Here is a 137500-nt window from a genome sequence, read left to right as displayed (position 1 = left end):
TGCCCACTTTCCCACCTCCTCTTCCTCCCTCCTTTCCCATATCCTTTTTTTTCCATTTCTTTTTCATTTCATTTCTGCCCCATCTCTTTTTCCCGCTTATATTATTCCTTTCTGTCGCTCCCTCCCTCTCTTTATTCTCCTCTCTTCCTTCTCCTCCTTCTGCCCCATACCTTACGGGCCGTCAAATAGGTGTGAATTCCAGCTGGCGAATGAATATGTTCATAAACACGCGCCGACACGGAGGCAACAACAGCGCACGCCCGAGAAATACATGAATAACTTAAAATTCGGCATCCGACTCACCCTCTTCCTTTATGACTGTCTTTCGCCCGGCCAGCGCGCATAATAAAACTCATAAAGCTAATTTTTTCTGATGAGATCCTGACATGAGGACTTAGGCGAACATATGAAACGCAGATGATTACCTCACGCCCGTCTACTGCGTCCAGGGCCTCAAACTCAGCCTTCCCTTTGGTGTCTTATTTAGGAGGTGTTACAGTTGCCGCCCACCCTTACAGGAGAGAGAGGAAGAGCAGGGACTTGAGGCGCAGCACTTGGAACAGCGTCGGAGGTGACTGGTATAACGCGGGTCGGGTGTGGAAGACGCATACGATTATCTTCTTGGATTTGTTCCCGGCGATGAAAAAGTTCCCGCCTGTTTGTTCGCCTCACTATTATATGTAAATGAGGCTGTGCAGGGATAGGGGTGAGGGGAGCTGAGAGGAGCAGTGTGGGGGTAGTGAGGAGGGGCTGCTTTGGGGTGCACCGGTGTTGGGGTGTCGGGTGTAGGAGCAGAGGGCGGAATGGAATGAGTCAGGGAGAGGAGGAGGTAGTGGTATGGTTGGAGGAAGGAGAGGAAGAATGAGGAGGGGTCAGCTAGGGTAAGTAAAGGCCAAAACTGTTTAGTGCAGTGAGGTGTGGGTCAGTGAGAGAGAGAGAGAGAGAGAGAGAGAGAGAGAGAGAGAGAGAGAGAGAGAGAGAGAGAGAGAGAGAGAGAGAGAGAGCATGTAAATGGCAAACAAAAGCAATACGAAGGATGAAAGCGTAAGGAAATAGAGAATAATAAAGGATGAAGGAAAGGGTTAAGAGAAGGAAAAATTGGGGTGATGGTGCTCTGGAAGAGAGAGAGAGAGAGAGAGAGAGAGAGAGAGAGAGAGAGAGAGAGAGAGAGAGAGAGAGAGAGAGAGAGAGAGAGAGAGAGAGAGAGAGAGAGATAACAAAGGAGAGGATGAAAGCGGCGTCAGATGAGATGATTAAATAGAAATGAGTCTCTGCATTGACACTTTTTCTTGATGTGCGTCACAATGGAAGTAAACAGTTGGATTTTTTTTTTTGTTTCGTCTTAGCACTTAATGTTCGCATGTAGAGGAAATGAAAGGCAGTGATATGTATTTTTCGACTGGATTAAGTGAAAGTTGTTTCCTGTTTTATGTTGTTAGGCCTGAAAAAGAAACTAAAACAAAATAGCAAAGACGACGCCCAAGGGAAAAAGAGTAAAACGAAGGCAATTAATTTACTCCAGCCGAGAAATGTTATTCATGGTCGGGTTATTTAGCATGTAGTTTTTCTCATCAGTTTTCTGATATACATTTTGCTTGTTCGGGTCATTTGTTAGTGTTTAATTAATTTCATCGGTAATTTATGTATTAGATGCAACACACAAAAATCGATTGGTATACAGTGAGATGACTGAGGAGAGAGAGAGAGAGAGAGAGAGAGAGAGAGAGAGAGAGAGAGAGAGAGAGAGAGAGAGAGAGAGAGAGAGAGAGAGAGTCACGCTGTCCCTTTGTCCCGAGGTAATGGGTTCCTCCTGTTACCACATGCTCAAGGGCCAGTGCGACGGAGATGAGCGCCGTGGCCACGCGCAGCTATAACGTATGCCAACAGCTTTATTTTTAGTATTCGAAGTGCTTGCGGTGTCCCCCGCTATCTCACCCCTGCATGGATGATTTCAGTTGTAATAATAATTATGATGATATTAGTAGGAATAATAATAATAATAATAATAATAATAATAATAATAATAATAATAATATGATAATGATGATAATTATAATAATGATAATAATAATAAAAATAATGATTGTAATAAATATGAAGTAACACTCAATTGATGACTAAAATCATATGAGTGATGTTGCTGGCGATCACGATGATGTATAAAGGAGGAACGAAAATATAACCCAAGGTTGTGCGTCGATGTGTGAAAAAATCTAATTGAGTCTCGCCCATTTAACTAATCAACAGCTTCCTAGGTTTATGGGGTCACCACCACCACCGCCACCACCATTCTCACCAGCACCACTCACACCACCACCACCACCTCCAGTAACCACCACGGCCTCCCTTCATTACCATGCCTTACTTTGCCTCACTGGCCGGCCTGTTCTGGTTACCTCCCCGCGTTGCCTCTTCACAGGTCGTTGAGGTCACGCTGGTCTTTACTCGCGATGAGGCGGACGCTCACGATAGCTATTGATGAAGAGAGGGTATGAGGGAAGGGAGGAGGCAAGGAGAAAGGGAGGGAACGTAAAGGGAGGCAGGTAGGTGGGGAGACATGGAGGGAGCGTGGTGGGGAGGGAGACAGTAGGGAGGGATGGAGGGATTGAGGAAGTGTGAAGGAAGACAGGGTTTGATCATGAAAGGGAGGCAGGGAGGCATGGAGGGAGCTTAGATGGGACGGCGGAGTGTGAGGGAGGAAAGAAGAGAAGAATGAGGGAATGGCATTTAATGTCTCGCCGTCAGTATTTAGGCGTCAAGAATGTCTGTCCATTAATATATGTTTGTTTATCAAATTTTGCTCTAACAGATTTTATGTATGTATGTATATACGTATGTATATATGTATGTATATATGTGTATCAATTCGTCCATTAACTATGTCACTGTATTCATCTATGTATCCATGCTCCCATCTATATTTGCTAGTTATCCAGAGAGAGAGAGAGAGAGAGAGAGAGAGAGAGAGAGAGAGAGAGAGAGAGAGAGAGAGTAGATATAGATAGATAGATAGATGGATAGATATAGTAGGTAGGTAAGTGTGTGTGTGTGTGTGTGTGAGAGAGAGAGAGAGAGAGAGAGAGAGAGAGAGAGAGAGAGAGAGAGAGAGAGAGAGAGAGAGAGACGAGGACTAGAGAGAGAGGTAGTGAATGAGGGGCGTGGTGGCTGGTCGTAGCAGCGATATTACACAAGTTTTGACTAAGGGTGCCTCCTGGAGACCCCCGTTAAATAAGAAAAATAAACTTCTGGCCTCGTGTACACAGGACCGACGCGCGGGGAACGCTCACCACTTGTTCATAATCCTCAAATCTGCATTCATGGAAGAGCCCACGCCCATTATGAGCGGGACTCCATTCCTCGCCTGGAGGCAGCTTTGATGCTAGGCAGACTTAGGAGTGGTTTGCGGGGGTTGAGACAGAGTGGAGAGCTGCCAAGAAGCACATGCCTTGGATGACAGTGTTATTCTCTCAAACATTGGGTGCCTTAGTGAAGGAATCGTTACAAATAGCTGCTCTGAATGAAGTTTGTTATGTATCGTTAATTTATAATGAAATTACTATATATATATATATATATATATATATATATATATATATATATATATATATATATATACATATATATATATATATATATATATATATATATATGTGTGTGTGTGTGTGTGTGTGTATAATACAGACATCGAACGTGATTAGGACCGATGTTTACGGTTTCATGTGTTAAGAAAACATGATTTGATGAGGCATAAATCATTACTGCTCAGGAATACAAAGAAGTGTTTGGTGAAGGGTTTTGGAAGCGGAAGGAAATGTAGGGCTGTCGATAGCGAAATAGTGAAGAAAGAGATTTGGAAAGGAAAGTGAGGGGAAGAAGTGTGAGTAGAGGAAAAACGGATCTGGATAATGGGAGGAATAAAGGATAAAAGGGGAACGGGAGGAGGGTGGAAGAGGAAGGGAGGGGATGGGGGAGAGAGAGGGGTAAATGAGAGTTATCTTTAGGGGCTGACTTAGAGGGGAGGAGGGAAGGGATCTGATAGGCCTAGCATACCGGGTTTAAAGGAAGAGGAGTTAGAGTGAGACGTGAAATTGAGGTTGTGCTGTAACAGGTAGTGGAAGAATACACAGAAGGCAAGCTACAAAAATAATGTGATGAATAGGAAAGGAACGTGATAATAAAAATAATAATAATAATAATAATAATAATAATAATAATAATAATAGTAATAAATGATAATAAAAATAACAATAATAATGATGATAATAATGATTACGATTTTATTAATCATATGATAATAATTACTATCAGAATAAGAAAAAAAGGCGAGGGAGAAGAAGAAAAGAAACGAAAATATGTAAAAAGAAAAACTCTCCTCATTACATTTCCCGAGAGCGAGGTGGTGAATGATGGAGCGAGGAAGGGCCGGGACGGGCGGACACACCACAACACTGTACCAATACCACCATCACACCACATCTCTTGCCTGCGTTACGAAAGCGCCGCACAGCGTTTCCTTGCCGCGGGACGCCAGGCACCGCCGGCATTGGTACGCATACACTGCCAGGCATTAAAAACAAAGGCATATTTTCTCCACTCACGCGTTTCCCTTATGTGATCACAATTTCCAGTGGAATTAAAACGCCGGCAAATTTGCATAGAAATGGTCATTATGGCTTTATATGATTTTCCTCTCATATTCACTCTCCCGACGCCTTTCTTTCGCTCACTACGGTGGTGACTGACGGAGGTGAAGGCGGGGAGAGAGGGGGCGGGAAAGGGAGGGATAGGAAAGGAAGGACGGCAGTGCGTGACTCTTGAAACCGAGTAACTAGTGCTATGACTGATAATGTTAATGATAATGGGAATGATAATTATAAGGAGGCTCCATTGTCTTTGTACTTACCACCACAAAAATAGGGTGGTGAGGAGGATAGCGAAGAGCAGGAGAAGCAGGAGAAGGGGGGGAGCGCAAGGAGGGCGTGGAGAGGGAGGCACCGAGGTAAGAGATCCTTAAAGAAAACGAGAGCAAGAGGACTTCGAGAGAACGAAAGACAAAGACGAAGGGCGAAAAAATCTGCGTCTAATTTGTGTTTTTATCCAAATATTTCCTTCCTTCCTCCTCTTCCTCCTCCTCTTCCCCTCCGCGGCGCAATCTGGCGTCTGCCTCTTATTTGTGCTGTGTTTTAAATTTAAATGGTAATTAAGCCTGTTTAATAAAGAGTGGTGGCGGGCGTGATAAAACAGACCGAAGAATTACATGTGTATAATTCTTCTCTTCCCCTTTTTACGCCTCCTCCTCCTCCTCTTCCTCCTCCTTCACGTCCTCCTCTTCCTTCTCCTCCTCCTCTTCTTTTTCCTCTTCATTTAATCAACTACTGCAGTCTTTGTCGCCCAACTTAAACTCATCATAACCCTTACGAGAGAGAGAGAGAGAGAGAGAGAGAGAGAGAGAGAGAGAGAGAGAGAGAGAGAGAGAGAATGTTGGACGTGGTGAAGTGATGGGGGAGAAAAGGAAAATTGTTGTGTATTTAAAGACGGATCGAATACATGGACTGTTTAGGAAATATTTGGGTGATGTAGATGTGAGGGGCGATGATGGGGCGTGATGGGAAGCGAAGGGGGAGCGTCTTCCTTGAGGGGGAGAGAGAGACAAAAAAAGCTGAGAGGCAGGGAGGAAGGGAAGGAGGGAGGGCTATACAAAGAGTAAGGAGATAAAAGAGAGAGAGAGAGAGAGAGAGAGAGAGAGAGAGAGAGAGAGAAAATGAGTTCGAATAAAATGGGAAAGAGGGTGCCAGGAAGGGCCGCGAAAGAAGGGGAGGAGAAATAACTAGGTGCGTGGAGGGTGAAAGAGGAGGAATTACTAATCGTGTGCTTCCATTATGTGTTTGTAATTGGACTAACAACGTATTATTATAAAGGGTCATTGTGCTCGCCTATTTATAGCACGATAATTACAGCTTCATTTAGCTTAATGTAATCAAAAGCTTTTATTACCTCAATCTACTGTGTGTGTGTGTGTGTGTGTGTGTGTGTGTGTGTGTGTGTGTGTGTGTGTGTGTGTGTGTGTGAATGGAACTGATTATGTGTAGTATTGTTAATCGCGAGTGTTTAATTCTACCTTTATTTTGTTTCCTCTTTCACATTTCATTAACCTCGTATTTTGCTGTGTGTATTATTCGTTATATTGTGACTTAATTTTTATAAAGCTTGTTCATCTGTGTTTGCTGCTCCCGCTGTTTGGTGTTCTTTGTTACCAATCTCTCTCTCTCTCTCTCTCTCTCTCTCTCTCTCTCTCTCATTGTTTTCCTTCTTTCCTACTCTCTTCCTCTCTCCCTCCCAGCTTCTTCGCTCTTATTTCAACACATCCTCCTCATCCCTCTCCCGCCGTCTCCCTCCTTCCCCTCCCTCCCCTTTCCCTCCTGTCCTCTCTCCGTCCCTTCTTTCCTCCCTCTTTCCCTCTCCCGGAACAACACTGTCAGAGCCTCCAGTCATAAGCCAATAGAATAACAATTGAAATTCAAACAGCCAAAATCAAAATTTAAATGGAGAGAGACAGGCGTTTCGTGCCGGGAAAATAAAAAATAATCGAATTTAGCCATGTGTGTCAATTTTTTCTCTTTTCCTTTCACATCTATTTCCATTTTTAAAATGGAAAAAAAAGGAAGGGGAAGAGCCAGCAGATTGTTGTTGTGCGTTAATTCTAGTTGAACAGAGAAACGCTTAATTATGGAAATGAAGATAATTTAAGAGCACAGTTAAGAAAAAAGTAGGTTTGTAATTTTTCAATTTTTACTGCTATATACAATAAGCGGTAATAATAATGGTGAAAAAAGAAAACAATGACGGGCTTTATAAAAATGACCATAGTAATAGGAATAAAGATATATAATATTGATAATGATATCAATAGTTGCAATTATAGTACTACTACTACTACTACTACTACTACTACTACTACTACTACTACTACTACTACTACTACTACTACTACTACTACTACTACTCCTAGTACTACTGCTGCTACTACAATAATAATAATTACAGTAGAAATATTTTTTATTAATATTGATATTATTATTTTTTTATTGTACTTTTCAATTTCCTTTAAAGTTTAAAACAAAAGGCCATCGTCATATATTTATTTACTCTTCGCGTTGCATCATTGTCAGGATTTACACTTTTCCAGCACAAACTCCTCTGTAGAGGAACGCGTCATCCTAGCTGAACACTCAACTCCTTCTTTTTGATTCTCCTCTTAATATATTAAAAAAAAGATTGTTTGACGATGCTATCTCTTTCTCCCTCATTTTCTTTCTTTTCTTCATCTTCCTTGAATTCCTTTCTTACACATTATTTTTCCCCCTAATTGTAATCTGCCTGTTCTTCCCTTTTCCTTCCTCCTCCTTGAACTTGTTATATCCTCTTTCGTCTTTTCAACTGTCTTTCGATTTCTTTCACTTTCTATTATTCTAGGAAAGACTTATCTCCCTCACCACTCCTCCGACCCCTACCATCCGATTACCAACCTATCTTTCCCTTCTTCGTCCCTTCTTCCATCGCCTTGCCATACCTCCTTTCTTCTTTCCTTTTTTTCCTCACCCAACCCTCGCCCACTCTCCCTCCTTTCCTTCCTCCTTCCCTCCCCTCCTTCCCTCCCTACGTTTCCTCCCCCCCCTGGCCTTAAACCCCCAGCGTCACAAAATATTTACTCTCTAATGTTGACGTAGAAATAACCGAGGGAAAATGGAACGCAGAATAAATACAAGAGTTTCAAATACGAAGAAGCGAGAGAGAGAAGGAGAGAAAGAGGGGGAGAAGAAAAGGAAGACACGCGTTGAAGCTCTGGATTACAATTTTTATTAAAGTGAGCCGCGAAGATGGGCAATATTGCATGATCAGGCTGCCTGCCAACCCCCCGCGATGATAAAGCATTCAATAAATTCAATAAAAAGGTAAGGACGGACCACGCCATCTCCCCTCCCTTCCTCCTAGCCCCCACCTCCTCCTCTTCCTCCTCCTCCTCCTGTGCCCCTCTCTCCCCTCGCCTGGACAATAGAATATCCATCGCCCAGGGGTATCAGGTGGACAAGGCAAGTATTTCATATCAAAAGCCAATTCAAATGCACCTAAACAATATTGAGGGACAGCAGGCAGCGGGTGGTAGGGTGAGGGGGTGAGATCTATCTCTCTCTCTCTCTCTCTCTCTCTCTCTCTCTCTCTCTCTCTCTCTCTCTCTCTCTCTCTCTCTCTCTCTCTCTCTCTCTCTCTCTCTCTCTCTCTCTCTCTCTCTCTCTCTCTCTCTCTCTCTCTCTCTCTCTCTCTCTCTCTCTCTCTCTCTCTCTCTCTCTCTCTCTCTCTCTCTCTCTCTCTCTCTCTTTCTCCGTCCCTCTCTCCCTTTCTTTCTCTGTTCCTTTTTTCAGTGTCTTGCATGTTAAACTTTGTAGTGCGTTTTTGCTTTAATTTAATTAAAGTCTCTTTTTGGGATTTGTTTCCATGGTTTGTGCGAGGGAAATTTGAAAATGAAATTAAATGTTTCTCTTGTCATATCAGGTAAATGTATTTTCTAGTTACATAATATTTGCTGTGGATGTATTTGTTTATCTACATCTTTATCAATGCTGTTCATAAATGATCCGAGTATTTATTTATTCTTTTTTCACTTCTGTATTTTCCGTGTTGTTGTTGCGATATACACAAAATTCGGCAAAGGGTCCCATGGCACGGCCCCAACCCGCCGCCGAGGACCCGACGGAAAGCAATAAATTCGCTCACTACACAGCCAAACTGCCCTCTGGCCCTCCCTTCCTCCTCCACCTCCGCCTCCGCCTCCTCCTCCGCCTCCTCCTCCTCCTCCACCTCCGCCTCCTTCTGCTCCTCCCCTCCTCCTCCTCTTCCCCGGACTGGCGTGATATGGCCGAACTCCGCCTGAGGGCAACACACCAAATTGTTATGGAATGCTTTATCCAGTCGGTGATACTGCGTACACACACACACACACACACACACACACACACACACACACACACGCACACAATAAAGGTTCACGCACAAACAAGGCTCACGCACAAACACTCGCATACGTAGACATGAAAATTTAGCGTGTGTGTGTGCGTTTTAGCAGGTTTGAATTATTTTCTTATTAATGACAGTGATGTTGACCGTGCATTAATTTCGTCATATTCATGTTTTGTTATGTTCGTTACCCGTCCTTGTCATGAATACGACTTGTCTCCATTATCCTGTGTCGTCAGGGTGTGCATGACGTGTATATATTCTGCATAATATCTTAATCGACGTAATATTATTCGCAGCGCAGAGAGACGGCGACGAGTTTATTTTATGCGCAGGAAACAACCGACCTACATAAAGTCAAGTCAGTGTTTTGTTTGGTATCTTTTTTTCGTTGTAAATAATGTGCATTTAATCTTATTGGTGTGACGGGCATCCTGATATGAGTGTCTCGTTTTCTTATTTTCCTTTCTTAGATTAAACGAATTATTTATATGCACATTTTAGAGATTATATACAGAATCATTCTTTTAGTGTTTTTCCTTTCATCTCTTACCTTTCTCCCTCCGTCGTCTCCCCTTTTATTTTACAGTTAATACATGTATAATTTTTGAGATATAAACGGCACCGCTGGGGGGCACCGCTTCCGTGCTGTCCTCGAGGCATTATCGCCGTGTGTGTGTTGTGGTCGCCGCGCAGGGAGTCCCTCGTTCATTTTCCTTATGTGCCCGTACAGGTGACGCGGGAGGGCGCCGAGGGCTGGGCGGTGCTGGGTACCTACTGCGTCGGGCCCCTTTTTAGTGAGGCCGTATCTCAGCACTCCCTCTCCCCGACGTGTATATTTACTCGCGATGCCTTGATTAAATCGTGTTGTAATTAGCATAAACTGACCGTAGGACCGCCTCTAACTCAGATCTCCGCGACGCAAAGCAGAGCCAAGCAGCAGATTCCCCGGTAATTTGAGAGCGTTTGGCGGGTCACGGGCTCCGGCTGCCACGCTCCGCTCCCGCACAAACAACGCATAAATATTTGGTCTGATAATTAAATAATCGATGCGGAGTGCGAAGATCCCCCATGTTTGTGTCAGCCGGAGAAACCACTGCTACGGCTGGATGGTCCCATTAAGCCTGGATTAGTTAAGCCAATTTGCAGGTGGCTCCCGTGATTAATCCTCGTGCACGGTCTGCCCGGGAGGAGGGGTGCAGATGAGAGGGATTAGGGGGGAAGGTAGGGGATTATGGGTGGGGAAGAGAGGGAGGGGCACGGGGCTCTGTTGGCTTGTGAGTTAGGAGTAATGCTGTTTTTGAGCTTCAGGAAGGAGGTGTGTTAAGAGAGCTTTGTGTGTGTGTGTGTGTGTGTGTGTGTGTTTGTATGTTGTGTTTGTGTTTTTTTGTTTGTGTGTGGAGTGCGTGCTGCTTACTCGGACACAGCTTGCCATCACAACACATCCCCCTTCATGCAGACGCCCACAACTAAATACAAAGTAAGAAAGAACAGAAGATTAACAAACTCTTTTCTTGCAGATCAAAGAATTGCGTGTGAACCACAATATTATTTTGCAGTTTTTATTCGACACCTTTCATGTTCCTCCGAATAGAAAAAAAAAAAAACTGTGCATATGAATAACACTTTTATCAACGTTTCCCATAAGGTTTTCGTTGTGCTAGGAGGCGATATTCCACTTCCAAGATATGAAGTTATTAAATATGCCATTTTTTTTCTTTTTCACACCCGACCTAATGAAAGGGAGAATGGTCTTATCATTTGCATAAATCTTTGAAAACAGGCATCAGAGAAATATCGCACGTAATTAAGAGAAAACTGCACTGAATCTTTCATCCTTCTTATTACTCCCCATTTCTCTTACTCGTCTTATCAGCCTTCCATCATACAGAGGAATTAAGTCTTGGTAGTACTCCTGCTCCATGCCAGTACACCGGCCTTGCTTTTCAACATGTTTGAGTATACGCCTTTTTAGTACATGTATTACCGTATATGTATTATATATATATATATATATATATATATATATATATATATATATATATATATATATATATATATATATATATATATATCTATATATAGTGTGTGTGTGTGTGTGTGTGTGTGTGTGTGCGTGTGTGTGTATTCTTTATGATTCTCTTTCATTCTACTCTCCCTCGTCCTCTCATTGATTCGTCATTCGCTTCCTCTCTTCTTTCCTTTGATTCTTCCTCCTCCAATTCCTCCATCTCTCCTTGCCCTGAATTTTTTAAACGAAGTTATGAAAGAAGCAGCAAAATTAAGGCAAAAATAAAGTTTCCAGCCTCCTGCATTCACAGCGGAGAGAAAGAGAGAGAGGGGGGTGGGGCGAAAGGGCGACTGAATTCTTCCTAATCGCTGCCTTTCAAAGAGCCACTCGAAAAAGTCATGATACTATTTAGAACTCCGACAATGGGGAGGGGGCGCCTAAAAAGAAGGATAAAGACTCGACTTTATTCAGAGAGAGTGACTGTGAGCGGGCCAGGTGCGGCGGCGGCAGGAATGGCGGACGACGACGCTATGGCAATGCCTACTTCGGGCTGGAGAGCTTTTTGATGCTTAATGGACGACCTCAGCCCTTTAGTTGGCTGGGATGTTGCGTCGCCTTGATGTGCTGCTGTGGGTGTAATGGGTGTACGGTGGCTTGTCAAACAGTCTTATGGCAACACTGAGTGGCGGCCAGCAGCTGGAGGGGCTGCGGGGGTGGAGTCACTATTGTAAGTGTGTGTGAGCCCCGATACACCGCACTGACATCCATCCAGCCGCTTCGTCCGCCTTCCCTAACCGGCATCGCTTCCCGATCTGGTTTGCAAAGGGCTGCCGCTGCTCCTCGTCGTCCAGAGCTCAGCAGGGCGTAAGGGATACCTGAGGGGGACGTGCTGCATAGGAGGGTCGTCCGGCACACAGGGGCATTCATATGTTTTACCATTGTGTCCACTCTTTCAGGCTCGGAGGGTTTTTATCTGATTCGGCGTGGTGGTCCTCCCTCCCTCGGCCGCCTCCCTCGAGGTATGGAGGGTGGAGACGCCGCGGTTATTGTAGCCATTGCACTTATTGTGGCTCCTGCAGTTATTGGCATATGGGGCCGCTTAGGAGATCTTTTATGGTTATTTATCTGGCCAGGGGGTAGATAGGTCTCTCCATTATTGGCGCCGTAACGTCCGCCCCGCTGACGGACGTGTGGCGCCGCTCTCCTTCGGGCGACACTCCAGGCTGAATTAATATAGAGGGAATGTGTTCACGGGGCGCCAGTGTGGCCATAGAAATTGTCGGGTGTTTTCGTGGCTCGCAAAGCCGCCCTCGAGCACACTTCACTCCTGATGCGAGGGTGAGCTGGGATTCCTTGTTTGTATTGCAAGACAGACCCGCTCGCCTGAAGCTGTTTATATTAAGTAGGCCTACTGTGTAGCACTAGAGGAAAGTCAGGGACTCGTTTTGTTTAATTTTTGAGATTTCTGTCCTATATTTTGAAGTATTATCAAAACGAATCAAGGAAAGCAATAGACAGTACTTAAACGTGTACACCATTAAGGAAACTACCACGAACCAATGGATTAATTTTCAAGCTCTCTAATTTACCCCATCTCATTTTTTAAACGCTCGAGTGTTGATTCGTTCAATTTTACAGTATGTTTTTCTCACCATAATCTTATCAATATCCTAGTGTTGATTCCTTAATAAACAGGTGATGAAAATTTCAACCTATTTATGGGAGCACGAAAAAAACGTGCTCGAGAGAGAGAGAGAGAGAGAGAGAGAGTGGGGGAGGAAGCAGAGGAGCAGATGTACCTTTTTTATGGAGGTAATCATGACTCTCTTCATTCTCCCCCACCAATAATATCACTCCCACCCACACTGCTGTTATACACACTCATTCCTTCCTTCCACGATCACATATTGCTTACACACACACACACACACACACACACACACACACACACACACATCGTAAATTATTTCTTACCTAAATGTTGAAAGTAACAAATCTGGAGGCAAGGGGGTGATAAAGGCACCAGAAGTAGTAGTGATAGTAGTAGTAGTAGTAGTAGTAGTAGTAGTAGTAGTAGTAGTAGTAGTAGTAGTAGTAGTGGTAGTTGTAGTAGTAGTAGTGGTAGTTGTAGTACGGTAATGGTAGTAGTATTAGTTGTAGTTGTTGCTTTTGTTGTTTGTAGTAGTTGTTGTAGTAGTTGAATCAGTAGTCGCAGCAGTATTAATAGTAGTGATAGTGACAGCATTAGCAGCAGTTGTAATAGTGATTTCATGCTGTTTTGATGTAGCGGTAGTAGCTACAGTGGTAATGAAATGTAAATAACAACAGTAGAAGAGGCAGTGAGAGTTCGTGTCAGTAGCAGCAGCAGCAACAGTCATGCAACACCCCCGCTCGTCCAGGAAACACCCCTCGTCCCTCCGTCCCTCCTTTCATGCCGGTTTCCCCTCACACTTTTTCCTTATTTTTTCAACTTAATTTTTTCCCTTGTCCAACGTCGGAATCCCGAGAACAGTTTTCCCTATTTTTCCTCCGATAGCTTCCAGGCAAGTTGAAAAATGATGGAAGTAAGTTTTCATGTTCTTTAATCACTTTTCGTCATTAAAAAATTAATTAATGCCTCCTACTAAGTTCATTAGAAAATGTAGTAATTAGCACACAGAGTATTGCATTTCACATCGCAGCGGACTCAATTTCATAAGTATTCAGACGCCGAGACCACTCCTTTTTTCACTTGACGAGCAGGAGCGCGAGCGAAATGTAGAGCAACGGCCACATAATACATTACCGAGTTACTTCTAAGCGGATAGCCAGTGCTTAGGGGAATACGGGGAGGGCCAGTCGGTCGAAAAGTTGTGATGTTTGCGACTAAGACGTAAGGTAGGAAGTACTTGGAGGAGGCGAGTGAGTGCAGCGGGCGAGGGAAGCGGCACAAAGGTTCTTGAGAGAGAGAGAGAGAGAGAGAGAGAGAGTGTGTGTGTGTGTGTGTGTGTGTGTGTGTGTGTGTGTGTGTGTGTGTGTGTGTGTGTGTGTGTGTGTGTGTGTGTGTGTGTGTGTGTGTGTGTGTGTGTGTGTGTGTATCAGAAAGAGGAAGATAAAAAGCAAGGGGATGGCTAGGGATGTAAGGTGTTTCTCTCTCTCTCTCTCTCTCTCTCTCTCTCTCTCTCTCTCTCTCTCTCTCTCTCTCTCTCTCTCTCTCTCTCTCTCTCTCTCTCTCTCTCTCTCTCTCTCTCTCTCTCTCTCTCTCTCTCTCTCTTCCCCCTTAAAGTATCCCTATCGTGTATTTTAATTGGCGGAATACTTGAAAGATGAAAATATAAGCTCACAATTTTCTCTCCTTCACAAGTTGTCGAGGAGGGGAGGAAGGAGAAGGGGACGAAAGAAGAATGGACGAGGGAAGAGGAGGAGGAGGAAAAGCAGGAGGAGGAGTAGGAGGAGGAGGAGGAGGGGAAGGGAGATTTTTTTGTATACACATTTTTCTCCTAATCGGAACGCCCTCGGTAGTGATTTGTTTGTTGGCTTTTTCAACCCCTTACGCCCGTGCCGCTACCTCGACAACTGTAAGACGACCAGTGCGCGTCAACACTCTCATATCGACGTGTCTTTACTACTGGACAGTCGTGTGGAAGACCTTTGTACTAAAGGGACGTGGGTAGGTGAAGATTGACACTGGTGAAGATATTCATGTTGAATATGACGACATGACAACTGCAATTCTAGTAACATTACGAGCTCCGTGGTGCAACCAGAAAGACGCATAGGTGTGTGTGTGTGTGTGTGTATGTGTGTTTGTGTGTGTGTGTGTGTGAACACCTCCACATTTAGCCCAAGCCAAAGGGTCTCCCAAACGACATGTTCGTTGGTCTTAATGAAAAAGATTAGTTACGTTACTGTGCTTTTTTCTTTCCTCCCTCCGTTCTTTCTCCCTTGCTATTTTTTTTTCTATTTGCTCATATCTTTCCCCTTTTAAAACCATATTCATTCATTTATTTATTCATTCATTCATTCATTTTCTCTCTCTCTCTCTCTCTCTCTCTCTCCATTTCTTCTCTGTTTTGGACCCCATTTAACTTCCTCCGTGCTCTTATCTGGTATTCCTCATAACTGCCTTCCTCACCTCCTCACTGCTTTCTCCTCTTCCTTCACGTGTCTTACCTTTTGACCTTTTCTTGTAGTTGATCCTACCAATCCATTCCTGCCTTCTCATTTACTTCTTCTCTTCCCTTTCTATTTTTTTCTCATTTCTTTCTTAGCAATGGGCTTTTTCTCCGAACTTATATCATTCCTTTCCCTTCTTTCCTCTTTCTCGTCATCTCCTATGCTCCCTCCATAGTTCAATCTCTCCTCCCCCTTCCCTGCCTCCCCTCCAAAGATGGTCCCGGCGGCTCTTCCCACTTGGTCCTCAGCATTGAATCAGCACCGGCCCGTCAGCCCTTATCTCTCCGTCTATCTCTCCGTCTCTCTATCTCCACGGATGAGTGACGCATTGCATGTTTCTCTCTCTCTCTCTCTCTCTCTCTCTCTCTCTCTCTCTCTCTCTCTCTCTCTCTCTCTCTCTCTCTCTCTCTCTCTCTCTCTCTTTCATTTTTCTATTCGCAAGAAGCATTTATCCTTATCTTCATCTTTCTCCTAAAATTGTTACACACACACACACACACACACACACACACACACACACAGACAAACAAACAAACAAACGCACGCACGAAGAGAGAGAGAGAGAGAGAGAGAAGGGGTGGGTGAGATTGAATCCTCCTCGTGATTGACGCATCGCCTGATCCTCTTTTATAGTTTCCAACTCCACCTGTAATTAACAATGATCAGATATTAAGAAGGATCAACGTTTGGAATCCTTAAATAGCGCTCACGGATCACGCAACCCTATGAGCTCCTTCGTTTTCTGAGCCTCCCCCTCCCCCCAGTATTCTCTCTCTCTCTCTCTCTCCTTTTGAGGATTTAATCCCATTTGCTAATAATATCTTCCTTGATATTTGTTTGTTTCTTGGCGTTGCAAAAGACTTCAGTATGACGGTTCTGCACTATTCTCCGTATTTCTTTTTTATTTCTTTGGCTTTGTTAGGTATATTGATTCTGATAATGGTTTCTCATTTACCATTTGTTTTGTCTATTAATTTTTACATTAGATAAAAAGATACGATTAAAGTTGCTTGTCTTGATGATTTATATTTTTGGCAAAAATATATAGATAAGAATATGCCTTCAATCAGAATTGCGCATCATCAGACGAATACTACATGCAAATTTGAAGACATATACATAAATATATTTAAAAGATACTGATAGAGGTATGTCGATATTATATTGTATATATTCAGGCTAACTTCCATTCATCCATCTATCTTTACACACGCGTGCGCGCGCGCACACACACACACACACACACACACACACACACACACACACACACACACACACACACACACACACACACACACACACACACACACACACACACACCACTTCTCACCTGCCACAATAGTCAATCATCCCCTGAGAGGAATGACACTTCGTTAAGCGAGTTTACCTGCCCAGGTGATCCCCCTCCATCTCCCCCTCCCCTCCGACTCATTTCCTCTCCCTCCTCCCCCTCGCCTTCCCTTTCCCATGTTACCACTTACGGGAAAAGGTGTTACTGAGGAGGGATTGGAATGAATATAAAGACGCGGCTCATGCACACCATCTGTTCTTTCATTCTTTGATTTTTTCCTTCCAATTAGTGAATTTAATTTTGTCTCTGTCTGTCTGTCTGTCTGTCTGTCTCTCTCTCTCTCTCTCTCTCTCTCTCTCTCTCTCTCTCTCTCTCTCTCTCTCTCTCTCTCTCTCTTCTCTCCCCCCCCCGTGCCTTTTCCGTCCGTCCGTCATCCCTGTTCGCTCCCATCCTTCAGCCCCGCGGCGGACGTGTAACGGGGCCGGGAATGAGATATGTTAACCTGCTTATCTCTCAGCTTCTCTCTTTCTTATTTTTTATGATTCTTTTCTCCCAACTTTTGTTTCTTATATTCTTTACATTCACTTTCTCTTTCTGTTTCCATTTACCTGTCTATTTTTCTTCTTTCATATTACGATTTTCCGAAAACTTATATTGGAAACTGTAAAACAATGAGAGAGAGAGAGAGAGAGAGAGAGAGAGAGAGAGAGAGAGAGAGAGAGAGAGAGAGAGAGAGAGAGAGAGAGAGAGACAACAGCTGGTCAGTGACGGCGTGAGGCTACTCAGTCTGTAATTGTCATGTTTTATTTTCTTTACCCTCGACCCACCTTGCCTATTCTCTCCCTCTCCCTCCTTCTCTCCCGGACACCCCCTTCCTCTCCCACTCCTTGCCTCCCTCCATTCCCACCTCCCGCCCTGGGTCTCCCCTCTCCCTACTCACCCATTCTCCCACCCACTCACTGCTCGGCGCCTCTCTTACAGTGCGAGACAAAGGAAATTTCTCCGAGGTAGTTTAGACACGAGCAATTTAGGATGAAACAAAGAAATGATCGGGATACGAGGAGGAGGAGGAGGAGGAGGGAGAGCAAGAGGAGGAGGAGGAACGAAACAGAAGAGAGGAAGGAAAATATGATAATGAGGAGGAGAAAAAGAAAAATAAGAAAGAGGAAATACACGACAATGTGTCTTTAGAAGAGAAAGACTGCAATAGTGAGATAAAATATCGCACGCTCCAGAACACTGAGCAGAGAAAAGAAAGGAAAGGAGGAAAAGAGGTCGATTGTTATTATTTTTTTTTCTAGTCGTGGAAGAATGAGTGAAGGATATGACCTAGCTTGATGTGACCTGCTTGTTGAGTTAGGTCAAATTGAGAAGGAGGAGGAGGAGGAGGAGGAGGAGGAGAAACTTGAAGGTGGAAGTAGAGTGACTGTATAAAAAAGAAAAAGACGAAACGGCCAATGGAAACTGCAGGTATAAAATGAATGAACAAGAGGAGGAAAGGAGCAAAAGGAGGAGGAGGAGGAGCAGCAGCAAAGTGTTGTAAGGCTGCCCACTGGAGACCTCCCCTCCCCCTATAATTACAACTGATGTATCATTTGTATTTATGTGTTGGAATGTGTAATTTAGTTCTATAACTTGCGAGGGGGACATGTTGGAGGGGCTTGGTGTCTGCGTCCTCTCCTCCTCCTTCTTGCCCTTTCACTGCTTCTGCGCCTTCTCCCACACCACCACCTCCACCACCACCTCCTCCTCCTCCTCCTCCGTCTTTTTCTCCTCCTCCTCCTCCTCCTCTTCCTCCTCCTTATGGCTTGATTTATCGTGCTCGCGTGTCACGGAGCCGTCCATGGGCTGAGATGGTCTCGTGTCCCCCTTTAGAGTCGAATACCTCGGCGTGTCATATTAATAACAGACTAATGATACAAACCGAGATTATTTCACTGTTTCCTCGGGCCTGATTTTATTTCTTACCTTATGTGCTCTGTTATAATTCAAACATAATTTACTTTTATGTTCATATTCATTTTGACATTATTCACCCCAAAAACTTAAAAATATTGTTCATATTCATGGCTCTGACATTTCATATTATTCATTTGCATTCCTATTTTTTGAATTTTTTTATTTACTCTCACGTGATTTAATGTTTTTGTTATTTTTTGGGAGGTGAGGGTAGCGTAGGAGTCTAGTGAACAGTTTGTTTAATCATATATATGTATACGCACTTTGTTGAGAAAATATATATTTACCGTTTATGTTGGACGTTACATTATCACATTATTGTTTTAGTTATTCCTTTAGGAGTGTGTCCCACAATGAAGTCTAAACTACGTGCCATTATTCTTTACCCTCGTAGTCAGCCGTACAATTGAGGCAAACGACAAACGAAACGGTGCTCTGCCCAGTTCTGCTTGTACATTTATTTGCTTGCATTTTTCCAGTCATTTTGACTTTTTTTTTTGTTCTTTCATTCTCCTGACATTGTAAATATATTGTTAGTGGTAATGACTAAAAACATAAATTTTTTTCGTGCACTGCCCTGTGTTCTACTATGATCATGCAAAAATATATCGCTTGACGGGTTTGTTTGGCAAGGCGTTTGTCAGTTTCATATTGGGGTTAGAATTTGAAAGTGTAGAGCGTATATATAAGAGTAGGTTGGTGTGCGGAGGCCTTTGCCACTTGTGAAGTTCTCACATAACTCACAAAGACTGTTCTTACAAAGAATAATTATTCGTTGAAGAAAGTCAAGCAAAAATGATGCGTGGACTGTTTTCATAGGTAAGCAATCAGTTTATATGTGACTTCCGTCAACCATACAGTGTTGGATATAAGTAAAGTATTGCTGATTAACGCAGCCTCTTTGTGTGTGTGTGTGTGTGTGTGTGTGTGTGTGTGTGTGTGTGTGTGTGTGTGTGTGTGTGTTTCTAAAGTAAGTAAAGTCTTTGATATTGAGGAAAAAAATAATTAAATTTCCATATTGGGTCGTGCGTCGGGCTGAGCCGCTGCGGCCAACAAGGGATCTTTAATTTTTAAGCAAGTCTCCCCTTGAGCCTTATCCCCCCTTCCTTCATTCCTTTCCCTTCTGCCTCTCCTTGTTTCTCTTTCTTAATACCCTCTTCATATACATGACGCAGCCTAGTGGCTCCCTCTTTCTTTTACTTCTTCACACCAAACCTTCGTTTATTTTATTTCCTACACCCTCCCTTTCATTTCTTGTCTTCCAGCTTTGAGCTTAACCCATTTCTTGTTTGCTCCTTCGTCCCCTATGTATTAAAATGCAACAAAATAAGAAACACGGAAGACATCAACATACTTAACAGCAAAGATTTCGGGGCGAGAAGGCAAGCGTACGAACGTATTTCTCCTTAACTTGGGCTCATACGACAAAGTAAAGCATATCATTCGAGAGCTCAGTAGTGCCAAAGTAATAGCTATGATGATGATAATAATAATGATAATAATAATAATAATAATAATAATAATAATAATAATAATAATAATAATTGTAGAATTATTATTTTTTCGTTAGCAGAAGGTGGGAAACAAACGATAGAACTCGGTCCAGGATGCAGGCCTCACAGGGTCTCAGAAATGCTTGTTGCACCACTTTATTTTTTTATTGGCAGATTGGTAATAATCTGTGTAGGAGCAGCTAAACAGTGTTTTGATTTATTATATGTGTAAATAGTGTCAGTATACGAAGCTAAAGTAGCAATCTAGCAAGACTTTAAAATATTTATCCTGTGTGTTCCACCTCTTTGTAAAGAAGATTCATTAGTAATAACAAAGGCAATTGTTTATCTCCGCCAATAACAGAAGTCCCACAACTTAATATTTTTCTTTTAAGATGAAATCTCCGGGTTTTGGACCGGGACAACTAAACTCTTCGGTACCCACTGGAGGCACTCCTTATATGTGGTGGATCACCCCCCAACCACTTTTGGTGCCCACAAGAAGCACTCATAGTCTGCTCTTAAAGCACAGGCAGTTTTGTGTTTCACATGGCCGCCATAAATAATTGATCTGCCATCATTCACTTAGTGTTTATCGGATATATTTCAAAATTTAATGGCCCAGGTTACGTCTTTCCACCGTACCATAAAAAATGGAGCTGATTCGTTTTACTTAATTCTTTTAACAAACAAGCAAACCTAACTGGAAACGTAACTTCCTTGGCGGAGGTGATGATACTATTGACATTAAAAATAACTGAATACACACACACACACACACACACACACACACACACACACACACACACACACACACACACACGCACACACGGAGGTCACCCAATCTCGTCCAGGTCACACACTGAAGGAGGTGACGTCTTTTCTTGCATCCCACGCTCCTCCCCCTCCCTCTCCCTCTTCATCTCCGCCTCTCCCCCCCCTCCTCTCCCGTCTTATCTGATGGCGGCGTGGATTTCTTAGTGACACCCACAACCCATATATCGGCAGTGGTTGGTGATACTGCGAGGAATCCTTGTAATTATCATGATTTAGGTTCGGATACTGTTTGCGCACCGCATGAACTCCGGACTATCTGAGCTGAACGAACAAAAGTAGTCGTACTGAGTATATTTATTCCAATGAAAGGATCTGTGTTTGGATTAGCGTTTGTTTTATGCGTTCTTTGTTGCCGCACCTTTTCCGATGCCTAATCACGCCCCGGATTATTACTACACTGCCCTTGATGTGTTTAGTGCCCGATCTCTCTCTCTCTCTCTCTCTCTCTCTCTCTCTCTCTCTCTCTCTCTCTCTCTCTCTCTCTCTCTCTCTCTCTCTCTCTCTCTCTCTCTCTCTCTCTCTCTCTCCCCTCATTTTTCCTCTTTTATCACCTGCCCGCTTTGTGTATGTGTGTGGGTGTGTGGGTGTTCTTTGGGAAAGGGAACATGACAGGTGTGCAAGGACTGGGGTATTTTGAAACTTTACGATAAAGGTGACTGCAAGACTAAATAAACAAAAAGTCTCAGAAATGATGTAAAAATACTAGGTCACGCGACTTCCTTTCTACAGCTCATTTTTATAATCTAACACACACACACACACACACACACACACACACACACACACACACACACACACAGTTGAAGGCAATAAGATACGCATATCAAAAACACAATCTGAACCTGTTCGAGTTTTACATTCGAACTACTGCATTGCCACATGTGTAAACCCTTTCGCCTCTTATTTATTTACGAGTCAGACATTTATGCAAGATAATCATCGTCTTCGGGTTCCTGTTGATATTGTGGCCAAACAGGCGAGTAACGAAATCTATAATTATGGTTGCGATTTAATGTGTGTGTGTGTGTGTGTGTGTGTGTGTGTGTGTGTGTGTGTGTGTGTGTGTGTCGTCGAAAGGTAATCCATTTGTAAAGGTACTTAGATGTTTTTTTGTTAACATGTCTAATAATTAAGTTGTGGGATAGACGCCTGATGGGGTGCTCGTGTAGGAGCCAGTAGTAGTAGTAAGTGGCGGGCAGGCGCATAAATATTCTTTTGGGAATCTTATAAATATGATATTGTGTGAGGAGTAAAATTATTTGGATATTTTACGATAATTCATCTTTTTCCTTCCTCTGCCACCCCTTTTATTAAGTTTTCACTTTCCATTTATCATATATATTGTCATTCTTAAACCTTTTTTTCTCTCATAGTAGATATCAATAGCCATAACATTCTATATAGTATACTTCACCTACTCATTATTTTCCAACACTTTACTTTTTCTTTTCCTTATTTTCTCCTCCGTTTCATCATGCAGATGTCCTTCTCTTCCACCGTTTCCTTCCTTTCCTCACCTGCAAGACAACTCTTCCCCGCTCTTTTTTCGAGGCTCCGTATTAGCACCTGGGACCAGCAACTCCTCGTCCGGCACTCCATCAGGTGTGATTTATCTTGCAGCAGGTGGGCAGCTCCTCTCCATTAGCCTGATGAAGCTGGGACTCGCTAAACTAATCGCGGCCACAAAAAATATATAGAGAAGGAAACACCCACCGCCGCTACCACCACTACCACCGCCGCATACCATTACCATCATCACCGTTTACCTCTACGCACCACTCACCGCCTCTCACCGCCATACGCAGACGCCTACCATGCGCACCACCGCCTCGTACAGTTACTACTATCTCTACCATCACCACCACCACCACCACTACCACTACCACCACTACCACCACCCTTCCCCGGGCTTACCCATCAAAAAAAAAGGTTGGATCTAATAAAACCCACAACAGCAAAATCATTTTCAATTAGAATACCGTAATTTTTATCGCCATTATTCAAATTCCACAACAAGTAAATATATTAAAAAGCGACTGGGAATATTAATATTAAAACTGCCTAGGGCGCCGCTGTTTGGTATTGACACATTAAATTTGGTGGGAATATTGATGGTGGGCTGACCAGGCGGACATCCATCACGAAAATGGTCCCGGCCACCACAGCTGAGGGAACACTGCGCCGCCCACCCATTTTTTTTCTCTTCCTCCACCTCCTGTTTATTCTCTTCATCCCCTTGTTCTGACCTTATTCCTTTTTAGACCGAACTTGTATTAACATGCTTACTGCTATATCATTCATCCCTTCCTATTGTTCTTTTCTCTACCTCTTCCTTATTTTCTTCCTTATATTTTCCTTTCGTTCTGCATTTCTCCTCATAGGTAAGTCTGGTCCTCTTCCTGTTATATAACTTCGTTTTTTGTTTCTCTTCCTTCTCCTCCACTTCTTTCTCTTCTTCCTCCTTCTCAACCTCCTCAACGTCCTACTCCTTTCCCTACTCAATCTTCTCCTCTTGCCTGCTTATTTATATTTATATCCGTTGCGTCACTAATTGTATTCAACTTTAAACCCTCGTTATGGTGACGTTGGTTGTAGTAAGTATATACTTCCCTTCTAGCATACTCTCTCTCTCTCTCTCTCTCTCTCTCTCTCTCTCTCTCTCTCTCTCTCTCTCTCTCTCTCTCTCTCTCTCTCTCTCTCTCTCTCTCTCTCTCTCTCTCTCTCTCTCTCTCTCTCTCTCTCTCTCTCTCTCTCTCTCTCTCTCTCTCTCTCTCTCTCTCTCTCTCTCTCTCTCTCTCTCTCTCTCTCTCAGTAAAAATGAGAAAGCTTTAAGGTATATAATAAGTATGATCTACTGTATTACATTTTTGTGTGTTAGTGTTTGTGGTGTTAAAGTTGTTATCACTGATGGAGTTTTTCATTTTTGATAAGAATTACTATTGTTATTGTTGATGGTAATGATTAAAGTGTTAGTGTGTGATGACGGTGTTATAGTAAGTATTTGTGTTAATATGTTTTTTTTTTTTTTTTTTTTTACAGCAAAGGAGACAGTTCAAGGGCACAAAAAAAGCAAACATTAATAAAAAAAAAGCCCGCTACTCACTGATCCTAAAAAGAATCCAAAGAGGTGGCCGAAAGATAGGTCAGTTTCGGGAGGAGAGGTGTCCTGATACCCTCCTCTTGAAAAAGTTCAAGTCGTAGGCAGGAGGAAATACAGATGAAGGAAGATTGTTCCAGAGTTTACCAGCGTGAGGGATGAAAGAGTGAAGATGCTGGTTAACTTGCATAAGGGGTTTGGACAGTATAGGGATGAGCATGAGTAGAAAGTCGAGTGCAGGGGCCGCGGGAGGGGGGGCATGCAGTTAGCAAGATCAGAAGAGCAGTCAGCTTGGAAATATCGATAGAAGATAGAAAGAGAGGCAACATTGCGGCGGAATTTAAGAGGTAGAAGACTATCAGTATGAGGAGGAGAGCTGATGAGACGAAGAGCCTTAGCCTCCACTCTGTCCAGAAGAGCTGTGTGAGTGGAGCCCCCCCACACATGAGATGCATACTCCATACGAGGGCGGACAAGGCCCCTTTAAATGGATAGCAACTGTGCGGGGACGAAGAACTGGCGGAGACGGTACAGAACGCCCAGCCTCGAGGAAGCTGATTTAGTAAGAGATGATATATGAAGTTTCCAGTTGAGATTTTGAGTTAAGGATAGACCGAGGATGTTTAGTGTTGAAGAAGGTGATAGCTGAGTGTTGTCAAAGAATAGGGGATAGTTGTTTGGAAGATTGTGTCGAGTGGATAGGTGGAGAAACTGTGTTTTGAGGCGTTGAAGGACACCAGGTTCTTCTTGCCCCAATCGGAAATAATAGTAAGGTCTGAGGCTAAGTTCTGCAGCCTCCAGCCTTGAGTCGTTAAGTTCCTGAAGGGTGGGTCTTCTATTAAAAGAAGTTGAATAATGCAGAGTGGAATCATCAGCGTAGGAATGGATAGGACAGTTCGTTTTGGAAGAAGATCATCAATGAACAACAGAAAAGAGTGGGAGATAGGACAGAACCCTGTGGGACACCACTGTTAATAGATTTAGGGAAGAACAGTGACCGTCTACCACGGCAGAAATAGAACGGTTAGAAAGGAAACTGGAGATAAAGGTACAGAGAGAAGGATAGAAACCGTAGGAGGGTAGTTTAGAAAGCAAGATTTGTGCCAGACCCTATCAAAAGCTTTTGATATGTCCAGCGCAATAGCAAAAGTTTCACCGAAACGGCTAAGAGAGGATGACCAAGAGTCAGTTAAGAAGGCTAGGAGATCACCAGTAGAACGCCCTTGCGGAACCCATACTAGCGATCAGATAGAAGGTCAGAAGTGGAAAGGTGCTTTGAATCTTCCGGTTAAGGATTGATTCAAAAGCTTTAGATAGACAAGAAAGTAAAGCAATAGGACGGTAGTTTGAGGATTGAGCGGTCACCCTTCTTAGGTACAGGCTGTATGAAGGCATACTTCCAGCAAGAAGGAAAGGTAGATGTTGACAGGCAGAGGCGAAAGAGTTTGACCAGGCAGGTGACAGCACGGCGGCACAGTTTTAAGGACAATAGGAGGCACTCCATCAGGTCCATAAGCCTTCTGAGGATTGAGGCCAGAGAGGGCATAGAAAACATCATTTGAAGAATCTTTATAACAGGCATAAAGGAGTCAGAGGGGGATGAGTAGGAGGAATATGCCCAGAATCGTCCAGAGTGGAGTTTTAGAAAAAGTTTGAGAGAAGAGTTCAGCCTTAGAGATAGATGAGACGGCAGTGTTGCCATCAGGACTGAGGTGGAGGGAAAGATGAAGAAGTGAAGTTGGAGGAGATGTTTTGGCTAGATGCCAGAAGTCACAGGAAGAGTTAGAGAAAGCAAGGTTTTGACATTTTCTATTAATGAAAGAATTTTGGTTAGTCGGAGAAAAGATTTGGCACGATATCGGGCAGAAATGTAAAGATCATAATTAGCATTAGTTTGAAGTCTCTGGTACCTTTTGTGAGCTACAAGTCTATCAATGACAGCATGATAACAAGCGTGATTAAACCAAGGCTTTTAGCGTGAGGAGTAGAGAAAGAACGAGGAATGTATGCCTCCATTCCAGAGACAATCACCTCTGTGATGCGCTGAGCACACACAGAGGGTCTCTATCCTGGAAGCAATAATCATTCCACGGGAAATCAGAAAATACATCCTCAGGTCGTCCCACCGAGCTGAAGCAAATGCCAGAAGCATCGCCTCTTCGGTGGGTCCAGAGGGTGTACAGGAGCGATAGGACAGGATGCAGAAATAAGATTGTGATCGGAGGAGCCCAACGGAGAGAACAGTTTGACAGAATAAGCAGAAGGGTTTGAGGTAAGGAAGAGGTCTAGAATGTTGGGCTGATCTCCAAGACGGTCGGGAATACGTGTAGGGTGCTGGACCAACTGCTCTAGGTCGTTGAGGATAGCAAAGTTGTAGGCTTGTTCACCAGGATGGTCAGTGAAAGAGGATGAAAGCCAAAGCTGGTGGTGAACATTGAAATCTCCTAGGATGGAGATTTCAGCGAAGGGAGAGTGGGTCAAGATGTGCTCCACTTTAGAATTCAAATAGTCAAAGAATTTTACATAGTTGGTAGAGTTAGGTGAGAGATAAACAGCACAGATGTATTTAGTAATAGAATGACAGTGAAGTCTTAACCAGATGGTGGAAAATGCAGAAGAGTCAAGGTCGTGGGCACGAGAACAAGTGATGTCGCTGCGCACGTAGGCGCAACATCCAGCTTTGGATTGAAATTTAGAATAGAGATAGTAGGAGGGAACAGAGTAGAGATTGCTGTCAGTAGCCTCAGAAACCTGTGTTTCGGTAAGGAAGAGAAGGTGAGGTTTAGAGGAGGAGAGATGATGTTCCACAGAATGAAAATTAGAGCGAAGACCGTTATACTTGGACTGCTTTCGGTGGGTGGGGGGCACTTGTACGTCATATGGCATAAAGGGAGTCACTTGACCGAAGTCGTTTCCTCATAGCCCCCTTTATTTTATTGTCATTTTCATTTTTTGGGTTCGTTTCAAAGAAATTTCAAAGTAAGCTGAGCTGCGTTTTCTATCAGCTTCCTTTACCACATCGGTCTGAATACTACCTCAAAGTGAAAGGAAGTTACACAATGATATATTGTATTCTTAGATTGAAAGTAGTAGTAGTAGTACTAGTAGTAGTAGTAGTTGTAACAGTAGCAGTAGTAGTAGTAGTAGTAGTTGTAACAGTAGCAGTAGTAGTAGTAGTAGTAGTAGTAGTAGTAGCATCAGTAGTGGTAGGAGTGGTGGTGGTGGTAGTAACTCGAACATCACCAAAGAGAGAAATATAAGCATGACTGACCTTTCTGTCGCGTCCTTGCATGGTAATTCTGGGCTGTTGTACTCTTGTGCCTGTGTGTTTGACTGTCCTTATGCCACGACACTCTGCTGGACGGGAAAACGATCATTAATAAACAGTACCATTGAGGGACAGAGTTAGAAAAGTAGAGGAATGGATTGGATAAGGTGGTCATGACAGTAATTGTAAGGATGGTAATAATGATGATAATAATGAGGATAAAAATAATAATGATAATAATAATAATAATAATAATAATAATAATAATAATAATAATAATAATAATAATAAAATTAGTTACAAAACAGAAAACTAAATAACACACACACACACACACACACACACACACACTGGTGACAAACATACTAACGAAAAAACATGCTGACGAACAAATTTTCCTGTTACTGCCAATGAAAAACAACAGTGACGAAAACAATGTAAAGGACCTGCCTGCCTTTTACAGCGTCTAGGCAAACACTTAATGGCCTGCTGTGTCACTTTACATTATTCTTCTGTGACTTCCAATAAGTTAAAACACACTGACTAAATTTAAAACAATAATAAAATAAACATCAAAAGTCTCCTAAGCCATACAAATACAACAGCTGCATCACCTACCATTTATGAATTTGACAATTAATTATAACATAGCCTACTCACTAAATCTCTCTCTCTCTCTCTCTCTCTCCAAAACAAGCTCGACCGCCACTTCCTTCAGCTTAATATTCACTAAAGTAGTAATGCAAAGTCTTGGTGGCATTTGATTTAATATAGTTTCACCTAGACTGGGCAATAGTCTCTGTAAATCTATGTAAACACTTCAGTTCAAGGTTGGCGCGGTGCTCGTCGGGTCAAAGATGGCGCCCTTCAGCATTATGCAATAGTATTAATAGTTGTAGTGCTAGTAGTAGTAGTAGTAGTAGTAGTAGTAGTAGTAGTAGTAGTAGTAGTAGTTGTTGTTGTTGTTGTAGTGGTGGTAGTAGTAGTAGTAGTAGTTATATAAAAATAAAGATGTAGTAGTAGTAACAGTAGTAGTAGTAGTAGTAGTAGCAGTAGTAGTAGTACTGGTAGAAGTAGTAGTACCGGTAGTAGTAGTAGTAGTAGTAGTTTCATCAGTCCACCAACAAAGCGGGAATTTTGATAGATGTGTCACCCTCGCATTCTTAGTTCGTGAATACGTGAAAATCAACTGTTGTGATAGACATTCAAGCAGATTTCTCAATAATATATTTCATGTTTATTTGTAAAAAAATAAAATAAAAATAAAAACTCAGCTGTTTGCTTCGATAATAATCTACCATACAAGCACACGAAAAGACAAGCTTTTTTTCAAATAGGTATATAGATATAGATAGACAGATAGATAGATAGATAGATAGACCCCGCGTACACCTCCCACCACGACCCGATTTGCCGTATCGTGGTTAATTCGCCGAATGTTCGCCAAATATTCGGGGACATGTCCCCGAATAGTCTTGGCCATTCAGCGAAATGTCCGAATAGTCGGAGACATGTCGGCGACAAATTCGCCATCAAAATTAAAATTTTAACGGTCAAAATTCGGCGACAATTCGCCGGACACCGCGAATTGGACGCCGAATTGTCTGGGAGATGTCGGCGACATTTCGGCAACAATTCGACGTCCATTTTGCATTCGTGCACATTCGGCGAACATGCAACATGAAACTTTCGTGGAGGTCGTGACCAACTGTCAAAAGTCGCGCGGTGGACGCAGACATGTCCCCGAACGGCCAAGAACAGGCAAGAAAGATGCCGAACTTGTCCGCGACACAGGATGACTTGTATATTCGCACACATTCGTGAACCAAAATTTGGCAGTGTATTTGGGGCTTTAGGCCCCGTTTACACTGTGCCGACTCTGGGCCACGACTACCCTAGGTCTATATACACCAAGTCAAGTCATACGCAGGTTTGTGGGAGGAGACACGGCCGAGGCGTGGTTTATGCGTGACACTGCTTGGAGCCAAACTAGAGAATGTAGAAACAGGGATTTAGAGAAAACGAGGGAAGGCGTACTAATTTAAATCAATCACTTCAACATGCCCTCCCTCACACCCCACACCGCCGTTTGTAGTCACTGAAATTACAGTCACGCACAATAAAAAGACATATTTTTTCGTCAGTGGCTTGCCTGAACGCGTTGTGAAAGAAGGCGAGAATGCACATCCAGAGTGCACATACGGCGCCAACTTTAGCCCATTTAAGCCGGAAATCAATGAAAGTTTGAATCTGATAACGAGGCTTTATATATGCATATTATCAACACAATTATGGCGATATGAACTCCATATATGTAAATTCCTCTATTTTATTGAAGAAAATTTGGCGTTGCGCAAATGCAACGAGCGGCGTCCCTTCTGCAGTACATGTTGCGTAAATGCAACTACCGGCATACACATGATACCAATAACAAAACACTGAAGCATCAATGCGAATATACTAGAGAACAAAGTTACTTCCACATAAGAAAAAAATAAGATACATTTCTTGGTACAAAAAAAAAGGTAATATGTAAACTACACTTTCTGTTGAAAAAAAGTAAAATAAAAAAAACATTTCGTTATAAAACAACGGAAACTTAGGATAACCTTAATAAAAACAAAGAAAAAAAATAGGATTCATCTGTTCATAAAAAAATGAACATCCGATCACATCCGGATAAGAATAAAACTAGGATATATTTTCACAGGATTATTCTGACCTACATGGTATGATACTCTACTGAACACTTCTGATGCATGTGTACTTTACATTTCTGACATAGTATGTATACTGTCTGACTGTTACATAATTTGCAGCGACAACGCCTGGAAGGATTCGTTTTCACAACGTGATGTCCAACGTTATCATACCGCATTTGCGCAGACACGCTTGCAGCACTGAGAAATTATCACAATCTTCCTGGATTATCTGGCTTTTTTCCAAGGTTCTGAAGCCATTCAGTAGCAACGGCACGCGTGAATGATAACAAATCGTCTTTCTAACCTCCCTCTCTTGCAAAAATCCAGGCATTTTTTACAGTGGCCGAACTGGTAGCGTACTGGGCCCACATTCACCGCGTGATGGACGACGCGGGTTCGAATCCCCACGCTACCACTCGGATTTTTCAGTCACCGCCGAGTGGCTTAAAACTACCCACATGCTGTCCTGAAGACCATCCATCAACCCGGACTCTAGAGGAAGCCGTCCAAGCGAATCAAGAACGAGTTCCGGGGGGCAGCATGAGCCAATGCAAGATGGCGCCACTATAAACACTTGCCTGCACCAGAACGGGCTGGGCCGACCATCAGGCCCCACCTGGAAGAAGCCTTGGGCCGACCATCAGGCCCCACCAGGAAGATGCCTACCGGCGCAACAGGCAACGACGTTAAAAAAAAAAAAATAATAAATAAAAAAAAAATCATGTAACTGACAATTGGGAAGTACCACTTTTTTCCTTGAATGGAAGGCCGATACTGTGCAATGTTTTGAGCTAGTCTGTCTACTCCACCCATTTTCTGATTATATTGATGAATGACATTTGGCATGGGAGCTTTCATCCGTTTCTTTTGAGAAGCAATATAACGTTCAGCCTTCACCACTGGTGATACACCATATTCTGATGATGCAATAGTAACAATACCATTATCATGCCAGCGTGCTGCAATTATCTTTGATTCAGTATCACAAAAATGTTCCAGAGATCCTCTTTGTAACTTCATAAACTTTGTAGGGTTACTGAATGAGCACTTTTCGATCCGTTTTTTTCTTAGCGTACCAGTAGCATCATGACCCATGCTCTTGATTTTTTTTCTAAAAGTTTGAGTGATGTGAAAATGTTATAAAAATAAAGGGATAACTTCTTTGTTGGATAATATTTTTGCATCACATCTAAACCATCAAGAACAACTTTTCCACCAAGACCATAAAATGTGTCAGATTTATCTGTAGCACCATCTTTGCCTTGGTAAACAGATATATCAAAGGCATAACCATTTGGATCAGTTGCCACCCATGCTTTATAGCCCCACCGCACAGGCTCTCCTCGAATGAACTGCTTACCCGGGTGCCTTCCAAAATATGGTATCATTGACTCATCAATAGATAAGTTACCTGGTCCAAATAATTCCCCATACTTGAGAATATTATCATTCAAGATTTCCAAGAGCGGACGGACTTTGGCATACTTATCATTTTTCGGCAGCTTTGTGTTGTCTGCATCATGGAAAAAATTCATTATTTCATCAAAGCGATCCCGATGCATGGAGCCAGCAATGAGCTCACTGTACACATCTGGTTGCTTCTGCCAGTACAATCTGCGACGTGGAACGCAGCAGTAACCTGACACCAACAAAATTCCTATGAAAGTTTTCATTTCATCACGTTTTAAAGAAAATGAATGGAGTAACTTGGATACATTTTTATAGAGCACTACAATTTTTTTTAGAAACTGCACGAGAGGCAGCTTAAGGGCAAAAGTTAAAAACGACAACACAAAAAACGCTAAACGCTGCTCAGGAAAAAAAAAAAAAAAAGAACGAGTGGCCAGAAGAGACGTCATCCTCGGGTAGCGAGGTGGAGAGGTGTCTTGACACTCTCTTCAATGTGAAATCCTCTTGCATACAAACATGCAGATATACGGAGGCTATGAGAGGCCAGGCGTCCAACACATGGCATCTCTGAGGGTAGGCTATTCAACGAAGTTCCTTTCTATCTATATGTACACCTACCCTTTACCGGAAGTTTTCAGTTGTGTTTCCCCCAACTCTGTAGTGCCTGTTCAGGCGCAGCATTCAAGAAGCAGGTTGGTTTCCCGTTGATATTTAGCAACGTCCGATTAACCCACCGCTCTCAAGGCAACCAACTAACCTAAGTCTATATATACCAAGTCAAGTCACTCTGCTTCAAAACTGCGACCGGTACGCGCAGGAGACGGTTTTGGGGCGGAGCAGCGGGATGACGTCACTTGAAGCTAAAAAAAAAAAAAACGCCAGTTCAGGGATGACTAAAGTTGGGGCCGTATGTGCAGTCTGGATGTGCATTCTCGCCTCCTTTCACAGCGCGTTCAGGCAAGCCACTGACGAAAAAATATGTCTTTTTATTGTGCTATTGCGTGACTGTAATTCCATTGCCTACAAACGGCGGTGTGGGGTGTGAGGGAGGGCATGATGAAGTGATTGATGTAAATTACTCCGCCTTTCTTCATTTTCTCTAACTCCGTTCCTACATTCTCTAGTTTGGCTCCAAGCAGTGTCACGCATAAACCACGCCTCGGCCGTGTCTCCTCCCACAAACCTGCGTATGACTTGACTTGGTGTATATAGACTTAGCAACTAACAACCTCCGCTCGGCGCGATCCAAAGAGAATGGCGGGGACTGGATGATGGCGGTTACTAACGCACTAAGCGTGTTCATTGGTGGGCGGGAGTGATACGTCACTGCTACTCACTGACTCGACGTCACACGCAAGACAGCCAATCACAAGAAGCCTTTCTCTTGAGGTTGTGGGAGTCACGCGGCATTATTTACAAGCCTTCAGACAGCGTCTCTTCGCCACAGGCTACACTCACAAGTCCTGACAGCCCGTTTAACACCAGCAGTATGGCTACTGGACCATCTAAGAAGAAGCTTCGGTCACGGTTCAGCGATACGGAGATCCTAACACTGGTACAGGAGGTGGAGAGTCGGGCTGCTGTGATACGGGGGAAGCTGGGCCCGAATTCACAGACTCAATAACTACGAACTAACATAACTACGCACTATTGATTTAGCTACCGACGTTAGTGTCAGATTCACGAAGCAAACCTTAGATTGTAGTTAGAGGCGCGCTAAGTCAGCGAGGCCGCTGATTGGTTGATGACGTCATTGGCCTTGCAGCGAATCGCAAGCACGTTTACAGAACCGTCAGCCAATCCTAGGGAGCCCCCTCCAGCTGCTGGTTCAAGAAACCCATTCTCTTTTCCCATTTTTCTTCCTTTCAAGGCAAACTGTACTAAATCGTAATCTACGAGTTCAATTATTTCGTTGTTTGCTGCACATTTACGTCAAAGTAGCTCTGCTGTTCGATGTCTTGTTACCTACGAACATGCTTAAGATGAAGAAAAAGAAGATACGGAGGAGATTGAGGCAGGAAGAAAGCAAATAGAAATATGGGACAGATATCGAGGCAGACAGAACGAAGGACGGAAGGAAGGAATAGGGAAAATTAAGACTGTCTTGCCATATCTGCAGCCCAACTCATGGGATAGCTGTCACCCGACAAAGGTCCATGGTCCCTCCACGGATGGGGGCGGTGTCACGGGCAAAATTAAGCCCGGACATTCACATCCCTCTGTTATCTTAGCTCAAGCTCGTGTATGTGGGGTTCTTTTCGACTGATATGACGTCTAGAACTAGCATAATCATCATTCTTTATTATGATGACAAAGACCATGTCAAAATTTGCCTCATTAAATAAGAAAGTACATATAGTTCGGCAGCTTTCCCTCGTCGCCAAACCATCCTCCAGAGCAGCACTCCGACACCCATGATCGCACATTCATTTTTCTCAGAAAATAGGATACCAATCACATATACATCAATATATTTCCACAGGTGAATACTTAGGGCATGTTCACACCAAGTTGCGACACCTGAGATTCATTAATAATGACAGGGGAAGGAAAAATATAGGCCCCTGTCATCGATAAAATTGAGCCTCTGGCAGAATTGAGTCTGGGCGTCTATATGCCTCGGATTTCTTCGCTATTATATATTGTAAGATCGTTCTGTTGACATGTATGGGTAAATGAACGCTTTCTGTATCTACATATTGAAGGAAAACGCAAAATTCTCCCTAGTAAATCAGAAATTACATAAAGTTCGGCAACTTTTCCTCGATCGTCGCCAAGCCATCCTCCACAGCAGGCAGAGGAGGGAGGTCTGGCAATCCCCGGCCGGGTGTTGCCATACCGCCCACACTTATCATATACCTCTCAAAGGGTGCATTCTCAACATTTTATAAAGAAATGGGCCTACTCTACTCGCAAAGTTATATTTCAAGTTGAAAAACGCGATTTATAAGCATTTATACGTAAATCTGATAATATTCTTAGCGTTACCGTCAGCTCCGAGGCAGAAGTTATTTAACGACAAATTTAACGTCACACAGAGCGCGGTAAACGTTTGTAGATCCGCGCGCTAACCCGTGACATCATCGATTAGTTTGTAGTTAGCTCTGTGAATATCGATCTTCTCAAAACTACGCACTAAGGGCCCAAAACTACGAACTAAGCCTTTGTGGATCCGGGCCCTGGACAGCAAAATCACTGCAGACAGGAAGAAAAAAGCCTGGGAGGAAGTAGCTGCATCAGTCAGTGCAGTCGGCCGAGCTTTCAGGACAGCGGAGGAGCTCGTGATTAATAACGGGAGGCGTTACGGAGGAGCAGCCCCCGGGGTACTTTACGGCACGTTAGGTTTGGTTAGATTAGTATAACCAAATGGGGTAAAGTACCCCTTTACCTATATTTCCTGCAAAATTTATCGTAGAGATGTTAGGATGTTTTTTTTTTTCTAGGGGGGATATAAAACTTTTTCATTCATATTTCTTTTCATCGGATATTTTTGAAATAATTCTTCTGATGCAACCAAATATATGATTTATGAAAAGCACATTGATATCTATCAGGAAAAACTAGTTTCATGAAAAAAATCTGACCTCAGCAATAATAATACCATTTTGGTTAATAACCAGACATTACCTAACCTAACCTGCCGTCAAGTACCACGGGGGCTGTCCCACTCTCATCTCCATTATTAATCATTCACTCATATTTTGACACTACCGGGTAGGAATTTTTCTTGACATGTTCCTGCCATTGGCTAATAACTTTATAAACCGTGGAGTACAGTCACTTTGCTGTAATGCCTTTCATCTTGACAGGCAGCCACACCTAAATGCCATGACTGACATTCAACATCATTTTATTCGCCCATTCACAAAAAAATCTATAGCCGTGACGTAGGTACCGTTGTTTACGGGATTTCATATAACTATTTATTTCCACTTTATCAAAGGAAAAAAAGGCCAGAATTCTGAGGTGAAGATGTAATAAGTATGTATGCATCACCAGAATAACACACATATTCTATATGTGATCACACTATCTTACCAGCAGTGTCTCCAATGACATTTTGGAAGGAGCCACTTGCAAATATCCTCAGGGCCAACAAAACCTGGAGTGGGTTAGTATCGCATGGCCACGATGGGTCCTCCTTTGCAGGTGAGGCTGCATCTCCTCGATCATCTGTTGCAAGGCATGCCGAGGGAAGCGGTATTTGAGGATGAGATCGTTGTCATTTAATGCCAGGGGGTCAAGGCGATTCCGAAAACGTCTCTCCCTCCTCATTGCACGTGCAAAGATTATTTCCATCTTGGCGCTACTCTATTGTCAGTCTGCAACAAAATATTGTGGTGACTGCGTGCGCGTCTCCAACGGCACATTTACCTCCTCATCCTCACTGTATTTTTCGATGTTTCATGAAAAAATTCACTTTATGCATCACAAAATCATACTCCCTTGGTGGTAACGCTTGCAAACCGTTAATATCAGGTTATTTTGTGCACATATGTATTTTGGTAGGAGCATAACAACCCCTTAACACCATTTCGGGAGGTGATGTTATTAGCAACCCGTTAGCGCCGCGCTAGCAACCCGCTAACGCCCTCCTCCGCGGCTTTGGATACCAAATTCTGGCCAGACGGTTGCTATCTGGCTGCTTTCGCGTTGTTAAGCTTCTTGGATGCCGGCCCAGTGTGTTCGACGCCTCCACCTCCTGGATCGTGGAGGCCTAGCTGTTTTCCCCCTAGCCCCCCCCAGAAATTACGACCTTGGGGTGGCCTGCAAACACTCCACCCTAGAGAAAGCTGCTGGGTGGAGTACAAAAAGGATGGGAGACAGAGCAGGGCCCTGTGCAAAGACTGAAGAATGCATGTCTACCACAGTAGAGACAGCGTGACCTCAAAGGAAACTGAAGATAAAAGTACAGAGAGAAGAACGGAATCCGTAGGATGGTAATTTAGGAAGCAGATATGTCCCCTATGGTTTTCCTTATAAGACATCTTGTAGGATGACAGTATCAGACATAGTATTATTTCAGGAGTGAGGGCTGTAAATTGCTGTGGGACAGGCCTGGCAGTCATGTGGTGAGTGCCAATACTAACTGTAGTGGATGAGCGCAACAGGCTTCGCAGTCATGTGGTGAGTGCCAATACTAACAGAGTGGTGAATGAATGGAACAGGCCTGGCAGTCATGTGGTGAGTGCCAATACTAACAGAGTGGTGGATGAGTGGAAAAGGCCTGGCAGTCATGTGGTGAGTGCCAATACTAACAGAGTGGTGAATGAATGGAACAGGCCTGGCAAGTCATGTGGTGAGTGCCAATACTAACAGAGTGGTGGATGAGTGGAGCAGGCCTGGCAGTCATGTGGTGAGTGTCAATACTAACAGAGTGGTGGGTGAGTGGAATAGGCCTGGCAGTCATGTGGTGAGTGCCAATACTAACAGAGTGGTGGATGAGTGGAACAGGCCTGGCAGTCATGTGGTGAGTGCCAATACTAACAGAGTGGTGGATGAGTGGAACAGGCCTGGCAGTCATGTGGTGAGTGCCAATACTAACAGAGTGGTGGATGAGTGGAACAGGCCTGGCAGTCATGTGGTGAGTGCCAATACTGACAGAGCGGTGGATGAGTGGAACAGGCCTGGCAGTCATGTGGTGAGTGAAAATACTAACAGTGGTGGATGAGTGGAACAGGCATGGCAGTCATGTGGTGAGTGTCAATACTAACAGAGTGGTGGATGAGTGGAACAGACCTGGCAGTCATGTGGTGAGTGCCAATACTAACAGAGTGGTGGATGAGTGGAAAAGGCATGGCAGTCATGTGGTGAGTGCCAATACTAACAGTGGTGGATGAGTGGAACAGGCCTGGCAGTCATGTGGTGAGTGCCAATACTAACAGTGGTGGATGAGTGGAACAGGCCTGGCAGTCATGTGGTGAGTGCCAATACTAACAGAGTGGTGGATGAATGGAACAGGCCTGGCAGTCATGTGGTGAGTGCCAATACTAACAGAGTGGTGGATGAGTGGAACAGGCATGGCAGTCATGTGGTGAGTGCCAATACTAACAGAGTGGTGAATGAATGGAACAGGCCTGGCAGTCATGTGGTGAGTGCCAATACTAACAGTGGTGGATGAGTGGAACAGGCATGGCAGTCATGTGGTGAGTGCCAATACTAACAGAGTGGTGGATGAGTGGAACAGGCCTGGCAGTCATGTGGTGAGTGCCAATACTAACAGAGTGGTGGATGAGTGGAACAGGCCTGGCAGTCATGTGGTGAGTGCCAATACTAACAGAGTGGTGGATGAGTGGAACAGGCATGGCAGTCATGTGGTGAGTGCCAATACTAACAGAGTGGTGAATGAATGGAACAGGCCTGGCAGTCATGTGGTGAGTGCCAATACTAACAGAGTGGTGGATGAGTGGAACAGGCATGGCAGTCATGTGGTGAGTGCCAATACTAACAGAGTGGTGGATGAGTGGAACAGGCCTGGCAAGTCATGTGGTGAGTGCCAATACTAACAGAGTGGTGAATGAATGGAACAGGCCTGGCAGTCATGTGGTGAGTGCCAATACTAACAGAGTGGTGGATGAGTGGAACAGGCATGGCAGTCATGTGTACAATTATATTGTTTTTTTGTTAGTTTGTTCATTTCCCTCGATCAATTAAATAATAATAATAATAATAATGATAATGATAGTAATAATAATAATAATAATAATAATAATAATAATAATAATAATAATAATAATAATAATAATAATAGTAATAATCAGGGTTGGCAAAAACCAATGGTTTTAAAAAAATGTTTTTTTTGGTTTAAACCAGGTTATTTGGGTTTAAACCAGGTTTTTTGGTTTAAACCAGGTTTTTTGGGTTTAAACCAGGTTTTTGGGGTTTAAACCAGGTTTTTGGGGTTTAAACCAGTTTTTTGGGGGGTTTAAACCAGGTTTTTTTGTTTTGTTTAAACCAGGTTTTTTTGGCTTAAACCAGGTTTTTTGGGGTTTAAACCGGTTTTTTGGGCTTAAACCAGGTTTTTTGGGTTTAAACCAGGTTTTTCGGGTTTAAACCAGTTTTTTGGGGGGTTTAAACCGTTTTTTTTTTTTTTTTGTTTAAACCAGGTTTTTTGGGCTTAAACCAGGTTTTTTGGGTTTAAACCAGGTTTTTTGGGTTTAAACCAGGTTTTGTGGGTTTAAACCAGGTTTTTTGGGTTTAAACCAGGTTTTTTGGGTTTAAACCAGGTTTTTATTTTGGTTTAAACTTTTTTTTTCAGTATGTTTATTCCAGTAATTGTATCCGTATATACATATATGAGATTGAAAAGGAATTATAGATATATTTAGAGACGGATTTAGCAAAATATTCATTTGATCTTCATGCAATCTGTAAAAGAGGCAAAAAGCAGCTTCTCTAACATGCTTTTTAATTGCAATGTTAAAGAGTAGTAAAACATGAATGACCTCTTCTAATTTTCCAGTTGCATGCTACAAAAACAGTTGTGAGAGAGAGAGAGAGAGAGAGAGAGAGAGAGAGAGAGAGAGAGAGAGAGAGAGAGAGAGAGAGAGAGAGAGAGAGAGAGAGAGAGAGAGAACATTTATATATATATATATATATATATATATATATATATATATATATATATATATATATATATATATATATATATATATATATATATATATATATATATATATATATATATATATATGTTTGCCACGTCACTAAACAGCAGATAAATTGTTTAAAAAAAATCCTTTCCAACAATGCATGCAGAAAAATACTGGTAGCTAAATTATGTGTAAATTCAAATGTAGCTCAACACTTATTCATACTTATTGTTTTCTGAAACTTACTGAGCAAAAGCATATAACATACTGTACTGCACTAAGCCACAAATGGTTTAAACCAATAAAAAAAAAACAGTCTTTTAAAGCAACTAATAAAACCATTTTTCTTCATTTGTGTGTATCTTTGTTAGTTTCATCAGTATTGTGGTTTTAACTATATGTAAGATTTTAATTATGTACAGCAGGTTGGCGGTTTAAACCAGGGGTGTCAAACTCAAAACCCTTGGAGGGCCAATTCATACTCTGAAGTGCCGTCATGGGGGACAACAAGGGTAGAAAATACATTGGCAAGATTGAAGTTACCGTGATACCGCGGGCCATTTATGACTATCCCGCGGGCCATGAGTTTGACACCCCTGGTTTAAACCAAAAAAACAGTCAATAAAACCAGTGTTTTTTGTGAATCTTTTTTAGTTTCATCAGGTATTGTGGTTTTAATTATATGTGGTTTTATTATTTTTTTTTATTATGCACAGTCATTTTACTAACACCAGGAAGAAAACGTCAGTTGGTAAACTCAAATCTCTAGTTAAATGCTGTAACTCAGAGTAACTGAAAACATAATTTTGGTACATTATATATATATATATATATATATATATATATATATATATATATATATATAGATATATATATATATATATATATATATATATATATATATATATATATATATATATATATAATTATATATATATATATATATATATATATATATATATATATATATATATATATATATATATATATATATATATATATATATATAATGTACCAAAATTTCTCTTATTTCCAGCCTTATATACGCTTTTCCACACGCTAGGATTGCCACTATGAGATCACTGGCACCTTTGCTTTCCTTTCCTCGCACTCGGCACTTTGGGATACACGTAAATCGCACGAAAACACGAAAAATAACGTTGGCACATCGGGTTAAGATCTTCCCTTCCCCCGCCATCTTTCCTTCCTCCCCACAATTTTCACGCCTTTATCTCCTTTTCTAAGCCTTCCCGCGAAAAAGGAATGGCACCCATGTAATCTCTGGCACTTCTTATACTTGCTGTGGCACCATGGCTCGCTGGCACCGCGTATTTACAGTAAAATGAGCAAAAATGATTCGCGGGATCACACCGTCACGAGCATCGGGACGCCACGCCGGGAACTGCCGAGCCGAGCCGAGCCGAGTCGAAGGTTCTTCTTCTTCTTCTTCTTCTTCTTCTCTCTCTCTCCTCCTTTTTCCTACTGTTACTATAATTCTTACTTCTACTTACTATTTTCTCCTCCTCATTCTTCTTCTTCATGTCCTCCTCTCCTCTCATCCTCCTCCTTTCCTTCTTCTTCTTCATCTTGCTTGTTCTTCATATTTTTTTCTCCTTCTCTTTCTCATTCGTCTTCTTCGCTGTTCATCTTTTTTTCTCCTCCTCCTTTATCTTCTTTTCCTCCTCCTCCTCCTCCTCCTCCTTCTCCTTCTTCTTCTTCTTCATCTCCTTCTTCTTCGCTGTTCTTCATTTTTTTCTCCTTCGCTTTCTCATTAGTCTTCTTCACTGTTCGTCTTTCTTTTCTACTCCTCTTATTTCTTTTTATACTCCTCCTCCTCCTCCTCCTCCTCCTCCTTCTCCTTCTTCTTCTTCTTCTTCTTCATCTTCTTCGCTGTTCTTCATTTTTTCTCCTTCTCATTCTCATTAGTCTTCATCGCTGTTCATCTTTTTTTCTCCTCCTCCTCTTCTTTTCCTCCTCCTCCTCCTCCTTCTCTTCTTCTTCTTCTTCTTCATCTTCTTCTTCTCTGTTCTTCATTTTTTCTCCTTCTCATTTTTCGCTGTTCATCTCGTCTTTCACTGTCTCTCTTTCTTTTCTCTCACCCTCCTTATCTTTCCCCCTCCCCTTCTTCTTCTTCTTCTTCATCTTCTTCTTCGCTGTTCTTCATCTTTTTTCTCCTTCTCCTTCTCATTCGTCTTCTTCGCTGTTCATCTTTTTTTCTCCTCCTCCTTTATCTTCTTTTCCTCCTCCTCCTCCTCCTCCTCCTTCTTTGCCCCAAAATTCTTATATTCATCAAGATCATAAAAGGACGAGGAGGAAAAACGGAAAAAAAGATAAATGCTGTGGTTTCCAAAGCTTTCTTTCACCTCACTACGGCAACAATATTATTACCACTGTTATTATCGTTATTTTTACTGTTATTGATATTGTTATTAAGATTCGTCAAGGGAAAAGACGAGAGAAACATACATGGCCAACGTGAACAGATCGAGTCCCAATGGTAAGAAAGTGATGACATTTCTCTTAAAAATGGTCGAGGTAAACACTTAACACTCTCTCTCTCTCTCTCTCTCTCTCTCTCTCTCTCTCTCTCTCTCTCTCTCTCTCTCTCTCTCTCTCTCTCTCTCTCTCTCTCTCTCTCTCTCTCTCTCTCTCTCTCTTCGTGAAGGAAAACAAGAACAAGGAAAGCAAGAAGGGAGAATAAAATATATAAGTAAATTATACGAGAGAGAGAGAGAGAGAGAGAGAGAGAGAGAGAAATAAATATATAAATAACGAGAGAGGGAAAGGAAGAATTGGAATAAGAGAAGCAACGGACAGCTGTATTGGGGTTAAGAAGGGCACACCTCAAGGTCAGGAGGAGGCGCCTCCCTTCCTTCCTTTCCCATCCCTTCCCTCCCATTCCTCTCCTTTCCTTACCTTTTTCCTTTCCTTTCCCTTCCCAACCTTCCCTTCCCTACCCTCTCTTCCATTCCTTTCCTTTCCTACCCTCTTTTTCCCGATCCTTCCTTCCCATCCTTTCCTTCCCTTCCTTCCTTTCTCATCCTTCCTTCCATTCCGTTTCCTTTCCTTCCTTCCTATATCATTCCATCTGTTCCTTCCTTCCCAACCTTATGCCTTGCCTTCCTAACCCTTCCCTACCTTTCCCTTGACCCTTTCTTCCTTCCCTTTCTTCCTCTCCCATCCTGCCTTTCCTTTTCCTCCCCTTCTCATCCTCCTTCCCTACCTTCCCATCCCTTCCCTACCCCACACGTCCCTTCGCTACCTTTCCCTTCTCAACCTATCCCAACTCATAAATACCTTCCCTTTCCATTGCTTCCCTTCCCTTCCCATCCCTTCCCTTCTCATCCCATTCCTTACTTCCTCTCCCATCCCATTCATTCCCTTCTCTTCCCAATCCTTCCTTTCTCAACCTTTCCCTACCATTCCCTTACTAACCCTTCATTTTCGTTTCATTCTCTTCCCTTCCTCTCTCTCTCTCTCTCTCTCTCTCTCTCTCTCTCTCTCTCTCTCTCTCTCTCTCTCTCTCTCTCTCTCTCTCTCTCTCTCTCGTCCCGACAAACCGTTACGCTCTAGCCAATGTCATGAACAGACACACACTTTTGTCTATTTTTAGCTCTCCCAAACCACCTCTTTCCCTCTCCCCCCTTCTAGTGTAGCCTATTTAATTAGTAGGGGAGAGCGGTGATGATTCGGACAGTGGGATGGTCCGGCCATAGCACTTATTGTAAAGTGTAAAGGACTGAGTGCCGCGAGATTTTGTGTGAATGTGCAAAACTTTGTTGCCTTGGCCCACAAAGGGACAGCCACGCCCTCAGAGCTGTTATTTTCGATGCAAGTCCTATTTTATGTTTTTTTGCATCTCGTATGTAATATTGTCAGGGTGTATCGTAAGCTCTCGCTTCAAAAACGTGCCAATTAGCGAGATGTAAATTATTTCGGTGACGCAGCGATGCCCGGCGAAGGTGTTGCCGTGTATCACCCGTGAAGCCTCGTGCTGGAAAAGGACGTGACCACACATTTGCTTTTTACAGAGTCGTGATGATTCGGACGGTTGATTTTTTCATGATTTTTATTAAATTTATATCAATTTAAACATTATAGGTGTTGCAACGATTATAAAAAGGTTAATTTGGTTGATTTATATTCAGACATTATGCTTGTGAAAAGAGAAGGAAGCCATAATACCAAATTTTTTGAGATATTTCTTGAAGTTCTCCTTTTATTTTTTTCCCTTCTAAATATTGAGAGGATACTTTTGTCCTTAGACAAATGTTTTGTAGAAGATATAATCTTGTTTATTAGCCAATCAAGCTTAAGTTACATTAATATTATGGCGAGTATTGTGAGTGTCCGTACCACCCACCTCCCTGGCCGAGCCATCGCCGCGGGTGGGGATGGTTCGCACGATTTAGAGACTTGTCTCTCGTCGCCTACATCTGAAAACTGGAAATAGCTACGAGCGTCATATTAGCAGCCTAAAGAGCCAGATGATGGAGGAACATTTTGAGATCAACAAAATTACACTACTTCTTAAACTTCTTCTAAAAATATTTTTCTAAAAAGAGAAAGGGAGAGAAAGAAAGGAAGAAAAGGAAACATAATGGAGGAGATAAAAGAAGAGAAAAAGAGAGAAAGGAAGAAGAGAAAAGATACGAAGGGAAGAATTAAAGAGGAGAGAAAGGATAAGAAAGGAAGGAAGCGAAACATAAAGAGAGGAGAGGAAAGAGAAACGGATAAAACAGAGAGAAAAGAGAAAAACGATGCCATAATTAAGGTCTGATTATATTCCCTTTATATTTAAACTAATTTAATATTCCTTGATTCAACCTTAAAAGTCAGAATAAAAGATAATTAAGAGAAAAAATACATATAAAAATGAACCGCTAGAACGAAGAGAGAGATACGAACGGAGGAAAAGAAGAGAAAGGAAGAAAGGAAGGAAGAAGAAAGGCAGAAAGAAAGGAGGAGAAAGAGAAAAGAGAAAGAGAGAAAGGAAGAAAGAAGAGAAAAAAATAGAACCGCTAGAACGAAGAGAGAGATACGAACGGAGGAAAAGAAGAAAAGGGATGAAAAAAGAAAGAGCAAGGAAGATAAGGAGACAAAAGAGGAAGAGAAAAGGCGAAGAGAAAGAAAGAAAAGAGGAAGAGACAAGGGAAAAGAAAAAAAGGAGCCGCTAGAACGCGTCGACTCGGTTTGTTTACGTTTTGCCGCGGGGAGCTGCACGTGTGGGCGGCGTTCAAAAAGATTTACGTTTATTTCACGTTCCTGACCTCGCCCGCCTATAAAAGTAAGTAGGCCTATGGGAGAGACCTTGGGGCATCGGTAAGCTTATAGTAGGGCGGTCTAGTGGAGCAGTAGGCCTATAAATATGGGTGCTAGGTGAGTGTAAGGTAAGATTTTCTACGTTACTCTTCCTTCCTCCTCCTCCTCCTCCTCTTCCTCTCTCTTCCCTCTTCCTGCAGACCTTAAATTTGAGTGTAAGGTCAAGTTTAGGGCTTATGCTATAGCTGCTACTACTACTACTATAGGTGCGCGTCGCCTCAGAGCTCATCTTTGTCACATCCTGCGTTGTAACATCGGAGTTACCACAGTGTGCCTTCCCCAGGTCCTCGTTGCTCCAGGGCGTAGCTCCGTTACCCTGGGGGGCCTATGGGGGTGCGGGGTACAGATACCCATCGCTCCGGGACACCTTGCCTCAGTGCTCATCTCTGTCAAATTAAAGACTCAAGAGGTAAGCTTGTGACAGGTGAAGTTTGGGGTCTAGAGCATAGCTACTCATTCCCTTGGTGCTCATCTCTGTCACATTGGGTTACCACAGTGTGTTCCTTACCCAGGGGTCCTGAGGTACGCCTATGAACCCCAGGAAGGATGAACAGCTCAATATTAAGTTACATGAAGAGAGGAGGAAGGAAGTGAAAAAAAGGTATAATATATAAACAGATGATTGAAACAGCATTCAATTAATAAGATTGACTCTGCAAAATATTTAGGAAAGCGTGCACAGCCACCTCTGGCCAAGTTAATACTTACAACATGGAATATTTTTAGTCCCTGAAAGCAGTGCATTAACAAGGGACTTCCTAGAAATAGAAGGGGGTTGAGAGGGAACAAAGTCCCCCTGTTCGGTAGGTTACGTAAAGTAAGGTTTGGTTAGTTTAAATATACTAGGCAGGCAGTGAGGGGTGGTGGGAATACACAGTGCAGGGCAGGGGTGGCCCACTACGCGGGCCAGTGTTGTGAAAAATGCCTCCTGCAGAAATGAGTGGCTCTGGTGTCCACCATGCATGGGGCAATACACAGCAGGAAAACATTAATATGCCTGGTTTTGTTCTGGTTTGTCCACTTTTTTCCTCAATAAGCTTGGGTGTGATTCTAGAGATTTTGGATAAGTAAGTCACTGGCGTCCAACGCTCACTGGGGGAACACACACACAGTGGCAAAAAACAATAATTTGCCTGGTTTTGTTCTGGTTTGTCCACTTGTGATCTTGGTGAGCGCTGAGTATAAGCAGTAAGCAAATTGAACCTCTGTCAGCTATATAGAGGCAGTGGGAGGTGACGGGTGTACAACAGGCATTGAAAAGTCAATCAAATAGTGATATCTGTAAGTGAATATTATCTCCATAATAAACAGCATCATATTTTGTCCAGAAATAAGCAGTCAGCATCTCAAAATTAGTAGGCGACCCTCTCGTGAATAATCCCACCTGAGGTTTTGTGCCCCGGGAGGCCTGGAATGCCTGTAAATATGAGTTGATGGTGGCAGGAATGCATATTCCTGAAGTCTGTACGGGTGTGTTCCGCCTACTCTTGAACAGGGCAGGATAGATTTTTATTTTTATTTTTTTTTTTTTTTTCATCTCCGCCTGTAACTCCGGTAGGCTTTCTTCAGGGGCCTGGATGGTGGTCGGCCCAAGGCTGTCATGGTGCAGGCAATTTTTATAGTGGCTCCAGTTATGCTTATCTCATGCTGCCCCCTTGAACTCATTCTTGATTCACTGGGCAGTTTCTTCTAGAGTCTGGATTGATGGGTGGTCTTCTGGACAGCATGTGGGTAGTCTGTGGCCACCCGGCAGTTAGGTTATGTAAGGTTAGGTAGGAAGTATTACAGGTAATGTTGAGCGGGAATCACAATGAAAGTATTTTCCAGAATGGCCCGTGGTTAGTTTTCAAGTTACAGCCGAGCGTCTTCACTCAGGAACCACATACCTGCAGAGACTTCAGGAATATGCGGCCCGATGGTGTGTTTAGGCAGGAAGGCAAGGCAGACAGACTGGTTACATTGATAGCACTGTGTCTCCTGATGCAGGCAATGCTATTTTGTTCCTGGTGGCTCCCCTGTCTCTCTGTTGGCACATTTTGTTCTTACTTACACTAAATATAAAGTAATAAAGAAGAAAGAAAAGCAAATGAGGTAAATGTATAGTTTAGTTCTGCCGCCTCAAAATATCACCATGATGTGAGAAGGCACACAAAACTAACTTAATAAAGTAATGGTAAATAAATGACAGTAATAATTGATAAATAAATAATTGCTAATGAGTTAAATCTTAGTTATGTCATAAGTGCCATGCCAATTATTATTATCATTATTATTATTATCATCATCATCATTATCATCATTATTATTATTATTATTATTATTATTATTATTATTATTATTATTATTATTGTTATCATTATTATTATCATTATTATCATCATTATTGAAGGAAAGAATATAAGGTTCTCATCTTTGGTAACTGTTGCTACTACTCCTACTACTACTGTTACTAACTAACCTAAAGTAACCTTGATAGTTTTGTTTTCTCCCTTGAAACAGTGATTGCCCCAAAATAATCATAAAGAAAAAAAGGAAAAAGAAAAGTCAGTCCAGGTATATAAATGTGTAGCATTGTTCAGCCACCTCAGAAAGCCACAACAAAACTAACCTAACCTAACCTGGATAGTTTCGTTCTCTCTCTCCCCTGAAACTCTGAGAAGTTGTGCGTCAGTAAAACAGCCTTGCAAGCTTCCCTGCCTCATGCAACTGCCATGATGGGAAGGTTCACAAAACTAATGTAACCTTACCTGGATACATTTTGTCTCTCTGTCTCTTTAAACTCAGAATCTTGGTGTCAGTAACACAGCTTTCCTGCCTCATGTAACTCATAACACTGCCAAGGTGGGAAGGTTCACAAAACTAACTTGACCCAACCTGGATACTTTTTCTCTCTCTTTCTTTTTAAACTCAGAATCTTGGCATCAGTAACACAGCTTTCCTGCCTCCTGTAACTCATAACACTGCCATGGTGGGAAGGTTCACAAAACTAATGTTACCTAACCTGGATAAGTTTTGTTTTCCTTCTCTCTGGAAAATAAACAATTGAAATACCTAAACAGAAATGAAGAAAGATGTCAGTGTGACCCTTCTGGTGTACCATGAACCTAGAGGAAAGTATTATCATTATAACTCTGTGCCCTGTGTCCCCAGCTGTGTGAAGCTGAGCAGCGTCTCCCTGGCCTGGGCGTGGAGTGAGCTGGTCCCCTCATCACCAGCACCATAGACCAGGGGATGAGGTGCTACTGGGCAGACCAGAGGATGTCCACTGTGCTGGTGAGTGGCCTGACCCTTGCATCTCTCTGGGTCATTGTAGTGCTCCAAACTTGCTGTTTTTCTGTGACCTGACCCCTGCATCTCTCTGGGTCACCGTGGGTCATTTCAATTTCAATTGCATATTTTTTCTTCATTCTCTCTCTCTCTCTCTCTCTCTCTCTCTCTCTCTCTCTCTCTCTCTCTCTCTCTCTCTCTCTCTCTCTCTCTCTCTTTTCCCCTTAAAAATAAGCTTGACCAACAGTTCCTTCACCTCAGTATCACTAAAGTAGAAATGCAAAGTCTTGGTGCCATTTGATTAATATAATTTCACTCAGGGCAGGTTTAAGGGCAGACCGCCCAGTGTGGACCATAAGGTGTGTGTGTGTGTGTGGTTTGAATATCTGTGTAAATCTCTCTCCCTGAGATCAGCAGCAGCAGCAGGCAAGGTCAAGGAGGGTAAGGTCAAGGACTTCTGCCAAAATGTGTGACCCCAGCATGCAGTAAACTGTGATAAGGAACAATGTTTTGCCCTGTGTGTGTGTGTGTGTGTGTGTGTGTGTGTGTGTGCAATATGCCTACATGTTACCTATTGTCAATTTTTTAGGTCACTCCGCACTCCTATCAAGGCCGTGCTGGACAGGCTCAGTGACGACTCAGACACGTCAAATATCTTCCCTCAGAGGCACTGACAGGTACGCCAACACACTTTGTATGTCTTAGGAAGCAGGCTCACCATTCCTTGTATACAGAATATTACTAGTATTATTGTGCTACTACTACTACTACTACTACTACTACTAATATTGCTGGTTTTGTTACAGGAGATATACTATTACAGTTAGCCTTATAACTTCCTGGACCTCTACTTATTTCACTATTAACTGCTTTTTACATTGATTAACTTATTTTCTGCTTTCTGTGTTGTGCCGAGGCCACTCTTATGCTGCTGCTACTCAGTGGGATTCTGTTTACAATTCTAATTCTCTGGTTCTGTGTGTTGTGTGTGTCCTTGTATAGAGTCTCCTGAGGTTATTTGAGTCTCCCTTCACTTGCCCTCAGTAACCTTACACTCTGCCATAACCTCTGATACTCGTCAATGGGATTCTGTTTATAATTCTGCTTCTGTGGTTCTGTGTGTTGTGCATGTCCTTGTATAGAGTTTCCTAAGGTTACTTGAGTCTCCCTTCACTTGCCCTCAGTAACCTTACACTCTGCAATAACCTCTACTACTACTACTACTACTACTACTACTACTACCACCACCTCTCCGCAGGCTTCTACAGTGGTAGGGCTGAAGCGACACATCCTGGTGGGGGGCACCTTTGACAGCCCAGAGCACACCTCCGCCCCCGCCAGCAACCTCATCACCCGACTGCTAGTTCAGGACCCAGCGCAGTGGTCCAACCCAGAAGAGATTGCTGCCACGAGTACCTGGCTAGTGCCCCCCCTGACCTTCAGCGACGACCCCGACCCCATGGAGGTAAGTTTAGGGGAGGGAAGGGGAGGGGAGGAATGGAAAGGAAAGGGAAGGGCAGGAAGCATTTGTGTGTGTGTATTTACCTAGTTTACCTAAAGTTGTGATTTACAGGAACGGAGCTGTGCTGGTGCTGTCCTGCCTTTCCAACTACTTCCATCTAACTTGGCCTTAAATGCGCTTATTGACTTAGCCTGTACCACTTCCCTCTCCAGCCCATTCCAGACCATCACACATATCTGCAGGAAGCTATTCTTCTTGATGTCTCTTCTACAAATTCCTTTTCTCAACAGTCTTCCATTTCCTCTTAAGTTTCTCTCTTCTCTTATCAAGAGGTCATCTCTATCCGATTACACCATTCATCACCCTATACACTGCTATTAAATCTCCTCTTTCTCTTCTACTTTCCAGTGTAGGGAGGTTCAGCCTCAGCAATCTTTCTTCATAAGGCAGGTCGCTCAGACTAGGTGCCATTTTTGTTGCCGCTCTCTGTACCCTCTCCAGTTTTCTAACGTGTTTCTTAAGTGATGGCGACCAAGCCACTGATGCATATTCTAGTCTAGGGTGTATCAAGGTCACAGTTAATTTCCTTGCCATGTCCTCACCAAGGTATGTGAACGCTGCTCTGATGTTCCTCAGCAGGTTGTGTCTCAGCTGATATTTTATTCACGTCTCTCTGGAGACAAGTTCTCTGTGATCATCACTCCAAGGTCTTTTTCTTCTGTCTTCCTGTCTAACTTATCCTTACCCAACTTATAATGTCCCTCTACTCGCATTCCACTCTTTTCAAATTCAATAACACTGCACTTTTTGGTATTAAATTCCATTTCCCACTTCCTGCTCCACCCCCCACACTGTGTCCAGGTCTCTCTGGAGCAGCAAGTAGTCCTCCTCTTTTTCCACTCTTCTCATTATCTTAGCGTCATCGGCAAACAGACTCATATAGCTACCCACTCCTTCTGTCAAATCATTAACATATGCTGCAAACATAATTGGGGCCAACACAGAGCCTTGCAGAACTCCACTCATGACATTTTTCCAACTTGATTTCCTGTCTGTAATAGTTGTTCTCATCATCCTGTTCTTCAGAAAATCCTCCATCCACTTTAGAAGACCACCTCCTAATTTACCCACCGTCTCCAGCTTCCACATCAACCTCCTATGTGGCACCTTGTCAAAGGCTTTTTTCAAGTCCAGGTAGACAGCATCAGGCCATCCATCTCTCCTGCACAACATCTGTCACCCTTGAATAGAAACACCAAGTTTGTCAGGCATGATCTTCCTTTCCTAAATCAGAACTGTCTTTCTGTGATGATTTCATTTTCCTCTCGGTGCTTTGTCCATTTCCTTTTCACAGTTCTTTTGCATATTTTTGACACTACGCTCGTAAGGGAAGCTGGTCGATAATTAAGTGGGTCGTCTCTTCTTCCGCTCTTGTAGATGGGGACTATGTCAGCTTTTTTCCAGTCCAGAGGGACGACACCCTCAGCCAATGATCTCTTTATAACTTTGTGTATTTTGTCCGCCAGTTGATTCCTACACGCCTTCAGCACCCAGTTGGAAACACTGTCAAGACCCTGTGACTTCCTCACATCTAGATTCTCCATTTCACTAGTTATATCCTGCACTGTGATTTCTGTGTCACACAGGCAGGGCCCTCTTGGGCCTAGCCCAGTTGGTACGTCAAACTTGCTTTCTCTTGTGAATACTTCTTGAAAGCTTTTGTTCATTTCTTCCGCCATCTCCAACTCGTCCTCATACACCTCGCCATTAACTTTCAATTTTGTTATTTCCTCACGCTGTTTTAGTTTCCCGTTTATAAATCTGTAAAATAGCTTCGGTTGGTCTGTGCATTTGTCTGTTATATCCCTTTCAAAATTCAGTGTTTCCTCTCTGCATATTCTAATACACTCATTTCTTTCTTGTTTATATAGTTCCCAAACATTCTGCCGCTTCACTCTGCTCCACCTTCTCCAGGCCTCCTCTTTCTCTCTCCTTGCTTCTTTGCATCTCATGTTGAACCCGTCCTTCTTTCCCCTGCAGTTCTCTTTCACTTTTGGCACATACTTCTTAACCCCTTCATTGTAAATCTCTAATAATATATTCCATTTTTCCTCCACTCTGCTTACTTCTTGGAATCTGGACCAGTCTGTGGTCTGTGCTTTCAAAGTATTTCCCCAGTTCAGTGTAGTTAGTTTTGCCAAAATTATGCCTTCCAATTCTGTCTTTCCTTCCTAACTTCTCCTCTTTCTTGTTTTATCTCAAACTGAATAACCACATGATCACTTTTTCCAATTGGTAAGTTATAGTCAATGTTTTCAATCACATTTACTTCATTTGTGAAGACTAAGTCCAGGCTGGATGGCTCATCCTGTCCACTATACCTCGTGAAATCTGATGCCCACCGGGTCACTATATTCTCCATCATCAGCCCATGATGATGTCTTAGGCGGCACATACACAACTACATGTGTGTGTGTGTGTGTGTGTGTGTGTGTGTGTGTGTGTGTGTGTGTGTGTATATTTATATATATATATATATATATATATATATATATATATATATATATATATATATATATATATATATATATATATATATATATATATATATATATATATATCTCTCTCTCTCTCTCTCTCTCTCTCTCTCTCTCTCTCTGGTGTTTTTGCGTGTGATTTGGTGTTTCGAGTGTTCTACGTGGGTTTCAGAGCATTTTAAAGTTGTGTTTCCAGTGTTTTTTGTGTGATTTGGCTGTTTCCGAGTGTTCTACGTGGGTTTCAGAGTGTTTCAAGTGTGTTGTTGTGTTTCCGGTGTTTTTGCGTGTGATTTGGCTGTTTCCGAGTGTTCTACGTGGGTTTCAGAGTGTTTCAAGTGTGTTGTTGTGTTTCCGGTGTTTTTGCGTGTGATTTTGCTGTTTCCGAGTGTTCTACATGGGTTTCAGAGTGTTTCAAGTGTGTTGTTGTTTTTCCGGTGTTTTCACGTGTGATTTGGGTACGTCGGGTGTTCTTGTGTGAGTTTGTCGTGTGTTTCTTGAGTGTTTTTTTGTTTTTCCTTTTGCGTTGTGCTTGCAGACACCTCACCCTTTGAATTCCCCTGAGGAGTCGATCTGCTCCTCCTCACTACACCCTCTCTAAATCCCCTAGAGGATTAACCCTTCCTACCCCCCTTCCCTCACCTCACCTAAGCCCCCCCACCCTCACTCACCTCACCTCCTCTCTGCTCCTCCTCACTACAAATCCCCTAGAGGATTAGCCCTTCCTACCCCTCCCAAAATGTCGAGTCCGTTCTGGTGGGGCGCCGAAAGGGAATATCCCTGATGAGGCGTTGTCAGATGTACTAGCAACAATTATTGTCTTATTGTTAGACTACTTCTAAATGAAACTTCATAATAGTGTATTTATATAAAATTATAATAAGGATGTATAGAGAGCTCTGAATATTGTTCTAGTGAAATGATAACAATGACTTTGTATAAATACCACAAACTGTGGCAGCTCTGTTCTCCAATGTTGCCCTTTTTGAGGCTGGGTCAAGGGTACAGTGACCGCGTTAATCCACAGGTAAACGAGATGTCAATTCTCATGATAACCCGACACACACACACATTTCTACTCATGCTCATCCCTATACTGTCCAAACCCCTTATGGAAGAGTTAACCAGCATCTTCACTCTTTCATCCCTCACGCTGGTAAACTCTGGAACAATCTTCCTTCATCTGTATTTCCTCCTGCCTACGACTTGAACTCTTTCAAGAGGAGGGTATCAGGACACCTCTGATACCCACCCACCCACACACACACACACACACACACACACACACACACACACACACACACACACACACACACACACACACACACACACACACACACACACACACACACACACACACACACACACACACACACACACACACACACACACACACACACACACACACACAAACACACACACACACACACACACACACACACACATACACATTGAGAGAGAGAGAGAGAGAGAGAGATAGTAGATACCTCAACAAGAAAAACATAATAATGCCAGAGATTCCTATTTCACAAAATCGACAGGCACATACACACACACACACACACACACACACACACACACACACACACACTGAGAGAGAGAGAGAGAGAGAGAGAGAGAGAGAGAGAGAGAGAGAGAGAGAGAGAGAGAGAGATGGCGCCTAAGAAGTGCAGTACTTGTAACGGTAGCTTCTCAGCTCACTTTTTTACAGGGCGTTCTGTTGTCTGTCGACTGTGTCTCTCCAGGCAGCATCTTGAGACAGGACTGCAGGAGCAAGAATAGAAGATGGAAGCAGGCCAGAATAAAATAATAGAGCTTTTTCTCCCCAGGCAGCATCTCGAGACAAGACTGCAGGAGCAGGAAGAGAAGATGGAAGCAGGCCAGAATAAAATAATAGAGCTTTCTCTCACCAGGCAGCATCTCGAGACAAGACTGCAGGAGCAGGAAGAGAAGATGGAAGCAGGCCAGAATAAAATAATAGAGCTCTCTCTCACCAGGCAGCATCTCGAGACCAGACTGCAGGAGCAGGAAGAGAAGATGGAAGCAGGCCAGAATAAAATAATAGAGCTTTCTGGCACTGTTGCCTCCTTGCAGGAATTCATCCAGGCTAACGTTGCTGTGGTGCCAAACCCTTCTCCAACCGCCCCCTTGCCCTCAGCGGTACCGTCGACACCAGCGGACAACACCACGCAGCAGGAGGGTGGTAGTGGCACCGCCCATGATGGCTTCACCGTCGTGAATGGAGGAGCCAAACCAGCCAGACAAGCGATTTATCCTGTTCATTGCCTCAACAGGTTTGCCATTCTGGAGGAGGAGGACGAGCAGGAGAGCACCTTCCTGGTGGGTGACTCCATGATTCGCCAGCAGGTCGTTGAGTTCTGCTATCCTGGTGCTATCCTGGTGCTGGGATCGACGACATAACTGCTGCTCTTGAGGAGATCTCCTCCCAGGCTACTAATGATTCACTGTTTGTTATTCACACAGGTACGAACGACGTCACCACGACCCGGTCTGAGGAACTCCTGGAGAAGTACCGTAGGCTCATCCAGCAGTATAAGACTAAATCCCCTAACATTTTGATTTCAGGAGTTCTACCACGGACTTGGGCGGAGAGCGACTTTTTCAGTAAGGCCTTCAGCCTAAACAACCGCTTACAGACTCTTTGTAGGGAGCTTGACGTGGAGCTCTTCAACGCATGGGACAATTTCTACAGACAAAGTGAGCTTTTCCACAGGGACGGAATACACTTTTCTCCCATCGGGGCAGCCAGATTCGGAAGACTCCTCAACGACGCAGTACGTGACACCCAATCAAAAAACGACCCTCAGCCACGTCCCTCCACCCCGCCCGTGTAAATAGACGCCATTCATCGCAACAAACCCGTAACTGTGATCCCGCAAGTACCTCCACCTCTATTACCAAGCCTCTAGATAACTTAGAAATTGTTAGTTTCAATGCGCGTAGCCTAAGAAACAAGTTTGATGAACTAAGATGCTCTGACAGAAAATTTTGACATAATTGCTATAACTGAAACATTTATCGACACCACAAATATTGATTTAAGTTCCGAATACAACATAAATGGCTACAGACTCTTCAACAAAGATCGTGTAAACCGTAGAGGCTGTGGCGTCGCCCTTTTTGTCAAAAGCTATTTGCAACCCACTGACAAAACACCAAGAAACAGTAATGTTGAACATTTGTGCGTGCGAGTAAATATTGCAAAAGTCAATTTAAATATATCTGTCACCTACAGGGCTCCCGGGCAATCACTCGATGACGACCTTGAAATGTACAGCGTCTTAAGGCAGTCACTTAATAACAACGACTCACTGATATTAGGAGACTTTAACCTCCCCCATATCGACTGGGCGACACTGTCAGGTACAGAAGGCGAGTCACATAGAATGATCAAATTTCTAGAAGAAAATTATCTAAGCCAAATGGTTTCTGAGCCAACTCGACAAAATAACATACTCGACCTTGTTATAACGACCCAAGATAACCCAGTCAGTAATGTCACGGTAGGAGAACACCTCGGTTCCTGCGATCATAAATTAGTGCGCATTTTATTTACACGTATATTGTGTTTGCTTCACATTGCCACACTCGGCTCACAACTGAGAGAGCCCGGGTTCGATTCCTGGGTGGAGTGGAAAAATTTTGGCGGCTTTTCCGATACCCTACGCCCCTGTCCACCCAGCAGGTAATGGGTTCCAGGTATTAATTGGGGGTTGTGTCCCGTCTCCTGTGATCTGTTCCCTTATCCTATAATTCCTTCCCCTTCCGTCTCTCCAGCATACGACATATGTTGCGCCAACTAAACAAAACTTTCCAAACTTTTCACATTGCCAGAAACTGAGGTGTAACTTTTAAATGCTGTCTTGCAGTTACCATCATCATCATTGTCAGCATTAGCAGCAGGGTGTGTGTGAGACAGTCTGTAGTGGTGAACACGGAATTGCACAGTCTGGGCAGGCACACAACCTTGACAGAGAACAGTTATTGAGGGACGACTTAGATATTTATTCTTGATGTATAAGTGAAGAGAGTGTACCTGCAACACACCAGTACTCTAGTGCACTGGCTCTTGAACTGGAGGGTGTGCTGCCGCTAATAATTTCCAAGAGGGGCGTCAACTCTGGAAGAAAAGTAGCTAGCAGAAAATTTAAGAACCTCCGCTCTAGTGGTTAAGTAACACACCCTACCACCACCACCACCATCCTCACTACCATTTCATCACTGCAGGCTCTTCAGGGTGGTGGAGACCCTGTTGCACATTCATCTGGTGGTGGAATTCCCTGGCGGCGGCGGCGAGCTGTTCAACACCATCACCACCGAGGGACGCATGACGGAGGCACGGGCAGCGGCAGTCTTCACACAGGTGCTGTCTGCCATAGCCTGCCGTGTGTGTGTGTGTGTGTGTGTGTATGTGTGTGTGTGTGTGTGTGTATTTACCTAGTTGTCAAATACAGGAAAAGAGCCGTACTAGGCTCGTGCTGTCCCGTCTCCATAACACTTATTATCCAGTTTGGCTTTGAATTCATGAATCGTTTTTGCACACAGTCTCCTCGTCAAGTATGTTCCACGTGTGTGTGTGTGTGTGTGTGTGTGTGTGTGTGTGTGTGTAGGGGAAGGGGAGACTCATGCACCCATGGTTTGATCCATGCTAGACTTAAGGGAAGGGAAAGAGAAAGGAAAGGACGAAAGGGTAGGGAAGGAAAAGGAAGAGAGAGGGAAGGATAGATGTGCGTGTGTGTGTGTCTGTGTGTTTGTGTGTGTGTGTATTTAGCTATTTGTAGTCTAGGTGGCCCGAGCTAAGCTCTAGTAGTCCTGTCTCCATAAATACATTCATCCAGCCTTTCCTTCATTTGGTGGACACTGCTCACCTCCACCACCTCTTCCTGCAAGCTGTTCCATGTGTTAACACTTCTATGTGGAAAACTATACCCACTTTTTGAAGTCACTCAAACAGGTTCCTTTATGAAGTTTCTTTCCATGTCCTCTCAGCCCCTGCATTCTTGCAGTAGAGAAAAGATCATCTCTATCCACCTCATCAAACTTATTTACCAACTTATACAGCGTGATCAGATCTCCTCTCTCCCTTCTTTGTTCCAGTGTCGTCAAGTCCATCTCCCTCAGTCTGTCTTCATACGTCATATTCAAGAGTTCTGGGACCATTTTAGTTGTAATTCTATATCATTTATTTGTCTGTAAAATGGAATGAACATAAGAATGTAAGGAGTCTGCAAGAGGCCGGTTGGCCTATACAAGGCAGCTCCTGTTATATTGTGCATCTTGTAGGTTTCTCCAAACAGCTTGTTTATATGCTTCTCTGTGGATAGTGTGTCTTGCATCGTTACTCCCAAATCCTTTTCTTCATGTACCACCTTTAAGTTGTCTCCTCCCATCCTGTATGTTTTCCTCGGTCTTTTTTTACTTTTCCCCATTTCCATAACATGGCATTTGTTTGCATTAAATTCCACCTCCCATAACTGGCTCCATCTGTACACTCTATCCAAGTCTTTTTGCAGCTCCTCACAGTCTTCCTCCGTCCTCACTTTTCTCATTAACTTTGCAGCGTCTGCAAAAAGGCTCATGCAACTTTTTATACCCATGGGCATATCATTTATATATATCATGAACATTATTGGTGCCAGAACTGAGCCTTGAGGAACTCCACTCTCTACTCTCCTCCAATTTGATTTCTCTTCTCTAATCACCGTCCTCATTTCTCTTCCCGTTAAGTAATCCTTCATCCACTCTATAACCTTTCCGCCCATTCCTCCCCACTGCCGTAGTTTCCAGGTTAACCTTTTGTGCATAACCTTGTCAAAAGCTTTTTTTCAAATTGAGATATACACAATCAGCCCACCCTTCTCTTTCTTGCACCCTGTCTGTTGCTCCTGAGTAGAAACACAGTAAGTTGGTGACACATGATTTCCTTTTTCTAAATCCAAACTCCTTCATTTCTCATGTTTTCCTTTCCTAAATGTTCAACCCATTGTTTTTTATTATACTTTCACAAATCTTGCACATTACACTTGTCAAAGAGACTGGCCTGTAATTTAGTGGTTCAGTTTTATCTCCACTTTTATAAATTGGTACAATGTTCGCTCTCTTCCACTCTAAGGGCACTTTTCCTGTATTTATAGAGCATGTTATTATGTCATGAAGTGGCTCCAGTAACTCATTTCTACACTTTTAGCACTTGACCGGAGATGTCATCCAGTCCCGTTGCTTTCCTTGCCTCTAAGGTTTTCATCAGGTGCAACAGTTCCCCTTTCTCAACCTTTACAAGATTTAATTTCCCTTCATTGCAATTTCCGAGCCCCAGTCAAAGTCGGTTTCTTTCGTAAACACTTTATGAATTTTTTATTTAATATTTCTGCAATTTCTTTGTCTGTTTCGTAGAATACATTTTTTTCTTTTAGCCTTTCCACTCCTTCATTTCTTTTCAACTTCCCGTTTACTAATTTATAAAACATTTTTGGTTCTTCTTTACATATAAAAACTATTCTTCTTTCAAATTTAGCTTTCTCCTCTCTCCTTATTTTCACGTAATCATTTCTTGCTTTTTATATTTGTCCCTAGTGTTCTTATTTGGTCTTTTCTTTAAATTCCTCCTTACTTTATTGATATTTCTTCTTTCTGTTCCGCACCTCCATCCAAACCATGTTTTCTCTCCTTTAGTTTTTACTGTGTAGTATGGAACATATATCTCTGTTCCTCTGTTGTAAATATTCATAAAAGTCATATTTCTCTTGAATATCAGTACTCCTCTTCATATCACTCCAGTCTACCCCAGTGAAGAAAGTCTTGAGTCCAACGTAATCTGCCTTAACGTAGTTTTTCCTTTTTTCCTTATAAGCCTCATCTCAATATTCACATCCTTCCAAAGTTTTCTTATCCAATAGTTCATGGTCACTCTTTCCTAAGGGGCACTCGTGACTGACTCCTTCATCCAACTCCACGTTTTTTGTGAAAATTAGGTCAAGTCTTGATGGTTGGTGATCCCCTCTCAGCCTTGTTTCTCCTTGCACCCACTGCATCACCAGGTTATCTGTTGCCAGCCTCAATAGTTTACTTCCCCAGGTATTTCCACCACCCTCTGTTGTCTAATTTTCCCATTTCATTTCTCTGCAATTTAAGTCTCCTGTTAATAATACCTTTTTATTATTTTTTATTTCATCTGTCAGTGCCTGTATTGTGTCTTCCAGCATAGTGTTATATCTTGCCTCATTCCAACCTTTGGTTTTAGGGGAGACATTGGCTGTTATTCTGTGTATTTACCTTGTTGTGGCTATACAGTGCCTGGGCTTACGCTCGTGTGGTCCCGTCTCCGTATCTGTATTTGTCTAACTTATCCTTAAAGCTTTGCACACTCTTTGCCGATACTACATCCTCACTTAGTCTTTTCCGAACCTCTATATTTCTTTGCGGTAAGCTATTTTTCTTTATGTCTCCCAAGCATCTTCCTCTCCTAAATTTTTTACTGTGTCCTCTTGTGTTCCTGGTGTTTATTCCTTCTTTTAGTAGTAACTCCTCATTATCTACTTCTTCCATTTTGCTCAATAATTTATAAATTAGTGTTAGGTCTCCCCTTTCCTCTTTGGTCTAGTGTTGGTAGGTCCATTTCCTCTAGTCTTTCCTTATGTGTCAATCTCTCTAGCCCTGGAACCACATTTGTTGCCATTCTTTGTATTCTTTCTAGTTTTTTTGTGTTTCTTATGGGGAGACCACACTGCCTCCGCATATTCCAATTTTGGCCTAATCATAGTGGTTACTAACTTTTTCTTCATATCCTTATCCATGTAGTGGAATGCTAATGCTATATTTCTCACCATATTATTCGTATCACTGAATATCCGATTTACATGACTTTCAGGCTGTTGATTATCTTGTATTGTCACTCCCAGATCTCTCTCTTCTTGAACTCTCTTTAGCCCGTGTTCTTCGGCTATGGGAAAGCTGAGAGGTGGCCGAGAAACGGCAACATTACACTGCATTTTGAGACTAAGAAAAGAGCATGGAACGTACATCAGAGTACTCCTCTCATAACCATAAAGCCGTTAAAAATATTTACTTCTACTCCATTGTTATGGGCAGTGTTTGTTACAAAACAAGCAGTCGTGACGCGTGGCATCTAGCCGAGAGTCTCTTGTTGTCTACTTTAGAGAATTTAACAAGTGATTACTGTATGGGTAGCTAATTCAGTCTGCCATGACCTTACAACACAACCTGTGACAAATAAGCCCACCTCAAGATCACTCACCCACCACAATGACCATGCATGGTGGGTTGTGCTATGCCGCCACCACCTACAATTAGCTGGAATTAGGGGTTTTGAGTCGAGCCCCAAACGGGGTCCGCCGAAGCTGCTGGGTTAATATTTCTCCATTTCCCATTTTATATGTCCATTTTGGTCTCCCTTCACTCTTTCCCATTTCCATTACATGACATTTCTTCACATTTCATCTCCCATTAAATACTCCATTTCCAAATCTTGTTCAGGTCATCTTAGAGGATTTCACAGTCCTTACTGCTCCTAATATGTCTTAGCAATTTTGCATCATCTGCAAACAGGCTCGTATAACTGTCTGCCAGAGGTGGCGCGGTACTGAAAAATCATCAGTGCGGTTGTGGTGGTGCAGTAACTTGAAATTTGATTCTATTGTAAAAACTTGCTGGAACTTTTTGTTTTGCTCAGTCATGTCTTAAGGATCTTCAATTATCACATTCCCATCGCTCAGTCTTTCCATTGTTTCCCTTGGTGTGATCTTTCCATTTATGAATCTGTAAAACAGTTTGGGTTGTTCCTTGCACCTTCCACAATATCCTTTTCATGTCCCTTCTCTTCTTCCTTCCTTATTTTCATGTATTCATTTCTCGCTACCTTAAAATCTTCTTTATTCCTTTGGTTTTTATTTCTTTTCAATCTTTTCCAAGCTTTGTCTCTTTTCTCTTGCCTCAGCACACCTTGCATTAAACCAGTCCTTTTTTCCTTTTTCTTCAGGTTTGTATTCTGGTACAAATTTCATAACCCCTGGTTTATACGCCTCCATGAAAATACCATACTTTTCTTGCACTTCACTTGTTCTCTTTAACTCATCCCAGTCCAGCTCTCCATAGTACTTCCTGAGGTTTTCCACATCTGCCTTCCTATAGCTTAACCTGTTTCTTTTATAGGATTCATCCCCTTCACCTCCTTCCTCCTCTGTTACCATCTCTAGGATCACGTGGTCACTCTTACCCAGAGGGCATCCATACCTTAATTCACTCATCAAGTGCATTCCCTTTGTTAACACCAGGTCCAGTCTCGCTGGTTCGTCGTCACTTCTGTATCTTGTGTTTTCCTTCACCCATTGCATCATCAAGTCTGCCATCGTCAGTCTTAAAAACCTTTCCCCCCATGCCGTATTACTCCCTCCACTTTCAGAAATCTCCCAATTTACCTCCTTATACTTACAATCACCTCCTAGCAGAAGTCTTTTGTTTGTCTTGAGTAGTCTACTTAAACTTTGAATGGTATCCTCAATCATGGCCTCATATTCATCTCTACTCCATGAGCTAGTTCTTGGTGGTACGTACGTTGCTATAATCGTCATCCTTTCTCTGTTTTTGTTCTCCAGATTAACACTCACTATTTCTGCCTCTCCTTCTCCATATACGACTGATTTTACTAATACCTCCTTCCTCGTCATTACCATCACTCCTCCACCACCTTTGCCCTTTCTGTCTCTCCTCCATACATTGTAGTTATTATCAAACACTATTTGGATGTCTTCACTTAGTTTAGTTTCTGTTAAGCATACTATCTTGGGCTCCTTTTCCTGTGGGTAGTCTTGTAATTCCAGTTTACTAGACAGTGTCCCGTCTACATTTGTATACATCCATTATTAGTTGCAATCTCGTCTAGCTTCTGTTGTCTTTCAGCTTTTCCCTTGTGTACCATTTCCTCACCCGATCTCCCAAAACTCCCCCAAAAAATACCTCTTTTTTCCTCTTCAGATTTTACATTATTCCTTTCTTTTCCCTCTGCTAGAAGTTTGTTTCATTTCTTCCTTTCTTCTTCCTTTCTATTTTTCTTTATATATATATATTTCCTTGCATCCCTCTGTTTCCCTTGACTTAGTTGTCCTGTACAATAATTCCTCTGTTGCCTTCTGTGATCTTAATCTCACTTTAACTGGCCTGGTCTTCCCTTCCATGTAGGGGCCCATCCTATAGATTTCCTCCACCTCCTCCTCAATGTTTTACCGTTCTTCATCATTTAGGTTCTTAAGTAAGTCTTTTACAGATTTCCGTTCCTCCTTTTCCCTTCTTGGCTTGTGTGTTATGTTCCTTTCCTTCATGCCAAACATCAGCACACTCTTGGTCTTGTCTGCCGCCTCTCACACCAGCTCCTCATGTTTCTGCAAGGCCTTAACCGCCTCCTTCTCAACCCTTCCTTGTCTTCTTACAATTGTTGTTCGATCACTTCTTTAAAAGGACTACATTTGCTTTTTCATTTTCCACCTTCCAAGTCCTTATTTCACCCAGCACTTCCTCTTATACTGTGTGTGTGTGTGTGTGTGTGTGTGTATTCTCTCTCTCTCTCTCTCTCTCTCTCTCTCTCTCTCTCTCTCTCTCTCTCTCTCTCTCTCTCTCTCTCTCTCTCTCTCTCTCTCTCTCTCTCTCTCTCAAAATAACTACTCTTTAGTACATAAAAAAAAGTGAGACATTTTTCACTCCTTATATTCTTCTTCTTCTTCTTTTTATTATTATTATTATTATTATTATTATTATTATTATTATTATTATTATTATTATTATTATTATTATTATCATTATTGTTATTATTATATCTGGCGCCCGGAGCGACAACCACGTAAGCGCCAAAACAACAAAAACGAGAAAAATAGCTTTGAAGTTGCGGAACATGCAATTGTGTGTCATTTAAAAGCTAATAATGCCATGTGCATGATTCATTGAGTCAGTAGAGAATAGTAGGTTGTCCGTCTATGGCATACGTTGCCAACGTAAAATATTGAATATTTAATGGCTATAAAGAAGCCTACTACTACTACTACTACTACTACTACTACTACTGCTGCTGCTGCTGCTGCTGCTACTACTACTACTACTATAGACTACTACTACTACTACCCACCCATCTCTTCACCACTTCCCTACCAGTATTAATAAATTTTCGCATCACAGTCATGCTAGGTATACTCAGTATTATGTGACTGTCTTGATAATACCAGGTGAAAGAATAATACAGTCGGCGGCTTGGCGCCAAGGACCGAAGACGTAGCATTATGCGGCGATTATACTATACGATGGAGTGTAGGTATACTCGTAGATGTCTCATGGCTAATACGCTCATAAAACACTGCATTACTAACTACTTCAAACTTACCAATGCATTAATATTTTGTTATGTTTGTTTGGTGACGCCCGAGATGTTTTGTAGCGCCATTGTATCTGATCAAGATAGTCATCACAGAAATGTCGCCGCAAGTACTGCTCTATAAAGTCAGCTCAACAAATCACTTTTATTTCCCTTAAATTCTTTTGCTTCCAAGCAAGGATTATTATCAGTATGTCTTTACTTAATGTGCTGAGTGCGGGTGTACAATACACACGTGTGCAAGTGTGTATAGGCGGCATACCAAGACAAGACACTTCTTATGGTTGAGCATGATCAGCGCTTCACCCAGCCTTGCAGTTCACAGTTTTATTGCTTGTGGGTGGATCTCGAAAATATTCCCGTGCACTGCCACCAACACAACTGACAAGTGAACACTGAGTGAGTCATGATTGATGGCTGGGATTTCAAGGCCGCGGCGTCCTACATCTCGATTGTTGCCAGTTGCAGTTTTTTTTTTCTTTAACCCAACCAATCAACATAGGCTCGACGCCTCACACCACATCATCTTCTTTGGCGCTCAACAGTTACATAAGTAGCTAATCCTGCTTCATATAATTATTCATAAACCTTGCAGTTACTCTGTTACGTGGTCATTAACCAGGATGTCATAATTGAGGAAAAAACAAATACAACTTAGTAACCGAGTTTTATTAGAAAATCTCTTGGTACCTCTTATAGTCACAGGCGGAAAAATAATAATAATTGATGAAACTATAAAGATTTTAATATCAGTAGTAAGACCCGAGAACTGAATACAAAAATAAATTCGAGAAAATAAATAATAGTAATATTAATAATAATAAGTCAGTGTCTCAACATCAGTCAATGATCAGTGAAAAAAAAATACCTATCAACTGAGAGAGAGAGAGAGAGAGAGAGAGAGAGAGAGAGGTACTGCCCAAATAGTAGCCCTTCTCGCTGAGAGAGAGAGAGAGAGAGAAGAGAGAGAGAGAGAGAGAGAGAGAGACTCAAAAGTTCGTTATTCCCCTGTACGTGTGTGTGTGTGTGTGTGTGTAGAAAAAATAATTTACACCAGCATACACTTAAAATGCAGTCACATCGATTATTGCAATATAATTGTAGCATAATAATTATTATGCTACAATATATTGCAATAATTTGTTTCCTCACATTGTGTTGCACTACTTTCTAGTATTATGAAAACAAAACCATACACAAATGTTTATTTTTATTCCTTATGGTAGTCCAGTGTGTAGTTGTCAACATGATCTTCATCGTTATTAGAGGCATCTATTTGATTATCTTCTTGATTCTGGAAGATGTTCTCATAAAACTGTTGTTCAGCAACACTCAGAAGTGGATACAGTGACCTGATATCTGCCACTTTCTCCTGATCAAGTCTGAGAGGACGGTCATATTTGGGAGTCAACTGTATGGTACTGAGGTTGAAGTTGTTGGGACTGTATGGATCTCTTCCTGGCATGAGGCGCATTCTTGTGGCGTTGGTGAAGTTAGTGGCATCATAATCCTGCAGAAGAACATAACCCTCTTTGTACTCCGAGTTGAGAATGATCATCTTTGCGTTCTTGAATGTTGAAGCTGTAGCTCTCCTCCTCGTTACCATCGTCTTCAGCAGGTCTAAATTCAGGAACTTTGACTGGTCCATTTCTTCAACCGTGAAAGTAGAGGCAGCACTTTTCATAACACTGCAGTAATCACGAGGAAGCACCACATTGCCATGTCGTTTCAGGCGTTTTTCAATAAGCCCAAAGGACCTGTCACAACCCATGAATGTATGTCCTGGCACCAAAAAGATGTGTTTGATGTCCTGTATTCGCCCACAATGCAACTCATGGAGATAGTTGAGGACCATGTTTATGTTCTTATTTTGTCCTCCACAGTTATCAGAAAACACAACTAGTTTTTCAAAAGCACATCTAGCATATTCACGAAACACCCAGTCCTTTAAGCAACTAGCAATTTCCACAGAACCACGCTTAGCTACACTTTCATTCCACACATACATGGTTGATTTTTCTGTTTTCAAATTAAATATGCACAAGTTATAAGTCCACATTTTGCGTTTGTAGTAAGAGATTCCAGCTGACAAGCGAGGTGTTGGGAGAGTTTGTTGGAGGTCTACAGCAACTGCACGAACATCATCATCATCATTATTTTCCATATTTTCATAAGGTTCTGTGCTTCGTCTGCTTCTGCCTTGTGTGCCTGTAAATTCATTTGATGTTCTGCTACCTTCTCCAGGTTTTCAGCATCATTCTTAATTGCAGCATTCAAAGTATCACAAGTGGTACAGGTGTCAGAATCAGGAGGTGCAAAGCAAATGTTGAATTCCTTGGTGAAGACATCACTGTAGTAGCTGAAGGTGACAAACGGTTCATTACTGTGTTCCTTTTCCATCCATTCTACGTATGAATCATAGAGTTTCTTGATGGTAAGGGACGAGTCTAGGTAGCGACGGTGTGGAGCCTTGAAGCGACTGTAGTGGCACGACATGGCAGGCAAAAGTTTGATGTGTTCTCTGACTCGATCCGCCTGCATCCCCACAATTTTGTTTTGAGGAACTCGCCTTCCGCGTTTATCTGCAATTAGGGTTCCGGTCAACGTCATTTTCTTGCTTGCACTTTCAACACGGCTAAGACTAAGGCCATGCATACTGGCAAATCCTCTTTTGCAAACACTATGTGAGGCACCGTTAATCATCACACTGTAGAGAAAAGTATGGCTACGCCTGCTGACTTCTGCCAGTGTACGCTTTCGCTTGATGGGCACAGTCTTCACCAGTTTTTGAATATAGGCGTTTTGGAGTTCATAATCTCCTAGTGCCCAAAAAGCTTCAAATATGGCTCGAATTCCTTCACGTCCCACCCTGTCAAAACACCCGTCAGCACAAGGAGGGCCAATAGCACGGGCTGCTACATGTCTGTTTGTTTTCACACTGATGTAAGCCTCACCAACATTTCTCTTGTGTTTTGCAACATTTTTTTTCCACACTGCTGGATTCCTGGTGCGTTTTCTTCCACGGGAAGGTTCAGGCACGTCACCGTCACTATTGTCATCATGGCTGACGCGCTCGCCGCCAGCATCAACTTCAGCTGCCTCGTCAGACGACATCTTTGCACGTCAATAACCTGAGGAAAAATTTGTATGATAAATAAATTTTAAACAAACAACACACACACACACACACACACACACACACACACACACACACACACACACACACACACATGGTTTATAGGCAACAATAATAAGGTTGACATCGCAACGTCGAATAACACAAAGGTTCATTAGTGGTGATGATCAGACACTGCATGTTTTTTTTTTGTTTTTTTTTTTTTTTTTGTCATTGAAAAGGCGTTATAAGGTTAATTGGCATTGTAAGGATGATTTGAGCCCGTGAGGATGACAGATACTATGAACCTGACAAGTAGGCTACTGTCAGGTTTATTGGCACTGTGAGGGTACTGAGGTTGACATGATGTACATTGTACGGCTAACTGACACTATAAGGTAGATAGACATTCAGATACTCAGGTTGAATAACACTGAAGCATGAACTTGTAACAGACAGTGAGACAGACAAACATATACTTACTCAGGTCTGGCCGAGACATCGGTGGGGGAGTGGAGGCTGGAGACGCGTCGATGACTGATGGCGGCTGTTGATTGAATACGCCTAATTGTCAAGGTGCAACCTATTTATTTAGTGGTGAGGACGCAAAAGTAACAATGTGATTTTTATGCCCAAAATGGAATTTTCGATGCGTGATTTTGTGTTTTCTCGGACATATTCAAAGCTAAAATACTCGAAAAACTAGTAATGAGGAAATACCTCCATATGATAGAATTTAGTAAGAAGATGTGTTACTTAGTATTTGCTTGACAATTTCTAATAAATATTGAATATTAGTGTAACATTGTGTAATTTTGTGTAATTTTGTCACGTATCATCATCCCACGCCCACCTTCCCCACTCTCGTCTTCCCCCTAGAGGGGTTATAGTGGGTAGGAATAATGATGGATGATGATGAGTCATAGTGAGAAGATGTGATGCTGGATGATGACAGGATAGTGGTGATAAGTGGTGATGCATGATGTTGGGTAGGAACAGTGTTGGATGGTCATAGGTAATGTTTGGGAAAGTTGCTGAAATAATAATGATAATACTTAATAATAATAATGATAATAAAAATAATTATAATAATAATAATAATAATAATAAAAATAATAGCCTAACAAAAGTAGGCTATGCGCAATAAAGCATAACAATTAATACTGAGTTAAAAAATCGTACTATGAATGATGATTTATGACAAAATAGCCTAATAAAATAAATATATGCACTGATATGCTATTTTATTGTTACAGATTATCGATAAATTTTTGAGTAACAGTTTCTATTCAAGTCAAAAGTGGCGCGAAATGTCTGAGATTTGCGCTCGTAGCTGTGTTCTACATGGAACCAAACTGATTTCATGTCATTATGCATAATTATTATTCATTTACGTATTGGCAGCAGTTGTTTGGTATTCACTTTCATATTTTTCATTCAGTTTTACACAACGCATTTACCCATATATGGATGAAACCATCTCGGGTTCCCTTCTAAATGTATAAATCTTTCGTCTTTAACTAAAAACTTTCGTGACTCGATGAGTCAAAGAATTGTTTAATGGCATTCAGTTGAAGTTACTCCTATCCGCAAGCAGTCTATCATCGTTCTTATATTTTTATTAAGACAGATATCCTTCCTGTAGAGTGGTATTATAACTCCAATGTCCCTTCCTCATGATCTGTGCGAGGGAGAGGCGGTGCTGAAAATGTGGGAGAAAATGTGTATGCGCTACTTTAATTATTGCTTCTTTTCATATATTTTTTCTCGCGTGATTATTTTATATTAGTGCTTATGTGATGCAGAATTTCCTTAGGAAGAAGATGGTGGTCCCCGTTTTTCATAATATTGTGTGATAGTGTCAGGACGTCCAGTGGGAGTGAGGTGTGTGAGTTGTCACATTTCGGCGCGGAGCCATGCCTCACATTCCTTTTTTAAAGAAAACGTAAGCACCGAGGACTCACTCAAGTTGTAGTTTCCGCCTGAGATACCCTTTTTTAAAATTGAAATTAGAGTATTTAATTTATAAGAAACATGTAAATGCTAAACACCGCCAAATAGATCGAGAGTTGCTTTATTTCATTCGATCATTATCTCATTTTTGACCGCGATGTCGCTTACGTGGTTGTCGCTCTGAGCGCCACATTATTATTTTATTAGCCTTGAATTTCTGAGGCAGTTTTTACCTCTCCTCTCCTGTCCCTTCATCTTTTTCTGCTTCTACTTTTTTTCTTCATCTTCTTCCTCCTCTTCATCAATGGTTTTGTTTCCCCTTCTCTTCCTTCCTGTGCTGTGAAATATAAAACAAATAATGGTTTCTAAGGCACTTTTTTCCCTTCCCTCCTCCTGAACAGCCTCCCTCCACCCTAACACAGCCCTGCCTCCCTTTCCTAAATGTGCTATTTCTGTTTCTGTTTTCTAAGGCAGCGTTTACCTATCCTTCATATTCTCAGGCAATTTTTACTTATCTCTGTGAATTTCTAATACAATTTTTCCCTTCCCTCCTCCTGAACAGCTTCCTCCACCTAACTCCTAAACTTGCTATTTCTGTTTCTGTTTTCCAATTTTACTTATCTTAACACAGCCCTGCCTCCCTTTCCTAAACTTTCTACTTTATTTCTGTTTTCTAAGGCAGCATTGACCTTTCCTTGAATTTCTTAGGCAATTTTACTTATCTGTGAATTTCTAATACAATTTTCCTTCCTCTTCCTGAGTAGCTTCCTTCCACCTAACTCAGCCCTGCCTACCTCTCCTAAACTTGCTATTTCTATATATGTTTCTATTTTCTAAGGCAGCGTTTATCAACCCGTGAACTTTAGACAATTTTACTCATCTTGGTCAATTTCTACGGCAATTTTTACTTCTTGAATTTGTGGCAATTTTACTTCTTGAATTTGTAAGGCAATTTTTACTTCTTGAATTTGTAAGGCAATTTTTACCTCTTGAATTTGTAAGGCAATTTTTACTTCTTGAATTTGTAAGGCAATTTCTACTTCTTGAATTTCTACGGCAATTTTTACTTCTTGAATTTGTAAGGCAATTTTTACTTCTTGAATTTGTAAGGCAATTTTTACTTCTTGAATTTGTAAGGCAATTTTTACTTCTTGAATTTGTAAGGCAATTTTTACTTCTTGAATTTGTAAGGCAATTTTTACTTCTTGGATTTGTAGGGTAAATTTTTACCTATTCTTGATTTTCTGAGGCATTTTTTTCCCTATTCCCTTCCTAGATAGCTTGCTTGTTTTAGCTACCTATGAATTTCTACAACAATTTTTACTTATCTTTGAATTTCTACGATAATTTTTACTTATCTTTGAATTTCTACGGCAATTTTTGCTTATCTTTGAATTTCTACGGCAATTTTCACTTATCTTTGAATTTCTACGGCAATTTTTGCTTATCTTTGAATTTCTACGGCAATTTTCACTTATCTTTGAATTTCTACGTCAATTTTCACATCTTTGAATTTCTATGGCAATTTTTGCTTATCTTTGAATTTCTATGGCAATTTTTGCTTATCTTCGAATTTCTACGTCAATTTTCACTTATCTTTGAATTTCTACGTCAATTTTCACATCTTTGAATTTCTATGGCAATTTTCACTTATCTTTGAATTTCTACGGCAATTTTCACTTATTTCTGAAATTCTACGGCAATTTTCACTTATCTCTGAATTTCTACGGCAATTTTCACTTATCTCTGAATTTCTACGGCATTTTTGCTTATCTTTGAATTTCTACGGCAATTTTTACTTATCTTTGAATTTCTACGACAATTTTTACTTATCTTTGAATTTCTACGGCAATTTTTACTTATCTTTGAATTTCTACGGCAATTTTTACTTATCTTTGAATTTCTACGGCAATTTTTACTTATCTTTGAATTTCTTTGGCAATTTTCACTTATCTTTGAATTTCTACGGCAATTTTTACTTATCTTTGAATTTCTACGGCAATTTTTACTTATCTTTGAATTTCTACGGCAATTTTTACTTATCTTTGAATTTCTACGGCAATTTTTACTTATCTTTGAATTTCTACGGCAATTTTTACTTATCTTTGAATTTCTATGGCAATTTTTACTTATCTTTGAATTTCTACGGCAATTTTTACTTATCTTTGAATTTCTACGGCAATTTTTACTTCTTGAATTTCTACGGCAATTTTTACTTATCTTTGAATTTCTACGGCAATTTTTACTTATCTTTGAATTTCTACGGCAATTTTTACTTATCTTTGAATTTCTACGGCAATTTTTACTTCTTTGAATTTCTATGGCAATTCTTACTTATCTTTGAATTTCTACAGCAATTTTTACTTCTTTGAATTTCTATGGCAATTCTTACTTATCTTTGAATTTCTACAGCAATTTTTACTTCTTGAATTTCACGGCAATTTTACTTATCTTTGAATTTCTACTGCAATTTTTACTTATATTTGAATTTCTATGACAATTTTTACTTATATTTGAATTTCTACAGCAATTTTTACTTATCTTTGAATTTCTACGGCAATTCTTACTTATCTTTGAATTTCTACGGCAATTTTTACTTCTTGAATTTCTGTGACAATTTTTACTTATCTTTGAATTTCTACGACAATTTTTACTTCATGAATTTCAACGGCAATTTTTACTTATCTTTGAATTTCTACGGCAATTTTTACTTATCTCTGAATTTCTACGGCAATTTTTACTTATCTCTGAATTTCTATGGCAATATTTACTTCTTGAATTTCTACGGCAATTTTTACTTATCTCTGAATTTCTATGGCAATATTTACTTCTTGAATTTCTACGGCAATTTTTACTTATCTCTGAATTTCTATGGCAATATTTACTTCTTGAATTTCTACGGCAATTTTTACTTCATGAATTTCTAGGGCAATTTCCCCTGTTCCTTTCCTGCTCAGCTTCTTCTCCCCCTAACCGAGCCTTGTGTCCGCAGAGCCTGGACTACGACAACTCTGCCTGGCTGGACGAGGAGCGCACGCAGGGCTACATGTTTGTGGTGAAGAAGGACGCGGCGCGCTGGCTGGTGGTGCTGCTCACGGTTCTTGTTGTGTGTGGGATTGACATTGCCATCAAGTCACTCTCCAAATGCAAATACTCCTGGCTCCAGATGTGTATCCTTGCTGCTGCTGGTGTGTGGGATGGGGGTTAGGGGGAGCTTGGCTAGGCTAGGTTGGGAAGGGGGACAGAAGGGGGAAGGGTTAGACTGGGTTAGGTGTGGGATCTAGGCTAGGTTGGGAAGGGAGATGGGTTAGGCTGGGTTAGGTGTGGGAGCTTGGCTAGGCTAGGTTGGGAAGGGGGACAGAAGGGGGATGGGTTAGGCTGGGTTAGGTGTGGGAGCTTGGCTAGGCTAGGTTGGGAAGGGGGACAGAAGGGGGATGGGTTAGGCTGGGTTAGGTGTGGGAGCTTGGCTAGGCTAGGTTGGGAAGGAAAGGGGAGGATGGGATACACTTGGCTAGGTTAGCTGTGGCAAGTATGTTAGGTTAGGTAAGGGGAGTGAGGGGATGGGAAAGAATAAAGATGCTGGTTACTCTTGCATTAGGGATTTGGACAGCATAGGGATGAGCTAGAGTAGAAAGAAAGTTTGCAGGATGGGTCAGGCCAGGCTGGGTTAGGTTAGGAATGGGATGTAAGAATGAAGATGCTGGTTCACTCTGTATGGAGTACGCATCTCATGTGTGGGGGGGTCCACTCACACAGCTCTCCTTGACAGAGTGGAGTCAAAGGCTCTTCGTCTCATCAGCTCTCCTCCTCATACTGATAGTCTTTTACCTCTCAAATTCCTCAGCCATGTTGCCTCTCTTTCTATCTTCTATCGATATTTTCATGCTGACTGCTCTTCTGAACTTGCTAACTGCATGCCTCCCGCGGCCCCGCTGCACACGACTTTCTCCTCATGCTCATCCCTATATTGTCCAAACCCCTTATGCAAGAGTCAACCAGCATCTTCACTCCTTCATCCCTCACGCTGGTAAACTCTGGAACAATCTTCCTTCATCTGTATTTCCTCCTGCCTACGACTTGAACTCTTTCAAGAGGAGGGTATCAGGACACCTATCCTTCCGAAATTGACCTTTCGTTTTGGACACCCCTTTGACCTCTGTTCAGGAGCAGTGAGTAGGGGGCTTTTTTATTTATTTTTTATTTACGCCCTTGAACTGTCTCCTTAGCTGTAAAAAATAAAAAAAATAAGGGATTTGGACAGCATCGGGATGAGCTTGAGTGGAACGGATTTTGAAGGCTGGGTCAAGCCAGGCTGGGTCAGGTGTGGCATCTTTGGATAGGTTAGGACGGGGAGTGGAGAGTGATGAAAAGAATTATGATGCTAGTAAATGATTAACAAATGAATACTGTCTTAAGTTTCCCACCAACTTTCCTTAGCCGGCCTCAGACAGTGACTGCGGGGTGCAGCAGGAGGCGCTAACTCTCCCCTACCCGCTGTTTGTCGCGCTGAACATTGGCCCGGCGCTTGTGGCTGCCTTCCTCGGCTCTTATGTGGAGGTGAGTGTGTCCGGATATGCCTTGTTGGAGTAGACACAAGTTGAGTTAAGTCTTGTGTTGATCTTTTGAGTTTAATGTGAGGGTTTGTGTGTCTGTATTTCTCTGTTTTACACTAACTCATCCCTGTGCTGCCAAATCCCGTATGCAAGAGTTAACCAGCTTCTTCATTCTTTCCTGCCCTTATTAAACCAACCAATCCCACTGTCCCTCCTCTTCCTAACCTAACTCAGCCCCCACACCTAACCCAGCCTAGCCTGGCCTGACCCATCCTGCAAACTTTTTTCTCTACCTCATCCCTATGCTGTCCAAATCCCTTATGCAAGAGTTGACCAGCTTCTCACTCTCACCCCTTCCTAACCTAACCCAGCCCCCCACACCTAAGCTAGCCTGGCCTGACCCATCCTACAAACTCTTTTTCTACTCTAGCTCATCTCAATGCTGTCCAAATCCTTATGCAAGAGTTAACTGGCTTCTTCATTCTATCACCCCCTTTCTAACCTAACCCAGCCGGGCCTGACCCATCCTACAAACTCTTTTTCTACTTTAGCTCTTCCCTATGCTGTCCAAGTCCCTTATGCAAGAGTAACCAGCTTCTTCATTCCTTCATCCCTTGCAGCAGTACACAGGCTTTGAGTCAATGCTGTGTGATGCTGTTGCTCTCATGTGCCCAGCGATATCAAAAAGTAAGAAAACGTCACTAGCTCTGAAGCCACTATTTTGGGGACCATTCTGCGGCCCTCACTGACACTCCTTCCCTCCTCCCCTCCGCCTCACAGCCCGTGGCTGCTGGCAGTGGCATCCCGCAGGTCAAGTGTTACCTGAATGGCGCCAAGGTGTCCCGCGTGGTGAGGATCAAGACCCTGATGAGCAAGGCCGTGGGGGTGACCTTCTCTGTGCTGGGAGGCCGGGCCATGGGAGAGGTGGGTGACTGAGCCGCAGAGAGAGAGAGAGAGAGAGAGAGTGTGTGTGTGTGTGTGTGTGTGTGTGTGTGTGTGTGTGTGGATGAATGGAAAGTCTCAGTTGAGTGTTCCTGATAGCAGACTAGCTCCATGGGTTGAGGCCAAAGGTCAAGTGATCCTTTCAGGTACCTGCAAATCATACTTAATTTCTTCCTAAACAAGAGCAAAGTGTTAAACCTGGCCCACAGAATTTTGTTAATTATTATTATTATTATTATTATTATTATTATTATTATTATTATTATTATTATTATTATTATTATGAAAAAATAGATTGCAGCACTTATGAGCCTCCATCGGCACACTTGTATTCATATTAGCTAATACAACACCCAAAAGGAACTCCTACAAACACTGATAAACATTTACTAGGTTTATGACAGACAAATATGAGAAGATTTCTGTACTGTTTCTTAACATCCATTAGTTGTGAACAGCATGCAAATAATATTTTCCACCACGGACAAGTGTCCACTTTTCCAGTCAGTCCCTGTCTGTCACGCTGCCAAACACTGAGGACCACATGGAGGCTGAGAAGTCTGTGTCTGGCAGGCTTTCCAGGGTGTCAGGACAATCAGCAGGGTTGTTGTGGGGGTGTTGTGGAGACACATTGTCACTCCTATATTAAAACATTTTGTTAACCAAGTTCACATATTTGGCAAGGCTTTCCTAGGAGTTGTGAGCATTTCCAGGGGTGGTTTTATGAGCCCGGTGGTAGTTTGATCCTTCTTCTGTAGCATGAACCTTAAAAAACACTCATTAGAACCTGATTGACCCCCTCTTTGACCTTCAGAAATAGCTGATGTGAGAAGCCAAAGTGTCTTATAATACCGAGCACAATGAGATGGCTTGGTGCTCACAGGAGGTGGATCTACGGCATCATGCCTTGATACATTGCTTGTGGAGCACTGGGCTAGATTCCCCTGACGTGCCCTGCTGCTGGGATGTTAAGAATTAGACGAGGCTTGACACACCCATTGTTGGCTGTGGTGTAGTACTTGCTGCTCTTTAGGTTCAGGTACAGGACGAATTGAAGGTCTGCTAGAGCACATGCCCCAGACTGTACCTTACCACCTCACCCAGCGGACAAAGGAGTTACTGGTACAAGGCTGAAGCAGGAATACCTGCCTCTGAACACAGTCTTTAGTGGTGTCTTCCATGCCATATTGCCTCCCCCAACTTCTGAGTCAGAGAAGCGCAGGAGCCCTAGGCTTGGAGTTTTTTATCATTTCCTCAGCCTGCGGGTGTCCCACAAAGCCCAAAGCTCTAAGGCTGTGCTCCTTGGTGACCTTCAAAGAACCACTCCCAAAAAGTTAAGTTCTGTCCTGACAGAGGCTCCTTGCAGAACCATGACCATGACATGTTAGTGAAATCTTGTACTTGAGGACTCCTGAATGCCTTTCCAGCTAAGAACTTTAGGTTGTCTTCTGTCAAGCCTCTTCCTGTGGCAGATTGGAATTTGGCATCAAACACGTCCAAAACCTGTGGCCATGGAACCTTCTGAGGCAGTGTGTGCGCCCTTGCTTGGCAAATGCATCATCCCAGCAGACTGTGGGCCAAGCATGAGGCTCCTGGCTGCCATGAACACTGCAGGCAGTGACACACTTGGAACACCACCTCACCAACACTGAACTGTGCCTGGAAGAGTAGGGAAAACTTGTCATCCAGAACTGAGTCCGCGCCCTTCTTCTCAGCTCTCTTTATTTTCATGTCTCGAAACTAAGGGAGCTGCCTTGAGCCCTGGTGATGCTCCATGCTGCCAGTATTGTTGAGAATTTCCTGACATTTCAGCTTTGCTCATTGTTGAGGAGAGCATTGGGGGCCTCACTCATGATGGGCAGCCTCACCTGAGGTGGGTCGTGGTCACTTGCCACCCACCACTAGACGCACACTTGATGAGAATCTGGTGTTTGGCTTCATGACGTGATGTTTGTTCAGTACTGAGAGCAAAGGACTCACTCCTGTTCTTGACACAACTGCCTGAGGTAATCTGATGTTTCTTGGGCGGCGAGGCAGGATGTGTGTGTGTGTGTGTGTGTGTGTGTGTGTGTGTGTGTGTGAGAGAGAGAGAGAGAGAGAGAGAGAGAGAGAGAGAGAGAGAGAGAGAGAGAGAATATCCATATCATAGTTTATACTTTTTAGTTAAATTTTTCAGATTAATCTTATATATATATATATATATATATATATATATATATATATATATAGAGAGAGAGAGAGAGAGAGAGAGATAGAGATAATATAGATAGATATATATAGATATATATATATATATTTTTTTTTGTGAGATTGCTATTAAAGCAGCGTAGTGTCCACAGGTATTAAACTTGCCCCTTCCTGGCCATTTATTTATCAGTGGTATTTGCTGGAAATCACCTCCATTCTTTTTTCCATAGGTCAGGTCGTGGGCAAGGTCTGTGGCCGTGACCACCAAGATGCTGCTGCCCACGGTGCTGGCCATGGCCAAGGGCAGGGTGGCCAGGACTACAGATGATGGGCCACTCCTAGACAAAGAGTAAGAGGGAGCATGAAGGGCTGCAAGGGTTTGTTCAGGATGGAAGGCGAGGGAGAGAGAGTGAAGGGAAGGGAAGGACAGCTTAGGGAAGACTAACACAGGAAGATCAAAGAGAAGGATAACATGTGTGTGTGTGTGTGTGTGTGTGTATGTGTGTGTGTATTTACCTAGTTGTAGTTTTACAGGCCTGGGCTTTACGCTGGCGTGGTCCCGTCTCCGCATCTACATTTATCCAACTTTTCCTTAGCACACTCCTCGCCAATACTACATCCTCACTTAGTCTGTTCCAAAGCTCTATATTTCTTTGCAGGAAGCTATATTTCTTTATGTCTCTCAAGCATCTTCCTTTCCTCAATTTTTTACTGTCCTCTTGTGTTCCTGGCGGTAATTTCCTCTTTTAGTAGTAACTCCTCGTTGTCTACTTCTTACATTTTGTTCAATAATTTGTAGGTTTGTATTAGGTCTCCCCTTTCTCTTCTTTGTTCTAGTGTTGGTAGGTCCATTTCCTTTAGTCTTTCCTCATGTGTCAATCCCTCCAGCTCTGGAACCATTTTTGTCTTTCTAGTTTCTTTATGTGTTTCTTCTTATGGGGAGACCACACTGCCTCTGCAATTCCAACTTTGGTCTGGTCATGGTGATAATTAACCTTCTCATCCTATCCATGTAGTGGAATGCTATTCCTATATTTCTCACCATGTTATACGTATCACCGAATATCCGATTAACATGACTCTCTGGCTGTTTGTTATCTTGCATTGTTACTCCCAGATTTCTCTCTTCGTGTACTTTCTTTAATGTTTCACCATCTTCCATTTTATATGTCCATTTTGGTCTTCCTTCTCTTTTTCCCATTTCCATAACATGACATTTTTTTCACATTGAATTTCATCTCCCATTCCATACTCCACTTCCAAATCTTGTTTAGGTCTTCTTGCAGAATTACAGTCTTTATTGTTTCTTACATGTGTGTGGGTGTGGGTGTGGGTGTGGATGTGGGTGTGTCTGTCTGTCTGTGTGTGTGTGTGTGTGTGTGTGTGTAATTCACCTCTTGGTCTGCTGCGGGTCTCTCTCGAGACAGCCAGCCGTTCCCCTACGGAGGAACACAGAGCTCATAGTACTGATCTTTGGGTAGGACTGAGACCACTCACACACAACACACCGCGACAACGAGGTCACAACTCCTTGCCTGACGTCGCGTACCTACTCACTGCTAGGTGAACAGGGCTACACGTGAAAGAAGATAAACCCAACTTATCTTAACCCGGCTGGGGAATTGAACCCCGGTCCTTCTGGTTGTGAGCCAGACGCTCTACCCCTGAGATACCGGGGCGTGTGTGTGTGGGTGTCTGTCTGTGTGTGTGTGTGTGTGTGTGTGTGTGTGTGTGTGTGTGTGTGTGTATTTACCTAGTTGTGACACAGGAAAAGAGCTACCCTCGCGCTGTCCCGTCTCCATATCCTCTTATCCAACTTTTTCTTAAAATCATGAATGCTTCTTGCACAAACCACCTCCTCCTCCAGTCCATTCCACAGCTCAATGCTTCTGTTTGGGAAGCTAAACTTTTTCACATCTCGCCTACACGTGGTCGCCCTCAACTCTCCATGTTCTCTCGTTTCTCTCTCGCTCCACACACACAGGTCCTCTCTGTCCAGATTCTCCACCCCACTCGCCACCCTGTACACCGCTATCAGGTCTCCTCTCTCTCTCTTCTTCTCTCCAGGGTTGTGAGCCCCATGCTATTGAGTCTCTCCTCGTAAGTCCGATCCCTAAGTTCCGGTACTACCTTAGTTGCCACTCTCTGCACTCTTTCCAGCTTTCTTATGTTCTTCTTTTCATGAGGAGACCAGACCACTGCTGCATACTCCAACCTTGGCCTTATCATTGTAACTATTATTTTCTTCATCATCTCCTCGTCCAAAATACACAAATGCTGTCCTTATGTTATCCTGTTGATGTGTTTGTCCGGTGACATGTTCTCTGAGACAGTCACTCCCAAATCTTTTTCTTCCATTCCTCTGCATATTATCTCACCTCCCATCTTATAATTGTATTCACATCTTCTACCACTCCTACCAAACTCTATTTTTTTTTACATATCCCAAGGTTGTTCTATCTGCCATGTACCACTCCACTCCCATATTTTGTCCAGGTCCCTCTGCAATGCCTCACAGTCCTTCACATCATTGACTCGTCTCAATAGCTTTGCATCATCTGCAAACAAACTCACATAGCTGGTCACTCCCTCCACCATATCATTTATATAAACAGCAAACATTATTGGCGCCAGCACTGAACCTTGTGGGACCCCACTCCTCACTGGGCACCAGTTGGAAACCTTGTCCTTGATTATTGTCCTCATTTCCCTGTTAGTTAGAAATGTGTGTGTGTGTGTGTGTGTGTGTGTGTGTGTGTGTGTGTGTGTAATTCACCATGATCTCATCACACAATAGACTCAGGATTGTCCGTCACTACCTTCCCCGAGAAGGCATGAAGCTCATAAGTGACAGATCTCTGCATAGAGTTTAGAGCCCCCCCTGGGGAGGAAGGGCACAGCCCTGTTGATACGTGATACCCATTCAGTGGTGGGTGTAGAGGAGACTCAGGTTAGGGAGGCTGCCCATGGTGCCCACTCTGGCCAGGACTCGGCCCTGGAGAGAGCCCTGAGCTGGTCAGCCAGTCTGTGGGCAGTGCTGAGCCTTACTCCCCCAGCCTCGTGGCTCAAGAGGCAGGAAATGGAGAATTCTGGACTAGTTTCATATACATTAAAAAGTGGTTATGCTACTAAGTATCTCTGTAGTATCTTGTACAGGGAAGGTGTCCTTAGTTTTCAAGGCATTACAATAAAACTCAACATCAGCTGTTTGCCTTAGTAACAACAAGGAAGAATGGTTTTGCTGCATGTGATGAACCTGTAAATATTCCCACAAGCAGTGTATGGCATGACAAATAGCATTGACCAATTCCCTGCCCGGCTGACAAGACTCATGCTTGGTTTCTCTCCTCACAGGCGGCGGGGAAGAGGATGGTTAAGACACCTTGTGCATGTTAATACTCTCTCATACTTGTGCCAAGGCCTAACACTGTGTGGCCAACACTCTCAGCAGGGGCTTTGTCTTGTGATGTATGTTGTTCATTTTGTATTTTATTCTTTGTAGCTGTGTGAACTGCCTTAAAGTGAGTATTTATGCTCACTTTCATGACAAGAAAATGTTTTATGTTGCTGGCTGCCACAGGCTCTATACAATCATGAGTTGTTCATCAATCCACAGGAATATTTTATTGGCTTTACATTTTTACATTATAGTTTGCTGGAATGTTCTCTTCCTGCCTGGTGCTCAGCCTTCATCATTTCAGAGGCTGACTGATTGAGGGAAGGAAGTGGGTACTGAATTCAGTACTGTTTGCTGTTGACACGGTGCTCATTGCAGAAAATGAAAGTGACCTACAAAACTTGGTCACTGTTTTTGACAGTGTCTGTAACAAGAGCAAGAGAAAGCTGAAAGTAAATGTCAACAAAAGTAAAGTGATGGTTTCTGAAAAGTGAGGTTGTAGATTTTGTATGCCCATATAGAGTGGAATTGAATGTGAAAAGAATGCAAAATAATTTTGAATTTTGAAGAACACAAAGACACAAAGGAAGAACAAACAACAGCAGACCTGCTGGTCCTTACGAGGCTGTTTGTGACAAGCTACACTAACTATCTAATCAAAGGTGGAAGATGAAGGACAGCAAAGGCGAAGGCTCTTCCCCAACCCATTCCCTCCAGCCAAACCTGGCAGGAATGAAAAGAACCATGCAGCATGGAAAACTGCATGGAAATTATGTAGGAAAGAGGAAAGAACTACCATTACTGCTACCACTAACCGGGCGATAAAAGCGGACAAGGACACCAGTATTCGAAATAACTTAACGTTATTACGACAATGAGTAATATCTTAGTTGCTGGTTGGATTCAAAACACTTGTCTAATCTATTATTGAAGGCCATAACTGTTGTACTATCAACGACATCACAGGGTAGAGAGTTCCAACCTTAACAACTCGATTGAAGAAGAAGTGTTTAGCTTCGTGTGACGAGAATCTTTTACCACTTATCTTCAAATTGTGATTTCTTCTTGTTCTATTTTGATCGATCAACTGTAAAGTAATCTTCCGCATTAAATGGTGAAGGTCAATGAGTTTAAGTACCTTGGATCAGTTATGTGCAAGCATGGTGGTACGGAGGGAGAGATAAGAGAAAGGGCATTGCAAGGAAGAAGGGTGGTAGGGTCTTTGGGACGAATCATGAATGGCAGAAGTGTGAGCATGGAGGTAAAGAGGGATTTGAGAGATACAATAATAGTACCAACACTCACATATGAAAAACGTGGGCCTGGAATGAAAGTCAGAGATCTAGAGTGCAGGCAGTGGAAATGACTTATTTGAGGAGTGCTTGTGGTATGAGTAGATTGGATGGAATGAGTAATGAAAGTGTGTACGAGCGTTTTGGAATGTGTCACAGGGGTGAAGGGAAGAAGTGTGGAGTGGTGGAAGAAGTGAAGGACAGACCTTAAAGTGGTTTGGCCACATGGAGCGAATGGAGGAGAGTAAGATGACCAGAAGGGTGTATGTGAGTGAGATAGAGGGAGGGAATGTTGAGGACGACCTCCAGTGAAATGGAGTGATAGGGTGCAAGAGTACGTTAGGAAGAGGGGGGGAATATCTTTGAGAAACTTTGAGCAGGCAAGGAGGGAGTGTCTGGATAGAGAAAGGTGGAAGCTCTTCTGCCGTCGCCATCCCCTGCTGGGAGCTCCATGGAGCAGGCGTCGATGAAATGATGATGATGACTGAGAGGGGTATTTTGATGTGTCTTGAGAGCTTGGATAACAGTGACTGAGGGAGAGATTTCAGAATCAAATAAATATATACCCATTACTTTTTTTTAGTGTGTGTGTGTGTGTGTGTGTGTGTGTGTGTGTGTGTGTTGCAGTTATTGCTGTATATAAGGTAAGTGTTGCAGCAGGCTTATTGTAATGGACTGTTTTTGTTGGTATTTATTTTTTCCCTTGAGCTGCTTCCTCTACTGTAAAAAAAGAAAAATTGTGACAAACAGCAATTAGATACAAAACTCACTTGCTTACCGTACCTTTCTGCCTTTCCTCAGGGACCTGGACACACTGTTCTGCGGCACCAGCAGCAGCAGCCTGCACATCCATGGCCTGCAGGAGGAGGACGAGGGGACGTACAGGTGCCGGGCGGAGAACAGGGAGGACTCGCTCGACGCCGTGGCCCACATACAGGTCCAAGGTGAGACAAAACTATGACATATATATTTTTTTACAGCAATGAAAGCGTTCAAAGGCAAAAAAACAATGAAAACAATAAAGCACTGCTCCTATAAAGAAAAAAATGAGAGGTTAATATTGGGTGTAGAGGTCATAGGCAGGAGGAAATACAGACACATGATGGCTGTTCCAGAGTTTACCAGTGAAAGGGATGAAAGAATGAAGATGCTGGTTAACTCTTGTGCTTTGTGTGAATAAAGTTTGGCATGGTAAAAATCTTAGTGATTGTGAATTATATGTTTGTCATAGGAGATGAAGTCGTGAAATGGATGGTCAAGATATGTGAAGTAGCATGGGGGGGGGGCAGCAGACTGGACGAAAGCCATCACTGTCCCAGTTTACAAGGCGAAGGGCAGGAGAGGGGAATGGGAGCTATAGAGGTATAGGTCTCCTGAGTATACCCGGAAAGGTATATGGGAAAATCATAATAGAGAGGGTGCAAAGACTTACAGAAGAGAAAATCAGTGAAGAACAAGGAGGCTTCAGGAAGGAAGGGATGTGGATCAGATATTTGCCTTCAGGATGGAAGTAGAAAAAATAATAGTAAAAGGAAAGAAACTATACGCTGCCTTCATGAATATGGAAAAAGCTAGAGCTAATACAGTCTCTCTATATGATGATGCATCTGCATGTGTCAAAATTACTGGAGAAACAAGTGAACATTTTGAGATAAAAGTGGGCTTAAGACAAGGGTGCGTCATGTCACCAGGGTTATTCAATATTTATATGGATGGTGTCATTAGAGAAATGAAGGGCAAAGTTGGAGAAGATGGAGTAAGACTGTTCGATGAGGGAAGGAAGTGGGTACTGAATTGATACTGTTTGCTGATGACACGGTGCTCATTGCAGAAAATGAAAGTGACCTACAAAATTTGGTCAGTGTTTTTGATAGTGTCTGTAACAGGAGAAAGCTGAAAGTAAATGTCAACAGAAGTGAAGTGATGGTTTGTGAGCGAAATAGAAGTGAGGTTGTAGATTTTGTATGCCCATATAGAGTGAGAATTTAATGTGAAAAAGAATGCAAAATAATTTTGAATGGTGAAGAAATGGAGGAGGTCAATGAGTTTAAGTATCTTGGATCAGTTATGTGTAAGCATGGTGGTATGGAGGAGAGATAAGAGAAAGGGCATTGCAAGGAAGAAGGGTGGTAGGGTCTTTGGGACGAATCATGAATGGCAGAAGTGTGAGCATGGAGGTAAAGAGGGATTTGAGAAATACAATAATAGTACCAACCCTCACATATGCAAGTGAAACGTGGGCCTGGAATGAAAGTCAGAGGTCTAGAGTGCAGGCAGTGGAAATGAGTTATTTGAGGAGTGCTTGCGGAGTAGAATGGATGGAATGAGTAATGAAAGTGTGTACGAGCATTTTGGAATGTGTCACAGGGGTGAAGGGAAGAAGTGTGGAGTGGTGGAAGAAGTGAAGTGACAGACTTTAAAGTGGTTTGGCCACATGGAGCGAATGGAGGAGAGTATGATGACCAGAAGGGTATATGTGAGTGAGATAGAGGGAGGGAATGCTAGAGGACGACCTCCAGTGAAATGGAGGGATAGGGTGCAAGAGTACGTTGGGGAGAGGGGGGGAAAATCTTTGAGAAACTTTGAGCAGGCAAGGAGGGAGTGTCTGGATAGAGAAAGATGGAAGCTCTTCTGCCATGGCCATCCCCTGCTGGGAGCTCCTAGGAGCAGGCATCCAGGAAATGATGATCATATGTTTGTCTCCGTTACTAGTATTGAAAATGGTATAAGAAAGACTATTCATATCTTTGTGGTTTGAGTATATAAAGTTTGGCATTGTGAAAGGTTAGCATTTGCCAGTTATCGTTAAGTTAGGTTAGGTTAGATGTTTGTCTCAGTACTAAAGTGTTTTCAGTGATATAACAAAGACTGCATATTTTTTTGTGATTTGTGTGGATAAATTTTGCCATTGTAAAAATCTTAAGTGTTTGTCAATCATTAAGTTCCTCTCAGTTACTAGAGTGGTAAAAATGTTGAAAATGGAATAACAAAGACTAGCAATATTTTGCGGTTTGAGTATAAAGTTTGGCATAGTAAAATCTTAGTGTTCTTCAGTCATCATGTTTCTCTCAGTTACTAAAGCTTGAAAATTGTGTGACAGTTGCTCCGAGGTTTCTGAGGCAGCCGGCCAACGCTCTCGCCTATGAGAAGGAGAACGTGGAGCTGGAGTGCAGCGTGTACGGCCAGCCAGAGCCCTCGCTCCACTGGCTCAAGAACGGCGAGCTGCTGGTGGAGACGGAATACCTTCAGGTGAGCCGGACTTCTGTGGCGGTGTGGAAATTTATCGCTGTTACAGGTTTAAAAGGACAGAGATATGTAGATTCATAAGATAGATAGATTGGTGGATACATACATACATACATACATAAGGGGAAAGGAATGTAAGGCCCTAAATCAGTGGTTCTTAACCTGGGGGGTGCACCCCTCTGAGGGGGAGCACAGTAATTTCCAGGGGGGGTGCGAGCCCTAGGGGAAAACTAGGAATTTCTCTAATTATATTTGCTATTCTCTTACCAAGAGCGTGGGCTAATATTGAGAAGTTTATGAACAAATGCAAAAGTATCGCCATTACTTCAGTTTCCTGTAGTCTACTTAGGGCTTGCCAGTTTCTTTAACATCTGTAAGGAAATTTTATTGCTAGATGCAAGGGGGCGTGGAGGGAAGGACTACTTCCTGGAAGGGGCGGGGAAGTAAAAAGGTTAAGAACCACTGCTCTAAATGGATGCATAAGGTATGTAAAGAGATACATTAGAATCCATAAGGTTCCATGCATAAGGTTCTAAAGAGATAAGTAAAGGAAAAGGGATACAAGGTTCTAAGTAGATACATAAGGGATTTCAGTAGATAAGGGATATAAGGCTCTATGCAGGGAGATAAATATAAGGCTGTCAATAGCTACACAAAACACAGCTGTGTTGTGTTAGGTGTGTGTAATGCCAAGCCTCCCTGTAGAGTGTGAGCGGCAACAACCTGTAGATCCTTGGCCTGGTGCGCCAGGAGTACACCGGGATGTACCAGTGTGTGGCGCACAGCTCGCCGGGGACGCCCAGCTGTGTGTCCTTGAGTCAAGTAAGCAGCGGTGCCGTGCGGGGCAGACACTGTTCACACTGTAGCCCTTTGTTTGCATTCATGAGTACTGATGTAGTGTTGTCTGCATTGGACACAGGCAGTGACTAGTCCAGATAATTCCAGGTTGCTAATAAGCCCAGACGCAAACATTTACAAGGTTACTGAATGTATTCCAATGTTTCTGAGGGCAGCTGCAGCCGCTGGTACAGACGCTGCAGTTTTAAAAGTGTACATTACCCAAGTTATTGATGTTGATGCATGTGATTTTCTTAGCATGGCTGTAAGCATAACCCTTTGTTGTGTTTATTATTCCTTGAAGACTGAATAAAATGCATAGATTACACTGTGGGCAAAGCACACGTCTCCAGTAATGTGTTCATATTTGATTGTCCTGAAGTTTGGAGATATCAAAGCCGGTGCTGAGAGTTACTGACTCACTAAAATGTGATTTACCCGAGAATGACTATTTTGTTGTGGTATTTTGATAATAAGTTGTCTGGGCTCACCTCCAGGGAGGAGCAGCATGCCCCCACCCACGCACAAGGCAGGTCACAGACACAGTAAGTGGGGCAGCTCAGGCACACCACTACTACTACTACTCCTTGTTTTCAATACTTAGAATGTCTGCTCATTGTTGACACAGCTTGTTTACATCATTTGCCTTCTCTTGGTGTGGGCCTTGACAGTCACTGTGCCTACTAGTCTTTATGCTGTTCACAATAATTATTCCTGGGATACTCAGTCCTCTACAAGCAGGAAGGATCACTCATGTCAGAACCAAAGGACACAACCTGGGAATATTTATTGCATAAAAAATTCAACACAATACTACTACTGTTAAGATGTATTTAGCAAATACAGAGTTATCCAACTGCCATTCCAGTGATTATAAAGAAATAATAACATTTTAGCGAGTACATATACAACATTTCATCAAAAGTAAGTAATTCACACATCACTTTCCTCCCTTCACTGCAGAGAACGCGTCCAGAACGTGAGTGCAGCTCCTCCAGCGAGGGACGGGATGAATACAAGACCCAGATCAGCGACCTAAGTCCCGGGAGTAACTACATGGTGCGGGTGGCGGCCCACACCTCCGGCGGCCTGGTGGGCGCCTCCATACACGAGGTGCGGTGTTCACCAAGCCGGACCTGGACCTGCCCTCCGCCTCAGAGTCTGAAAGTTGTCTCCACCTCACCCACCAGTCTGGAGGCCACTTGGTCGCCGCCCGTACTGGCCAAAACGCCCATCACGGGATACACCATGTTCTATACGCAGGTGTGGACGGCCTTATAGAACTGTGTGCTAAATGTGGAGTCTCTGTTGCCTAACAAAAGTCTCCCCATATCCTTGTGTGTCATTAGTGACCTTCCTTTGAGTAGAGGGTGACCATAGCCGTGTGTTTGTACAAGTCCCAGTGTGTATCTTAACCATTGTCTCCCTTGTAGTTTTCTCCTCAGGTTGGGTCAGCAGAAGAACACGAAGTAAAGGTCACTGGTACGTCACATGACCTCCAAGGCCTGGACCAGTTCACTGAGCACAGCGTGTGGCTCACCGCCGTCAACAGTAATGGCGGGGGAGACGCCACCCTGGAGGTCACTGCCAGAACCTTCTCAGACGTGCCCTCAAAGGAGCCTCAGAATGTGAGCGTTGAGGCTGCCAGCTCAAGGGTGAGTTGTGGAAGGCTTCCAAGGCAAAGATACATTGTGAAACTCGTTTTTAAATAGCTTTCTGCTCTGTTCGTTTCCTTCACATCATCTCTACAAGTTGCACATTCATTGTTTCAGTATTTTTAACCCTTGCACATTCATTATATTTGACCCGTCTGCTGCGATTGGCACGGATTTGGCCTTCACTGGTAGCCTGAAAACATTTACTCCCATGTCTTTCCCTGGCTCTGTGGTGGATAGTGGAGTGTATCCAATGTGGCATTGGTGCGCAGGATATCCCCTCCCAAGCTGCAGGACTTTACATTTTCTCCACTGAATTGTAGCAGCCGGTTTGTGTTCCATTCCTGTAGCTTGGTGAGGTCTTCTGGTAGGAAATCCACAGTCAGGGGTTGTTGAAGCATTCATGGCCTCACACAATGTTCAAACTTTTAAGATTGTATTTTGATAATTTATCGTATAACTTTTTTCCCTCACACGGCCTTTCCTTCATAGCCTCATCATCTGCTGGGAGCCTCCGCTGGCCGAGCACCAGAATGGGATCATCACCAGCTGCAAGATCCGCTACAAAGAGCGCGGCGAGTCAGGTTCCTCCAAGACCAAAGCCACAGACGGAAACAGACGACTCTTTGCCCTCAAGAAAAGCACCACATACCCATAAAGGTTTAACCTGTCTGCTGCGATTGGCACAGATTTCACATTCACTGGTAGCCTGATAACATACAGTCCCTGGTCTTTCTCTGCCTCTGTGGTGGATAATGGAGTGTTTCCCATGTGGTATTGGTGTGCTGGATATCTCTTCACTGGTAGCCTGATAACATACAGTCCCTGGTCTTTCTCTGCCTCTATGGTGGATAGTGGAGTGTTTCCCATGTGGTATTGGTGTGCTGGATATCCCTCCCATGGTGCAGGACTTACCTTTTCTTCATTGAATTGTAGCCACAGATACTTTTTGTTCTCGCTGTTCATTTCCCATTTCCTTCTGGTTCTCCTCCTCCTCCTGTAACCCTCTTTTTCCTGTCCCTACTGATCATGTTCTCTTTTTTCCTCTTGCTGTTCCTGTGTCCCTGCCCTGCCAAATATTCTCCCGCGTCCTGCTTCTCGGCATTTCCTTGAGCAGGTTAGTGCAGAGAGCGTATACAGCTTAGGGTCGGAGAGGCTTTGACGGAGCTCAACCAACGTAATGTACAGACTGAAGCGACACAGCGCCACAAAGAGAGCCCACGAGACCACAATTACACACTGTACATATATAGCATAAACTTGGGCGAGGCTGTGGATTTTGATGCAGCGGATGTACATTTTGATCCAATGACCCTGATAACCTAAAACCGGTGAATGTATAGGAGAAGCTACACACACGCACACACACACACACACACACACACACGCACAATACAATACCCGTCAACATTACAAAGAGAAAGTATTCTTCCCATGATAAATACTGATTAAAAAGTCTTGTGTGTGTGTGCGTGTGTGTGTGTGTGTGTGTGTGGGTGGGTGTGTGGGTGTGTAATTCACCTCGGCCTGATCACGAGTTGGACTCGGTCCCGCCAGCAGGTACCCTCCCAACGTGAACAAGTGCTCATCATCATCGATCTCTGGGTACTGTTAGGACCTCACACACCACACCCCCATCCCCTTGCTCAAGGGAGGACAGTAACCACCCTTGTCAACAGAAAGAATCCGGCATGATGGGGGCTCAAACCGCTGCCTGTTTGGCCGTAAAGCCTTGCAGCGCAGTGCTCTACCGATTGAGCTGTGTGTGTGTGTGCATGTGTGTGTGTGTGTGTGTGTGTGTAGCCTCGCCTCCTATACATTCACTCTGGTTTAGATTAGCAGCTGCTGCAGTCTGACTCGACTTGCTCTCCTGATCATTACTGCCGCAGGAAATGACATAACTGTCTTCTCCCACACTCTACCTTCTCTTCCTCGCTTTATTCTTCATTATTACCATTACCAGAAGCTTTATTACTCTGTTCCCCGCATAAGGAGGACGAGGGGACAGACACATGCGTTTGGCTTCCTGATGCAATACATATTATCAAGGGAAGCATGATAGCAAGAGAATATTGAGCTACACACAACTTTTACTACCATTATTATTGGCAAGATTGTCACGTGTAAGGAGGACGGGGAGGCAGGGACATGGGTTTGGCTTCCTGACACAACACGCATCATCAGAGGAAGCAAGGCAGCAAGCGAATAATGAGCAGCACACAACTATACGCATACAATTCCAGCACTGCCGCCAGGTAAGATCACGAGACTAACAATGAGGAGCCCAACAACATCGTTACGTCCGCATTGCATCGCTCCACATCTTATCCGCCCCCAGTTACCAGCGCATAGAAGCTCCTGCCCTTCCCCATTACGCGTATATCATTAGCCAAGCGAAAAGAAAGCCACTCCCTCCATCCCTTCAACTCCGGCTACATGTGATTGGGGGATTTTTTGGGAAAAGATGGTGCTGGTTAATGGTATTTCCTTGGCTGGGGATATCCGCCAAGGTAACCTGAAGAGTTTTTAGTGAAGGTACCATAAGGTTGAAGGCGGATTTTCTAATGGTAACAACAATAAGACTGACACTCGTTTACTCCTTTTCCTTCTGCCTCACCAACTACTTCTGTGAGAGTCTATCAATTGCCATATGTGTTTCTACCCCTCAATCTACATTCTATCTCACGTTAGTTCACCGCAGTATCACCAACGCCATCACCACATATATCAACAAACGCCACAACATACCAACATACCACACACCAACACATTCACTAAACACAAACCAGAAACTTCAAACCATCAACACACGTAATGACAGACTTACTCCTCATAAATGGACACTCGGCCTCGATTCATTATACAAATACGCTAATTATTCTAAGAAGCCTAAATTATTGGTAACGTTAAACCTGTGTGTGTGTGTGTGTGTGTGTGTGTGAGTTATATATATATATATATATATATATATATATATATATATATATATATATATATATATATATATATATATATATATATATATATATATATATATATATATTGATATATATATATATTGATATATTTATTTTGGCTTAATAGTTATATACATATTGGTAAATTACAAATGTAGTTTTTATTTTAAGCCAGGGCCATTAAGCCGAGGCTTTCTTAGGACCTGAAGACTCGTAAAGAAAGTACATAACAAGGGACAGGTTTAGGCCCCATAAAGCATAATAACGTACATATATTTCAACAATGTATAAATGTATAGGTCAGTCGAAGTGAAAAATGTATACAATACGAACATGTGAAAAAAAACTTAGATGACATCACTCTAGCAGTAAACAAGTGTACATGTGAAAAAAAAATTTGAAAATAGCTTGATTATTATTGAAATAATGAAATTTACAGCAATCAGTCGGAGTTTGCAAAAATAATGTGAGAAAAAAAAACGCAATGAACCATTCAAAAACACTATAAAATAAATTCAAAAATCAATGTGACCATAAGTTCTCATAGGTACTAAGAAGCCTTTTTATTAATTTGGTTTGAACAATCTTATATTCTCATCAGTTTTTAAGTGTTGTGGTAAGTCATTCCAGATTTTAGCTCCTCTTGATAGGATGCTCTTTTTTTTTTTTTTTACAACAAAGGAGGCAGCTCAAGGGCACACAAAAAAAGAAAACAATAATAAAAAAAAAGCCCGCTACTCGCTGCTCCTAAAAAAGAAACAAAAGAGGTGGCCGAAAGGAAGATCAAATACGGGAGGAGAGGTGTCCTGATACCCTCCTCTTGAAAGAGTTCAAGTCGTAGGCAGGAGGAAATACAGATGAAGGAAGATTGTTCCAGAGTTTACCAGCGTGAGGGATGAAAGAGTGAAGATGCTGGTTAACTCTTGCATAAGGGGTTTGGACAGTATAAGGATGAGCATGAGTAGAAAGTCGAGTGCAGCGGGGCCGCGGGAGGGGGGGAGGCATGCAGTTAGCAAGTTCAGAAGAGCAGTCAGCGTGGAAATATCGATAGAAGATAGAAAGAGAGGCAACATTGCGGCGGAATTTAAGAGGTAGAAGACTATCAGTATGAGGAGGAGAGCTGACGAGACGAAGAGCCTTAGCCTCCACTCTGTCCAGAAGAGCTGTGTGAGTGGAGCCCCCCCACACATGAGATGCATACTCCATACGATGTGATGTCCTGCACAATGGTATTAATAGGTCATGAGGTCTCCGGGTAACATTGCCAGGCATTGCTGTAAAGCCAGAGTCTATGGAGAGAGAGAGAGAGAGAGAGAGAGAGAGAGAGAGAGAGAGAGAGAGAGAGAGAGAGAGAGAGAGAGAGAGAGAGAGAGAGATTGTCGCTATGTAGTACGGTTCTTATGGGCCAAACAAAGTCTTTCGCTCCACCAGACGTGATGCAAGTGTGGACATGGCCTTATCTTACGTAATTTAGGGCACTGATGTCAGAAATCACCCGTCCAAGCATCCTTCTCCTGTCAGTGAGGCGCTATACGACAACATAAGCATGGATAGCCTTGGCTTGAGTTTTAAATTTTCCGCAAAAAAAAAATGTTAAGCATTTAATGACCAAATATACTCCTTAAATAGTTCACAAAGAGTGTTTCAAGTCGCTTAGTTATTTTACATGCAATCTATTGCTTAACATTCATGATTTAAGCCTCATTTATATATTTTTTCTCTATTCTACAAATTTGTTTACCGACAACACGATTTGAAGAAGTAAATAACGAAGAAAACGTATTTTAAGGATAGACTCGTATTAAAAACTCGTGTTGAAGCGCTGCGACTGTTTACATAATACATATCTACCTCAATGACGACGCAAAGGCTGTCAGTGAGTTATAGCAGTATTTGCCAATATATGTGTGGATAGCTTAGACTTGAGTTATTCATTTCATGCTTATTATTTACTGGCAGTTTAAGAGAGCATCATGTAGCTATCTGGCAACTTACACTAGAGCAAGACCTTTAATTTAACACTAATCAATATATATATATATATATATATATATATAGATATATATATATATATCTATATATATATATATATATATATATATATATATATATATATATATATATATATATACAACATAGGAAACAGTTCAAGGGCACCCAAAAAAAGGAAACAATAATAAAAATGCCTCTACTTACCTCTCCTAAATATAATCCAGAGGTGGCTGAAAGAGAGGTCAATATCGGAAGGAGAGGTGTCCAAATACCCTTCTTGAAAGAGTTCAAGTCGTAGGCAGGATGAAATACAGATGCAGGAAGATTGTTCCAGAGTTTACCAGAGTGAGGGATGAAAGAGTGAAGATGCTGGTTATCTCTTGCATAAAGGGTTTGGATAGTATAGGGATGAGCATGAGTAGAAATGCTTGCAGCGGGGCCGCGGGAGGAGGGGAGGCATGCAGTTAGCAAGTTCAGAAGAGCAGTCAGCGTGGAAATATCGATAGAAGAGAGAAAGAGAGGCAGCATGGCGGCGGTAATTAAGAGGTAGAAGACTCTCTGTATGAGGAGGAGAGCTGATGAGACGAAGAGCCATATATTTAGTAGGAGTAGGTAGGAAGACACCTACCGAACGGGCGTGAGCTACTTCCGGTGAGGATATATGAGAAGCGAGGAGGGTGCTGAAGCCCTACAAAGACCCTTCCCATGTCCTCACTAACAGTATCCCTATTCTCTCATCAACACCAGAGAGCAGTTCAGCATGCTCTCTAAAGACAGTTCCTCTCTCTTTCTACACCACACTACATTCACAAAACACAAACACCTTTTCCCAAAATTCAAAATTCAAAATGGCTAACGAAAACACTACCTCGGAGTCCCCACCTGGGGGGGGGGACCATAAATTCCCCCAGGGAGGACTCCCCTTCTGGCTGCCGACTTGAGAGGTGTCCTGATAACTCCTCGAACCTCCTCCTTATCAATTTCTGCAACATGTGCGGCCTCCGTTCTAATTTTCATTCTGTGGAACACCATCTCTCCTCCTCTAAACCTCACCTACTCTTCCTCACCGAGACACAGGTTTCTGAGGCTACTGACAGCAATCTCTACTCTGTTCCCTCCTACTATCTCTATCCTAAATTTCAATCCAAAGCTGGATGTTGCGCCTACGTGCGCAACGACATCACTTGCTCTCGTGCCCACGACCTTGACTCTTCTGAATTTTCCACCATCTGGCTAAGACTTCATTGTCATTCTATTACTAAATACATCTGTGCTGTTTATCTTTCACCTAACTCTACTAACTATGTAAAACTCTTTGACTATTTGAACTCTAAAGTGGAGCACATCTTGACCCACTCTCCCTTCGCTGAAATCTCCATCTTGGGAGATTTCAATGTTCACCACCAGCTTTGGCTTTCATCCTCTTGCACTGACCAGCCTGGTGAACAAGCCTACAACTTTGCTCTCCTCAACGACCTGGAGCAGTTGGTTCAGCACCCTACTCGTATTCCCGACTGTCTTGGAGACAGGCCCAACATTCTAGACCTCTTCCTTACCTCTAATCCTTCTGCTTACTCTGTCAACCTGTTCTCTCCGTTGGGCTCCTCCGATCACAACCTTATTTCTGTATCCTGTCCTATCACTCCTGTACATCCTCTGACCCTCCAAAGAGGCAATGCTTCTGGCATGTTGCTTCAACTCGGTGGGACGACCTGCGGATGTACTTGTCCGATTTCCGAGGTGCTTCCCGGATAGAGACCCTCTGTGTGTGCTCAGCGCATCACAGAGGTGATTGTCTCTGGAATGGAAGCATACATTCCACGTACTTTCTACTCCCCATGCTAAAAACCTTGGTTTAATCACGCTTGTTCTCGTGCTGTCAAAGATAGAGAGGCAGCTCACAAAATGTACCAAGGCCCTCGAACTCCCTCTAACCATGATCATTACATTTCCGCCCGGAATCGTGCCAAATATATTCTTCGACTTATCAAAAACTCCTTTATCCATAGAAAATGTCAACACCTTTGTTTTCTATTTCTTCCAGAGAGTTCTGGCACTTAGCCAAAATATCTCCTCCAATTTCACTTCTTCCTCTTTCCTGCCTCATCTTAACCCAGACAGCAGCACTGCTGTCTCATCTATCTCTAAGGCTGAACTCTTCGCTCAAACTTTCTGTAACAACTCCACTCTGAACGATTCTGGGCATGTTTCTCCTACTCACCCCCTCTGACTCCTTTATGCCTGTTATTTAGATTATTAGGAATGATGTTTTTATGCCCTCTCTGGTCTCAACTCTCAGAAGGCTTATTGACATGATGGAGTGCCTCCTATTGTCCTTAAAACTATGCTTCCGTGCTGACACCCTGCCTGGTCAAACTCTTTCGTCTCTGCCTATCAACAGCTACCTTTCCTTCCTTCTGGAAGTACGGCTTCGTACAGCTTCTGCCTAAGAAGGGTGAACGTTCCAATCGTCCAAACTACCGCCTTATAGCTTTACTTTCCTGTCTTCTAAAGCTTTTGAATCAATCTTAACCGGAAGATTCAAAAGCACCTTTCCACTTCTAACCTTCTATCTCATCGCCAGTATGGGTTCCGCAAGAGGCGTTCTACTGGCGATCTTCTTGCTCTCTTAACTAATTCTTGGTCATCCTCTTTTAGCCGTTTCGGTGAAACTTTCTCAGTTGCACTAGACATATCGAAAGCCTTCGATAGAGTCTGGCATAAGTCTTTGCTTTCTAAACTGCCCTCTTTCGGATTCTATCTTTCTCTCTGTTCCTTTATCTCCAGTTTCCTTTCCGACCGTTCTATCTCTGCTGTTGTAGACGGTCACTGTTCTTCCCCTAATCCGAGTAACAGTGGTGTTCCACAGGGCTCCGTCCTATCACCCACTCTCGTCCGGTTATTCAGCAGTGATCTTCTTTCCCTAACAACCTGGCCTATCCACACATACGCTGATGACTCCACTCTGCATTATTCAACTTCTTGCAACAGAAGACCCTCTCAACAGGAATTACATGACTCCAGGCTAGAGGCTGCAGAACGCTTACTATATATATATATATATATATATATATATATATATATATATATATATATATATATATATATATATATATATATATATATATATATATATATATATATATATATATATATATAAGCAAAATTTCAGATTTACGATGGCAGTGATGTCACTAATATAGGCTGTCTGGTGTAACATCAGATAGTATCCTCTGCTGTAATCAGGATCGATGCCAGACATTGTAGACATCGGGGACTTAAACCCTGTCTGGCAATGGGGAGGGGTCCGGGTGTATGCTCCCCTGGGAAAAAAAATAAAAACATCCCCATAGATTCTTCTTCTTCTTCTGGAGACATAAGGGACTTTGGTATAATGACAAAATGAATTTATGATACGTCCTACACTAGAATCAAGTTACTGTATAATGAATTAAGTAAAAAAAAATATCTTAACACCTTAAAACCTTAAAGAAAGATCTGGGTCTTTTGGTGAAAGATCTGGGGCTGAAGCCCTAAAAGCCACCCTCCCCCGCCGCCTATGGTTGTAGTAAATGAGTGGGCCCAAAGAGTTTTATAACTATAAATGTTGTAGTAGTAGATGTCCTACCTTATCCTCATGTTTACTGAATTATGAAACCCATATGAAGAGCAAGGAAACCATATAAGTCTATCGTTAAACCAGTTTTCCAATCTAACTTTTTATAAACGAATTGTTAAATTGATCGATTCTTGATCGTCATGAAAATTAACCTATTACCAAGTCTTCACAATAAAAAAAAACTATAACATTACATTGCGTGTGGTAACAAAAATTTAATGTAAGAACTAAATAAACGTTAAAAGTTGACATTTTACTGTAGTCTCTAATCAAGCATTACTTCATCCGTTTTCTGTCATCGCTACCCCATTATACGTCACAGCTATACCTCCCATCCCTCCCTCATACTCCCTCCCCCCGATGCTCGTGTCCTGACATTCCTTATAATGACATTGACCAGCTTCATGTCACACTGGCGGTTTTGCCAGCGGCAGCGCCAACTTCAAGGTTGTTTGTGTCCTTGAGGCAGAGGGATTACTTAAGAGTCCACATGTCTGAGAAATTGGGTTCACCCATTTCATGCTTGGAGGAAAACAAGAGAAAAGTTTGAGAAGTTTTATGAGAATAGGGGGTGTTAGTGAGCTCTGCTCTTGGTCCAAGGGCACAATGCATTCAAGCTAGAAATCGAGCAAACAGGGTACTGGGTTTTATTTCAAGGAGCGTAATCAATAGAAGCGCTGAAGTCTTCCTCAAACTATATGTAGCATTAGTTAGACCTCATCTTTATTATGCTGTTCAGTTATGGTCACCTTACTATAGAATGGATATCAAAATGTTAGAATCGATGCAGAGAAGGATGACTATGATGATTCAAGGGCTACGAAACTTGCCATACAAGGAAAGACTGAAACAGTTAAACATGCATTCTCTAGAAGGCGAAGGGTGCGTGATCGAGTTTTATAAATGGATGAAGGGCTTTAATAAGGGGATATTAATAAGGTTATGTGGGTAAGAGAACCAGGGCGGACACGTAGTAATGGGTTTAAACTGGATAGATTCACATTCCACAAGGACATAGACAAAATTGGTTTACTAACATTGGTAGATGAGAGGAGCCGGCTAAGCAGTCATGTGGTGAGTGGCAATACAACTGTCGCATTAAAAAAAATAGATTAGATAAATTCTTGGACAGTGATATCAGGTGGGGTTAGATTCACTGGAGCTTAGGTTCAAAGGAGCTGCCTTGTACAGGCCTATCGGCCTCTTGCAGACTCCGACGTTCTTATGTTTCTAATTGCCGAATGACCAAGGTCATTTGATAAATTGCTGCAAGTTCTAAGGCCTCACATCTCCAAACAAAACACACAGTATTGAGGGCAATATCCGGGGAAAGATTGACAATTACACTAAATGAACTATCAAATCAACATCAAGCATGGTGGTCGACCGCGCGGCAGAACCACCTTGTGTGACCACGTGCATTGAATTGTGTGTTGTGTCCTCAATCGCGGCGGGCAACGGCAGCGCGGCAGGGCGATTCTGCCGCAGCGTGCTGCGGTGTTGGGCGGCTGCCGCGTAATACCGCGCGGCAAAACCGCCCAGTGTGACACCGGCCTTAGTAAGGATCTATTTTCGCATTATCAACATCATCATCGTCATCATCAAACACGAAGGGTCTAATTAACTCCTTCCTTGTTGTGGACGTCTCGGAGCCTCAGATCTCTCCCTAACTCGCCGGAATGTTGTTATCCCCTCAAATTATACTGAATTTCCACCCCACACACACACACACACACACACACACACACACACACACACACACAGGGTAGAGCGTCTGACTCACAACCAGAAGGTCCGTGGTTCAATTCCAAGGTCGGGTGAAGATAAGTTGGGTTTATCTTCCTTCACGTGTAGCCCCTGTTCACTTAGCAGTGAGTAGGTACGCGACGTCAGGCAAGGAGTTGTGACCTCGTTGTCGAGGTGTGCTGTGTGTGAGTGGTCTCAGTCCTACCCAAAGATCGGTACTACTAGCTCTGTGCTCTTCAGTAGGGGAACGGCTGTCTGTCCTGGGAGAGACCCAGCAGACCAAGAGGTGAATTACACACACACACACACACACACACACACACACACACACACACACACACACACACACACACACACACACAAAGGCAGGTTAATTCACAAGATGCAGAACAAGTATCCTGTGAGTGGGGACATCCATAGCTCGACTGGTTACCGACTTTGTACTTATGTTCATGAAAGTTAAGTGAATATAATTATATAAATGGTTTAATTAAAGTATACTAGTCAATACATAGGGTCCATTTACTTTCCTAGCTTCATCATAACCGTCCAAGACTTCGGGGGCCTGTACCTTTACCCCAAATGACAAGTTTCCATATATTTTCTGGTATTGCAACTTTCATACGATTTCACACTTTTCAGAGGTGCCAAAGGAAGGTTCGTCCAGCCACGCCCTGCAGCCAGCCATCCCTCATTCCCTCCTGCTCGTTCTCCTCAAGTAAAGATTATTTGCCCCGAGGAACAACCTCCTGGATCTTCTACTGAATACATATAGTCTAATAAGGGAGCGTTCAGGGTAGCCTACTTTACCTTGCCCCTGGTCGGTAAAGAATTATAACCTTTTAGCATCGTGTTATCACTCTGTTTCAGTAAAATAATAGGAATAAAATGATGCAAATAAAGTAATAAGGAAGTAATGGGAGTAATATAATGGCAATAAAGTGTCAATAAAATACTAGCAGTATTATGATGAGAATAAAATAATGGCAAGATAAAGTGCCAGTAAAATATTGGCAATAAAACAATGACAATAATATGAAGGAACAAGACAATGCCCATAATATAAAGACAAATATTGTGTCAATGAAAATGGCAATAAAAATATTAGCAATAAAACATTTCTGTTCACAGCTCTCAGAAGGCTGATGGACCTGATGGAGTGCCTCCTATTGTCCTTAAAAACTGTGCTTCCGTGCTGACACCCTGCCTGGTCAAACTCTTTCGTCTCTGCCTGTCAACATCTACCTTTCCTTCCTGCTGGGAGTACGCCTTCATTCAGCCTGTGGCTAAGAAGGGTAACCGCTCTAATCCCTCAAACTACCGCCCTATAGCTTTACTTTCCTGTCTATCTAAAGTTTTTGAATCATTCCTTAACCGGAAGATTCAAAAGCCAGTTTCCACTTTTAACCTTCTATCTAATCGCCAGTTTGGGTTCCGCAAGGGGCGTTCTACTGGCGATCTTCTTGCTCTCTTAACTGATTCTTGGTCATCCTCTCTTAGCCGTTTCGGTGAAACTTTCTCAGTTGCACTAGACATATCGAAAGCCTTCGATAGAGTCTGGCACAAGTCTTTGCTTTCTAAACTGCCCTCTATCGGATTCTATCCCTCTCTCTGTTCCTTTATCTCCAGTTTCCTTTCCGGCCGTTCTATCTCAGCTGTGGTAGACGGTCACTGTTCTTCTCTTAAACCTATTAACAGTGGTGTTCCACAGTTGTCTTATCACCCACTCTCTTCCTGTTACTCATCAATGATCTTCTTTCCATAGCAAACTGTCCTATCCATTCATACGCTGATGACTCCACTCTGCATTATTCAACTTCTTTCAACAGAAGACCCTCTCAACAGGAATTACATGACTCAAGGCTGGAGGCTGCACAACGCTTAACCTCAGACCTTAATATCATTTCCGAGTGGGGTAAAAGGAACCTTGTGTCCTTCAATGCCTTAAAAAAACAATTTCTCCACCTATCAACTCGACACAATCTTCAAAACACCTATCTCCTATTCTTCGACAACACTCAGATGTCACCTTCTTCAACACTAAACATCCTCGGTCTATCCTTAACTCAAAATCTTAACTGGAAACTTCACATCTCGTCTCTCACTAAATCAGCTTCCTCGATGTTGGGCGTTCGGTATCGTCTCCGTATGGAGTATGCATCTCACGTGTGGGTGGGCTCCACTCACAGCTCTTCTGGACAGAGTGGAGTCTAAGGCTCTTCGTCTCATCAGCTCTCCTCCTCCTACTGATAGTCTTCAACCTCTTAAATTCCGTCGCCCCCTTCCCGCGGCCCCGCGGCACATGACTTTCTACTCAAGCTCACCCCTATACGTACTGTCCAAATCCTTATGCACGAGTTAACCAGCATCTTCACTCTCTCATCCCTCACGCTTGTAAACTCTGGAACAATCTTCATTTACCTGTATCTCTATTTCAAGAGGAGGGTATCAGGACATAAATTGACCAATCTTTCGGCCATTCCTCTTGACTCTTGTAGGAGCAGTGAGTGGCGGGCTGTTTTCATCATTGTTTCCTTTTTTCCCCCTAGAACAGCTTCCTCTGCTGTTAAAAAATACTCTCCTTCCGAAATTTATCTTTCTTTCGGCCACCCACTGAGCTTTTATAGGAGCAGCGAATAGCGGGCTTTTTACATTATTGTAGCTGTAAATAAATATAAAAAATGGATGACAAGCAGACGCTATTTAAACATTAATTTTGTTTCTATGTACTAAACTCTCCGCCTTTGTTTATCTATTCTCTTCCTAACACTATATATAACCAACAGTCGCTATTTACACGCTAATTTTGTCTCTGTACCTATGAACGTTGCATACAACAGGCACCTTGATATATCACTTACACTTCCCACACACAAACAGTTACAGTCAGTCAGTAACACACTGTCTTCCCAGCCCACCCACTTCTATACGTTACTTAGTAAAATAGCCTCCTGAAATATCACTCACACTCTCAATGTAATGGCCCGAAATGTACTACAATTGTAATGGTATTTTCCCCATGTATATATATATATATATATATATATATATATATATATATATATATATATATATATATATACGTATGTATATATATATATATATATATATATATATATATATATATCGTAAAGCGGCGCTATGTGGGACGCCAGGGGCAATGTAGGGCATTAGGGGGTAATGCGGACCAAATAGTCCTATATATTGGTAAGACAGGTTAGAATGCCTTATAAGTGTTCAATTGGATCCTTAAACATTAATGTCAATTGTGGAAAAGAATATAGTTAATGTGACATGCATTAAAATTTATTTACTTTTTTCCAATTCTGATGTTTTAAGGGAGTTATTTTTTAAGTAAACTGCTAAGGTTAATGCCATCCTTTAGTTTGGTTCTATAATATCCAGCTTTGAACTACATACCAATGTGAGTCCAGTCTATGTACTTGCAGCAGTGTGACACGGTGAGTCCTTAAATAGGAAATTTATTATTTTATTTTTATCAACTGGGGCTATGTGGAGCACCCGCTGGGGCAATGTGGAACACCCTCTGGGGGTGATGTGGAACGGCCATCTACACAATGCAAATGAACCTCCTTCAAATTTTACAGCGATAGGCACCAAACAAACAGATCCCAGTCTGCAGCCGAGCGTTGTGGGTTGCCAGTAGTCACAGAACTACACTGTTGCCATTCCAGTGAACATCTCTCTCTCTCTCATAAGAGAGAGAGAGAGAGAGAGAGAGAGAGAGAGAGAGAGAGAGAGAGAGAGAGAGAGAGAGAGAGAGAGAGAGAGAGAGAGAGAGAGAGAGAGAGAGAGAGAGAGAGAGAGAGAGAGAGAGAGAGTGTTGTTTCACTGGGTTGGCAACAGTCTCTCTCTGCGAAAACTGGCACCCCACCACGCGCGCCGGCAGATTGGGATCTGTTTTGTTTGGTACCTTTCAATGGAAAATTAGAATGAGGTTCATTTGCATTGTGTAGATGGCTGCTCCGCATTACCCCCAGAGGGTGTTCCACATTGCCCCAGCGGGTGTTCCACATAACTAAGGTTAATAAAAAAAAAATAATAACTTTCCTATTTAAGCACTCACCGTTTCACATTGCTGCAAAGGCATATCTCAGGACTACCACTGATCTGGCATCCCACAATGTCATCCCTATACTGCTAGTATATGTGACCTGTGGTACCATTTTTTTTCACTTTAAGTGTTTCCTTACAAAGGAGTTCCTTAATCCCCAGGTAGTAGCAGAGAAGGTAGGGGAGGGACCGTCCGGGGCAAGCGACTGTCTCGGGCAGGACACCCCTACCCCTCTGCTACTAACTGGGGATTAAGTAAATCCGTTGTAAAGAAACACTCAAAGTCAAGAAGGGCACCACAGGTCAAATTTATTAGCAGTATAGGTGATGACATTTTTAATGCAGGTGTCTCTACCACTTTAAGATTGATCAACATTGGGTAGGCGGTGGCTCAAGTGGTACCGTGCTGGGCCCACATTCACCGCGTGATGGACGACAAGAGTTCGAATCCTCACGCTACCACCTCGGAATTTTCAGTCACCGCCGAGCGGTTTAAAACTACCCACATGCTGTCCTGAAGACCACCCACCACCCCGGACTCTAGAGGAAGCAGTCCAAGAATCCAGAACGAGTTCCGGGGGGCAGCATGAGCCAAGAGAAGATGGCGCCACTGTAAACACTTGCCTGCGCCATGACGGGCTGGGATCGAATACCATCCAGGCCCCTCAAGCAAGCCTACTGGCGCAATAGGTACATACATTAAAACAAAACAAAAAACATTGCCCTAATTTAGCATGTCCCACATTGCCCCAATGCCTGTGGTAGAAAATGTTTTTAATTATGTTGAATTATGGAAAAAGCATTTAGAGTATCATTATTTTCAATAGATGTATATGAAAGTACATAGTTTTGTACGTCTTTTCATATGAAACAAAGCATTTCAAATGTTACAAGATTTTCATTTCAGACCCTAGTAACCCCAAAACATGAAAAGTGTCCCACATAGCCCTGCTCTGCAGTAATTATATATATATATATATATATATATATATATATATATATATATATATATATATATATATATATATATATATATATATATATATATATATATATATATATATATCGGCAACTCTTTATAATGGAATTATAATAGCAGTAACTTTATACGCATTGATATATTAAGCCTATGAAGGAAATCTCAGGTCTCAAGCAGGCCTAACCTGCGAATACTTTTGGCACTCCGTGACAACACACCAAAGCATTTATGGGAAGAGATTTTTTTTTACGTCTACGCCTTTAGCGCTGGTAGGCTTGCTTGAAGGGCTTGGATGGTAGTCGGCCCCAGCCCGTCAGGGCGCAGGCAAGTGTTTATGGTGGCGCCAGTCCTCCTCGCCCTAGGCCGAGGGAGCGAGCTCACTCTTGTACGAGGTATCGCCCCATGCAGGTGAGGGCAGAGCCGCCTCAGTGTTCAATATACTTTGACTATAATATTATATATGAGGACTCTTATACGAGGTATCGCCCCATACAGAGGCGTAGAAGCAAGTCTGTCTGATAGTAGTCTGGCTGGCCGTCGGGACCCAAGCCAGCATGTTGTGTGCAGCAGTGTGCGGGAGGAGGAGAGAGGAAAAGGAGAAATGGTATGTGTGTCAGTCTCTGGGGTAACAACGGGTGATTGCAAATAATCTCTTGTTGTAGTCAATGGCGAGTGCTGTTAAAAACGAGTGAGCAGGTAACATGTTACAACATGTTAGTGGTAACACTTGATATGTTTTCTTGGTTTGTCGTTGTTACTTATTTTCTTGTTTATATGTTAGTTTAAACTGATAGTTTATCCAGTGTGTTTGTGCTGGTTTATAAGTAATTAAAGTAAGCTCTAAGTGTTACGAGTGACACAATTTAGTCTCATAAGGCTGGACCCTGTCCCTTGACCCCTAGTTCACCATCAGAATCTCACAACAATTATAGTTACTGCGGTCTCCACCTCCCCTTTAAAACGCACCACTTGTCCTCCACCCAATGTCCCATACACAAAACGACTGAGCCAGTAGGGGGCAGGGAGCGGAGCCCCGCCTAACACAGGGAATCGTACATCTCCATTTGGAAGGTATTTTGCCATGGCTTTAGTGCGGTACGACGCATCGGACAGGTGAGTACTGAGGCATCAGGTATCAAACTGAACGACTTTCTCGCGCCGAATAGCCGATGTTTAGTCAGAAGGGCACGGGTCTCAACAGCTCCACGCAGGGTGCGGGGCCGGAATCACGATACCCACCGGCATCCGCACCACAGAGAATCGAGTATGAGCTGACCATGGCCTGCCATAAAGGCAGCGGCAGAGTACTGCATGTTTGCTTCTAATCATACTCATAATATGGTACGCCCCGTGGCTTAAAGCAGTCAGTCTGCACCGGGTGGCGAAATGCGCGCGATTGAAAGGTCTCCGGGCGCTGAGAAAAGGAAACGAACAACGTCGTCACGGCTAGCACTCGCGGCAATCACCTCCCGGCTTAACGCAGTCCTGCTGCACCTCGGGGGGTCTGTTACTTGGGTTCGGCAATTAGGCGCGACAGCCTCAAGCCGCTAACCCATTGCTGGGGTGCCTAGCCCCGTTTTCATAGGCAGCAGCTAATGTTCCCCTGCCTGACCAATCACAGCAGCGGGGCCTGGACCCAACCCAGAAAGGCCCAGGTATTTGTGACAGCTTAACCGCCCAAGTCTGCACCATCGTGTTAACCACGTAGGCTGTTTCGCAGACCCAGCACTGGCGCAAAAATCATTTTACGGGTCCAGTTTTACAAAACTGGAAGGCCGACACTCTGTGCTGTTTTCGGATGCGCGTCCGTGGCTTTATCGCTTCGTAGCTACCATAAGGTAACCTCGACGGCTACGAGCACCACGGACTTTACCACTCGAGTCAATTCAGAGGATGGGCAAGAGTCTTCCCGGAAGCAGCGAGCCAACAGGGAGATATTCAGAACCCTCCACAACCCGAACGCCCGGGTAGGCACCCCAGGGCGCTACCCTATACGCCCGGCGTGAGCCCGCAAGGCCACAGTGCCGGGCAACTACGCCAGGGCCCTCCCACCCTGGATGTGGGTGGGAAGGAAAACCAGGGAGGCAAAGATCTTCTGGCGCATCCGCTTTCGCGGTAAACCAGTGACTGTTTAGTCACACTGCGTTGCCCTTCCGAGCCAGGGGGGGCGGGTAGCCCCCTGCGCAGTGCGTCCAGCGGGACCACGGGGAGTCCAGTCACCAGAAGTAACCATGTGTTCTAGCCAGCCCGCACCACCCAGACGAGCTGGCCCACGGGACTCTCGACCCCTTTTATTATATAAATATATAATAAAAAATATTTTTTTAATTTTTAATCTGGAATCTTTTATAGATCTGTAAGGTTTGGATATTTATAATGGATCGGAGATGAGCACTGAAGCCACGCGCAGCTAGTCTTTGTTTATTTTTTATCCACCATTAGCTTCAAAGTCAATGGACCGGAGATGAGCACAGCCACGCGCAGCTAGTCTTTGCTGATTGTATTCCACCATTAGCTTCAGAGTCAATGGATCGGAGATGAGCACTGAAGCCACGCGCAGCTAGTACTTGCTTATTGTATACCCACCATATGCTAAAGAGTCAATGGATCGGAGATGAGCACTGATGCTACGCCCAGCTAGTCTTTGTTTATTTATTATCCACCATTAGCTTCAAAGTCAATGGATCGGAGATGAGCACTGAAGCCACGCGCATCTAGTCTTTGCTTATTGTATACCCACGATATGCTAAAGAGTCAATGGATCGGAGATGAGCACTGAGGCCACGCGCAGCTAGTCTTTGCTTATTGTATTCCCACCATATGCTAAAGAGTCAATGGATCGGAGATGAGCACTGAGGCCACGCGCAGCTAGTCTTTGCTTATTGTATTCCCACCATATGCTAAAGAGTCAATGGATCGGAGATAAGCACTGAAGCCACGCGCAGCTAGTCTATGCATATTGTATTCCCATTAAGAGCTTAAGAGTCAATGGAACGGAGATGAGCACTAAGGCCAGGCGTAGCTATATCGTTGGCCTTCCTTTCGATCATAAACTCACTCTGTACACATTTATAAACATTGCTTTATGCCCTGTTATAGTTTTCCCCGCTATGAAAAAAAAAGGAGTAATGGAGGAAACTATATTATGTTCGTCTGTAAATTTTAGTGAAGCATAACTACGAGTATTATCTGTTCTACCTGAATACAAAGTGCTTTCATTTGCTCTATGGGCTTTCTGTTCCCTGTATTTCCATGTTTCCATGTTTGCCATGTGATCTTCAGGACGCCGGCACACCTCACGCTCTGATATTAATTAACAGGTGAAGGGTCCGTCATGCACGCTATATTAAACAGGTAACTACTCTTTATAAAATGTTAGCTGTATTGCATGGTGTTACTCCTCGCTACGCCCCTTAATCCTCACCCTCTCTGATGAGTATTACAACAATAACCCAAATCCTCCCCTTCCTTATAACAACATATTGCTAGAGGAATACATTCAGCTACGCTGTAGTGCGTGGTGTTACTCATCGCCATAACCCTTAATCCTTACCCTTCCTGATGAGTATTACAGCGTTTGCCTCTATTTTCGCCTTCCTTGTAGAGTATTAGTATTAACATCTACGTAAATACGCTTTTTATGTTAGCTATAGGGCATGATGTTATTCCTCGCCACAGCCTTTAATCCTTATACCTTTCCTGATCATATTACAACATTAACCTATATTCTCCCCTTCCTCATAATTTCAGAACATCGGAATTAATATATCTCGTTGCTAGTCACGTACTATTACGTTTGCTGGTAGTGGCGCCTGCAGGGATAAACTCAAGCTCTCCATTTCCAAGATACAGAAAACTGAAAGGAGTAATCCATTAACCTCTATCTTCCCTCCTCATAATTGCAGAACATCAGAATTAATATCCTTCGTTGCTATTCATGTATTATTATGCTTGCTGGTAGTGGCGCCTCGACGGATAAAGTCAACCTCTCCATTTCCAAGATACAGAAAATTGAAAGGATCCATCTACGAAGTTTGCCATTCACGTGTATTATTATGCTATTCATGTGCTATTGTGTTTATTAAGTTTGCTGGTAGTTGCACCTCGATGGATAAACTCAAGCTCCGTTTCCATAATACAGAAAATTGTAAGGATCCATCTGTGAGGTTTGCCATTCACACGTATTATTATGCGTGTTCGTGTACTATTGTGTTTATTAAGTTTGCTGGTAGTGGCACCTCGAGGGATAAACTCAACTTCTCCATTTCCAAGATACAGAAAATTGAAAGGATCCATCTATGAGGTTTGCCATTCACACGTATTATTATGCGTGTTCGTGTACTATTGTGTTTATTAAGTTTGCTGGTAGTGGCGCCTCGAGGGATAAACTCAAGCTCTCCGTTTCCAAGATGCAAAAAATTGAAAGGATCCATCTGTGAGGTTTGCCATCAGCGCGAGGAACCAGGGACCATATTCTCAAACATTTCGGGGATCACACACCCACATTTCATAGGGCTTTCGTTACGGGTTTGGGGCATTTCCAGAGGTAGTTTAATGAACCTGGCAGTAGTTTGGACCTTCTTCTGTATTTTGAACATAAGGAAACACTCATGAGAATCCGATTATCTCCTTTTTGGCCTTTGGAAATAGCTGACGTGAGAGGTGGAATACTGACCCTGGAGCACCGTGTTAAGCTGGCGTCGTTGCGGGCGCAGAGAGCGGTGCTGCGGCGCGACACACGGCGGTTCTCAGTTTTACTTCCAGCACCATTTTAAGGCGATCGTTGAGCGGAATACGCCATCATGAAACTCAGCGTATGCGGGTATAAAAGGAAGGAACGCGAGGGTCTCCGGTAGCGCTGCGAACAGAGTGGTGGAAAAACGGCGGACTCAGGGTGTATGTGTGTGAGTGAGAGAGAGAGAAAGAGGAGGAAGGGAAAGTTGTAAGAATTTGTTAAACGTGTAGACTCGTAGAGGAAGAAAGAAATGGTGTCTTAGAGGGGCCACATCGCCTATAGTGTGTCTAAAAACCACGAACTACAGGGTACCTATGTATGAGTGTTTGAGAGAGAGGAGGAAGGAAAGCCGAAAGATCTGTTTTAGTAGAGGAAGGAAGGAGTGGGGTCATGCATTGGCCACATAACCTATAGCGTGGTGTCTAAGAACCAAGGTGTTTATGTGTGTTTAAGAGAGAGAGGAATGAAGAGGCGTTAGATATGGTATGCATGTAGAGGAAGAAGTGAAGGGCATTGCAGGGGTCACATTACTTACAGTGTGGCGTCTAGAAACCAGGGACTCAAAGATATGTGAGAGAAAGAGAGGTAGACAGACAGACAGACAGACAGATAGGGGAATTAGTTTATAAAGAGGAAAAAAACGGAAAAAGGAGATGGGAGAAATTAGAGTAAAGAAAAAGGGTAAAATGAGAGAGAGAGAGAGAGAGAGAGAGAGAGAGAGAGAGAGAGAGAGAGAGAGAGAGAGAGAGAGAGAGAGAGAGAGAGAGAGAGAGAGAGAGAGAGAGAGAGAGAGAGAGAGAGAGAGAGAGGTGTTAGCTGAAGCATGTATCTTTGTCGTGTGTGTGTGTGTGTGTGTGTGTGTGTGTGTGTGTGTGTGTGTGTGTGTCCACGTACGTTTGAGCACCTGCACCGCACTGATTTTAATTGGCAACACTATCTACTATCTTACGCACACACACACACACACACACACACACACACACACACACACACACACACACACACACATACTCGTTCAGGGTTGAGGAAGGGTTTGCTGTCAAGAGTAAATTGTCTCTTGATTTGAGTCGCCGATGTTTTATGGATGGCGAGGAGCTTCATGAATCGTGCGAGGAAAAAATCTTGTTGGTAATGACACGGCGCTGTGGAACGGACGCATCGACCACTCACTGTCCTTATTATTACAGCAAGAGAGAGAGAGAGAGAGAGAGAGAGAGAGAGAGAGAGAGAGAGAGAGAGAGAGAGAGAGAGAGAGAGAGAGAGAGAGAGAGAGAGAGAGAGAGAGAGAGAGGAGAGAGAGAATGTCTTGGTCTGGGTCTGGGTGTGGTGTGTCAGCCCCGAAATGGTAGATAAATGGACCCTACCGTTTCGTCTTTCACCTTTCCTTTTTTTCTTTTGATTTCGTTCCTTCCTTCCCTCCTTCCCTTCCTCCTCCTCCTTCCCTTCCTCCTTCCCTTCCTCCTTCCCTTCTGCTTGTTCCTTTTCTTCCTCCTCCCTTCCCATCTTCCTTCTTCCTCCTCTTTCTCCTTTCTTCTCTTCATCTTTCCTTTCTCCTTCCTCCTCCTTCCCTTCCTCTATTAAATTTATGTGTTGGTGTCTTTCTCGTTTCTTGTAACTCCTCTTTCACACGCCCTCTCCTCCTTCCATGTTCCTCTCCTCTTTATCGCCTTTTTCTTGCTCCTCTTCGTTTCACTGTTTCTGGTCATCACCTCTCTCTGTTTTCCATCTTACGTCTCTCTCTTCTCCTCCTCCTCCTCCGACTCCTCCTTCTCTTCTTTATTTATTTGTTTCTTTATCTCCTTCCTCTTTCTTACCTTACTCTGATTCTTCCTTCCCTTCCTTTCCTTTCCTTCTCTCTTTTCTTACTACTTCTTCTTCTCTTTCCTTTTCTTCCTCCTTCCTTCTGCTTGTTCTTTCTCTTCCTCCTTCCTTTCTCCTTTCTTCGCTTACTCTTCCTCCTCCTTCCTTCCTCCTTCCTATCTTCTCTGGTTGCTCTTTTCTCTTCCTTATCCTTCATCGCAGTCTGGCGAACCACTACATGTTGTGCAAGAGGAAAGAGACCGGGGTCACCATCAGCAGTGACTTGAAACAAACAAAACACTGCAAGTCCGCCTGTAAGAAAGCCAATACAATGCTTGGGTTCATATCGAGGAACTTCGAATACAAGACGCCGGAGTTATGTTATCCTTGTATAATTCGCTGGTAAGGCCCCACCTGGAATACGCCGTGCAATTCTGGTCTCCTAATTACAGGAAAGACATTGAATTACTTGAGAGAGTACAGCGCCGCGCCACGAAGATGATACCATCACTAAGGACGAAGCCCTATGAAGAGCGACTCGAGCGACTCAACCTCTTCACGTTGGAAAAGAGGCGACTGCGGGAGACATGATACAAGTCTTTAAGTACCTGAACAAGCTCAGCAACGTTGATCACTCCAAACTCTTCACGCTACAAACTAACCTGAGAACAAGAAACAACGGAAAAACAATTCAAGCAAAGCGATGCAATACCGACATCGGCAGGAGTTATTTCTCGAATAGAGTTGTTCGCCACTGGAACAGCCTTCCTGCAGAAGTGGTTAGCGCAGAGACCATCAACTCCTTCAAGAAACGCATTGATCGCCACTTTGTTGCAACGGAGTGAACTGAACGTTCCCAAGAGTAGGTACACATATGCTATAATCCTTCCCTGCAAGCCACTCCTGTGGCAAACGGATTGATTAAATCACTGAACGCAGGCAGCCTAGTAATCAGCCAACAGGCTTTCTGCTGCCTGCTAGTCCATGTTTCCATGTTTATCTCCTCTTCCTTTCCCTCTCCTTCTCTCACATTTCTTCCTCTTACCCTCCTCCTTCTCTTCTTCTTTCCTCTCTTCCTCCTACCACAAGCCCACCATGGATGACTACCCAGGTTCAACGGGCGATTAATTTAAAGAAGAGAAAATACAACTTGCTCAAGGAAAACGGCACTGACGAGGCACGCGAACAGTATCATCAAAGCCTCAGAACTTGCAGAACACTCATTCGCCAGCGTAAACGCGACTATGAAAAGCAAATTGCACGCGAAGCCAAGTCCAACCCGAAAAAGTTCTTCACGTATATAAGAACCAAAAAGAAGACAAATTGCAATATCGGTCCCTTAAAAGATGAAAGTTACGTACTAACACAGGACAGCAGACAAATGTTCGAAATCCTAAACAGAAACTTCTCGTCTGTGTTCACGGTCGAGAATACCCAGTCCGTACCCGAGAGCCCTACCCACCGATGGGAATCACTCCCTAGAAATTGGCACAATCGACGAACGGGATGTGAAAAGTACCTAGACAAACTCGAGACAAACAAGTCCACCGGACCCGACGACTTGTCACCCAGGCTGCTCAAGGAACTCAAGCAGCAAATCCTCAAGCCACTCACCACCATCTACAATCTGTCACTACAACAAAACAAAGTCCCAAAAGACTGGAAACAAGCGAATGTAACTCCGATCTACAAAAAGGGAGACAAAAGTGTAGCCCTAAACTACAGACCAATCAGCCTGACCTCTGTGGCGGGAAAAATCCTCGAGAAGATCATCAGAGACAAACTCGTTAGGTTCCTTGAAGACAACAACATCATTTCCGATGCTCAGCACGGTTTCAGGAACAAGCGCTCTTGCTTAACCAATTTATTGGACTTCTTCCAAGGTATCTATGAAAACTGGGATAATCATATCCCCAGCGATGTTATATATCTAGACTTTCAGAAAGCCTTTGACAAAGTGCCACACGAAAGACTCCTCAAGAAACTTAAGTCGGCGGGATTAGGCGGCAATCTGACAACGTGGATCAAGGACTGGCTCACTGGAAGAAAACAACGAGTTGTACTCAACGGACAGGCCTCCGAGTGGCTCCCGGTCACAAGTGGAGTGCCACAGGGGTCAGTGCTAGGACCCATACTTTTCATCATATATATCAACGACCTAGAACCAGGATTGAAATCCAATCTTTCAAAATTTGCCGACGACACTAAGGTGGGTGGAAGGCCTCACAACGGCAGACTGCGAAATTATCCAGAGAGACCTGGACCAGATCACTCGTTGGTCAGAAAATGGCAGATGTCCTTCAACACTACCAAATGTAAAGTAATGCATATCGGATCCAGAAACAGCAACCACATACCACATGGGTGGCGAACCACTATGTTGTGCAAGAGGAAAGAGACCTCGGGGTCACCATCAGCAGTGACTTGAAACAAACAAAACACTGCAAGTCCGCCTATAAGAAAGCCAATACAATGCTTGGGTTCATATCGAGGAACTTCGAATACAAGACGCCGGGAGTTATGTTATCCTTGTACAATTCGCTGGTAAGGCCCCACCTGAATACGCCGTGCAATTCTGGTCTCCTAATTACAGGAAAGACATTGAATTACTTGAGAGAGTACAGCGCCGCGCCACGAAGACGATACCATCACTGAGGACGAAGCCCTATGAAGAGAGACTCGAGCGACTCAACCTCTTCACGTTGGAAAAGAGACGCCTGCGGGAGACATGATACAAGTCTTTAAGTACCTGAACAAGCTCAGCAACGTTGATCACTCCAAACTGTTCACGCTCCAAACCAACCTGAGAACAAGAAACAACGGAAAAACAATTCAAGCAAAGCGATGTAATACCGACATCAGCAGGAGTTATTTCTCGAATAGAGTTGTTCGCCACTGGAACAGCCTTCCTGCATAAGTGGTTAGCGCAGAGACCATCAACTCCTTCAAGAAACGCATTGATCGCCACTTTGCTGCATCGGGAGTGACCTGAACGTTCCCAAGAGTAGATACACAAGTGCTTTAATCCTTCCCTGCAAGCCACTCCTATGGCAAACGGATTGATTAAATCACTGAGCGCAGGCAGCCTAGTGATGAGCCAACAGGCTTTCTGCTGCCTGCCAGTCCATGTTTCCATGTTTCCATGTTTTACCCTCTTCCATCTTCTTCCATCTGTCCACTTCACTCGTTCGGAAAAGTCTACAGTGTCTTTTCTCGTCTCTCTCTCTCTCTCTCTCTCTCTCTCTCTCTCTCTCTCTCTCTCTCTCTCTCTCTCTCTCTCGCTTGTCTATCTATCTATCTCTTATCTATCTCTATTTATCTATTTATCCTGCATTATTTCTTAGGTATTTGCACGTACTATTTTACCATCATATTAATCATCTGTATTCAATTTTATGTATTTGGTTTTGTGTTGTATTGAGATTGTTATGTATTATGTATTTACTGCTGTGTGTGTTATCTTCATCTATTGGAAATTTATGTACGGTAAGGAAGGTCAGCAACGCACTAAGACCTTAACAAATATACAACACGGTAAGTATCCTATGCAGTGTAGACGAATGAGAAATAGATTCGTCCTCCAAGAAGCTCCACAGCTACATCCATTGTTATAGAAGGCGGCTGCTTGGGGGAAAGGAGGTTGGATTTAGATGTCAGTGTGTAGGGAGGCGTTAGAAGAGCGGCGATATTTTTTTTAGTTAATTTGGGATACGAAGACAAGTTTATTTTCTTTTTTTAGGTTAGGATAATTTGTTATACAGAGTTATCGGATTATTTAGCAGACTTCAGTGGTGTATTTTAGAGAGACCGACTACGGTGGTGGTCATTGTCTCTTTTAATTTTATTTGCTTTGAGAATTGATACATTATGCTTCCTCATTTTGCAACTAACTCGAATCTGAAGATGGTTTTTACTCTGAATTCAAGCCTGTATGAATTATATGGCTGTATGAGTAGCAATGGAAGAAGATGATGATGATGATGATGATGATGATGATGATGATGATGCAAATGATGATGTGAGAGAGAACGAGAGCAAACGAAAGAGCGAGAGAGAACGAATGAGCGAGAGACCAAGAAAACGAGAGAAACCGAACCTGAAAGAAACCGAGACCTAGACAACGAGAGACCAAGGAACCGAAAGACCTAGACACCGAAACCTGGAGACCAAGAAACCGTAACCGACACCAAGAGAACGAGACCAAGAGCCTGAAAGAGACCGAGAGAGAGAGAGAGAGAGAGAGAGAGAGAGAGAGAGAGAGAGAGAGAGAGAGAGAGAGAGAGAGAGAGAGAGAGAGAGAGAGAGAGAGAGAGAGAGAGAGAGAGAGAGAGAGAGAGAGCCCAGGCCAAGCTTCACTCTCCCAGATCATTATGTAGATTATGTTTGGGCAAAGCACCGCCCATACATATTTATCAACAGGCATCGCGGTCCTACCTATACAATTTCCCCATTCTTCACATCTCGGTAGGATAGACAAGCCAGGGAGGGGAGCGAGAGGCGCGTGGCTGTGCGTGCTGGCCCTGAGGCGGGACACGAGGAGAGAGGGAGGGAGGCTTGAAGCGCGTCTTGGTGGGTGCCTTCCGCGTGAGGACCCTCAAAAACCTTTACTTAAGATGTACCCAAGAATAGCCCTGCGTGAGAATCTGAATAGATAGATATATAGCTAAATAGAGATAGATAGAGGGTGATGGATATATATATATATATATATATATATATATATATAGAGAGAGAGAGAGAGAGAGAGAGAGAGAGAGAGAGAGAGAGAGAGAGAGAGAGAGAGAGAGAGAGAGAGAGAGAGAGAGAGAGAGAGAGAGAGAGAGAGAGAGAGAGAGAGAGAGAGAGAGAGAGAGAGTCCTCGAGGAGTAGTTTGTCTCTTTTCTCCTCTTCATTTTTCTTCATCTCTCCTCCTTCTCCTCCTCCTCCTCATTTGAAGATAAGTGGTAAAAGATTTTCGTCGCACGAAGCTAAACACTTCTTCTTCAATCGAGTTGTTAATGTTTGGAACTCTCTACCTTGTGATGTCATTGATAGTACAACAGTTACGGCCTTCAAGAATAGATTAGACAAGTGTTTTGAATCCAACCAGCAACTAAGATATTACTCATTGTCGTAATAACGTTAAGTTCTTTCGAATACTGGTGTCCTTGTCCGCTTTTATCGCCCGGTTAGTGGTAGCAGTAATGGTAGTTCTTTCCTCTTTCGTACATAATTTCCATGCAGTTTTTCCATGCTGCATGGTTCTTTTTCCTTTCCTGCCAGCTTTGGCTGGAGGGATGGGGGGGGGGGGAGGAGCCTTCGCCTCTACTGTCCTTCATCTTCCACCCTTGATTAGATAGTTAGTGTAACTTGTCACAAACAGCCTCGTAAGGACCAGCAGGTCTGCTGTTGTTTGTTCTTTCTTTGTGTTACTTTGTGCTCCTCCGTCTCCTCCTCTTCCTCCTCCTCCTCCTCCACAAACTAACCTGAGATACAAACTAACTTGAGAACAAGAAACAACTACAAACTAACCTGAGAACAAGAAACAACGGAAAAACAATTCAAGCAAAGCGATGCAATACCGACATCGGCAGGAGTTGTTTCTCGAATAGAGTTGTTCGCCACTGGAACAGTCTTCCTGCAGCAGTGGTTAGCGCAGAAACCATCAACTCCTTCAAGAAACGCATTGATCGTCACTTTGCTGCATCGGGAGTGAACTGAATGTACCCACGAGTAGATACACAAGTGCTTTAATCCTTCCCTGCAAGCCACTCCTATGGCAAACGGATTGATTAAATCACTGAACGCAGGCAACCTAGTACTGAGCCAACAGGCTTTCTGCTGCCTGCTAGTCCATGTTTCCTCCTCCTCCTCCTCCTCCTCCTCCTCCTCCTCCTCTCCCGGGCAATCCAAAACTTAATCGTCTGTGAGTGTGAAGCGGGCAGCGGGGAGAGGGTGTGAGAGGGAGGAGGAAGAGGGGGAGGAGGAGGAGGAGGAGGAGGAGAAACTGACCCTGTGTTACAATGGAAGGGAAAGGGTAAAGAAGAAAGGAAGGAGAGAAGAGGAAAAAAGAAGAGAAATAGAACAGAAATGGAGATAAAGAGAAAGAAACGGGGAAAACGCAAAAGAAGAAGAGAAAGAAAAAAGGAAAAAGAAAGTGAGAAACCGAAGAAAAGGAGAGAGCAGGGAAAAAAAAAGAGAGAAATACTATGTGTTTGTGTGTGTGTATGTGTGTGTGCGTGAGGGCCCACCTCCACGTGTGTCAAGAGGAAGCATCTCCACTCATATTTAGGGTGCGTAAAGGCGTTTCACAATAGCACAGGTACGGCCAAAAACCTTGACTTGACAAAATTTACACCTCGGGGAAATATAGAGCGCCGTAAAATGCTAGTAGTGATAGTAGTAGTGGTAGTAGTAGTAGTATTGGTAGGATGAGGAGGAGGAGGAGGAGGGGTAGTAGTGGTGGTAGGAGTAGTAGTAGTAGTGGTAATAGTAGAAGTAGTAGTAGTAGGAGGAGTTATTTATGATGTAAGTTTTTTGTGTTTGTGTGTTTGTATTTCCGTTTGCTCGTCTGTTTGTCTTCTTACCTTTTCCTTCCTTCTTTCTTTCATTCCCTCCTTCCTTCCTTCCTTTCTCTCTTCCTTCTTTTCTTTCTTTCTTCCCTCCTTTCATCCTTTCAATCAGTCAGTCAGTCAGTCAGTCAGTCAGCCAGTCAGTCATTCCTACGTTATTTCCTTCAGATCTGCCTTCCTTCCTTCCTTCCCTCCCTTCCCTCCTTCCTTCCCTTCCCTTCCCCTCCCCTTCCCTCCCTCACAGTTAAATTACAATCCGTGGGTGTAGGCAGTTCGTTTTTAAGCATTTTAACAGACTTTTTGACTGGTTGTAGTCAATGAGTTGCAATTGATGATGCTTTTGGATCTTTTCGCCCTGTTAGGTCAGGCGTTCCCCAAGGCAATGTATTGGGTCAACTACTTTTTATCTTTTTTTACTAGTGATATGTGGAATGGTATTTTATCAAAAATGATTGCTTATGCCGATGATACCAGCCTCTATGTACATACCTATATCTTCGCCCCAACATAGAAAAATTGTTCCCGAGACTCTCCAAGTTGACATTAATAAAATCATGTCCTGGTGCAATCAATGGGGGGTGAAATTAAACCCGTCTAAAACCCAGAGTCTATTATTAGTAGATCTAGGACCTACCAGCCTGTTCATCCTCCTGTTATTATTAATGGTACACGTATTAGAGATTGCACATCCTTAACATTGCTTGGTGTTACTTTTGACTCTAAATTAACTTTGAGAAACACATACGGCAGTTGGTGGCATCAATTTCCCCCAAAACAGGGTTGTTTCGTAAATGCAAGAAGATATATCAGGATGATTCAGTTATTTTACGGAGTTTTTACTCATTCATCCTCCCTTCCTTTGAATATTGCTCCCCTGAATGGCTTTCAGCTGCAAACCCCCATTTTCATCTTTTGGAGAGGACCTTCAATAATATTAGATTCCTACTACCCAATCTTAACATTACATTAGAGCATCGCCGGTTGGTAGGAAGTTTGACATTTCTATATAAAACTGTTAGTACTAATGACCATCCCCTTCACAGTAAACTTCCCCCACCTTTTAACCATGTTCGTGCTACTAGGTTCACATAATCCCTTAATAGTAGAGCTTTACCATATATATATATACGATGCAATACTAATCAGTTTTCAAGATTTGACAGATGATAATCCTGTGTTCGATAACGGTGCCTTATAAGACTTGGTAAATAAACTACTAATTTTACTTTCTGGTTTAGATGATCACTAATTTAGCTGCTTTGAAGTATAATGAGCCTACATAATTAAGGAGTGCCCATGAAAGGCACGACATCCACACACCCCAAACAGTTGCTTACAGTCAGTCCTGAGCACTCGTTGTCTTCCCCAGCCACCCACTTCTTCCCCTGCAGCCCTGCCACCCCTGTCTAGATCAATACCGGTGTGGTGTCATGAGACATCCTAGTGTTATTATTATTATTATTATTATTATTATTATTATTATTATTATTATTATTATTATTATTATTATTATTATTGTTATTATTATTATTATTATTATTATCAGAACTAGGAGGGAGCCCCAAAGAATAGTCAAAATGACTATAACCCCAAACGTGATTGTGTCTCTAAGGAGGGCCCAGCATAGCTATGGAAATGAGATGTGATGTTTTAGAAGAAAGGAGTTAACCCTATTTTTCAATAAATTAGATGAACAGGAATTAACAACCTCTTCTGGAAGAGAGTTCCATAGTTTCTTTAGGGCAGGGATTAATGATCTTGAAAACTGATTAGTATTGCATCATATATATATATGGTAAAGCTCTACTATTAAGGGATTATGTGAACCTAGTAGCACGAACATGGTTAAAAGGTGGGGGAAGTTTACTGTGAAGGGGATGGTCATTAGTACTAACAGTTTTATATAGAAATGTCAAACTTCCTACCAACCGGCGATGCTCTAATGTAATGTTAAGATTGGGTAGTAGGAATCTAATATTATTGAAGGTCCTCTCCAAAAGATGAAAATGGGGGTTTGCAGCTGAAAGCCATTCAGGGGAGCAATATTCAAAGGAAGGGAGGATGAATGAGTAAAAACTCTGTAAAATAACTGAATCATCCTGATATATCTTCTTGCATTTACGAAACAACCCTGTTTTGGGGGAAATTGATGCCACCAACTGCCGTATGTGTTTTTCAAAAGTTAATTTAGAGTCAAAAGTAACACCAAGCAATGTTAAGGATGTGCAATCTCTAATACGTGTACCATTAATAATAACAGGAGGATGAGCAGGCTGGTAGGTCCTAGATCTACTAATAATAGACTCTGGGTTTTAGACGGGTTTAATTTCACCCCCCATTGATTGCACCAGGACATGATTTTATTAATGTCAACTTGGAGAGTCTCGGGAACAATTTTTCTATGTTGGGGCGAAGATATAGGTATGTACATAGAGGCTGGTATCATCGGCATAAGCAATCATTTTTGATAAAATACCATTCCACATATCACTAGTAAAAAAAGATAAAAAGTAGTTGACCCAATACATTGCCTTGGGGAACGCCTGACCTAACAGGGCGAAAAGATCCAAAAGCATCATCAATTGGAACTCATTGACTACAACCAGTCAAAAGTCTGTTAAAATGCTTAAAACGAACTGCCTACACCCACGGATTGTAATTTAACTGTGAGGGAGGGAAGGAGGGAAGGAAGGAAGGAAGGAGGAAGGAGGAAGGAAGGAAGGTAGGCAGATCTGAAGGAAATAACGTAGGAATGACTGGCTGACTGACTGACTGACTGACTGACTGATTGAAAGGATGAAAGGAGGAAGAAAGAAAGAAAAGAAGGAAGAGAGAAAGGAAGGAAGGAAGGAGGAATGAAAGAAAGGAAGGAAAAGGTAAGAAGACAAACAGACGAGCAAACGGAAATACAAACACACAAACACAAAAAACTTACATCATAAATAACTCCTCCTACTACTACTACTTCTACTATTACCACTACTACTACTACTCCTACCACCACTACTACCCCTCCTCCTCCTCCTCCTCATCCTACCAATACTACTACTACTACCACTACTACTATCACTACTAGCATTTTACGGCGCTCCTATATTTCCCCGAGGTGTAAATTTTGTCAAGTCAAGGTTAATGGCCGTACCTGTGCTATTGTGAAACGCCTTTACGCCCCCTAAATAAGAGTGGAGGTGCTTCCTCTTGACACACGTGGAGGTGGGCCCTCCCGCCCCCCCACGTACCCACACACAAACACATCGTGTTTCACTCTTTTTTTTTCCTTCTCTCCTTTCTTCGTTTTCTCACTTTCTTTTTCCTTTTTCTTTCTCTTCTTCTTTTGCGTTTTCCCTGTTTCTTTCTCTTTATCTCCATTTCTGTTCTATTTCTTCTTTTCCTCTTCTCCTTCCTTTCTTCTTTACCCTTTCCTTCCATTGTAACACAGGGTCAGTTTCTCCTCCTCCTCCTCCTCCTCCCCCTCTTCCTCCTCCCTCTCACACCCTCTCCCCGCTGCCCGCTTCACACTCACAGACGATTAAGTTTTGGATTGCCCGGGAGAGGAGGAGGAGGAGGAGGAGGAGGAGGAGGAGGAGGAGGAGGAAACATGGACTAGCAGGCAGCAGAAAGCCTGTTGGCTCAGTACTAGGCTGCCTGCGTTCAGTGATTTAATCAATCCGTTTGCCATAGGAGTGGCTTGCAGGGAAGGATTAAAGCACTTGTGTATCTACTCTTGGGTACATTCAGTTCACTCCCGATGCAGCAAAGTGACGATCAATGCGTTTCTTGAAGGAGTTGATGGTCTCTGCGCTAACCACTGCTGCAGGAAGACTGTTCCAGTGGCGAACAACTCTATTCGAGAAACAACTCCTGCCGATGTCGGTATTGCATCGCTTTGCTTGAATTGTTTTTCCGTTGTTTCTTGTTCTCAGGTTAGTTTGTAGTTGTTTCTTGTTCTCAAGTTAGTTTGTATCTCAGGTTAGTTTGTGGAGGAGGAGGAGGAGGAAGAGGAGGAGGAGGAGCAAAGTAACACAAAGAAAGAACAAACAACAGCAGACCTGCTGGTCCTTACGAGGCTGTTTGTGACAAGTTACACTAACTATCTAATCAAGGGTGGAAGATGAAGGACAGTAGAGGCGAAGGCTCCTCCCCCCCCCCCCCCATCCCTCCAGCCAAAGCTGGCAGGAAAGGAAAAAGAACCATGCAGCATGGAAACACTGCATGGAAATTATGTACGAAAGAGGAAAGAACTACCATTACTGCTACCACTAACCGGGCGATAAAAGTGGACAAGGACACCAGTATTCGAAAGAACTTAACGTTATTACGACAATGAGTAATATCTTAGTTGCTGGTTGGATTCAAAACACTTGTCTAATCTATTCTTGAAGGCCGTAACTGTTGTACTATCAATGACATCACAAGGTAGAGAGTTCCAAACATTAACAACTCGATTGAAGAAGAAGTGTTTAGCTTCGTGCGACGAAAATCTTTTACCACTTATCTTCAAATGAGGAGGAGGAGGAGAAGGAGGAGAGATGAAGAAAATGAAGAGGAGAAAGACAAACTACTCCTCGAGGACTCTCTCTCTCTCTCTCTCTCTCTCTCTCTCTATATATATATATATATATATATATATATATATATATATATATATCCATCACCATCTATCTCTATTTAGCTATATATCTATCTATTCAGATTCTCACGCAGGGCTATTCTTGGGTACATCTTGAAGTAAAGGTTTTTGAGGGTCCTCACGCGGAAGGCACCCACCAAGACGCGCTTCAAGCCTCCCTCCCTCTCTCCTCGTGTCCCGCCTCAGGGCCAGCACGCACAGCCACTCGCCTCAAGCTACCCTCCCTCGCTTTTCTATCCTACCGAGCTGTGAAGAATGGGGGACATGGTCTATGTAGGAGCGCGATGCCTGTTGATAAATATGTATGGGCGGTTAACTTTGCCCAAACATAATCTACATAATGATCTGGGAGAGTGAAGCTTGGCCTGGGCGCTCTCTCTCTCTCTCTCTCTCTCTCTCTCTCTCTCTCTCTCTCTCTCTCTCTCTCGGTCTCTTTCAGGCTCTTGGTCTCGTTCTCTTGGTGTCGGTTACGGTTTCTTGGTCTCCAGGTTTCGGTGTCTAGGTCTTTCGGTTCCTTGGTCTCTCGTTGTCTAGGTCTCGGTTTCTTTCAGGTTCGGTTTCTCTCGTTTTCTTGGTCTCTCGCTCATTCGTTCTCTCTCGCTCTTTCGTTTGCTCTCGTTCTCTCTCACATCATCATTTGCATCATCATCATCATCATCATCATCGTCATCTTCTTCCATTGATACTCATACAGCCATACAATTCATACAGGCTTGAATTCAGAGTAAAAACCATCTTCAGATTCGAGTTAGTTGCAAAATGAGGAAGCATAATGTATCAATTCTCAAAGCAAATAAAATTAAAAGAGACAATGACCACCACTGTAGTCGGTCTCTCTAAAATACACCACTGAAGTCTGCTAAATAATCCGGTAACTCTGTATAACAAATTATCCTAACCTAAAAAAGAAAATAAACTTGTCTTCGTTTCCCATATTAACAAAAAAAAAATACCGCCGCTCTTCTAACGCCTCCCTACACACTGACATCTAAATCCAACCTCCTTTCGCCCAAGCAGCCGCCTTCTATAACAATGGATGTAGTTGTGGAGCTTCTTGGAGAACGAATCTATTTCTCATTCGTCTACACTGCATAGGATACTTACCGTGTTGTATATTTCTTAAGGTCTTAGTGCGTGGCTGACCTTCCTTACCGTACATATATTTCCAATAGATGAAGATAACACACACAACAGTAAATACATAATACATAACAATCTCAGTACAACATAAAACCAAATACATAAAATTTAATACAGATGATTAATATGATGGTAAAATAGTACGTGCAAATAGAGAGAGAAATAATGCAGAGATAAATAGACAAAGAGAGAGAGAGAGAGAGAGAGAGAGAGAGAGAGTGAGAGAGAGAGAGAGAGAGAGAGAGAGAGAGAGAGAGAGAGAGAGAGAGAGAGAGAGAGAGAGAGAGAGAGAGAGAGAGATGCAAACTTACCCAGAACGAGACGAGAAAATATACTGTAGACTTTTCTGAACGAGTGAAGTGGACAGATCGAAGAAGATGGAGAAGGAGGAGGAGGAGGAGGAGGAGGAAACATGGAAATGCAGGCAACAGAAAGCCTATTGGCTCATTAAAAGGTCGCCCGCTTTGGTGATTTAATCTGCTCGACAGCCACTTGGGGCTTGAGAGGCAGATGAAAGCACCTCGATATTGAGGAGCAGATGAAAGCACCTAGATATTCAGGTTACTCCTGACGCAGCGAAACGACGGTCGATTCCATATTTGAAGGAGTTGATGGTGTTCGCATTTACTACTTTTGAGGGAAGATTGTTTCAGTGGCGGATGACTCGGTTTGAAAAGAAACTACTTCCTATGTCTGTGTTACATCGACTCGTTTGAATGGGTAAAGCGTTATTTCTAGTTCTTGAGTTGGTTTACAGTTCAAAGATTTTGGAGTATTCGACGTTATTGAACCTTTTCAGGTACTTGAAGACTTGAATCATATCCCCTCGTAGGCGTCTTTTCTCCAATGTAAAGAGATTGAGTCGCTTGAGTCGTTCCTCATACGGTTGAGCCCTTACGTCCAGTAAAGTAATGTCCTTTCTGTAATTAGGAGACCAGAACTGTACTGCATGCTCGAGGTGCGGTCTTACCATGGAATTATACAAGGATAGCATCACGTCTGGCGTTTTACACGCGAAGTTCCTCGCCTAGAGTGATTCGCGTGTTTCAGGTTACTGCTGATAGTGACTCCAAGATCTTTTTCCTCCTGCATCGCCTGCAGAGGTTTTCCATTCATGATGTGCGTGTGGTTACTATTTCTGTACCCGATGTGCATGGCTTTGCATTTGTCAGCATTAAAGGAAATTTGCCCCTTTTCCGACCACTCCACTAGTGACTGGAAGCCAACCGGAAGGCTGTCCGTTGAGTAGTATTCGTTGTTTTCTGCCGGTGAGCCAATCTCTTATCCAGGCGATCAGATTGGCTCCAATGCCCACCGAGTGCAGTCTCTTAGGGAGTCGCTCGTGCGGTACCTTGCCGAAGGCTTTCTGAAAGTCCTTGTATATAACATCACTGGGGATGTGGGCATCCCAGTTCTTATATAAACCTTGGGAGAAGTCTGAAAAAAGTATTAGGCAGGGGCGCTTGTTTCTAAAACCATGCTGGGTGTCGGATATTACATGATTGTCTTCTAGAAACGTAATTAGTCTGTCTTTAATAATCTTTTCGAGAGTTTTTCCCGCCACTGATGTAAAACTTATGGGCCTGTAGTAGCAACGCTTTTGTCTCCTCTCTTGAAAGTCGGTGTTACGTTCGCCATTTTCAACTCTTCTGGGACCTTGTTGAGTTGTACTGACCAGTTGAATATGTTAGTGAGTGGCTGAAGTATTTGTTGTTTAAGCTCTTTTAATAGCCGAAGGGGAGAAAGTCAGGTTCCGTTGACTTGTTCGTGTCGATTTTGTCCAAATACTTTTTCACTTCTTGGTCGCATATTGAGTCAATTTCCAGGGGCGTGATCCCCCTCGGCGGGAGGAGGAGGAGGAGGAGGAGGAGGAGGAGGAGGAGGAGGAGGAGGAGGAGGAAGAGGAGAAGGAGAAGGAGGAGGAGGAGGAGGAAGAAGATGAAAATGTATTAGGATAATTGTGATATATTGAGAAAATACTTTGGAGAAAACGGAAAATATTTGCGAAAAAGCGAAAAAAAGAAGGATACTAAAAACATGTAAAAAGAAGCGAAAATAAATGCAGAAATTGAGAAAAAAAATCAAATGAAAATAAATGTTAATATGAGAAAAATGCGTAGAAAATGAGTAAAATGCGTAAAAATTGAGAAAAATGCGTAGAAAATGAGAAAATATGTAGAAAATGAGAAAAATACGTAGAAAATGAGAAAAATGTGTAGAAAATAAGAAAAATGCGTAGAAAATGAGAAAAATGCGTAGAAAATGAGAGAAATGTGTAGAAAATGAGAAAAATGTGTAGAAAATGAGAAAAATGCGTAGAAAATGAAAAAATGCGTAGAAAATGAGACAAATATGTAGAAAATGAGAAAAATCCGTTGAAATGATAATGCGTAAAAAATGTGACATATATGTAGAAAATGAGAAAAATGGGTAGAAAAAGAGAAAAATATGTAGAAAATTAGAAAAATATGTGAAAAAAGAGAATATATGAAGAAAATGAGTTATAACACAAATGAAAAATGTGAAATAAAATGAGAGAAAACCGTAGCAGTAGGGAACAGTATGCAGACACTTGAAAATAAATATGGAAAAACAGAAAAAAACAAATGAAAATTATCTGCAAAAAAATAAAACAAATATCCTACCTGACGTTGGAGCAAGGCGAAAGGAAGCAACACATTACCTGAAAAAAAAGAAAAATATATATATTAATACGCATAATTGGAGTATACAAATAAGAACAAGAAATACAAATAAATCAAACTAATTACAATCTTCTTTTTCTCAGTCTTCGTCATTTGGGACATTTTTTCCTTCTTTTTCTTTCTTCCTTTTTGTTACTCTTTCTTAAACTGCATAAAAAAACTCCCTTCTTTTTCTTCCCAGCCGTTCACCCAAAAAAAAAGGAAATAAAAACTGTACTTATTCCTTTCTTTCATGGTCGTACCCTGTTAAAATGAAAAGAGAATAAATATAAGTAAAGCTATTGGGACACTTTCATTTCCCTAAACGTTCTCCTTTTATCACTCGGAGCAATACACCTATACTCTCTCTCTCTCTCTCTCTCTCTCTCTCTCTCTCTCTCTCTCTCTCTCTCTCTCTTGGTCATTAGCGCGGCTGGATCATTTTTCTTCCTCCTGATTTTCTTTATTTTCTTCCATCTTTCCATCCTTCCGTCACTCTATCACTCCAAATACATTCATTCTTTCTCTCCTTCTGTGAGTCATTAGCGCGGGCAGGTAAGAAGCAAGTGGTGGAGGTGGCGGGCAACAGGTTAAGATGTGAGAGAGGGGAGTGATGTTCACCACCTTGTTGAGAGTAGCATTAACTGGCTGTGGCGGGGAGTGCTGGGAAAGTTAGAGTCCCTTGATACAACATAAAATAGAGTCCCGACAACCTAAGATTTGGACGCCATTTTTGGCCCTGTTTTCGCCGCGCTTTTCAAACGCTACCACACTCTCCCTTGTGTATTTCTATTTCACAGCTATGAATGAAACTGAGCACACTTGTGTCAGACCTGCACACCATCCTCTAACAGCCAGCAGGGAGCCAGCAGCCAACGAGCTCGGAAAAAAAAAATAAGAGACAGTTTGTGTCTACATCAACAGGTATCGCCAACCCACCATTACGCCCTTATACTTTACCTTAATTTGGTCACCAGCCGTTGGAATGCGCCGTAAGACGGTGACAGGAGATTATCATAAGCCTTTCGATCAGCCACTGTCTCATTACAGGCACTCAGTAACCCACGCAGCCTGTGATATAGGCGTGTCAAGGCGGACTGCTGACAACCATGAGAGGCGGCAGCGCTCAGAGGGTACTGAGACTTCAAACAAGTCTGGGTGCTTCTCTCTGAGTGCTGCTGCTGTGATGGATGTATTTAACAATACTTATCGCTGTAAAACATTATCGGCAGTAGTTGGGGAAGCCTTTCTCTTACCTACAAATCCCTTCATCGCCTGACCCTTGCCTGTAGGAGGGACGCTGCCTCCTCAACGTCATGAGCCTTGATATACTTGTCATGGGCCACGTGGCTGACACACTCCATCAATGCAAAGGCACTTTGCTTCCTTTCCGTTACCTGCTTGCAGTAGACTTTAGCATATGGAGAGAAAATTTGTGTAAACTAATTATCTTGGTGGTGGAGGGGCCCTGATTCCATTACTCGCCGTGCTGCTCTCTTTATTGTGTTAACACACACACACACACACACACACACACACACACAGGTGTGTGGCCCAGACCTGACCGAGGTCAGACATGGGTCACGGCGCTCCGAATGGAGCAGCCTGGGGCCAGCCTGTTGGCCTCTCCCCTTCCCCTCCATCCCCATCTCCCTTTTCATCAATAACCCAACACTGTAAGAAACTTTTGTGACATCAAGTTTAATCATGGTGAGAGAAAGTGAGTGCAGTGCGTTTGTGATGCCGTGAGGACAATGAAGAGTAGAATTTTGTTTTTTTTACAACAAAGGAGGCAGCTCAAGGGCACACAAAAAAAGAAAACAATAATAAAAAAAGCCCGCTACTCGCTGCTCCTAAAAAAGAAACAAAAGAGGTGGCCGAAAGCAAGATCAAATACGGGAGGAGAGGTGTCCTGATACCCTCCTCTTGAAAGAGTTCAAGTCGTAGGCAGGAGGAAATACAGATGAAGGAAGATTGTTCCAGAGTTTACCAGCGTGAGGGATGAAAGAGTGAAGATGCTGGTTAACTCTTGCATAAGGGGTTTGGACAGTATAGGGATGAGCATGAGTAGAAAGTCGAGTGCAGCGGGGCCGCGGGAGGGGGGGAGGCATGCAGTTAGCAAGTTCAGAAGAGCAGTCAGCGTGGAAATATCGATAGAAGATAGAAAGAGAGGCAACATTGCGGCGGAATTTAAGAGGTAGAAGACTATCAGTATGAGGAGGAGAGCTGATGAGACGAAGAGCCTTAGCCTCCACTCTGTCCAGAAGAGCTGTGTGAGTGGAGCCCCCCCACACATGAGATGCATACTCCATACGAGGGCGGACAAGGCCCCTGTATATGGACAGCAACTGTGCAGGGAAGAAGAACTGGCGGAGACGGTACAGAACGCCCAACCTTGAGGAAGCTGATTTAGTAAGAGATGAGATATGAAGTTTCCAGTTAAGATTTTGAGTTAAGGATAGACCGAGGATGTTTAGTGTTGAGGAAGGTGATAGCTGGGTGTTGTCAAAGAATAGGGGATAGTTGTTTGGAAGATTGTGTCGAGTGGATAGGTGGAGAAACTGTGTTTTTGAGGCGTTGAAGGACACCAGGTTCTTCTTGCCCCAATCGGAAATAATAGTAAGGTCTGAGGCTAAGCGTTCTGCAGCCTCCAGCCTTGAGTCGTTAAGTTCCTGTAGGGTGGGTCTTCTATTAAAAGAAGTTGAGTAATGCAGAGTGGAATCATCGGCGTAGGAATGAATAGGACAGTTCGTTTTGGAAAGACCATTAATAAACAACAGAAAAAGAGTGGGAGATAGGACAGAACCCTGTGGGACACCACTGTTAATAGATTTAGGGGAAGAACAGTGACCGTCTACCACGGCAGAAATAGAACGGTCAGAAAGGAAACTGGAGATAAAGGTACAGAGAGAAGGATAGAAACCGTAGGAGGGTAGTTTGAAAGCAAAGATTTGTGCCAGACCCTATCAAAAGCTTTGATATGTCCAGCGCAATAGCAAAAGTTTCACCGAAACGGCTAAGAGAGGATGACCAAGAGTCAGTTAAGAAGGCTAGGAGATCACCAGTAGAACGCCCCTTGCGGAACCCATACTGGCGATCAGATAGAAGGTCAGAAGTGGAAAGGTGCATTTGAATCTTGATTGATTCAAAAGCTTTAGATAGACAAGAAAGTAAAGCTATAGGACGGTAGTTTGAGGGATTGGAGCGGTCACACTCTTAGGCACAGGCTGTATGAAGGCATACTTCCAGCAAGAAGGAAAGGTAGATGTTGACAGGCAGAGGCGAAAGAGTTTGACCAGGCAGGGTGACAGCACGGAGGCACAGTTTTTAAGGACAATAGGAGGCACTCCATCAGGTCCATAAGCCTTCTGAGGATTGAGGCCAGAGAGGGCATAGAAAACATCATTTTGAAGAATCTTTATAACAGGCATAAAGGAGTCAGAGGGGATGAGTAGGAATATGCCCAGAATCGTCCAGAGTGGAGTTTTTAGAAAAAGTTTGAGAGAAGAGTTCAGCCTTAGAGATAGATGAGACGGCAGTGTTGCCGTCAGGACTGAGGAGTGGAGGGAAAGATGAAGAAGTGAAGTTGGAGGAGATGTTTTTGGTTAGATGCCAGAAGTCACGGGAAGAGTTAGAGAAAGCAAGGTTTTGGCATTTTCTATTAATGAAAGAAGTTTTGGTTAGTCGGAGAATAGATTTGGCACGATTTCGGGCAGAAATGTAAAGTTCATAATTAGCATTAGTTTGAAGGCTCTGGTACCTTTTGTGAGCTACCTCTCTATCATTGACAGCACGAGAACAAGCGTGATTAAACCAAGGCTTTTAGCGTGAGGAGTAGAGAAAGAACGAGGAATGTATGCCTCCATTCCAGAGACAATCACCTCTGTGATGCGCTGAGCACACACAGAGGGGTCTCTATCCTGGAAGCAATAATCATTCCACGGGAAATCGGAAAAGTACATCCTCAGGTCGTCCCACCGAGCTGAAGCAAAATGCCAGAAGCATCGCCTCTTCGGTGGGTCCAGAGGGTGTACAGGAGCGATAGGACAGGATGCAGAAATAAGATTGTGATCGGAGGAGCCCAACGGAGAGAACAGTTTGACAGAATAAGCAGAAGGGTTTGAGGTAAGGAAGAGGTCTAGAATGTTGGGCCGGTCTCCAAGACGGTCGGGAATACGTGTAGGGTGCTGGACCAACTGCTCTAGGTCGTTGAGGATAGCAAAGTTGTAGGCTTGTTCACCAGGCTGGTCAGTGAAAGAGGATGAAAGCCAGTGTGACGTCGACGCCGCCTTACCATCCAGCCGACGCCGGCCCCCAAGTGCCCCCAGGTACACCAGCCCGACCATCATGCTGCTGGGAGAATTCGGTTCAGGTGCAGTGCAGTGTTGAGGCCCGTCACTCAGGTGGAGTCATGGTTGGGGCAAGTGGCATGGGGCAGTGCAGACGTTAGATGTTCCCACGCCTACCGCTTCTCGGTCCACCTCTTCCTATCTTGTCTCACCGGCTGGAGAGATTAGCAGGTCATCACTAAGCTGAGTGACGGCCGACACAGCTTCTACCTGCACCCCTGCCATCAGCTGCGACCTGACCCTTTTTTGACCTGGGGTTGACCTGAGGCTTAAACACCTGACCCGTCACCCGGGAAACCACACCGCCTCCTACCGCACTAACGCACTGCATTCCACCACCTCACCTCCCCCCACCACCCCAGACCCCCTATACCCCTTTCACATTGTTCTTTTTTTCTGTTTTATTTCAATATTGTATTTTAACATGTATATTTTCAGCTTTACAGCTGCAATCACTTAATAAACCGTTTATTATTATTATTATTATTATTATTATTACACACACACACACACACACACACACACACACACACACACACACACACACACACACACACACACACACTAGGATGTAGTTGCTGCAAAAAATGTTCTGTGCGATTCCAAGGTATTGTGAAGATGAATCATTAATGATTATAGTTCAATAACATTTAATTCAATTTAAACACTCATTGTTGACTAAAAAAAAATATTACAGTAAAACACTAAGGCCATGTGAACGTGTTTAATTTTGCTCGAGGGTCAATATAGCTTGGTTTAGAAAATACTGTAGGTAAATGTCTTCAACATATTATAGTGACACTGGTAACCATGAAAATGAAGACTGTGCAACCTTATATATTAGGCTGTTAAATAAGGATGGACTTATTGCCCAACCTAGAGGAGTTTCTAGCTGAAGACCCTTCACATAAGCAAATAGTAACCTAACATATCACCGCTGAAAGAGTATTATATCCCCGCATTCTAAAATCTCAAAAACGAGTAATAATAATGGATGATTAGCATATACAATCTAAACAAGTAATGTGTTAACTTTTAGAGTGAGCTGGGTGTGATTCTAGAGTTTTATCAAGACAAGTATGGCCCACCAGAAGCTAGCTTTTGTTTATCTAGACTCTTGTAACACGTCCATTCTGTTAGACTGTGGCCTTGATGAGACTGTGAAATATCCATTGTGAGTCTGTAATAACAGCTAGAGCCCTGTGGGAGAGATCACAGCCAATATTTTTGGCCATAAGGGCCACAGCTTCCCTCATCAGCTTCAATGTCTGGACCTAAGGTGAACGATTGTTTCAGTCCTTGCAGCTGTGCCCCTCTCACAATTATTTCCATAGACAAGGCAAAGGGAGGGCGGTTATGACAGCAAGACACACACAATGGCAGGGTGTGTGTGTCGTAATTGATGTCATAAGCGATGGTTTATTCCCGAGACGACTGACTGTTATCACACCTCTATCTTCTCAGCTCAGGAGATACAAGGGGTGCAGATTATCTCATTTATCACATTTACCGACTTATAAGGTGTGTAGGTTATCTTATTTATAACATTTACCGACATATAAGGGGTGTAGGTTACCTCATTGATCACATTTACCGACATATAAGGGGTGTAGGTTACCTCATTGATCACATTTACCGACATACAAGGGGATCAGGTTATCTCATTTATCACATTTACCGACGTACAAGGGGTGTAGGTTATCTCATTTCTCACATTTACCGACATACAAGGGGTGTAGGTTATCTCATTTATCACATTTACCGACGTACAAGGGGTGTAGGTTATCTCATTTCTCACATTTACCGACATACAAATGGTTCAGGTTATCTCATTTATCACATTTACCGACGTACAAGGGGTGTAGGTTATCTCATTTCTCACATTTACCTACAAACAAGTGGTGCAGGTTATCTCATTTATCACATTTACCATACATAAAGGTGTAGGTTATCTCTTTTATCACATTTACCAACATACAAGGGGTGTAGGTTATCTCTTTTATCACATTTACCGACATACAAGAGGGACAGATTATCACATTTATCACATTTACCGACATACAAGGGGTGTAGGTTATCTCATTTCTCACATTTACCGACATACAAGGGGTGCAGGTTATCTCATTTATTACATTTACCGACGTACAAGGGGTGTAGGTTATCTCATTTCTCACATTTACCGACAAACAAGGGGAGCAGGTTATCTCATTTATCACATTTACCGACATACCTCATTTACCTCATTTACTGACATACAAAGGGTGCAGGAAGAAACTTTCATATATCAAGCAATTTTCAAATTCAAAACATACGTCAACATTTACTTTTAAAAAGATTAAAAAAAAACTCTGGTGGGACATATCGCGATAGACAGTCGACAAAGACACGGTACCGTGTCGCAATTCATCCACCCTTTATTTGTAAACAAATCCCGCGCATGCGCAGATTGGATGGGATGTCTTAGGATACGCGGATGGTAGATGACACCACACCGGGGAGGACACGTAGCAATGGGTTTAAGTTGGATAAGTTCAGGTTCAACAAAGACAGCCAAGCATTGGTTTACCAACAGAGTGGTGGATGAGTGGAACAGACGTAGAAGTCATGTGGTGAGCGCCAACACGATAGATACATTCAAGAAGAGGTTAGATAAGTTCTTGGATGGGAGGGGTATGGGGCGTTAGTTTGGTGCCGTGGTCTGGGCCAATATCAATATAACTATATAGACATTGGTCTGGGCGGCATGTTGCGCTGTCTCGCGAGACCTCCTTCCTCCTCCTCCTCTTGTTGCGGGGGAGCCCGACGGGTGGGTGGGGGGGTGTCGAGGGAAGGAATAAATTAACGATCAATAATTATCGCTTAATTTTATAAATAAAGACGCTTATTGAAGTAACTATTTAGCAACATGTATAAAAGTAATTGTAAGAATTATTCAGTCACTTTTTGCCATGACAACGTTGACCACTTTCTTTTTCTGTGATCGGAATTTAGTTTGTGAAGTTCCGATCTCCACAGTCCGATTACCTTTGACAACGATGATCCAATCTTTGCATTCCGATCGTCTAGTGCTGTTCCGATCAGATGGGAAGATCAGACGATCGGACTGATGATCGGAAGTGCCCAGCTCTGACTTATACATAGCGGCTAAAACTAACAGCATTGTCGCTCCACACCCCAGCTGTTTTAGACATGTCAATAAATTTATCCTTGGTACACAGTCATATGCACGGCTGAAATCAGCAAATGTTACAAATAATTTAAACTTCCTTCTTCTCGCAACATCCATCAACAATCTGAGTGTGAGTAAATGTTCAGTGCGACCCCGCCCCGCCTGGCTGCCTGCCTGCTCGTGGTACGGCACGAACCACTGTTTGAGTCGAGCACACAACACCATGTCGTGCACCTTGGGCAGGCTGTTAATCACGTTTATAGGTCTATAATTATTAGGTTCAAACTTAGATCCACGTTTGAAAATTGGGAACGTTTTTGCATTCATCCAACCAGTTGGGTATGAACCAGTCATAAGCAGTGAATTAAACAGAGTAGCAATGCCCATACAGTAATCCGTCTAGCAGGCAGCCACTTAAGCAAAGCTGGTGGCAAGCCATCCGGGCCACTGGCTTTGTTAGGCTTTAAACTTTTTATTTGGGTTTCTATCTCTATTGGCCTGATCGGTTCGTCTAACACGGGAATGGTAACCTGCGTGAACAGTTCGTGCACATCCAAATATTCAGTATTTGGCGGATTGAATATTTCTTCAAAGTAGGTTTTGAATGTGTCATCACTGGGTTTAGAGTCATTACTATTATCATATGCCGTTAATTCACCGCGCCAGTTAATTGCCTGCCATAGTTTTTCATGGTATTTCACCTCCAGCATTCTCTCCCATCTGCCACGCGCGTCCACTACAACTGCCGCGCTGTTGTCTCGACGGCGGCTGCTGGAAGCACACCCATACAGCACCTCGGCTAGGTTCGATGCACACACACACACACACACACACACACACACACACACACACACACACACACACACACACACACACACACACACACACACACACACACACACACACACACACACACACACACACACACACACACACACACACACACACACACACACACACACACACACACACACACACACACACACACACACACACACACACACACACACACACACACACACACACACACACACACACACACACACACACACACACACACACACTCTCTCTCTCTCTCTCTCTCTCTCTCTCTCTCTCTCTCTCTCTCTCTCTCTCTCTCTCTCTCTCTCTCTCTCTCTCTCTCTCTCTCTCTCTCTCTCTCTTATTTAGTCATTGCTTTTGTCATAAAATTTGTGCCCCTTATGCTATATTGAATTGAATTTTTCATTTCTTGTTTTATTTTATTTTCCAGATCACTGCTAATACAAATTACATCGAGTAAGGAAACTCAGGAGCAAAAATGTTCTCCTCCAGCTTCTTTTCCACATTTACTTCACAAAAAAAGCTCATGAAGCTCTTCTTGTAACCTAACATATCTTAGAAGTATAATATGGAAAACAGGATGGGATAGGAAAAATGAGTAACCGAGAGTCTAGCCAACAATGTCTGCCTAATAAAGTAATACTCGTAGGTAAAGTGCGGAGCATGCGATATTGCTGCGCGTTGCATCGGTGCTCGTTTCCGCTTTCTTGACCTTTTGAGCCTGTGGTGTACTCGTATCCACTAGCCCGGGGACACTCGTCCCTTTGCCGTCCGGATTCCCACAATTTACCTTCCCCAAGTTTCCCCAGGTACCCGTTTATCGACCAACCCGAAAGGAAGGATGAACAGGAGCAATTGCTGGGTGGGCTGTGCGCCGAAGGCACCTAATTAGACTCGAACCGGTGCCCCGAGGAGTGGTAGGCGGTCACAGAAACCACTCAGCTACGGAGGCGCAGGGCTGGGGTGTAAAGAGAGAAAGCCCATTTTAACTCTCACTCTGCCCGGGAATAAAACACAAGATCTCTATTCAACCGAAAAAACGCGGACACCAGCGGAGTGCCAAGTGCCACCCCAAAAATTATTTTCTAGATCCGCCACAGAGAGAGAGAGAGAGCGCACCTGCTCGAGAACCATCCATCATGGCAGGACAACAGAAACATATTAAATGAAATTTGAACGGCAGCAATAATAAGGTTGTTTTTCTATACTTCACAGCCGAGAACTGAATGAACGAGGTAATTCAGCATCTTTGTTTGCTCAACTCTCTCTCTCTCTCTCTCTCTCTCTCTCTCTCTCTCTCTCTCTCTCTCTCTCTCTCTCTCTCTCTCTCTCTCTCTCTCTCTCTCTCTCTCTCTCTCTCTCTCTCTCTCTCGTACTATCTTTCACCCTCCCTCTTTCTCCTTCTCTCCCTCTCTCTCTCTCTCAGCTGATTTATTTCCATTTTCCTTTATTTCCATTGGTTTTATCTTCGCGTCTTCCTTCCTTCCTTCTTCCCTTTCCTTCCTTTCCTTTCCCTCCCCTTCCCTTCCTTCCTCTCTACCCTTGTGATTCATAATGTGTAGTTCTGCGTCCATCTCCGTCACTCTATTCCGTCTCACCCTTCCCCCGATCCTCTTTTTATTTTTTCACTGCATCGCTCACTCACTCGGTCTCTCATTCTCATCAGTGTGTGTAATAAGAATAGCGGATATTACGAAGGGCTGAGGAAGGGTCTGAAAGGTTGAAAGAGGATCAGGAGTAGGAGGAGGAGTAGGAAGAGGAGGAGGAGGAAATACAAAGAAGAACAGGAGAACGAGAATTGAAGAAGAGATCGATGGCAAGAAGGGAAATACATGTGAGATGAGGTTCGTAGAAGAGGAGGATAAAGAGGAATTAGTAAGAGGAGGAGGAGGAGAAGGAGGAGAAGGGAAAGAGCAGAATGGACGAGAGAGAAAGAGGGGAAGGAAGATGGAAAATGAAGGAAAAAAAAGTAGATCGTTGAAAAGGAAGATAGATAAACAAAGACTGAAGAAGAGAATGAGAAGAAGAAGAGAAAAAGGAAAGAGAACGAGGAAAAGGGAGAGAGAGACAGATAGATAGATAAATAGATAGACATGCTAATTATTTCGGGTATATTCCACCACATACCTCTCCTCTCTACGCCTATGAGGTAGTTTCATGGTCAGAGGAGCTTTGATAGGCTTAGAGAGAGAGAGAGAGAGAGAGAGAGAGAGAGAGAGAGAGAGAGAGAGAGAGAGAGAGAGAGAGAATGGTCCATAATGTGTAACATTATCTCATGTGAACGAAATCGGCTCGTGGGTCAGTGAAATGTTTCGCTGTTCACATGCCCGTCAGATACGAAATGCTTTTGGGCTCAGAGCAAAGTGAAGATGACTCGTTTTCTCCACAGCGACGTACGCCTCAGAGTGAAGAAGTTAACATGAAACTCGAGTAATATATTCACTTAGATCACAATCTGTATATGCTTTACAGTCTGCTCACTTCAGGACGGTAAGGAGTCAGTTTGTCGCATGACGTCACACATTAGGCTTCCTCCTGCCCGGGCCACGAGTGGAAACTGTTTGTGTGCGTACATAGCTTAACTATTGCCATTACTTCTTTTTTTTCGGTGTCGCAGACGCCGATCAACAGATTACCTATCTTCTAAATGTTGTTGTTGTTATTTTCTTCAAGTTGTTTTCCTGGCTTACCTATGCATTGTAGACATGACACTGTATAATAACATTTGTTAGCCCTGATGAACCCTACAACATAGCATTACAAACAGTCAGCTTTTTTTTTTTTTTTACGTCTTGGTCTGTGGCGCCGGTAGGCCTTCATAGTAGGGCCTAATGTGCTGCCCCAGCCCGTTGTGGTCCAGGCAAGTATTTACAGTGGCGCCATCTTTACTTTTCAGCATTTTCCATTTTAGACCCCGAGTTGCATAATAGAAATTGTTGGGTGTGTTGGAGGGTCATGTGACGCCGATCATCTAGTACAGTTTTTGTGCTATTAACACTTGTTATTTACTACTTTTATTTTCATAATCATTAGTATTTCTATTACTATGGTGAACTTTTCTAATTAAACCATTTATTATTATATATAGATAGATATATATATATATATATATATATATATATATATATATATATATATATATATATATATATATATATATATATATATACACACACACACACACACACACACACACACACACACACACACACACACACACACACACACACACACACACACACACACACACACACACACCTTATTTCTAGGTTTATTTCAAGTTTGTAATTTTAGAATGCTCTCCTTATATAATATGTATATTTTCAGCTCTCAAGCTGCTTATTGCTAAATAAATTGCATATTATTATTATTACACACACACACACACACACACACACACACACACACACACACACACACACACACACACACACACACACACGCACGCACACACACACACACACACACACACACACACACACACACACACACACACACACACACACACACACACACACACACACACACACATTATAATATGTACATTTTCAGCCTAACGACTGCTATCTCCGAAATAAACCGATTATTATTATTATTATTATTATTATTATTATTATTATTATTATTATTATTATTATTATTATTATTACACATATACGGAGCGGTATTTATCTGGCTCTCGATAAAGAGATTCGGTGACTGGGTCATTATGTCAGGTGGGTCGTGGTTATGCAACTGCAACAAGTAGGGTCGTTAGGTAACGTAGCACACAGGAGCGTAGGGTGGCAGGCAGCCAACTGCTAAAAAATTGCCAAAACACTCGCGCTGATTCCGTGTCAAGCAGCACACGTTTAACTGTCATTCAGCATTCACTCTAGTGAAGGATTCGCCGGGAAGCTATCGTATAGCTGCTGTGCAGTTGTCGGACTGCTGTTATAAAGATAATTTTTTTTATTTCCTGCCCGATCACTGCACAAGTGCTGCCCAACCTATCAAAAAAGCTGCACGTTAGCTGGAGGATCACTGCGAGTGCTGCACGGTGCCTGAAACACTCCTCCCCGATCTTTGACAAGGTCGCCGACCACGCAGATGGCTGCCCAAAAAATAAGCCCAGCGCCTATTTTTCGTGCTCCTTGCCGAGTCACTGTCCAACAGTCGTGGTGCACGGATTTTTCCATCGACGGCTAGAAGATGTGCTATAAATAGGCAACAACGTAAAAAAAAACAAACAAAACTTTTCTAGTAGGGGGACCAGAACTGAACTGCATAATCGAGATGAGGTCTAACTAGTGCTTAGTCCTTTAACATCTGTTCGGGAACAGTGAGTAGCGGGCCTTTTTTTTCTTTTTTTCTTTACGCCCTTGAACTGTCTCCTTAGCTGTAATAAAAATAAAGTAAAGTTTGAGGATCACTTCAGCGCTCCTATTGCTTACTCTCCTTGAGATGAAACCAAGTACTTTGTTTGCCCGATTTTTATCCTGAATGCATTGAGCCCTAGGACGGAGGTAAGCGCTCACTAAGACTCCCAAGTCTCTCTCACGCCCAGACCTGCTTAGAGGAGTGCGATTTAAGGAGTAATTGTGTGAGGGGTTATTCCTACACTCAGAATGCTACAACTCCCGACATTGAATTCCATCTGCCACTTCCCCGCCCAATCATATAGTCTGTCAAGCTCATCCTGGAGAACGCGAGCGTCCCTGTCTGATTGGATTACTCTACCGATCTTGGTATCATCTGCGAACTTGCTGATATCACTGCTAATTCCTGTGTCCAAGTCATTGATGTAAATAATAAAGAGCAGAGGACCCAGTACCGACCCTTGTGGGACGCTACTCGTAACACTGCGCCATTCAGATTTTTTACCATTGATTTGCACTCTCTGCTTCCTACCACTAAGCCACGCCCTGATCCAGTTCAAAACTTTCCCATCTATGCCGTGAGCCTGTAATTTTAGTAATAGCCGGTGATGGGGAGCTTTGTCGAACGCTTTACTGAAATCTAAATACAATACGTCATAGTTTTCATCTCGGTCAACCGCCTCGATTACTTTGGTGTAGAAGGACAACAGGCTAGTTAGGCAAGACCTAACCTTTGTGAATCCATGCTGTGAATCATGAATTAAACTATGCTTCTCTAGATGGTCCCGAATGCTCCCGGCTATAATTGACTCCAACATCTTTCCTACAACTGATGTTAAGCTAATTGGGCGATAATTTGAGGTGGCTGACTTGTCTCCCTTTTTTAAAATCGGCGTCACATTAGCTACTTCCCATTGATTGGGCACATACCCAGAATTTACCGACATCTTAAAGATATCGGTAAGCGGGCCACTGAGGACTTCCTTGCACTCTTTCAGCACCCTTGGGAATACTTCGTGTGGGCCAGGCGATTTGTTTTTCTTCAACCTACTAAACTCATCCTGGACTACTTGCCTAGTGGTGATCACATCCCTCAACTTGTCGTTCCCTTCGCCCTCATATCCATGAACTCTCTCCGGAATGGTTGTTAGAGAGAGGAAATAGTCATTCATCATTTGGCTCATATCTTCTTCATTCTCAACGAGCTCAACTGTGTTAGTTTTCAGCGGTCCAATTTTGTCCCTTGTTTTCGTTCTGTACAATGTGAAGAAGCCCTTGGGATCGCTCTTGGCCTCGTTGGCGACCCTAATCGCATAATTTCTTTTTGCTAGGCGGGTGTTCCTCTTCACCGACCTGGCTAGCTCAACATACCTACCCCTGAGGTGGGTTTCTCCGTTCTTTATTTTCCTATACATTCCTCTCTTTAAGCCTATCTCATGCTTAAGTCTGCGGGTCATCCATTTGGGGTCGTTATTTTCCTTCCTACGTGCTTGGTAAGGGATATGCACACGCCGACTCTGGCCTGGCAGCAATATGCCGCCACCTCGGGACTACTATATGAACGCTGAGGCCCGGGACGAGATAAGGTGTCGAATTATCTTGACCATCATTTGTAGCTTTTTTTCGTAGATGCTTATCCGTAGGCACAGGATCATGCTCATTATCATACATAGAGTGCGTGTGGGAGGGGGGGGGGGGCGTGTGGCAAGGGAAACGTACGCCAAGATTCTTAGGTTGTCGTCAAGAAAGTAGATGTATGATATTATAAATTAGTTAAATGGTTGAGAGAAAGCTTATAGGGAACTGTTTCTGGCACACTGATATCGTTGAAATTGGTCTCAAAGGAAGGGCCAAGGAAGGGAGAGCTTCTAATATAGGCCCTTATATACCTTGAAAAAACATCCTTTCCTT

General features: G+C 43.0%; 1 protein-coding gene and 1 long non-coding RNA gene across 2 annotated transcripts; both read left to right on the top strand.

Moving 5' to 3' along the window:
* The first annotated feature begins 44030 nt into the window (after positions 1-44030).
* LOC126993445 (uncharacterized) lies at positions 44031-48876 on the top strand. Its single transcript, XR_007747831.1, has 5 exons — positions 44031-44114; positions 44433-44558; positions 47300-47422; positions 48006-48093; positions 48675-48876. It is a non-coding gene; the product is annotated as an uncharacterized LOC126993445 (long non-coding RNA).
* LOC126993444 (netrin receptor DCC-like) lies at positions 48876-86182 on the top strand. The gene is made up of 9 exons (XM_050852568.1): positions 48876-48881; positions 70868-71045; positions 72323-72432; positions 73209-73352; positions 75788-75906; positions 81048-81190; positions 83347-83495; positions 85293-85592; positions 85763-86182. Exons 1-9 carry the CDS (start codon positions 48876-48878, stop codon positions 86039-86041), a joined length of 1428 nt encoding a protein of 475 aa, XP_050708525.1. The 3' UTR covers positions 86042-86182.
* The last annotated feature ends 51318 nt before the right edge of the window (positions 86183-137500 follow it).

Source organism: Eriocheir sinensis, unplaced genomic scaffold, assembly GCF_024679095.1.
Source record: "Eriocheir sinensis breed Jianghai 21 unplaced genomic scaffold, ASM2467909v1 Scaffold614, whole genome shotgun sequence".
Taxonomy (NCBI): domain Eukaryota; kingdom Metazoa; phylum Arthropoda; class Malacostraca; order Decapoda; family Varunidae; genus Eriocheir; species Eriocheir sinensis.
The sequence above is the reverse complement of the archived record's forward strand: the minus strand, read 5'-3'. Positions and strand labels throughout refer to the sequence as shown.

Coding starts and splice junctions, on each gene's coding strand:
- LOC126993444 (XM_050852568.1), top strand. Junction 75,907..81,047: donor GGGCCACTCCTAGACAAAGA/GTAAGAGGGAGC, acceptor GCCTTTCCTCAG/GGACCTGGACACACTGTTCT. Junction 85,593..85,762: donor ACACCATGTTCTATACGCAG/GTGTGGACGGCC, acceptor TCTCCCTTGTAG/TTTTCTCCTCAGGTTGGGTC.